This window comes from Malaclemys terrapin, chromosome 2 (genome assembly GCF_027887155.1).
Source record: "Malaclemys terrapin pileata isolate rMalTer1 chromosome 2, rMalTer1.hap1, whole genome shotgun sequence".
Taxonomy (NCBI): Eukaryota; Metazoa; Chordata; order Testudines; family Emydidae; genus Malaclemys; species Malaclemys terrapin.
Genome location: NC_071506.1, coordinates 38,179,119 through 38,300,079, shown reverse-complemented (window position 1 = coordinate 38,300,079; position 120,961 = coordinate 38,179,119). Strand labels below are relative to the sequence as shown.

The following is a 120,961-nucleotide window of genomic DNA, read 5'->3' as shown; positions in this document are numbered from 1 at the left end:
CTGTTGGAGGAAAAGGGAGGAAGCAAGCCCCTGTTCCTTGGGGCAGTGTGTGTGTTTTTTCTGTTTTGTGGTTTGTTTTTTTTCCTGTTCAGTTTGCAGAGACTAGCAGGGGCAGTGTGCTGTGAGAGAAGCTGAACCCTGATTAAGGGAAGAGGCTTCCCTGATTAGTGGTCCTATGAAGGCAGCCATTCAGTCAGTCAGCAGCACAGGGGCCAGCAAACAGAGCTGTAAACTGGGGAGGTTAGGGGAAGGGGTGTGTGGTGGTCTGGTGTTGTTTTGGTGTGGGTGTGGTTTTTTGGTTGTTTTTTTCTTCTTCCTTTGCAGGTGGGAAGGCTAGCACAGGTAGAGAGGCAGCAGTGGCAGTGACCCAAGGAATGGAAGAGACAATGAAGATGACCGATGTGGAAGCTGCGGGATATACATGATCCTGGAACAGGTACCTGAAAAGAGCCTCGTTTGTATGAAGTGCCGCCTGATAGAGATGATGGAAGAGACGATCTAAGGTTTAGAGATGCAGGTAGAAACTATGGTTGAGTTTTGAAGGGGATTTGAGCAGATGATGGAGGAAAGGTGACAGGAGGCTGAAAGAAAAAGTCAAGACTCAGATGCAAGCTGGACTGAAGAGCTTTGAGGAGGAGACTGCTGGGTTAGGAAAGTGCCCAGTGGAAGCATATGACTATGAGAACCAGGCATAGGAAAAGACCAGCTAGTGAAAGAGAAATAGAGCTCAGGAAACAGGTTTGTTGAGTTGGAAAATGAAGAAGGGGCACAGCAGGCTGTAACTAAAGGAGGGAGGGCAAGGAAGAAGAACGACTAGTTCTGTAAGAAAAGGAAAAGAGCCAGTGGAGATACCTGGAGTTCAGAGCTCCAGAAGGATACAGGATGACTTGCAGAAAATTGCAAGGGAGAATAAAAGACAAGAGCACTTGTAGCCAGAAAGAATAGGAGGAAGGCTGGAGAATCACACTATAACTAGGAAAAAGCAGGACTACATGGCTGGTGACTTCCTACTAAGAAGAACAGACAGGCCTGGCATCAGAGCTGATCCAGAGAACAGAATGATGCACTGTCTGCCACGAGCTAAGATATGGGATGTGGACCTGATGATGAAGAGGATCCTAAATTTGGGGGTCTGGATAATCTCCATCCAAGAACATTAAAGGAACTGGCACATGAAATTGCAAGCCCAATAGCAAGGATTTTTAATGAATCTGTAAACTTGGGGGGTCGTACCCTCTAACTGGAGAATTGCTAATATAGTTTCTATTTTTAAGAAAAGGGGGGGGGGGAGAAAGTGATCCGGGAAACTACAGACCTGTTAGTTTGTCCTCAATTGTATGCAAGGTTCTCAGTATGTACACTCGGCTGCAGACACCAGTTTTGGTGCCACAGTGCAGTGGTGGGCACTGTTCAGGAGTCACCTACAATGGAGCACCCATAGAGACCCTGCTCAAAGAAGAAGACAAAGTTACCTTGTGCAGTAATGATGGTTCTTAGAGATGTGTCCCTCATAGGTGCTCCATGACACATCCTCCCCCCCTCTACTTCAGAGTTCTTGTCATTGACTCTGCGGTAGAAAAGGAACTGAGAAGGGTTCACCTACACATGCTGGCTAGCCTTGTGGCAGGTGAGGAGCAGCGTATATGCAGGCTGAACGGACACTGCCACCAAAGTTCTCTGATCAGCAGTGCGGGGCTGCAGACACACCTACAGTGGAGCACCCATTGGGACACACATCTCGAAGAACCAATGTTACTGCACAAGGTGAGTAACTTTGTCCTCTTTCCACAAATCCTGGAAAACAGCTCTCCCATTATTTTATTCTAACCCTTGGAAGTTTGTGGCATAAATGGGTATTCCTAGAGCTCTAAAGATATGTACTCGATGTACTTGAGATATGTTTGTTGTACCCTGTTCTTTTCATTCTATCCAAAATGCTAATGCCTTAGGGCCTCAAAGATGCTGCAGACAAGATGTAAAAATCCAGTTGACATGCTAGGCGTCTTGGAAACTATTCATAGAAGTCCCTAGAGGCAGTGGAGGGAGAATGTATGAGCCTCATCAGAGGAAGATTTGCAAAGTAAGATTCCATTCCTTTACAGAGGTATCCTTTGGTAGCAAGGTGCTGCTAGGTTGATTCCCACATAACTTCCTTGTTTATAAAGCTCTTGTTTTAAATGGGACAAACTTCCTTTCCTGCCTATTATTCTACAATAATTATTCAACTCTGCTAATTCTGCCCGTGGCCCCCCACCCCCAGTGCTGTGACTCGCTGCTCACTATTTCCAGTGAGTAATGAATGAGGAGAGAAGCTGTGCAACAGAATGAGAAATTACTTACCTAAGAATTTTCTTTCTGTTAACAGCTTCTCTCCTCATTCAGCCCACTCTGGTAGTCTGGTAAATGACTAAGGCTGTAAGAAAATCAAGGACCATGGTTTTGTTGCTTGAACTGCAGTTTTTAGCAGACACTGCAACTTTTTATAGATGCCACAATTTCAATACAGCCAGCCCCTGGATGCTGCTGCCAGTAGCATGGACCAACTTCTCCACGGCTGGCTCTGTGCATCTCTGCTCCCCCACAATAAGAAGAACGTGTACGCCTGAGGGAATTCTGTGCCAAAAAAATTAAAAATTCTGTGCACAATATTTTAAAATTCTGCATATTTTGTCAAATAAATGTGGCGCCTCCAGCTTGGCAGTGAGGCACACAGGCCACTGGCTGTATGGAGGTGGGAGATCACCCAGGAACTTCTCGCCTATGGGACACTGACTTGGCAGTGAAGATGCACCCAACCCTGACACAGCGCAAGGGCTGGGCCTGCCCCAGAAACACCCCAGGGCCCTGCCCCTCCATGCCAAGTGCACCAAGATAGCAGGTGAGAGGGATGTCTCACACACACTCTCAGCCCTGGCCCCTAATCCAGGTTTGGGGCAGGCAGGCTCAACCCAGTAGGATCCAAGTGTGGAGGGGCTTAATGTGGGGGGATTCAGGTGTGGGGTGAGAGGGTTCTGGGTGTGGTCATCTGGGTGTGGGCACCTCGATTTGAATGGACAGGGGGTTCTGGGTGCAGGGGGAATGGGACTCCAGGGGGTCCAGGTGAAGATGGTTAGGGCTCAGCGGGGGGGGGGTCTGGGTGTGGGGATCTGGGTGCTAGGAGCTCAGCAAGGGGTCCAGGCCCTGGGAGAGTGGGACTCAGTGAAGGTGGGGGTCCGGGTGCAGGGGGGTTGGGGCTCGTTGGAGTGGGAGGGGTCTGAGTGCAGGGGGGAGGGACTCAGTGGGGGTCTGGATGCAGGGGTGGAGCTCATCAGGGAGAGTCATTGCAGGGGGACACTGGGTGCAGGGAATGAAGCTCAGTGGGGTGGGGGGGCTTAGAGGGGGTTCTAGGTACAGGGGGATGAAGCTTAGTGGTGTGGTCTCGGGGGGGGTTCAGATGCATGGGGGTTGGGCAGACGGGGAGCAGCTTCCTGTACAGCAGCTGAGGAGCGATGGGGGCAGGAAGTGGGGGGAGGTTTTGAGGGGTGGGGTTCTACTCTTACTTATTTCTAATCCTAAAGAAGTGAGACGTTCATGCCCATTCCTGGATCTTCAATGTCTCAATGTGTTCATCCATTGTTTCAAGTTCAGGATGATGGCTCTGATAATCCCCTCATTAGATCCTCAGGACTTGTTTGCAGCTTTAGAACTTCAGGACATACACCCAACTGTGATGCATGACCAGAAAGGGTTAAGCATCCTGCAGGATAAATGGCTCAAATTCAACCCATAAAGACATATAGGTAGATAATGTTTGTGTTTTTGTGTATTTACATATATGTTGATAGAGATCAACAATGTAATCACCAGTCCCTGTCTATGCTGTATTCTTTTAATTCAGAGATCAAAAGACCCTCTTAACATTTAAATGAACTGTAAACACAGGATGTTGCTGTACTCATCTCTCTTTGAAATGTATAGCAAATCATCTGCGAATGGTGGAAAAACAGGCAATTGCCTTATGTGGATCTATGTGGATAATTACCAAAGATGCTTAGGAAATATATCAGAGGGGTTGCCATGTTGGTCTGTATCCACAAAAACAACAAGGAGTCCGGTGGCACTTTAAAGACTAACAGACTCCTCATTCCTTAGGAAATGGGACCACTTCAAAGTTCCCATGAGTGCCTATTGTTCGCCGAGGGACTCCGAAACTATATAAAAATGGCTTGGGTCCTGATCCTGTCATCTCAGATCTGCTTGAGGTTTCATGCAGGGGAAGCCTAAGGCACGAGGACTGAGATCCCAGTTCTGACTGGCCCGCCCTGAATACAAACATTGGGCTATAACCTCTGGACTAAATTCTAAAAGAACTCTTTGCAACTACAAAGCTCACCATCTCTGCTATGAATCTGAATCTCAAGAATTGTACTCATGTCTGTGTGTATATTGATCTTTTAACCAATGCGCGCTCTTTTCTTTTTTAATAAATTTTAGTTTAGTTAATAAGAATTGGCTGTAAGTATGTATTTGGGTAAGATCTGGAAAAGTCATTAACCTGGATGGTAGTCCTTTGGGATTGGTACAATTTTTTTATATGATGAAAAAGATTTTCAGTAATCCTCCTCATATTTGTCTGGGGGGTGTCTGAGTGGCGGCCTAAGGCTGGGTTACTTTAAGGGAACTGTGTTGTTGGCTTCTGGATAACCAGTAAGGTATTACAGAAGCTGTTTTGTGCTGGTTTGGTAAATCTAAGTATTGGAATATCCACAAGCTTTAAGGATTGTCTGCCCCATTCTTTGCAGTTCACCCTAATTGAATGACCTTAGTTGGCTCCATTTGGGACTCCGGTCACACCAGCATATAGAAATACCTCTGCTTCCTGGTAGGGAATATTCACTACCATTATAGGGTCTTGCCTTTTGGTCTATAGCACTGACAGGTTTTCACGAAGCGCCTTCCTATGGGCACCTGACTTGAGATGACAAGGTCTCTAGGTCTACTCATATCATGATGATTGGTTCATCTGAGGGGAATCACCACAGCAGGTGAGCAGCTTGATCCATGTAATCCAAAGGCTCTTTGCTACTCTGGACCTCCAAATAAACACAGCAAAATCCATTTTAGTTCCAAGTCAAAGCACAGAGTTCAAAGGATCTGGGTTAGATTCAAGGTCAATGAAGGCTTATCTCCCTCAAAAAATATTCCAGACCATACTAGACCTTGTCAACCAGATGCAAACTCACCCAAAGGGATTAGTGAGTGTGCGCCTCCCACTTCTGGGTCATGTGATGCAGTTTTCCAGTCTTCACCTGCTTCATGCAAGAGTGGTTGAAATCAGTGTATCTTCCAAGCAAACATTATGTGGACATATAGATGACAGTCCCACGAGAGGTCCTCTTCCTGTTAAATTGGTGGAAAGGCCCTCTATAGGTTTGTAAGGTTTCCTTCTCTTCATCTCTGCTCGCCAAGCCTCTGGTGACAGATGCTTCCATTCAAGGATGGGAAGCTCATTTAGAGGTGTGTACATAAATGGCTGCTGGTTAACTTATACAGAAAGAACCTGTTCAGCTAAAGTTCAGACCATCCTGGTCCATAGCAAAAAAAATCCACTGTAGACTGACTGACAAAGCACAGTGGAATGGTTTTGAAAATGCTATTCTGATCTATTGGCTAATCCTAAAACAAATGAGGACTTTTCATCAACTCCATATGGGTACACATAGCAATTTCCACATATCATCCTCTCCAGAGCCATATATATTTTCTCACCTTACTTTTGCTAGGGTTCTCAAGAGTCTCATACACATTTTTCCCATTTCAGGACCCCCCCTCGCCCCCTTTGGAACCTCAATATAGGGTTGACAGGCTTAATGGTCACCTCCCTGCCCCCAGGGAGTCTTAGCAGCCAGACCAGAAAAACTGTCTTTCTACTAGCCATGACTTCAGTTTTGAAAGTTGAGTAAATTCAGGCCCTGATGATTGATCCATGTTACACAGTACAACATAAAGATAAAGTGACTCTTAGACCTCTTGCCAATTTTCTACCCAAGCCTGTTTCAAAACTGCATTTGAATCAACTTATTCAACTCCCAGTTTTCTGCCCCAAGCAAATTAAGGGGAAGCTAAACTTGATGTGATTAAGGATACTGTATTAGCTTGATAGGACAAGACCTTTCAGGAGCTGTCCTGGATTGTTTGTGACCTTTACACACCGGGTTAAGGGTCAGGCGCTATTTTCTCCAAGACCGTGTAAATAGGTAGCTAACTCTATGATCCGGCTATCAGTTAAACAGGTTAGATCCATTGATGCACATTAGAGCCTGCACCCCATGGGCTCAGCCAGCTTCAACTGCTTCCTTAGGACGCCTCCCTATTTCAGAAATTTGCAGCGCACCTATGTAATGATCAGTCCCTATGTTCACACATCACTAGCACTTGGTTGAGGCATCTGGACATTTCTCCCATGCAGGGCATATATGCACACCCACACGTGGGATCCAAGTGGCCAATTACTCGTAGAACCACAGTTACTGTAAGGTAAGTGCCATTCTAGATCATTTTCTCACCTCAGCCTTAAACCTTTTCATCACAGCAAAGCCACTCAGACTAATTATCAAATGCCTGGACTTTTTAAAAGTTGTAATATAGCTTAAAGTCTAGATTTTATAAAGATATTGATTTCTAGTGTGCCAGATTTTTTGCTGGAAGGGCTAAATCTAGGTCTTGATTTGACTCACTATCAAAAAAAAAATTGTATGAATCCATTTTGTCTAAACTGAATCTAAATGTATTGAGATTTTACTTTCAGCATAGTTTTTGATAAACTCTTTTTTAATGTCCCTAGAGCCCCTTGAGACATGAGTAATCATGATCTATGAAAATATGTATGAGAAATCATGATGCTGATATCCATGTAAATAGAAATATGTCTCAGCTAGGGAAAGCCTGATTTCCTCCCCCCCCCCCCCAGAAGAGTCCTGTGAATGGTCAAAGTGCTATATATTATGCAGTGCTTCCCTTCAACAATAATATTTCCCTCTTTTTACAAAGAACTATATACCTTGGGCTGTAACCTTGCACCAGCACTTTTTTCTCACATTCTCATGTAAGGCAACAATTTTGTAATTGACAATTACTTGCTGTTTTCATATTGGCCCGAAGTTCTCTGCTTTGTGGCCTAAAATAGGCTTTTGTGAGTCTAAGAAGGCAGAAAATAAATCCATTTCATAGTGAGCAAAACTCTTTTTAAGCAAAAAAATTATATGTTGGTGTTTTGGCCCCTATTTTGTTCAAGTCAAAGTTGACATTGGCACTGAACGTGTTGATGTTACCTGGTGTAAATGAAAGTAACACTATCTGCCATAAAAGAAGCATATTAAGCTTCTTCAAATATAGCCATTAAAAATATAAAAGAAATATGCAAAGGCAGGGAGTAAGGGTTTTATGCTGTAAGCAGTTTTTAAATGACAACCTGTACAAAGAATAGTAATTTCCTCTTGATTAGGCTGTTACTAAAAGCCAAACATTGTATATGTTACTGTAGATTGAGGTGCTTATTTTCAAGGATAAATTTGAAAACACTTCAGTAGAGGAGAAAATCTTAATAGAGCAGGAATTGTAGCCTTTGTTGGTTCCCTCTAAAATCGGGTTTATCTTTTTTTTTTTTTCTTCTTGTTTTGTATGACAGGAGTTGTTTTCATCATCTCGCAATACCCATGTGGTTTGTTTAAAAGAAAAAGTTGTAAGACATCACTGTAACTTTTGATGTAGCAAAATGTGATAACCAGATGACGTTACCCAAGTCAGGATTTCCTGTTACTCCAGCTCTATCCTGATTCAGCATTCTTTTCTGTTACTGGCTGTAATCTATCCACCAGAAATAGTTTCTCTTGGCTGTGTATTCATCAACAGTCAGACCTATAATTCACTACTGGTGCAGCTCCACTGGCTGTAGTAACAATGGAAGTTGTGTAGATAAGGTTCAGTTTTTACCACCATGACAAAGTTAAAAACGCCCGAGTCCTATCTACCCTGCAGCTTCCATCATTGCTATTGCCAGTGGAGAACTGAGTCCCAACTTTCCTAATATAAGCAATGTCCTTGTCAACTTTATTCTTATTCTTTGTTCCTATTCTGAATTCTTGTGTTTCACTTAACCCTTTGTGGTCTCTTTCCTCCCAGGGCCACATTATCAATTTATTTTCCACCCTCACCCAAAATGTTCTCTTTCCAGTCTCCTCCCCTGCTATTATACATGGCTGTTGTTTTCAGAGGGTGCTAAAGTGGCTCTGTGGGGAACAGTTCCACATCTGGGGGGGAAGAGAACAGGTACAAGGTGCTCAGTGTAACTTCCCCTCCACTCCACATAGTGCTGAGTACCACAAGCAATGAGGGGCAAATGAGAATGGTATCATGCATGGTAACCCACCTCAGTTTTTAGGGCAGTACTATAGCAGCACTACATATTATTCTTAAGTTTGTCAGGATTTGATTTAAAGTGATGGCAGTAAACATAGCTTTCAGCTGACAAACTGAAATTGATGAGAAAAATCCATTGCTAAACGTGGTTGTGAATATAACCTCTCTCTTCTCCTCCCCAGTTTGTGCCTGTAGGGATTGGGCAGTAGGTAGAGAGCAAGTGGGGCCATGACAGGGGAGCTGCAGACAGCTCCCTACCCAGCTGCAGGGCCAGGGACACTGGATCCTTGCAGGCGCAAGGTGGAGGGAAGGCAGTGGTCCTATAGGGATAGAACAGAGACCTCTTGCCAAGACTGCCTGGAGGAAAAGCAGGGGCGGGCACAAGAGGGACAAGTAGGGGCATAGCCCTCCCCCAATTGTTGAGGGCACAGAACTCCTCCTGCCCCATGGTGGAGGGCAGGGGGAGTGAATGCCTGTCCTCACTTGTCTCTCCACCCCAACTCAGACACCCACTTCACTCATCCCCATGTGGCTCTGTGCCCCCACCCAGCCACTCCCTTGTCCCTGTACCACCTCCCCATGTCTGTGTCCCCACCCTGTCACCCCGTCCCTATGTAGCTCTGTACCCTATCACCATTTGGCCCTGCACCTCCCTCCCCACTATGGCCCTGCGCCTCCACTGGCATTCAGCCCCCGCCCCCACCCATTAGCTAGCCCTTGTCTGACCCCCTCCTAGCACCCTATGCTGTCTGTCTCCCTATAGCTCCTGTCACCTGATCTGGGCTGATAGGTGATGTGAAGAAGGCAGGCTCTTTCTCTTCCCTTGCTGCCTGGGAGCTGCTGCTTTGTTCTATCACCACAGTGCCCTCTTGTGGGCAAAAGGCAGAACTGCAGAAGTTGTTTTCTGCTGGGAGCTGCTGCTGTTCTTATGGCACATCGCCCTCTGGTGGGCAAAAAGCAGAACTGCAGCAACATTTCAGCAGAAGCTTTTTTCTGCACAAAAAATTAAAAATGATGGGCTCATTATAGTGTAGTAATTCTGCACAGTAGCGCAGAATTTACCCAGGAGTAGTTTAAGCAGCATGTGATGTGTTTTGCTAATGAGGAGTGATTCTGGAAGATCAAATGGAGCATGCAGAAACACATTTAAAACCCCTTTAAATAAACATCTGGCTGCTAAGACTTGGACCTTGTCTACATATCACTTTTGTTAGTATAACTGATGTTGCTCAGGGATATGAAAAAAAAACACACAGCCAAGTGACATAGTTACACCAACAGAAGCGCCAGTGTGGACAGCACTACATTGGCAGCAGCGTTTCTCCCACTACCAAAGCTACTAATGCTTGTGGAGGTGGTTTAATTCTGCCAACAGGAGAACTCTCGCCTGTCTGCCTGGAGTGGTTACACCTGTGATCTTACAACTGTGGCACTGTAAGCTCGCTAGTGTAGACAAGGTCACAGTGTTTTATGACTACAGACACAACTTTAGCGTGTAAATAGTGCCAAAAGTTAACCTAGTTCTAATTTAGACTAATGACAAATAGCTGTGTGGCCTTTCCTTTTTTCTTAAAATAAACCATCTCTCTCTCTCTCTCTCTCACACACACACACACACACACACACATATACATATATATATATATATATATATTCCTCAGGGCTGAATGGGAAGTGTTCTCCAGTGTGTATGGAAGCCTAATGTATTAGTAGTGGCTGTACGCTGCAAGCCATGTTTTCATAATCAAAGTTTGCAATCCTTTTGATTGTAGACACAACGTTCCAAGTGTACATGCTGCTATGCTCTCCTGGTGGGTCTGTACATCCCTAGTATCACTATTGCTTTGGGGTATAAAGCAGTAGAGTGAATTTAACATGACCGGACAATGTCAGTGCTGTGAAGTGGAATACAGCAGCCATCATCCCCCTTTAGACAACAGCAGCCTCCTCCCCTACCGACCAAATAAAAATCTAGTTGCAGGAGAGGGTAACTGGAGACTTCCTCCAGTCCAGTAGTTATGAAGCAGGGGAGATAATAAAGGCCTCTGGGGCCCTTGCTTTGCGTGTGGCATGGCTTCTCTTACTGTGTTCTAACAGTACATAGAGAGCACTTGCTCCTGCCTAAATAGTTGGTCTCTCTGCTACCCCTAAACTCATAGCACTTCAAGGAAGGAAAACTTCAGCATTAATAGCAATTTTATGTTGCAAGCACCGGCTTGTGGCAGGATTAAATAAGGCTAGGGGCGGGGCTGGCCTATCACACAATAGGACAAAGAACACAAGCCAGGAGTGGTGTTGTTCAGTACTTGTGCAGCTCCCAAAGCAATTCCACATTCATTGATGTCTCACAGGGTCTGATTCCAAAGGCAAGGATAAGGAGTCACAAGTGGCATTACTGCTTACGCTGCATTTAGGCTTCTGCTTGAGCTGCTGCTTCTTCCCCTTTCCTAGCTTGATTTTATTCCCTGCAGTCACAGAGAAATACAAATCATCATTATTAATCATTGATACAGCATTTTACAAGCTAGTGAGACATTTTCAGTAACACTACTTAGTGTATGGTCAGCAGGGAGCACTGCTACAGCTTTTGCACAGCTGGTTCATTCCAGTTTGGCACAGGAACCATACCAGGACTCAGTCAGTCATTAATACCCAAGAGCCTGACTCATCAGCTGGATGTGATGCTGCTCTGTTTAGAAGTCTGTTTAGTTTGCAAATCTCCCCTTCTCTCCTCAATGCACTCAACCCATTTGCTCCAGAAATACATGGTGAATACACTCAGTTCATGCTACTTCAGTGGATTCTACGGATCTGAGTGACATTCCCTGTACTTAAAATAGGGAGAGCCATTGGGTCTAGTCATAGTCTCATAGAAAGTGCAAACATGGTACGTGGACATGGCTGAAGTGCTACCTTCTGGCAATGATGCATGTTAAACTACCCTCACTTACACCAGATGGGCCTAGGTGATCACCCAACATCACACATGAATGGTTCCAAGTACCTTAGATCAGAAGCAGATCCAAGAAAGGCACGATCACCCTCCACTTCTTTATGACTACATGGGGTGAGGAACCAAAACTAGCTTCTGCTTTAAACATGTGGTCACACGATGGCAGAGATTGAAAACCACTGTCCTCGACCATGGCATGAAGCCCACCATTAGTTCTCATAGGGCTAGTAAAGGAGACACAGGCAAGGTTGGAATGAGGTAAAACTTGGCCCCTCAGCAGGGGGTGAGAATTCCTCTTCTCTGTGCATGCACTCCTGACTTGATTTCTCCCTCAAGCTACAGTCCAGCAGGTAATGAGGCAGGCTTAATAAGAGCACAAAACAAGGGAAACAGAGGCTCCAGAAGGAATTGCGAGACCATTAGTGCTGGTGGGGAAAGAAACTCACCCTAAGTAGACTCAGCTAAACCCTGAAGGCAGGTGTATTGTGCTAAGCTAAGAATTGTGTTTAAATTGAAATAGGGATTGAACTAGAGTTGGGTAGTTTGTGTGGAGGTAGTACAGGAAATGGAAGCCAATGAGAACTAGAGAGAGGACTTTTCAATGCAGTCAGAGCAAGTCTCTGTGGAAAGTGAACACCATTTAATACCTAATAATTTTACCATTTATATGATGGGCCAAGGTGGTCTCTAGTTTTAGAGCTGAACTGACAACAGTACTATGCCCTTCCATAGTGCTTCCTGGACAGCTTCACAAATGAGTTAACTACCTCCTGGGCTGAGATATGGCTCAGATACTTCTAATTTCACAAAGAAGGTGGACAGGGAAAAAACAGGAAAAGCAAAAAACACTTAGCTCTAATAAAGTGATTTTCATCCACAGAGCTGAAAGCACTTCTCAGGGAAAGGTAAGTACAGATGGGGAGATGAAGCAGACAAAAAATTGACTTGCCCAAACAGTGGCAGAACCATATTTCCTAACGCTCAGTCTAGTTCTCTATCTTCTGTATAACATTGCGGTCCTGCAAAATACATGGACTAGAATCAGCATCTAGGAACCTCTTTGGAAGTGGTCAAGAGCTTACCACACACAATATAAACCTTTGTCCACATAACTTGGGCAACAGACTAAAACCTGTAATGCTGCTTCCAACCTTTTTAAATACAGGGCATATATTTGAAATAGCAGAAGTGCAGCACAACATACTGAGTCAACTACTACACTGACATTGAAAATCAGCACCACATCTACAGTGCTGGTACCAGAATACCACAGTGAGCAGCACCTTGGAAATGCCAAAATAGCTAAGACGCTTGTGATGGATGACCTAAATAGACGCAATGATCAACAATGTAAGAGTGCTTTGTCGATTCAACTATTTAATGACCTGAAAATCAAAAAGGAATCCTACCAAAAGTAGAATCATGGATAAATTGCTAAGGATGAGTACAAAAGAATACACAAGGATGTGGGGACAAAATCAGAAAGGGAAAGGCATAAAATGAGTTACACCTGACAAGGGACATAAACAGCAATAAAAAGAGGTTCCAGAAATACATTAGAAGCAAGAGAAAGACTAGGAAATGTGTAGGTTCACCACTTAGCGGGAAAGCAGAGCTAACAACAGAGGAGGCGGAGACATTTAAATACCTATTTTGCTTGTCTTCACTAAAAAAGTTAATTGTGACCAGATGCTTAACCCAATTAATATTAACAAAGGGGAAGGAGCACAAGCCAGAATAGAGGAAGACCAGGTTAAAGCATATTTAGATGCATCAGATGTGTTCAAGTCAGTAAGGCCTGAAAAAATTCAACCGAGGGTACTTAAGGAACCAGTTGAAGCAATCTTGGAACTTTAGAACTTTCTGGATGGTCCTGACTGGAAAAGGGCAAACATAGTACCTATCTTTAAAGAGGATCTGGGGAAGTACAGACCAGTCAGCCTAACTTCGATACCTGAAAAGCTACTGAAACAACTTATTAAACAATTTGTAAGCATCTAGCAGCTAATAGGGTAGTAAGTAATAGCCAGCATGGATTTGTCAAGAACAAATCATGCCAAATCAAATTAATTTCCTTATTTGACAGGGTTACTGGCCTAGTGGCTGGAGGGAAGCAGTAGACATATCTTGATTTTAGCAAAGCTTTTGACACAGTTCACATGACATTCTGATAACCATGGAAGGTAGGACAAGAAGTCATGGGCTTAATCTGCAGCAAGGGAGATTTACGTTAGATATTAGGGGGAAAAATTCTAATTATAAGGATAGCTAAGTACTGGAACAGGCTTCCAAGGCAAGTTAAGGACTTCTCATAATTGGAAGTTTTTAAGAATTTAGACAAAACTGTCAGGGATGGTCTAGGTTTACTTGGTCCTGCCTCACTGCAGGGGCCTGGACTAGCTAACCTCTTAAGGTCCCCCCTTCCAGCCCTACATTTCTATGATTTCTTCACTGGCCACAAGCCACTACTGGAATTGAGTGCTTCGTGAAGGCTGAAATAAATCTTGTGTATCATAAGCAAAAATGAACTAAGTCACACAGGACACTTGGCACAGCCAGGAATAGAATCTCGACACTTTGAATGTTGCAGTTCATCACTTCCTCAGTTATGATCTCACGTTTCCAAGATTCTGCTGCTCTTTGCATTTCCGTAGAAAATCTCCAAATACTTTGCACACTGACCACTAGTGGCAGCAGAAGCTAATTACAACTTTGGTAATTAAACAAGGTACATTTTTAAGTTTATTTATAATTTGTTACACTGACAGTTACAAAACAAAACTAGCACAAGAGGCAGAACAGGCTTTAGGAGGAAACCTAGAAGAGGAGGTTACTTACCTGTAACTGGAGGTTCTTCGAGATGCGTGGTCCCTATATGTATTCCACTGTGGGTTACGCATGTGCACCATGCGCCCGGAGTCAGAGAATTTGAAATTAGCATGTTACTCCTCACACATTCTCTGGTTTGCCTTGTGCTCCTGACCGAGGTGATAAAGGGCAGTGTGGACTGAGCACCTCTTCAGTTCCTTCTCCATTACAAATCAGATAAGATCCAAAGTAGAGGGGAAGAAGGGCAGGTAGTGGAATACTGATAGGGACCACACATCTGAAAGAACCTCCAGTTACAGGTAAGTAACCTCCTCCTCTTTGAATATGGTCCCTATTGTATATTCCTCTATGGGTGATTGACAAGCAGTACCTAAGTAGGAGGAGGGTGCGAGGATGGGGACAGTAGGGTTGATCAGAGAACTACCATCCCAAATGAGGCAGCAGCAGCAGCCACCAACTCTTGTACCAGAGCACAGTGTCTTGCAAATGTGTGGACAGAGCTTCATGGGGCTGCTTTACAGTTGTCTAGGAGGGGTATGTCCTGAAGGGATGCTACCATCATGGTTTAAGCTCTCGTGCAGTGTACTCGTCCCACCAAAGGGAAGGAGGTTCAAGATCTGAAAGTAGAATACATCCCGATATCCATTTGGAACTTCTCTGGGTGGAGATAGCATGCCATCTGACCAATTCCGCTGTAGCAACAAACAACCTTGGAGCCTTTCTGAATGGTTTTCTGCAGGTAAAAGGTCAAGGCTCGTCAAATATCGAAGGAGTGGAGCCTAAGCACTTCTGTGGACGTGCATTTCAGGAAGAATACAAGTAAATGAATGGATTGGTGAAGGTGAAATTCCAAAGCCTCTTTACACCTACACCCCAAATTTATCTTTGTGAAATATAGTGTATGGAGGGTCTGCCATCATTGTGGCAATGTGATGGCTGTCAGAAGGGCAACCTTCATGGAGATGAGGGACATGGAGCAAGTCACTAAGTGTTCAAAGTGGAGGCATGTCAAAACCAGAAGAACAAGATTCAAGTCCCATTGGGGTGTTATCTTTTGAGGCGGTGGAAAAGTTCTTATCAGGCCTTTCCAGAATTGAGTAGTTAGCGTGTGTGAAAAATAGAGTAGTCCTCCGTAAGGGAGGATGGAAAGCACTGATAGCCGCCAAGTGGACTTGCAGGGAACTGAGGGATAGGCTGAATATCTTCAAAGATATCCTAGACTATGTCCTGAGTGGGAAACCCATAGCTTCTGATAGAATGCCTCTCTGTTGTGTTCAGGATGAGAAGTGTTTCCATTTAGATTGATAATATTTCCTAGTTGAGGGCTTTCTGCTATTAGAGAGGATGTCTTGCACGGTCAAGGAGCATGCCCGTTTTAGGACTGATGACCATCCAAATACCAGGCCCTGTGGTGAAGCAGTAGTGTATTGGGGTGTCTATTCCTGCCCTTGCACTGGGTCAGCTCAGGGAATATTGGGAGGGTAACTGGGGAATGAGGCAACTGGCACAGGAGGTTGGGGAACCAAAACTGCCTGGGTGAGAAAAAAGTGATCAGGATGACTATTGCCCTGTCCTGTCGGATCTTGTGTAGCACTCATGGAAGAACTGGTAGTGGATAGAAGGCATAATTGAACTGATCTCACCAGGAAAGAAGGAGAGTGTCACCTTGGGAGTGGTAACCTAGGGCAGTACTCCCGGAGCAGTATGTGGCACACTTGTTGTTTGCCTGGGAAGTGAACAGATCCCCGGTTGGGGTTCTCAATCATGGGAAAATGTCATTAAACACCATGTTGTTAAGTTCCCACTCCCGGCTGATTGTTAAGTGTCTGCTGAGGGAGTGCATGAGCATGTTCTGCATTCCTGGAAAGTAGGCTGTGGAGAGGCGATTTGATTGCTGATGCACCAGTTCCAGATATTGACTGCTTCTGCACACAGAGAGTCAGATCTTACTCCCTCTTTTTGTTGATGTAGAAGACTGTCATAGTGATGTCTGACATTATGAGGACATGGTGAGAGCAGATGAATGGAAGAAAGGACTCATACGCCTTTTGTACTGCCCATAGTTCCAGGACACTGATGCACATTCTGGATTCTCGAGATGTCCACGTCCACTATGCCCATGTGGTTGCCCATATGGGCTCCCCAACCCAGTAGTGATGTGTCTATAACGATGGTCTAGTCCAGTGAAGAAGGGAGAAAGGGGACTCTGATGCATACGTGGTGAGGATTTGTCCACCATAGGAGGGAAGACAGGACCTTGGCTGGAACTGTCAACATAGGGATCATAGAATGGTGGCTTGGGGAGTAAACAGATTGTAGCCATGCCTAAAGGCAATGAAGATTGAGTCTTGCGAATGGAGGGACATAGGTGCACAAGGCTGTGTGGCCAAGGAGGGACAGACATATATTTTGATCTTTACCCAAGATTTGTTCATTATGTGAGCTAGGATATCATTCACGGTCTGGAACCTGTCTGTGGGTATACACCTTTTGATGATAGAGTTCAAGGTTGCCCCAATGAAGTTCGAAGATTGCATGGAGAGTAAGAATAGATTTTTCAATGTTCACATTGACCCCATTTGAGGAAAGGAGATGGAGCATCAGTGAGATTGATGTGAAAGCTTCCTGGTGAGATTTCGTGGCAAAGAGCCAGTCACTGAGGTAAAGGAAGACGAGGAGACCATGACATCTGACATGAGCTGCTACCATGAGAAATACCTTGGTAAAGACTCTGGGGGTGGTGGCTATCCCAAAGGGTAGAACTCTGTACTGGAAATGGTCAGAGACCACCATAAATCTGAGAAATCATCTGTGGGTTGGATGAATATTGATGTTAAAGTACATGTCCTTCATATCATATACTTTTTATAGATGGAATGATTGCTGCCAATGTGACCATGAGAAATTTGAGTTTGCAAGTAAAGTAGTTGAGTTGGTGGAGGTCAAGAATTGATCTCCACCCACCCTTCTTCTTGGGTATGAGGAAGTAGGATTAGTAAAACCTGTTCCTCGATATTGTGGAGGAACAAGGAATGCATTCTATTGCTCCTCTCTCTCATTGCAGTAAGTAGTTCACCTCCTGAGCGAGAATACTGTTATGAGAGTGATCCCCAAAGGGGGATGGGGAGGGGTTTTGTGGAGGAGGTAGCATTGCAAATTCGATCATACAGCCAGAGTTTATGATGTTGAGTGCCCAATTGCCCATTATCGCACTCCAGGTGTCAAAAAAGAGAGTGCTAGACAACCCCTGAATGGGGTATTGAGGTTGGGATATGTTGGGCTCAGTGATTCACAGCTCTCAAGTTCGCATCAAAAATACCATCAGGCTGGAGGCTGGGACTGAGATGTCAATGCTGATGTGGAGGGCATAGGGAAGCGGGATTTTTGAATCCTTTGCTTTTTATGCAGCAGTTCGTAGGGTCTCTGATGGTAGTAGTATTGGGGCTCTATACATACTGGTTGATTGTCTGTGGACCTTACTCTTAGGGGCAGGTGTGTATATACCCAAGCATCAAAGGGTAGCCCTAGAGTCTTTCAGGGTGTATAGGGACTCATCCATCTTCTGACTGAAGAGATGCAATTCATCGAAGGGGATGTCCTTGATAGTATTCCGAACTTCCTTGGAAAACCCTGAGACATGGAGCCAGGACTCCGTTCGCATAACAATTGGAGTAGCCATGGCTCAAAGAGGAAGTATCAGCCACTTGGATTACAGACTGGAGCGTGGTCCTGGTTATTAGTTCTCCTTCCTCTATCAGAGCTTGGAAACTAGAATGATCCTGCTGAGAGAGACTGTTGGTAAATTCCTCAAACTTAGCATAGTTCAGGAAATCATATTTAGCCAGTAGCACTTTATAATTGGCTCTCCTAAAGACTGGAGGATGAGAAAACCATTTTCCCCAGCAGGTCTAAGCGTTTACCCTCCTTGTCAACAGGGATTGATCCATGATGATGTTACCTGGACCTTTCCGAAGCAGCCTGAACCACCAAGAAGTTGGGCATTGGGTGAGAGAATAAGAACTCTGAACCCTTAAGCTGGTACATAGTAGCGTCTTTCTGCCTCCAAATATTTCCACCTCTCATTGAGTGAATCCATAGTCTAGTTTAATTTATTTATTACTCACAAGAAAGGTAGCTGTTTAAGCATATAACCTACTTCAGCCTCGCATAAATGCAGGAAAAATTTGCTACTGCAGGGGGGAACAAATACAATGATTGTAATGAAAAAATGTTTATCTGTCACAAAAAACTAGTCTTCTCAGCTGATTTTTGCAGCTGATCTAATTAGAGGTGGTGTTAATTTTTGCACAACATTTCAAATGTTCCAATTCAGAAACATATTCAACCATGCAAAAAACAGGTATTTTAATGGCTTAACCTTTATCTACTTGTAGGAGACACTTAATATCCAAAAATGGAAAAATTCCAGTGAAAGTCACTGGAACAAGAGTTCAAGTAATGCCTAAAGTTTCCTAAAGGTACCATACTGAATTATTTTACTTATAAGCATCAAATAAAATGCTGATCCATCCTATTACTATACAATTATCAACAATTCTCTAATATAGTGGACACTACTAGGAATTCAGTTTCCTTCCAATACACAGCTAACCTCCAATTGTAAAACAGCTCAGAGAACATGGTGGATGCAAAGTTAATCTTAGAATAAATGAAAGCCAATAATGCATTTAACAAAGAATGTAAATCTAACAAGAAACTCCTGCCTCAAGAAGATTGACTAAAGACAGCCATGTGGTTTTTGCACTTGAATTCATGACCGTGATGTAGAGATTTCATAATAGTTCTGAAAATAACATCCAAGATATGCATATTAACTTCACATTTAGATGAACATGGACAGCTTCACTTCAGTCAATTTATCATAGTTCAGTAAATCTTGATGTTCACCAAAATAAGAAGTTAATATTATTCAGTACCAATGTACTTAGTTTTAAAACTCAAACTCAAAATGAGGCAAATAAAAGCAGTAATAAAAGAATCAGAAGAGGGACAAGACCAACAACATAGAACAGATTTAGAAAAATCAAGTTAACCATTTTATTTAGAATAATCTACAAGTATAAAAGACAATTTACTTCCAATTACGTTGGTGAGAACATAATCGTTATAACTAACTCTTGTGGTTTGTTGTTATTACCAGAATCCCTTGAAGAAAATTACTGCTAACGTATAGTTTGGGAATGGGATGGACACATTTATTCCTTTTGTTGGATGACAATACAGTTTCAGTTTCTCACCATATCACTGACCATCTGTACTCTGACAGACTAAGGGAAAAGACCTAATGAATGTGCTCGTCAGCCAATCGAAAACCTGGTTATCCATAAACATCATCATAAGTACAGCAAACTTGAACAAACTGCTTTCTGAGTGGCGCACAGGGTTTTGTTTCAGGTGAGGAAGAAGGAGCACGTATTTTTGTTTAATTTTCTAAAGGAAAAATGGTAAGTGATCAGCAATCTGGATGGGTAGCTGTAAACCCATTTGTGTATGTTGGAAAAATAGCATATGTTCCTGTCAAACAATTATGATATTTCTGTCCTCTGAGTCAACAATTTACTTTCCTGCCTACTGAAGTGGCAATGCAGGTCACTACTTTGGCAGGAAAGAAGAAGAAAAAAGCAAGGTCACCTTGCAATAGTATGAAAAAATACTTTGGGTGCCAGAAACCTTCAACTCCCATCGAAGCTATACCTAACAAAATGAGTATGAACAAAAGGCAATGGGAAAGGAGAGTGCACCACTCCTTGTAGAAAAGAGCCTCAATGAAGAGTTACATTCTTATAATGCCACTTGTGCACTAAACAAAGGACAACTAAAAAGTTATTATGTAGACATTTATTTCAGGTATGCAGTTTACACGCTATTATTGAGCAAAATTGAATTGCAAATATACAAATACCATAACAAGCATTATCAAATAACGTAACTGGCACTAGTGTTATAAGCATATTAATGAAGTTGGTGGGGATAAGTCATGGAAGAGGACTGCAGCCCATGGCATTTTTCTTTTTACCATACCAAACTTTTGGTAGCACCATAATGGCAATACTTACAAGGAACACAAGACAGAACATTGTTAACTATTATTCTGATAGCCACAATTTTTTTTTTCAGTTTAATGAATTATGCAGCAAAAATTGTAATAGTGCAGGCGCTTTTGCCAACTTCAGCTTGTGTTTAGTTGTGTATCTTCCATAAGCAAAAGAAAAAAGAAAAGCCAGTCAGATTTGGAACCCATCTTTTGTACTTGTGCAAGCTCTGCACTGTGCTTTAATTCTGTGACTGAAGATGTTCATGTGTTTTGCAAACAGGATGTCATGTAAAAGTTATCCACTAAAGCCTGAGTGAGTCTTTGGTAGGCTAATACTTCATTATTATTATACACATTATCTACCACAGTCATTTTATTTTCTATAAAGTTTTCCTTTATAGTCCAAGGTGGCCAAAGAGGACATTCTGGAAAACATTACAGTAAAATCCTCAAACGACCAGGCACTTAAAACCCAGTCTATTCCAAAGGCACCAAGAATCAAAGGGGCACTGTTCTTCCATTAATGAAAGGTGACTGTATCTGCTTCTCTGCAATGTTTATAAATCAATGGATTCTTATTTTACAGTTTTTATACAGTATATGTAGCCATATCTGTTGCTATCTGATGCATATATAATTGAATTACCTGGACTGTTCTTCATAAGGAAATGTCCCCTTTCTACCACATATTAAGTTCCAATTTTTTTTTATTTCAGAATTATGCAAAATGCCATAACCTTGCTCAAGGTGTACAAGTATACAAGCACTTCTGAAACAGGCTGCATCCAGCTCTGAATAGGTGATTCATTCTAAATGCAAACATTTGACATTTGTGTCCAATTATGAGGCAAAATGGTCAGTACAAATATTTATTACTGACAAAGATTTATTACCACTCAGGTCTCTGCGACACTCTCATTTCCCCTAACTAGTGTTCATCCTAGCATGGTTTCATTAAGTTACTACTGCTGATCTAACACCCACTTATCCCAAGCCCCACATTTTTCAAGTGAACAGTATAGGACAGATTATTCAATTTAGCATTTAACATATTATGAATGAGTCAACTGTTTATCTGACTACACAAGTATATACTTTCAAGCAAAGTTGTGGCAACAATACAAAACATGATCATATTGTCCTGTTGTAATGCACTTGTTAAAGCCTTCATATGCTTCATACAGGTCTGTAACAAGATCCATATGAAGCATTCTGCCTTACTAGACAGGCATATATAAAATGTAATTGCATCAAAACCTTGCTTCTGCTGGCCACTTGAAACTTACAGTAGTCACATGTAGTTCAACCAGCTTTCAGACAGGGTTCTTTAGTGGTAAATCTATTTTTGCAGCACTTGTAGGTCTAAATTTCAGTCTGAATTGCAGTGTTTAATTCCACAGCATGCTGTGAATGGTTGTTATTTGTTTCTTTCAGTGTTTCACCAAGACCTACACCTACATCAGTTGAAGTTCCATTATTAACACATTCTTCAGCAATATAACTCAACTGTGGAACTTCAGTGCTTGGGGCAGGTGGAGCAAGCACAGGGATTGCACTCTGGTGTGGAGAGTTTTCCAAACGGTCATTTTCTACCTCAGGGAGAACACTAACTGTAGTAAAGCGAGAATGATAATCATTGGAACCATGGCTACATGAGGTTTTCATACTTTCCATATCAGAGCAACTAAACTCAGAAAAATGACTTGAGTGGGAATCTGCTACAGATGGGATACTGTCACTTAGAGAGGGAGAGTCAAATTCACTGGAGTTTGTGCTTTGTTGCTCCAACAACTGAGCATCCATGTCCTCTCTGGTCTCATTTATCTTCATACTACTCTTTTTTCTCAGTTTACCTTTACATTTTTTTCCTGCTGTTGTTTCTTTGGACCACTTGGTGGCACTAGATTTATTTTCTGGCAAGCAGGCCGATGAACAACCAGTATTGCTGCGACCTGGAGCACTGCCATCATCAACACTACTGCTTCCACTATTGTGTCTGAATTTAGCTGGCTTCGATTCAATATCAACTTGCACCTCCATACTGTTGCCTTCCCTAGAACATGAAATAAATGGTCAAAGCATCCATCTTTAACTTACAAACTTACAAACAATTTCATCCTCAAAGGAAAACATGCCCTTGCCTGTTTTCTATGTGCATGACAAGAATGTTAAATTGCAATATTCAAGGTTAAACGAATCGTTTTATACATTTTAAAGGTTTTTTTTAAATCAAAATGAATTAAAAGGAAACAAAATCTGGGATAAAAACTATTTACTGTGCTACCATGACAGTATTCCCATTGGGAACATATAGTCACCCAATTATTTATCATTAGCCTGGCAGCAACTAACACTTGCATATTGTAAACTGTGGTGTGTAAGATACATATATATGAATAATCCTGAAGGTAAATCTTCTAGATGGAATCCCTTATCAAGAGAAGTCATTTGGTCTAGTACACTGGCAATATCCTTTATCAACTAGATTCATGAGTCTTCTTTGTTTTCATATTGTTCTTACCTGTCTAATGGGATGTAGGAATTCAGAATGGATCCTGCCATTGCTTTGGTACTGGCATTGTCACTAACTGTTCCCAAGCTAACTGTGCCAGATTCTCCACTCAGACTGTATCGTTCTTTCTGCACATCTGCTTGAACTTCCAGCCTTGGAGAGATTTAAACAAATAAAAGAAAATTTCAAAAGTTACCTTCATAATATTATTACCATAATTGAAATACCGGGGTTAAGAGTCAGTGTCTCATCTTGTAAAGTTATCCACCATGTGACATCAAGAACAGTTGACGAGTGTCTCCCCAACACTGAAAGATACCTATTTACTGAAATGGCCACTTCTCTTTTGCTCCATCAGTCACAAATGCTGTCTCTTCAATTCAGGAAAATGAGACTCATTGTAAACTAAAAATGAACCACCTACCAAAAGAAAATGTTGCAGGCCAACCAGGAAAATTGAGCATTATGAGAGACTTCCAGACTAAGGTATGATCCTTTTGCAGACACTTCCAACATCTCGTAACCAAGAGATAACTACAGGGCGGCTCCAGGCACCCAAGCATATGCTTGGGGCGGCACCTGGTAAGGGGCGGCAAGGGGAGCGCGGCGCAGCATTCCGCAGGGGGTGGAGGGGGGGGCGCGGCGCTGGGGGGGCGGGCTCCGGTTGCGTGGGGCTTGGCGAGGAGGCGGCGCAGGCGCGGCGCTGGAGGGGGGTTCCGGCGGCGCTCGGCGGGGGCGGGCTCCGGCGGCGCGGCGCTCGGCGGGGGGGAGCACGGGGCTCGGCGCTTGGGGGGGGGGGGTTCTGGCGCGCGGCATTCAGTGGGGGTGCGGCGCAGGCGCGGCGCTGGAGGGGGGTTCCGGCGGCGCTTGGCAGGGGGCAGGGGCGGGCTCCAGCGGCGCGGTGCTGGGGGGCAGCGTGGGGCTCGGCGCTCGGGGGGGGGGGGAGGGGTGTTCCGGCGGCGCTCAGCGCAGGGGGCGGCACGGCGCTCGGCGGGGGGCTCGGGGGCAGCGCTCTTTTTTGCTGCTTGGGGCAGCAAAAAAAGCTAGAGCCGGCCCTGGATAACTACCACAATTTAAAAAGTGCAAAGAACGTTTCTGCCTGCCAAAATCTAAGTTCAGGTCATTACATTTCCTATGTTCCTCCTGCAATAGTAGAAGATATTGCTAATCAAGGAATGCAGGACAGAGAGCTGCATTCCTTATTCTGCTTTCTGTGATAGTGATCTTATGTATGAACCATCAGAGGAGAATTATAGAAACCAGACCACCCAAATTCAGCTGTGAGCAAGTATGTAAAGAAAAAATCAGTTTAAAATACAGTTGAGAATTTAACTATTGTCTACCCATAAATTCTGACAATGAACTGGAAGCAGAGATTGGTTATTTTTTCTTTTTAAAAAGCACTTCTCTTCCTTGTAAAGGAAAAGATCGTTGTACAAGGCCAAGTATCTCTGCTTGAAACCTTTTCTCTCTAGAATGTATACAGTGTCAAAACAGATTTCTATCCTGTCCTTACCAATTCAACATAACTTGAATATCTGAATTGTTTAAACCAAAAAATGGTGTTAAGAAACAGGGTGAGGTCCACCCTGACTGCTAGATTTTGACAATTCTCCCAAGAGATGTTCTACTGTCTCTGGGGTGGAGAATGGAGCATGGCCAACAAAGCAGCTAAGTGCTTCAGATTACTCAGAAGTGATTCCTCTGGAGTTAAGTAGTGACATTTTGGGTCTCAGGTGAAGTCTCCAGAGTCCTTCTGGGCAAAAGGAAGGTAACTATGATGTGAGGACATAATGGTAGGGGCATCTGGGATCTGGTATGAAGGTGAAACAGCAAATGATTATATAATAGCATCATGTTGGTATCAGTAAAAGAAAAGTTTTTGTTTTCTTATACAGACATATGGAGATTATGTGAAGGTAGAGTGGGTGCTATATCGTCATTAATGCTACATATTTGGGGTGATTATATTACTTATAAATGGCAAAGCCCTGCCCCTACACATTTGGAGTCTGGGAAACTTTCTATTGACTTGGGTGTGTGTAAATATGGCCCATAATGAACAATAATTAGATTAAATGTTAAGAATTTGTTTTATAACCTGGGTTACAAACTACTAGATTGCCAGAAGATAATACTGCATCTTGGATTGCTTCAGCATATGGAATTTATCCTCCTCTGTGAGGCAAAAGATTTCACAATCCACTTGTGATTTCAGAACCCAAGAGGATAAGTTATATAACAGCAGTACACTCTAGCTGCCATTTCCACGTTCAGTCCCGTCAGAAAAAGCCTCTCAACCTCACCCTTTTATTCACACACTAAAACTAGTTTGACTTAAAACAAGGTGTTGGTGTCATTTACTCCTTACTGAAGTCCACTGTACAGTTTTTCTGCCTTTTTTTTTTTTTTTTTTTTTTTTAAAGAGTTAATTCTGAAGAGTAGCTGGCAGGAATCTTCAGTATGTGTGTTCATTAATGCTCTGTTAAGGAGTGATAGCTCTGACTAGAAAGCAACAGAGGGTCCTGTGGCACCTTTAAGACTAATAGAAGTATTGGTTTCAGAGTAGCAGCCGTGTTAGTCTGTATCCGCAAAAAGAAGAACAGGAGTACTTGTGGCACCTTAGAGACTAACAAATTTATTAGAGCATAAGCTTTCGTGGACTACAGCCCACTTCTTCGGATGCATATAGAATGGAACAAATATTGAGGAGATATATATACACACATACAGAGAGCATAAACAGGTGGGAGTTGTCTTACCAACTCAAGGAGGCCAATTAATTAAGAGAAAAAAAACTTTTGAAGTGATAATCAAGCTAGCCCAGTACAGACAGTTTGATAAGAAGTGTGAGAATACTTACAAGGGGAGAAAGATTCAATGTTTGTAATGGCTCAGCCATTCCCAGTCCTTATTCAAACCGGCGTTGATTGTGTCTAGTTTGCATATCAATTCTAGCTCAGCAGTCTCTCGTTGGAGTCTGTTTTTGAAGTTTTTCTGTTGTAATATAGCCACCCGCAGGTCTGTCACTGAATGACCAGACAGGTTAAAGTATTGGGAGCATAAGCTTTCGTGGGTAAGAACCTCACTTCTTCAGATGCAAGTGAATCTGAAGAAGTGAGGTTCTTACCCACGAAAGCTTATGCTCCCAATACTTCTGTTAGTCTTAAAGGTGCCACAGGACCCTCCGTTGCTTTTTACAGATTCAGACTAACACGGCTCCCCCTCTGAGCTCTGACTAGAGATTGTCTGCAGCATGGATATTATGCAAATCCCTGATTTCAGTGTGACTTTACATACTAACATTTAACTGATTAAGTGAACAAAGTGTTAATGCAAAATATTCTTGCTATATAAAATATTGGTAAAATAAATTGCATCACAGCACTCGTTATTCATTAGTGTATAGTGCTCCACGACGTGCTATGTACTTCACAGAACACAGAAGCAGTCCCTGGGTCCCAGAGCACTTACAATGAGGGGAGGACAAATACAACTGTGCAGTTACTCAGTTTAGGCATGTGCACGTTATTTTTATTTATAAAATTACAATGTGAAAGCTTTGAATGGATACTTAAAATACTCATTATAAAATGAGACAGATGCTGATAAGTTTTTCACTGGGTATTTTAAATGTGGGTTAGTGCAAACAATTATAGTCAGTGAACTCACCTGTTAGGGAACAGACATATTAAAGATATTTTAAATTGTGACATCATGGTTACAGGTAAATTATGGGAAACGACAATTAATTAACTTTACTCCAGCTTATTTTAAACAAGAAATGATCTGAATATAAAGAAGAGTCACACTCCTCCTCCCTCCCCCACATACACTCTCCTCAGATTTAAAGCTAGATACCAGAACAGCAGAAAGCGTGTGTCTTACCTGTTAAAACAGCTGACCATTGCACTTCCTGACAGACTCCCTGTTATACTAGCTCCAGCTAGTGCCATGGTGCTAGCAGTTTCACTCAGGTTGTCCCGAATGGCTCCTATTCTGTCCATATGGCTACCACTTGCACTCAGGCTTCCAGTCAATCCTCCAACACTTCCTTCTCCTATACTAGGGTTATGACGTGCCTCTGCTACTGAAGTGGTATCTAGATAAAAATGTAACAGGCTTGAAATTCAAAGGAAATAGACAGTTTTAACTTGGTCTTAAATGTGGATAAGAAAACTGCTTCTGGAATAACACCAGAAGGAACCAGAGAAAGAATCTAGACAATTTGTGAAAACACACACTATTCACCATGTGAAGATTACAATACGAAGTAAAACAGGCTCTCAGTTGGGACCGCCAAAGTGGCTGTGGCTGAAACCATACATTTGTTTGATAAGTTGCTGAAAGGCTTTAAAATACCTGATGCTACATAGGAATGGTAACCTGAAGCCACCTTACATGTAGGAACTCTCCAGCAGGGAGTCTTGTGGTTTGATTAAAAAATAGATTTATAAAATTCCAGAAAGCAGCAGAACGACATCAGACAGGATTTGTTTTTCCCTATTAGGCTATGTCTACATTACAGACCTTACAGCAGCACAGCTGTACCTCTACAGCTGTGCCGCTGTAAGGTTTCCCATGTAGCTGCTCTGATGGCATAATTAAACTACCCCCAACGAGCAGCATTAGCTATGTTGGCAGAAAAGCCTCTCCTGCTGAGTGTACACCAGCACTTTTGTCAGCGAAACTTATGTTGGTTGGGGTGGTTTTTTTCAAAAGTTTTACCGACAAAAGGGGTAGTGTAGACAAAGCCTCAGAGACGAAGAGATAAAAACCAACAGCATCCATGGAGTAAATCATCTTATCTCGCTCCTTTCAGCCTGGGGGAGGACATACCCAGAAGTCAGCACTTGATTAGAACACGTGAGAAGAGCTTTTTGCATCACTTCTTTGAATTTGCACTATGGGAACTAACTCTTCCCGAAGAGACACAAGCCTTTGTTCTCTCTCAACTGGGTCTAACACAAGCTATGGACTTGTGTCCAGTGATTACCAAGCGCCCCAGTGATTACCAAGAGGCTCCATTCAAGTGTCAACTCACACAGATCAACGATCAGGGCCTAAGAAAATAAAATGTGCTTGTTTTGACTAGAAGTCTCACTGTTAAATTGTTATTTCGGAGGGAGCAGATGGTACAAAGGGAATGGTAATGCAATAGAATGCTTTTCACCTCTAAGTCATCCATTTGCATTCAGCTTAGATCAAGAGTGAGAAAGCGGTGACCCTCTGATGGCTCTTTGATGATCTTTTCACTTAATGCACTATTGGAAGGCACTTGGGTATTACAGTGATGAGGGTTGTTTAACAACCTATATAGAACAGAACATAAGACATAAGTGTAGTGGGCTCAGTCCATGTCCCAGTAGGCAGGCACCTGTATTGCAAAAAACACCATGGCATGGAAACAACTACCCTCATTGCTGGAGATGGGTCCTTTAATATGCAGTTTAGGCACATATGTAAGGCATCATGAGGCGACTTGCATTGTTGTTACCTGCACTGTAGCTCTTCTGCAAAGAAAGATCTTCAGTGTCCTAGGCTTTCACATGTGCCAACTATTACAAAACACTACATTTACAGAAAAAAATAAAATACTGAATTCTCTTACCTACTGCTGCATTTGTTCCACCAACATTTATATCATTTTCATCATCAAATTCTATCCTGACACCCTTTCCATTGCCTGCAGACACCCCACAGCCTCCACTGCGACAGAGGGAGATAGGAACAACTCCATACACATAAGCCAACATAATAGGAACACCAATACCTACAAAGGAAAATATAAAGTTTTTCATTCAATATCATTATTTGCTTCAGCATCTTTTATAAAACTATCCCAGGTTTTATAACTATATTATTTAATAATGCACAGTTAAAATAAATCTATAGAAGAGAAAGAAATTAAGAAAATATTTGGTTTTCAGGTGAGATTTGAGAACAGATGGCAAATCACTAAGGTGGAGTGAAACTGGAAAGCTGTTTCAGATAGCAAAAGAGGAGGGAACTGGAAAGGTGTCGACCCACATGCCCTATTATAGCCTCGGCTGCAAGCACAAGGGGGACGCATGGCACGCATGTGGATCAATAGGCACTGCTATGAAAACCTTCCGACTCCAGCGCATGGCACGCATGCGCACTGCCCATTTGGGATCATCACGCAAAGAAGGTTCTCCTACCAACAATGGGAGACCTGAGTATAGTACTGGACGAGTAGACATGTGCACTATGCCCACTACAGCTATATATTACACTTATCGGCTTTAATAAGCTTTGTCAAAGAGTATTAAAAACTTTTCTGACATGAGAGCATGGAACTATTTCAAATATCTTTAAAACCAGAAATGCCTACTACTGCCATTAAGGGCAGTAGTAATTAAGGGCTCAATCCTGCTCCTACTGAAGTAAGAGAAAGCTTTGCTACTGACTTCAATGGAGGTAAGATCAGCCATTAAGAAAGTGTCATTATGGGGTTTATGTATCTCAGTTTACAAACGAAAAGAGAAAACTGATGAGCAAAGCCAGTGAAAAGTGTAGTAAAAAGGCAGTCTGGGCTAGGCTGCACTCACATAGAGCATCATTTCCCCCACACTGTGGGAGCTAATCATTTGGCCCAGGCTCTCTAACACTATGCACTAGACTATTCTTCTGCTTTGCTGATGGAAGCCTGTGAAGTTGTAGTAAGATGTCAGGCTGTGCCCCAAACTGACCCAAACGGAGCAAACCAGCTGCAATACAGATTCAGTTCAGAGGCTCTTCAGTCTGCCCTAAAAGCAAGGTCAATAGGTTCCAATTACTGAAAATCCAATTCACTGGAAACTCACACTCAGGATCTCTATTGTGGAGAGCAGTGTGCCTCAAGCTATTCTCTCAGAGGCAAAGTAAACTAGGTAAGAGCGTGGTGATGCAGCAGGCCTGAAGAGGCAACCAAAAGTAAAAGGAGTGGGGAAAAAACCCTGCAGTTACCTCTGTGAAGGAATAATAAAGAGCTGTAACGCATGAGTGAAGCCCAGGCCAATGGATGCCTATGTAGAAAAAAAGATTTTTTCCCCTCCTAACTGCTAGTCCTGCAAACCTGTATTGAGATCTGAGACACAAACTGGGTTCTTTTTTCCCCCTTTACAGCCAAAGGTACCATTGATTGTAATTATTATTATTATTATTATTACTATTAATGTTTATTACAGTAGTGCCTAAGGGCCAATCAAGACCGAGGCCCCATTGTGCTAGGCACTGCACAAACACAGAGTAGATAGTCCCTGCCCTGAAGAGTTTACAATCTAAACAGACAAGACAGGCACAATATGGGGGAAGGGGTAGAACATACAAGCAGAGTGAACAGGATGTCAGCAAACAGCATTCCATGATATTTTTTGTTTTTTGTTCGTTGGGTGGGTTTACTTAGGGGCGTAGGCTAGATGGAAAGAGAAGTTCCGGGAAGTGAGATGGACAGAGCAAGGGAGAAGACGGTAAGAGGACAGGTATGGAGTGAGGCTGGGATGAAGAGACTGTGGCAGACGTAGGGGGAAGGTTGGAGCAGAAAGCCGATCAGCAAAAGGCAGAGGAAGTCCATACAGAACTGACAAGGGACAGTTCTGTCCCGAGGTTCCTGCTTTGGCTGCTTCTGCTCCTATTGGCTGGTGTTTCCGGCTGGCTCCTCTCTGCAGTTTCCCCTCCCTCAAGCTGTGGGGTGGGAAGGTAATAAGGCTGCAGCCAGGTCCCAGCACCCACAGAAGGTAGGGGGTGTCTGTCCTACACAGCTCTGGGTCAGGAATGTAATGAGGGTGGCACCAGCTGCAACCCTACTTTTCTTCAATGCAAACCTCAGTGACACGTACAGAAAGGATGTGAGAGAAGGAAAGAACCCAGTTTGTCTCCCGAAGACCAAATTTGAGCTTGCAGTGTCAGATATTAAAGAATTATTTAAAAAATTTAAACATTTTCAAAATTCCAAATTGAGCAAATTTGCTCTGGAATCACTGACACACATAAGGACCCCATGGTGCCATTTTTAGAGTACCTCTTTAAAGCAATTTTAAATTACCTTATATACTCGTTCATTAGCCCGTTCGTTTATAACTCGACCCCCCCAAGATGGATAGGTAAAAATAGCAAAAACTGTGTGACCCTTTCCTAAGCCGACCCTATATTTCAGGGGTTGGCAAACTTTGGCTCCTGGCCCGTTAGGATAAGCCGCCAGCGGGCCTGGACGTTTTGTTTACTTGGAGCGTCTGCAGGCATTGAGCCCCTCAGCTCCCATTGGCTGGGAATGGCGAACCGCAGACGCTCCAGGTATACAAAACAACAATGTATTAGATATTCAATTCAATGATTCCATAGAGTTTAAAATCATCAAATTTTGGTGTAGACCTGTTTATAAGCCGACCACCGCTCTTTGATGCGTCACTTTTTTACCAAAAATATTCGGCTTATGAACGAGTATATATGGTATATTTTCTTTTTAAAGAAAAAAAATTGATAATGAAAAACTGAAAACAGCTTCAATATGAAAATTATAAGATTAAAGAAGTGTTTTACAATTTTTCATTTAGATGCAGCATCTCTAAAGTCTAGACACTAAATTGCACTGGAGCAGAGACCACAGTGTAATCTGGGGCAAGTCATAACTTTTTTATCCCTCCATTTCCCCATCTGTAAAAATGGAGCTCATACCTCCTAATTCACTGAGTGTGATTTATTAATGAGTGTCTGTAAAGTCTTCTCAAATGCTTGGTTGCAAGGTACTACTCTCATGCAGTGGTGGTATTTGCTTACCTACAGTTACTGCAGCTACAACTGGAGAAACTATTACAGACAAGGTTACACCACCTGCAATAGCCAAGTTTCGTTTGTGTTTCGAAATGTCTTTGCCTTCATATCGATTGTGAATCTTGAGGGAAGAAGAAAGAAGAGGGTTTCAGGATACATTGCACATAACATAATGTAAATAGTTTTGGCTCTGCTCTGCTATGGAGCAGTGTGTTGTGTGTTCTCAGCTAGAGACTATACACTATTAATTTAAAACCTTATATACTCCTTAAAAGTTAGCCTCTCAAAGAGGGACATTAAATAATACATCTTTCTTAGTGATTTTACATTAATTTATACAATTAAAAAAAAGAAAGCATAAGTATTAGAAGTTCCTATAATCCCCATGTGTGACATTCCACAGGATACAATCTGGACGGATGAACAGCTATGTCCCCTCAAGTCTCCAACCTGGGGTGCCTTTTACACTGCTTCGCTGTGAGAGCAACCACTTCTGGTCTGCCCACACACAGCTTCTAAATCACTGTAAATCACTCCCAGCTATATTCTCTGAGTGCTATAGTTAGCCACCAATGAATTAAACTGCAGGGTAACACCAGCAAACTCCCAGTCCCACGCTTTCCCCCAAAAATGTGTCTGGTACTGCCAAACACCCTCCTGGACAATACAAGCTCATATAAAACACATAATTTCATTAATAGAAAATTATATGCACCAATCTTGTTATCTGTTCTGAAGTTTCCCAAACTCTTCAGTTCAAACAAACAAACAAACACACACTGGTTTAGATAAAACAATGAAAAAGTTTATTAACTACAGAAAGATTTTAAGTGATTACAAATAATGAGGCATAAAAGTCAGAATGGGTTACACTGAAATAAAAAAGGTAAAATGCAACCAATACCTTACTTAACAAGCTAAGTGAATTCAAAGCAAAAGGTCTCTCATCACATTCTAGCAGTCTTACTGGTTGAATCTTTCAGCCAAGATTCCACACACCCCCAGTCCAATGATGCTTCCTTTGTCCTTCAAGTGCTATCAATGCCATGAGTAGAGATGAAGGGAGAAATGATTTGGGGCTTCTGTTCCCCCATTCTTTATACTTTTCTTAGAAAATCATCTTCAGCTTAGGTTCAGGAGAGAGAAAGTCTGTAAGATGGGAACTTCCAGCTGTTCGGGATTTTTTTTGCCAAGATGTAAATTCCTTGCCCACACCCTTTTTCCTGCCAAAGAATGGCCTCTTATCCAGGTGATAGTTTATTTGATTTTGTTGATACCTGGCTGAGGCATCAGTTTGCCTTTTGTTTTTGAGGAACTGTTTTGTGCTGGCTTCTCTAAACTTAGAATGTGTCTCAGTAACTTCATACAGTAGAATCTTGTGTCTTTACATACAATTTTGCCACACATTTTACAAGGACACTAATGATCCGCAAATTATGAGTTTTCAAATGATATCTCACAAGGCATACTTTGTATAAAATTTATCATAGTTTTGTAAAATGGGTGAACATACGGGTACAGACTGTCACCTCTCCCCCCTTACAAAGCTGCAGGAGGGTTAGCCACTGGATGACCCATGGGCAGTAGGTCAGGGCCCTCTTTCCCGTACAGGGCATCTACCACCATATTTTCTTTTCGGTTTATCTGAACAATTTCCATATTGAACTCTTGAAGTATGACGCTTCAGCGTAGAAGCTTGGAATTTGAGGTTTTAGTTCTCTTTAGCCAGATCAATGGTGAATGATCTCTTAAGACCTGAACTTTCTATTCAAAAGGTAGGGCTTCAGTTGCTTAACTGCCCACACCATAGCATAGCATTCCTTTTCTGTGACAGAATAGTTGAGGTCAACTTTTAATTTAAGGCAGCAATTGGGGGCTTCTTGTTATTCTCCGGTTGCATTAGCACTGCACCCAGACCAATGTCTGATGCAGCTGTACACAGTTAAAGCATTTTGTCAAAATCAGGGCTAGCTGGAACAGGCTTTTCAGACAAGATTTTTTTTATCTTATCAAATCTTTTCAGGCATGCTTTTATCCCAAATGACTATTTGGCCGGGTCTTTTTACATAAATCTGTGGCTGGAGTTATGTCAATGAACCCATGCATACACCTTCTGTGATTGTTTTTGGTTCGGGGTACAGGCCAATTTACAATGGCTTCAACTTTCAAAGGATATGGGGATATTTGACACTCCCTCTCACCCCTCCACAACCCGGTATCCTAAACAAAGGACTCTGGCTGCTTGAATTTTACATTAGAGGCTTTTATGGTTAGGCCTGCTTCTTTGAGTTTTGACAGCTCAATTCCCAAGTGTTCTTTTCGATCACCCCAAGTGTCACTAAACACTGCAATGTCATCCACATATGCTCTTGCAAAGTTCTGTAAATCATTTAACACTTTGTTAACCAGCCTCCAGAACATGGCCCCAGCATTAATTAAACTAAACAGTAACGCTGAGAATTCAGAGTATCAGTGATGAAAGCAAAATTTTTCTGTGCATCCTCATCCAAAGGGATATTCACTATGACTCATGCCAATACTCCTTTTAAGATTTCTAAATTTCACCCTATACACTTCAGGGGTGATTTGAAACCTTTGTAAAACAGATTCCTTAAATTAAGAACACATCACAGCTGCCTGAACTGGCAATTCATTAAATACATTCAAAAATGTACCAGACAGTTATGCAACCAGTGTGGGGATTTTCTTGTCCTCAAGAATCTTATGAATTTCACATAGATTTTCAAAAGTAGTGAAGTATTCCTCAATGCAGTCTGTCTCTCTGTATGTAGGACACAGCTGGTCCCAGCCGTGGATTCCTCAAGTGATGGGAGATGTTGGTGACTCTGGGATCTTCCCATGCTTTTCTATCAGCTCCAGATTATATTTCCTCTCCTTCTCCTCAGCTTCTTGTTGTCTCAGCTCCATGGCTTGCTTCAGGGGTTCAGCTTCCTGTTCCTTCAGCTCCACGGCTCTTCTATGGGTGGCTTCTTCAGCTTCCCATGCAGCAGCTGCTTCTTTCAGTCTCATCTCTGCTTTCCACATTTGGTACTGCGTTCTCTCTCTTCTGCTGCCTCCACTCTGGCCAGCTCCAACTTTGTAATTGTTTCACTTTTGCTCATTTTTATACTTCACTATTTCCATTTCCCTTACCTGAAATAAGGAAACAGAAAACAACAAACTATCCCCCCTTGAACTGTTTCCAGCCACCACACTTGAGACTAACTTAAAATTGCAGTACCAGTGCTTAAAATGTAAATTTCACTCAAAACAACAAGCTGTGCATATACCCTGCTCCTTGCTGCGCCACTGAGGCATCCCCAGGGTACAATCTGGACTGACAGACAGCTGTATCCCCTCAATTCTCCAACCTGGGGTGCCTTTTACACTGCTTCGCTGTGAGAGCAACTACTCCTGGTTTGCCCAAATACAGCCACTAGCATGTAAATCACTCCCAACTATACTGTCTGAGTGCTATAACCAGCCACTCATCAATTATACTGCACGGCAACACCAGCAAACTCCTGTCCCAGACTTCCCCCCAGAAATGTGTGTCTTCTACAGTCCAGCACCCTTCTGGACAACACAAGCTCACATAAAGTCCATCATTTCATTAAGAGAAAATTATTAGGGCTGTCAAGCAATTAAAATAATTAATTGCAATTAATCAAGTTATTAAACAATAAGAGAATACCATTTATTTAAATATTTTTGGATGTTTTCTACATTTTTAAATTGATTTAAATTACAACACAGAATACAAAGTGTACAGCACTCACTTTATATTTTTATACAAATATTTACACTGTAAAAAACAAAAGAAATAGTATTTTTCAATTCACCTAAGTACTGTAGTGCTATCTCTTTATCGTGAAAGCTGAACTTACAAATGTAGAATTATGTACAAAAATACCTTCATTCAAAAATAAAACAAACAATGTAAAACGTTTGAACCTACAAATCCACTCAGTCCTATTTCTTGTTCAGCCAATCACTCAGACAAATAAGTTTGTTTACATTTGCAGGAGATAATATTGCCTGCTTCTTGTTTACAATGTCACCTGAAAGTGAGAACATGCGTCTCAAGATATTTACATACCAGATAAAGCATGCTCCTCACCTCCTCCCTCTCATATTTTGGAAGGCACTTCAGATTCTTAAACCTTGGGTCTAGTGCTGTAGCTCTTAGAAATCTCACATTGGTACTTTCTTTGCATTTTGTCAAATCTGCAGTGAAAGTATCCTTAAAACGAACAACATGCGCTGGGTCATCATCCGAGACTGCTAAAATCTGAAGTAAATGGCAGAATGCAGGTAAAACAGATCAAGAGAATACCATTCTCGCCCCAAGGAGTTCAGTTACAAATTTAATTAATGCATTATTTTTTTAAACGAGCATCATCAGCATAGAAGGCATGTCTTCTGGAATGGTGGCCAAAGCATGAAGGGGCATATGAACGTTTAGCATATCCGGTATGTAAAGACCTTCCAGTGCCAGCTACAAAAGTGCCATGCAAACTTCTGTTCTCACTGTCAGGTGACATTGTAAATAAGAAGCGGGCAGCATTACCTCCCGTAAATGTAAACAAACTTGTTTGTCTTAGTGATTGGATGAAGAAGAAGTAGGACTGAGTGGACTAGTAGGCGCTCAAGTTTTACATTATTTTGTTTTTAATTTTGTTTTGGAGTTCAGTTATGTAACAAAACAATGTACATTTTTAAGTTGCACTTTCACGGTAGAGATTCCACTACAGTACTTGTATGAGTTGAACTGAAAAATACTATTTCTTTTATTTATCATTTTTACTCCAAATATTTGTAACAAAAATGATTATATAAAGTGAGCACTGTACACTTTGTATTCTGTGTTGTAATTAAAATCAATATATTTGAAAATGTACAAAAACATCCAAAAATATTTAATAAATTTCAACTGGTATTCTATTGTTTAACAGTGCGATTAAAACTGCGATTAGTTTTTTTTAATTGTGATTAATTTTTTTGAGCTAATCATTGAGTTAACTGCGATTAATCGACAGCCCTAAAATTTATATGCACAAATCTTGTTATCCCAAATGAAGTTTCCCAAACAAACACACACTAGTTTAGATAAAACAATAAAACAAATTTATTAACTACAGAAAGGTAGCTTTTACGTGATTAAAAGTAATGAGGCATAAAAAGTCAGAATTGATTACAATGAAATAAAAAGTAAAATACAACTAATATCTAAATTAACAAGCTAAGTGAATTCAAAGCAAAAGGTCTCTTCTTACCACATGTTACAGGATTTTTACTGGCTGAATCTTTCAGCCGGGATCCCTCCCCAGTCCAATGATGCTTTCTTTGTCCTTCAAGTGTTGTTGATACCATGAGTAGAGATGAAAGGAGAGATTATTTGGGGCTTCTGTTCCCCATTCTTCATACTTTTCATAGAAAATCATCTCCAGCTGAGGTTCATGAGACAGAAAGTCCACTGGATGGAAACTTCCAGCTTTTTTTTCCCCGACCAACACGTAAAATCCTTGCTTACACCCTTTTTCCTGCCAAAGAATGGCCCCTTGATCAGGTGATATTCCATTTGATTTTGTTGATACGTGGCTGAGGCATCAGTTTGCCATTTGTCTTTGAGGAACACATTTACAGAAGCAAGCACAAACTGGGAATATGCCTCAGTAATGTCATACAGTAGAATCTTATAACTTTACACACAATGCTGCTACACATTTTACCACGACAGTAGTGGTCAGCAAATGATGAGTTTTCAAATGGTACCTCACCAGGCATTCTTTGTACAAAATTATCAGAGTCTTGTAAGAGGAGTGAACAGACTGCTACTCCATATATGCTTTGCCTTTAACATATATTATTTTTGTAGCTGCAATCAACTTAAAAAAAGGAGGGATAAATCATTGTTTCTTCCTTTCAATCAACTTTATTAAATATTAAGCAATGACAAAATCTTAAGTTAATAACTTATTTTTCTATATAGTTCTAATAAAGTGGGACATGAGAAGGGGTTTCAGCAGCATAGCCTTTCCCAAGATTCAACTGAGGAGGAGGAGGACAGAAATTGTTCCAGTGCTCTTGTCCCCACTTGAGATGAGCTTGAGGGAGGGTGTATTTCAGACCCCATGCATCTTACTGCTCTCTTATCTATGATGGGTTTGCAGGGCCAAACCCCTTAGCTATAGCCTGCTCTATAGGACTTCAGAAATTTTCCAGGCCAAATTGCTTGTTTGCAGCAAATCTTACATGAATTTGCAAAGTCTTTGTGACCACTGTTCCACAAAACTTGGCTAGCAAACTGTCTCCATAGCTTTTATGGTCAGGAATTAGACTTGGACTCATAGGCTATGTCTACATTACAGCACTTCGGTGCAGCGGCTCCGCTGTAGCGCTTGTGGTGGAGATGCTCTAAGATGACAGGAGAGAGCTCTCCCTTTGGCTTAATAACTCCTGCCTCCACTAGAGACAGTAGTTATGTCAGTGGGAGAAGCTCTTTCACTGACATAGTGCTGTCCACTCCAGTGCTTAGATCGGTATAACTTACTTCACTCAGGGATGTGAATAATCTACACTTCAGAGCAATGTAAGTTATACTGAAGTAACCTGTAGTGTAGACAAGGTCATAGACTTTAAGGTCAGAAGGGACCATCATGATCATCCAGTCTGACCCCCTGCACATTGCAGGCCACAGAACCCAACGCACCCAATCCTGTGATAGACCCATAACCTTTGGCCAAGTTACTGAAGCCCTCAAATCATGATGTGAAGACTTCAAGTTACAGAGAATCCACTATTTACACTAGTTTAAACCTGCAAGTGACCCTACCCCATGCTGCAGAGGAAGGTGAAAACCTCCCAGAGTCTCTGCCAATCTGATTCAGGAAAAAATTTCTTCCCGATCCCAAATATGGCTATCAGTTAGCCCCTGTACATGTGGGCAAGAGCCAGCAGCCAGATTCTTGGAAAAGAATTCTCTGTAGTAACTCAGAGCCCTCCCCATCTAGTGTCCCCATCACTGGCTGTTGAAAATATTTGCTTCTAGAAGTCTCAGATCAGCTACATGTCATTGTAGGGAGTCCCATCATACCATCCCCTCAATAAACTTATCAAGCTCAGTCTTGAAGCCAGTTAGGTATTTCGCCTCCACTGCTCCCCTTAGAAGGCTGTTCCAGAACTTCACTCCTCTGACAGTTAGAAACCTTCATCTAATTTGAAGCCTAAACGTGTTGATCGCCAGTTTATATCCATTTGTTCTTGTGCCCACATTGATGCTTAACTTAAATAACTCCTCTTCCCTCCCGGGTATTTACCCCTCTGATGTATTTTTAGAGAGCAATCATATCTCCTAGAGCCTTCTTTTGGTTAGGCTAAACAAGCCAAGCTCTTGGAGTTTCTTCTCATAAGGTAGGCTTTCCATTCCTCAGATCATCCTAGTAGCCCTTCTCTGCACCTGTTCCAATTTGAATTCATCTTTCTTAAACATGGGGGAGACAGTTTTCCAGATGAGGGCTCATTACTGCCTTGTATAATGATACTAACGCTTCCCTATCTCTCTTGGAAATGAGCCGTCCCTTTTTTGACATTACGCTTCAGGTTAGGCAATGATGTAAAGGGACAACACTTCTCTACCTCACAGGGCTGTTGTGAAGGTCAATTCATTTATATATGTGTGGTGCTTAGGTGATATGGGTCATATAAGAACAGAGACTAGAGGGAAGAGCTATTAGTAATTTGTATGGAAATTCAACAATAGCCATTGTTCTTCTCTTATGCCAGGGCCCAGCAAGTGTGCTAAAACATGAGGGAATAATGTGGATTATTTTTGAAAGCAACTGTAGTGGAAAGTGAGATAATTTACTGGAGAGAAAGGACTGAAAAAGGAGGGGCCTGGCAGAGATGAATCGACACAACTCCAGACCAGCATAAGAACCTGGGCAAAGGAAAGGAATGACAATTTCTTGGGGCACCAAGAGGCAGACTGGCAGATGCAAGTGTGGACTAGTCAATGGCACCATGAGTTCACGTTGATAAAACATAAAATAATCTTAAGATTTAAGAAGTTCAGGATAGCGTAACTCAAGTGAAAGATCTGGCATCTTAACACTTCCATAAACAGCATTTCAAAGGTCTTTGAATAACTTACTTTTTTACCCAAAATTATAAAAGTAGGAAAAGATAAAATTATTCTTATGTTTTTATTCTAGCTGCTATTTGTTATTTGCTTTGTACTAGTAGCCCTAGTAGTAGTCCTTATTGCTGGAGTAAAGATACCAACTACTTATTGGTTAATGTATTAATTCCTTGTCTATTCCCATATCAACAAAAACACCGAGTTTAGCTGTGGATAGTTGCACTGGTGATCAGTAAATGTATATACCCTAGTAACTTAATGAATTTATAAGCCATTAAGTACAAACACAGAAATGTGCGGGTATACGCATATGTATATAGCAGGATTTTCAACTAATATGTCAATGGCTTCTTTCTTGCTCAGGATCCAGAGGGAAAAGTCAGGAATTTTTTTTTTACCACCTTTTCCTCCGTATCGTCCAGCTCTGAGTAGAACTAGGGAGATTGGAAACTCAGGACTTTTAAAAATCAGGCCACTTATTTAGGTACCTAAGTAAGGATTTATGGGCCTAATTATAGGAATCCATTTTAAAATATTTTGGGCTTTGTGTGTGCAAACGGAGGAGCCACATTTTGAAAAACATGGCCCCACACAAATAAAATGAGGATGCTAACCATTTTTCAAGTTATGTCTGAACCTATTTGGGAAGGAATGGTGAACAGAGCCAACTGAAAGTACACCAGTGTACATGTTCAAGAGTGTTGCATTTTAAAACCAGAAGCAAGGTAAGCAGCACAGTGCACTTTACCTTACGCCCCACATACACAGGGATTCCAATAATCATAGCAGGAATAGCAATGCCAGCTATTAAAGCAATTCCTACTGGAGCTCCAACAAGCGTTCCCAGTTGCCACAGTATTTTCTTCTTACGGCTCCATGGTTTCTTTCCCCAAAATGTACAACCTGATGGGCTAATAGAAACAAATTGTAAACACACACATACACCTGCTTAGAAATGAACCAATGATAAGTTACTTTAAGACATGACAATATCTAATAAAATTCATATTACACAGATGGCAACAGTGTCTAAAAACTATTTCTTTAGACCTTTCAGATGCTCCAATGTCCTTTGAAAGGCGCTATGAATCATACCACATAACGTCTTGTGCTGCTCAGTGCCAACACAAATTATCATTTTCACATGGAAACTAACTTCCAGTTATAGCAACTTAACACTCAAAATAAATGGTCAGCACTAGAACTAAAGTAAAAGTAGCTATTGTGAACATGTACACCATTTCATTTTGTGACACTAAATACGTGCTGCATCCATCTTTCTGAGCTTGAAACTAAGTGAGAGAACATTTGATTTTTATTTTCTGAAATAAGATGAACAAAGTGACTATTTTAAGTACCTACATAGCAAAAAAAAAATATATATATATATATTCCATTTCTCATACCTAAACACTAGAAGCTTAATTCTCTACTCTGCTGAGACACAAGATGGCCTTCGGTTGACGGGACAATCTGGCCCTAGATATTTTAGCACAGAACATTTATTCATCTAAGCAGAACTTTAAATCAGTCTGCACTAGTATAACACCCCAGTCACTCCTGAAGTTAAATAAGTCAAAACAGGGAAAAGCAAAATAATGTAAAAATCAGGAAACAGGATGTAGATAAAATGCTGAATGTATAAAATGAGAAAATATTTGTCTCAGATAATCTATAATTACAACTATTTTTCCTAAACATACCTTAAATAATGCAAATCCGAGATCTCTTTCATGCATAGCCAACAGAATTCACAACCACACACAGCACAAGTCATGTGGTTGCAGCTTCCATCATTCATTTTTATTATGTAAGCAGCACAACGCGGGCATGGCTTTATATCATCAGCTGTTTAAAATGAAACATGAAGATCATACTATTTCTATGAAAAAGTGAAATTTATCTAAACACAGACAAGAAATATTATGAGTTTTGACTGATCATAGTAGTTCTGACGCAGACGTATCTAAATCTTTGTTATAAATATGCTTTACTAAATCCTTAATTGCAAATGGTTTTTGGTCATGACCATTACAAACCATCAATATAGTAGTATTAATCACAACAAATTAAAATACAGAAAAATATATCACATTTAGATAGATCAATAGCTTCACACACACACAAAGATTTTCAAAGTCAATAAAATGTAAGTTAGATATTAAACAGGCACATTAATAAATATGCATGATGACAGGCAGTTTTTGCATATAATCCTCTCCACATTTCATACTTCTGTAATCTTCACTCATGAGTCCCAACCTTTATTTCTTCTTCATACTTAATATCCATTTCACCTTAAATATTCCATATCTTTTGTTCTCTTTTTCCACTCCTCTGCTCTTGACTCCACTCCATGGCCTCCCCTTAATGCTCTTGCTCCCCAAACCAGATACATTTATATTTGTTACAGAAACAGACAAATCAGAATCTGTCTAATGCTCCTAACCGAGCTTAATACTGAAAATATTGCTAAGGGTTTATTTCTTTCACTGAAAAGTGTAAAAATGAGTTTCCCAAAGGGTAACCTTAATGATAGGAAAGACAAGATAAGGCATACTGACAAAACTTTTTCTGTTGTGATTCCTGGATTATTTCCCAGACTGTTACTCTGATTCAGAATTACAGGACAAACAATTCACTCATCATAGCAATATTAGTTATGTAAAGCACGCCCCATTGGTTAGCTGGTCAGAAATAACTGCTGGTGCAGAAGAAAGGTGTGGTACAGTAGGCTTTTGATGAAGAAAATGGGGCAGTGGAAAACTCCTGCAGATTCCCTCTGCTGGAGACTTGCCTAGCATGGGAGAGTCTGGAGCAGGTGTAGAGTCAGCAGAACCAGCTCCTACACTCACAGACCATGGTGCACAGGAAGAGGGAGTGATGAAAGTATGGTGCATGCTATCAATTCCCAACTGGCATGTAATCTCTAGGGGACCAGATGCATACTGTACAAGTTAGAGCTGCCCCTAGGCTAGGGTTAGATCAGAGAATCAGGGAGACACAACGGGACACAGAACACAATCTTTCCCCTCATATGTCTAATTAGTTCAGTCAGAGAGAAGAGTCGGTTGGGGAGAGATAAACGAGCAAGAGAGTTTCGTTTGACAAAGCTTGTGTCAGACAAAACAGGCAACTCTTGGCGATACCAAAACATTGCTCCACTGATTAGTCAAACCTTCCTTTTACTCAGTAACAGTTGCAATAAGACTTAATTTTCACATATCTGAGTTATTTGATTTCTGGCTGGCCAATGTAGAAGCACTTTATTGACGAGCAGAAATTACCTTGATATATCCCTCACATGGAGTGATCGTTTATGCATTCTTATACGGGTGTGGGTATCAGTAAATCAATAATAATTTTGCTTTTTCAGATCTATTTATACCAGTATTATAAACCTTGTCAAAATTCCACCCACAGGGGAAAAAAATGTGTTTCAGCTGTGAAAGCTATACAATTGGGAAGAGAGTGGTTCTAGTCAGCCAGCAGTACTTCAAGAATGCTTGACTGCAATGTCACCGAAGATTACACTTTTAAACTATAAAACGACTCAAGATTTAAAAATCCTAAAAAGGCTTGTAACAATTAAAGCCATCAGCGCTACCCCTTCATGATTTTACCACTCCTGAAAACCAAAAATTTCCCATATTAGAAAAACTCAGCACTTTTTTTTTTTAATTTAATCTAAAGTTATATTAATGTTTTATGGTTCTGAAACTGGTACAAAAAAAAAAAATCAGGGTTGGAGCTAATTAAGTCATCACATATTTCTTTCTTTGGTAATATTAACCATGTAATTGTACTAGTAAGACATTTTACAGAGACATACGATCATAAATACCTGCTGCTCCAGACTCCTGGCTATAACTAATAGATGAAGAACGAATTGTTCTCAGGCGCAGACTATGGGCTCTTTCCTGGCGAGCAGCATCACAGGTCTGGTTTGGATGCCAAATCTGTTTACAGTGGTAGCAGAACTCAGTACCACAGCCTTCACGCCCACAGGTAAGTTTGGGACAGCTGGCACAGCCAAAAGCAATCACAGCATATCTTAAATGATCAAAAGGGGTGGGAGAAAGATTTTTGTTAATACAAAAATAATATCTATAGACAAGATAGTAGGGCAACAGCAGAACCAGCTTAAGCATGTACTGTTGTACTGGGAAAGAATGGGGCCCCTAGCTAAGGCCACCCCACCCACCTCCTCAGACCCAAAACTGTGCAGAGCAGACACCTCCAGGGGCATGAGGACAGATGCAGAGCCACTTCTCCCCCCGCCATGTAGGTTTTGGGGAAAACTGCAGGGAGGAGCTAGCCAGAAACTAAAGCTGGCAAAACTCTTGTAGGAGCAGTTGAAGCAGGGACAGATAGGCACTGAAAATATTTTTCTACAGCTTTGCCTGGACTCTCTCAGCTCTCCCCCCAAAAAACAATCATAGGCTAACATTATGTTTGCCACCATCACACTAAGCACTTTGCTTGTAGGTTAGAGCTCCTTCCCCTACCCTTTGTATTATCTATTGACAGTGTAAGCTCTTTGGGGCAGGGACTGTCTACTACTCTATTTGTACAGTGCCTATCGGAACTGGTCCCCAAACTCAGTTGGTCCCTAAGCACTAAAATAAACAAACATAATTTATAATAATACAGGGATTCAGTATGGCATAGTCCCCTGCAGCAATCACTTCTTGGGGGAAAAGTCAAGTCAATACTCCAGCATGTCTGACACACTGAAGCAACACCTACAAACATGAAATGATAATAGATATCTGAAAAGGCAATTTAAGTTAAGTTAAATTGCTAAAACAGATTTTCTTTTAGGGGCAGATATGTGCTGGGGTTAGGAATTAGAGGGCAAAGCCCAGATTTTTAAAGGTATCCAGGCATTGCTGCACTCAGTATTACAACCCCAACTGATGTAGGAGCCAAAATGGGACTTAAGACTAAGTGCCTAAACCCCCTTTGAAAATGAGACTGGCTCCTAAATCAGTCTAAATACCTTTAAAAATCCAGGCCTAAGAGCATACCCAAGTGTTACAGAATTTTAAAACAGCAAATCCCACATGACTTCATTCCCATCTCTCTGTGCACACCAAATCACATAATTTCTGCTGTGTTCAGGGCCTTCTGCATCCAGGAGACATGGGATCAGGGTTTGCCTCTAAGAATTTCCAGAAATTGCAGTTAGGTCAAGTAAAGATTAAGTTACTGGGAAACTTTACTGACTGTCCATTTGCCTATAGTTTCTTGTGAAAAGCAAAACATTTACATGAGTGTAATTACCATAAATAGTTATTTGACCATTTAAAAAAAACTAAAAAGATTAGCACAGCACTTGAGTGGATTAGTCTTTTCAGCATGCATATTATATAGCATTTGTTTACAGCAAAATTATCTTCATAAGACCACAAAACCAAATAAAGTACAGCCCAAGAGGTGTAATGGAAGCACAACACATGCTGCCACAAAGGAGATCCAAGTTCTGATGTCTTGCCCAGTCCCTTACTCCTAGGTTGATGAAGATAAAGAGACAGGAGAAACAGCATGTTCAGAAAAAGAGAAAGATGCACTGCAAATTGCTGTTTTGCTAATGCACTCAAAAAAAGTAAATAGTGTTGTGTTTCAGGTTTCACAGAGAGTATGTCTCCTCTGATACTACTGTGCTGTAAAGGGCATCACTGAGACAGCATGCATAAGATTAGAAGGATGGGGGAAAGGAAAGTGAAGCCCTTGGGCTCCTCAAGTGGCTCTGAGGAAGGGGAAAAAAAGTATACATTAAACCTATAGGGGGGTGGAGGGGGGGAGAAATCTTCATGCTGGCATGGAAATGTTAACATTCAAGATTTTCAAATGTAAATAGTGATTTTAGTTCTCTTCATTTTTAAGGACTATCCTGAGACACGTTAAAGAAGTCTGGGTTTTCAGAGGACTGGTACCAACACTTTCTGTAAATCCAATACCTCAAATTGGGCACCCAAAGTCAATAGTTTTTACTGAAAATCTTAGTCAACGATTTTACATTTATATAGCACTGCCAACACTTAGATACTGTGGCAATGGGCACCACAGAAAAAACAAGGAGAGCCAGAGACAGATGTTTAATACTGAAATTATAGGTCACATAATGCTGAGAAGTAGCAACATTTGAGGCTGAATACAATGGCAGGCGATTAACATTACAAAACAACAGTAAGACAAGAAGGGTAAAAATTTTAATAGCACTTAAGTGATTTAGGAATCTATGTGCCATTTTCAAAAGTGCCTGAGTCACTTAGGCACTTACATGATTCAAGGGGCTTTTGAAAATGTTACCCAAAGTGAATAACATTGTACCTAACTGAAATTTGTTAAGTTTACAGAGAAGATGCTGTGATGAGATTGCCTACAATGGCACGTGGCTACCTGCAACTGCTAGTAGCAAATATTCCCAATGACCAGAGATGGGACAGTAGACGGGGAAGGCTCTGAAAAGGGCCCAGAAAAGAAAAAACATGGTTGACCTGTGCCAGCCAAATCAGACTCACAGGGCTCTGGCTGCAGGGCTGTTTCTTGGATGTGTAGTGTTCCGGAGCTCTGTGAACCTCCCACTTCACATACTCCTAGACCTTGGGCTCCAGCGTGAGTCCAGAATTCTACACAGCAATGAAATAGCTCCACAACCCGAGCCCTGTAAGCCCGAGCCGGCTGGCAGAGGTTAACCGCGGGTTTTAATTTGCTGTGTAGACATGCTCGGATTTACTCAGAGCATTCCTTCCCAGGTGTCTGGCTGGTGGGTCTTGCTGACATGCTCAGGGTCTAACTGATCACCATTTTGGGTGTTAGGAAGAAATTTTACCTAGGTCAGATTGGCAGAGGCCCTGGGGCTTTTTCACTTTCCTCTGCAGCACAGAACACTTGCAGGTTTAAAACTACAGTAAATGGTGGATTCTCTGCAACCTGAACTATTTAAATTCAGCTAGAGGTTAGGTGTGTATTACAGGATTGAATGGTGAGGTTCTGTAGTCTGGGATGTGCAGGAGGTCAGGCTAGATTATCACAATGGCCCCTTCTGGCCTGGAAATCTATGACTCTACAGGGTAAATTTTAGGAAGTGGATAGTAACTCCCCACTACTGCAGACTCTTGTAATTTTATCACAAGTCCTGGAATATTTGGTGTTTTTCTTGAAGCCCTCGCTTCTGGAATCATAGAATTACATAGGAAACTCTGCTTTCATTTAATAATAAAGTTTCTAAATCAAATCGTCATGAGCAAAGCTTGAAAATGTGAACCAAGTGAACTCTAAGTTCAAAAACCAGAAGCCAAATATAAAAAACCAAAATGCACTTTAAAAAGACACTCATGACTTTTGTGTGTTTGGGTTTGGCAATACTGACTCCCCACAGTGGAATTCAGCCAGGACAGTAGAGTTAAACACAGCAATTTTTAGAGAGACAAGGAACTTTTGAGCTTACACAGCTCACCCACGTGTCTCTCATCAACAGAAGTTGGTCAATAAAAGATACTACATCACCCTCACCCACTTGTGTCTCTAATGTTCTGGGACCAACACTGCTACAACACTGTATACACCAATTTTCAGGCAGTCTGGCTTGCTGGGGATATCACAGTGCAGGCAGGGAACTGTGCAGCCTGGAAAAATTCCTGTCAGAAGGGAAAAGATGTGGCGCTCTATCCAAGAGAGGTGACAGCTGAGGAGCCAGGAGCCTAGAGTGGGTGCCCTTGAGGGACCACAGAGGAGGAACACAGGTACAATTGCTCTGAATTGTGACACATCCCACCAAAATAACTAATTTGAGAAAAATAAACCTTCAATTTTAACTACGTACTTTGTAAGTTAATACTTTGCAGTTTGTCAAAGCACAGATCTAGAGGAGAATGCCTAGTGCTGCACCACGTAACAGTTAAAGCATATGTTTATTCATCTGGAGATTGTGTATTTCTTTGGGAATCTATTCTTGAAATTACTTTATCCAATATCAAAATAGCTGCGGAGCACCTAGCAGTCATTCCACTTAATTTTTACTTTACAAGCATTCCATAAAGATGTTCTTACTGTACATGAAAATGGCACACAAGTATTTGTAAAGTATTTCTATATTACACAGACACAGAACATATTAAATGAACATTAAGGTTGCAAAGTATACTCAAAAGTTAGGAAGTGATAGAATTAAGATTGCCCATGCAACCTTAATTTGACTCCTTTGTGCATAGGTATTATGATACAGTCTTTAATTACACGGTCACATACTATTTTTCCACAAGACTCATCTTACTCAGTGAACAGAATGGATGGTGCTCACTTAATGAGCAGCTATTCAATATTTTGTGTTACCCTTATAGTTCAATGTGTGGACCTTGGCCATAATTTATTGCACACTGTTCAAACCCTGCCATGAAAGACAGAATTACGTTCCTCATGGGCTTTTCCGTGGTACCTATTATTATAGTAAGAGTGCTTCACAAACACCAATCAATTTATCTTCACAACACACAATAGATAAGGGGATGGTATTATCCCCATTTTACAGATGGGGAACGGAGGCAAAGAGATTAAGGTCAAGGCATCCACTAAATTTGGATGCCAAATTTGAGACTCCCAGGGCCTGAATTTTCAGAGTATTTAGCATTAAATAGTATTTAATATGCTCAAAGCACAGCTCCTACTGATTTTAGCTTTAGCTTTGAGTGCTCAGCACTTCCGCAAATCAGACCTCTGGTATCAAGTTGGGTACCAAAAAATAAGGAACATACCATTAGTGACCACCTGTAAAAAAGGATGGTTTAAGTGATTTGCCCAGCATCCCATAGGAAGTCTGGCAGTGACAGGGATTCAGCTAAACCCCCTCACTTCATTCACTACACATCTTCCAACTTTTGCAACAAATAAGGCAGGAGTCCAACAGATAACACACTTTTATTACATAACCTTGATTCATCCCCAAAACACGTCCATCCTGCACTGAATGCGGCACACTGAACATGGGAAAAAATAGTCTTTAATTATATGATCACTTACTATCACAACCCATTAATTCTGGCATTTCCGAACTTTTGAGTGCTTTACAATGCAACCTTCATAATGTTATTTTAACAGTTTATTGTGCAAAATTTTCCAAGTTTTTAAAAAAAGCAAACTGAAAACAAATTCCATCATCTAGCATTATATTGCCACCCACATGATCTATCAGCAATATTGGATCCACTGCCTAGATCTCGGTCACTTGAGCTGAGTAACTGATAGCTATAATAGGTTGCCATTCTGCATGTGGACCAGCACTAGAGGGGGAGGAGAGACCGTTGGTTTCACAGATATTTGCTGACATCAGAAACATGCTGAGACTCAGAAATCTTTAGTCTCATTTCAGGCTCTGAATGGGAGTGTACTCTTCTAGTGTGCAGACGACTCCTCTGCCCTTTCCCCTCCAGCTTGACCCCTTCTGCCTTGCCCCAATCCTCTCTTACACCTCCCACCCACCATGGCTCCTTATCTCAGTCCTGTTTTCCTTCTCTAGTCGATCTCAATCTCCACTCCTCAGGCTTTTCATCCCAATCCCTTCGTCCAACCAGTCCCACTCTTCCATTCTGAATTTGCTGTATAAATCAAGTGTCCCCCTCATGCCTAGTCTCTCCCCTTCCCTACATCCGGACCCAGCTTCAACCACCCTTTCTCAAGTCTTTGATGGATCTGTCTCTCTTGTCCTCACTCCCCTGCAATTGGCCCCCAGGCCTAGTCTCCCTTTTAGTTCCCTCATCCAGTCTCAGTCTTCTGCCCACACCCTCTCCTTGGTTCATAGATTCCAAGGCCAGAAGGGACCTCTGACCATCTAGTCCGACCTCCTGGATAACACAGGCCATAGGACTTTCTTGATCAGTTCCTTGTCCCAATCCCCCCACTTCTTGCCTTCTTCTCCCAGTCTCTGCTCAGACAATCCCATTCTCTCCCTGTATCCCATCTCATTGTCAGAACTGCCTTCTGTTCGCTCTCACACACTCATTCCTACTATCAGTCTCCTTCTCCAGCCAGTCCCAGTCTTGTCCCTTCTCCCAGTTCCTCATCCAATCTGTGCTGCACCCCAGCCAACTAGTCCCCAAGTCCCCACCCAATTTTCCTCACTGGCTCCCCAATCCCAGTTTTCCTGATTCCCAGTCTCCTTGCCCAATCAGTTCCACCCTCATCTCACCTGCCAGCTCACAGTACCAGCCTCTCCACCCAGTCAGTCCCAATTTCTCTCCCTACCTCCAGTCCCAGTCTCACCAGACTCCTTTTCCAAATCTACTCTTTACCACTACACCAGTCCATCTTGTTTTTCCTCTGCATTTCAATGGGACTGCTTACTCCTCCTGCTGCCTGGGGGCCAGCAAAGTGGAGGAGGTCCAGCACTGAGACAACAGGAAAGAGCTCCAGTGCCTGGACCCTATCCCTGCCCAGAGCAGCTGGGAGCAACCATTTCAAGAAAGTCTGTTCTCCTGGGCTGGAGCATGTTCAGTTGCTGTTTGAGGATGACACAAGTGCCATCTGGTTAGCGCAAGCTGAGAGATGCTAGACCATGTAAGGATGCAATCTTTGGAGATTTTAGCAGTTAATCTCTAGAACGTCTCTACAGAGCATGTGTAAAATGCAATTTTTAAAAGGATGATTTGGCCAAAATTTGGGAGAGTTTCACTTGGATAGCAAAAGGCACATCTCTAGCACAAAAGGTCACCCTGCCCCCCTTCTGTCAAATATCAAGTTCCTGCTCCAAAGCATTGGGGGGGGAGGGGGGGATTAAGAGATTTTGAAAGAAAAGGTCACCAGACTTTTTCTCAGAAATAGCTGAACTGTTTTGGCTGATATTTTCTAAACATATTCTACCAGACGCAGACACCCAGCATGGAAAATTCTATCCCAAATGGTGGAAGTTTGATAAAGTTATAAACCACTGAAAACAGGGTCTTATAATGAAAATTGTCAGGCAAACCTAACAGATAGGGCTAGAAGCACCACCTATAAAATACACAAACTTAGGTAGGCTCAAAAGGTACTGTATTCTTATTAAAAACTATTAGAAAAACATATAAAAACACTTAGCATTACAAAAGTGTACATGCCAAAGTACTGTAAATTTTTATGACTAGTTATGAAGTTATGTTTCATCCTAATTTTGTTTATACTGATGTATAAACAAGAGACAGTGTGAACACCCTAAATGTTTGAGTTTTTAAATGGCACTTCTCAGTTTAAAAAAAAAAAAAAGGCATAAATTTTATAAAACCCACTGTTGATACAAATTTAAAGTGACAGAATTAATTAGAGACTCCAAATGGAAAATACCCCAATTAAATTTGCAAAGCAAGTATGTTCTTCTAAAATATACTTAAATTCCAAAATTCAGTTATTTATTAAAAAAGGGTTTATACAGAATGTAACAAAAGTTTTCATAACACTAAAAAATGAAAATAATTTGTTTGGATGTACATGTTCCCCTACAACCGTAACACCATGGTAGTGCAGGATAACAAAAATGTGAAGCTACTCTATTCTTTGTTCATACTGAGTGAAGTACAGAATATAAAGTTATAGGTATCAGATTTAACAATTTTTTGTTTTAAGTTGCTAAGTTTTTACCATGCAAGCACATTTGAAATCAATGACTGTACTTTCATTGAAAAAAAAAAAAAAGTTAAGATACAAGCACAGCCCTAGCTTGCAGTAGTGACTGAGAAACTCACAAACCTGGACAATCCAAAGGGCAGGGAATGAAGGGGATGAAACAAAAAAGCAAGATCCTTTTAAAAGAAACTTGCCTACCCTAAGAACTTTTTGTAAAAGCTTCCAACTAGTGGGAGCTCTAGTATAAATAAGGCTCCTATAGCTAGATCCATTTTTACCACTGTGTCCATAAAACCTGCTTTTCAACAGATTTAAACCAACAATGGACAAGAGCTGATGAAGACTTGCCTACATTAGGATTCTGATTTTACAAAACACATACATGTGCTTAGCTTTAATCACATGAGACTTCCCATTCAAGTCAATGGAACTACCCACACACTTAAATTTAAGCATCCACATAAATATTTGCAGGATCAGGGCCTAGAATTCCTACCAGAGGTATTTTTTGGCAAAATTTTTAGTGTAAATTCACCCATTGTATGTACTATTTTACTTATTTTGTCATCTGTTTGTTACCCTTATCCTTCCTTGCTCCTCCCTGTATCCTTCTTCCCCTCTCCCCCTCTTGTTTATAAGCCCAGAATGTTGTGCCATTTAGACTTTAAATTATAACCCTTTGGGTCAACAAAATGTCTTCGCTCTGTGAGGTACCTACAGCATTTTACAACAAGTGCTCAATAAATAAATTTTATGAATTAGCAAATCAAAGATACATCATCACGAAATGTACTAAGATCATTTGATAAGAAAAGCCCTGCTGAACTTTAATTATTTATGATAATGCTCCACAGTACACGAGCACATATGCTGCAGTACTGTTAGTCCAACACTCTCACTGCAGTTCTGTTTCTGCTCTTAAATCTTTGCTTAAAAGCCAGGCAAAACTGTGTACAAATTATTGGTATGGAATTAGTGCAAATGCAAATTAGCAAAGTTCTACAATACTTCATTCTACTGAGGAAACAGCAATCTGAAAATTCATAGAGAGAAGTACTTCTTCATACATAAACTATTAAATACTTTCTGTCCCTATACCACTGTATCAAAAGTAGACTTCTTGTCTTTGGCCTCAAGGCTCTGTACAAATCTGCCCCTCCCTTCTTCTATTCAACTTATCATGTCACCCACACTGCCTCCACTCTATCAACTATACCATGTCTTGTCCACCCATTTGTCAGCTTCTTCCATGCACGGAATTTGTTGTCTCTAGAATGACCTGTAAGGCCATTACCACCTTCTCCTTCAAATGCCTTTTCGAGGCTCACTTTTATCAGGAGGCCTACAAGAAATCAAATAACCGATGGTGGCCTGCCTGAGCATCAGTTGAGGACAGCTTTTTTGTTTTATTTTTTAAATGACACTATTTGGAACCATGTGAAAACATATACTGCAGGATCCTATTTTCATTACCCTCTGCCAGCCTTCCTCCCTTTTTAGGGGCAGACGGTTGGGGTGCTGGAGGAAGTGAGGGCCCTGGCTGCGGTACGAGCTCTGGGGTGGGGCCGGGGATGAGAGGTTTGGGGTGCAGGGGGAGGCTCAGGGCTGGGGTGCAGGGGCGGGGGTGAGGGCTCCAGTTGTGGTGCAAGTTCTGGGGTGGGAACAGGGATGAAGGGTTTGGGCTGTGGGAGGGGATTCAGGGCTGGGGCAGGGGATTGGGGGGTGAGGGCTCCGACTAGGGATGCAGGCTCTGAGGTGATGCCAGGGATGAGGGGTTTGGGGTGCGGGAGGGGACTCAGGGCTGGAGACAGGGGTAGGGCTGCGGGATCTGGTATGGGGCTGGGGATGAGGGGTTTGAGGTGCAGGAGGGGGCTCCTGGCTGGGACCGAGGGCTCTGGAATGTGAGATGGGGTATGGGCTCTGGTAGGGGGTTCCAAGCTGGGATTGGGGGTTGGGGCACAGGAGGGGGTGAGGGATGCAGGCTCAAGGTGGTGCTTTTCTCAGGTGGCTCCCGGAAGCAGCCGGTATGTCCCTGCGGCCCCATGGCGCACAGGCGTCCAGGGGGCTGCACGCACTACTCTCGCCCGCAGGTTCCCAGCCATTGGGCGCTGCGGAGTTGGTGCTTGGTGTGAGGGCAGCGCACAGAGCCTTCCTGGCCAGTGCTGTGCCTAGGGGCCGCAGGGACATGCTGGCCTCTTCAGGGAGCTGCACAGATGCAGGGAGCTTCCCTTAGCCCCACTGCACCGCTGCCCGGACTTTTAACAGCCCCTCTGATACTTGACACAATATCTGAGTGTCTTTGGCAGGGCTTTTTTTGTTTGTTTTACTTTATTTTATTTTTTAAGGGAATTCTGCTTCCCCCCAGCTACTGGCACTTGAAGTGCCAGTGCTTTAAGGTACAACAGTTCATCCTTCCTTTTAAATAGCCTTATACTTAGTACTTAGAGCTCCATACATCTACCTTACCAATTTTGTCACCTGATTTCCTCTATATACACCTTATTCACAAACTAGAACAATTTGTTACCACAATTTTCTTGTGAAGAGCATAAGAACGTTTGTCAACAATAATGTGGAAATGATTACAACATTAGAATTACTCTAATTTACTTGTTACAAATTCAAACAATAATGTAGAGAGATGATGGGGGAGATTTGGTGACAGTGATTTTACTAGATAGAGAAGTTCAATATGCCCCACCAGATCAGATGGGAAAAGGAAAAAAACAAAAAACAAACAAACAAACAATACACACTCTTACCCACAGTCTGGAGCTGGGCACCATCTACAATCCGGGTCTGCAACTAGCCACCGTCTAAGCATAAATTCTTCATATTTTTCCATCAAGATGTCATCATTTAATATCAAACGAATGTCATGGGGATTAAATCGTTCAGAGCATTCTGGGCAGCTGATATTAACTCTGCTCTCAGAGATTTCTATCCGGAGATACTGACGTAAGCAATCCACACAAGACCTATGGTGACAAGTCATTATTTCTGGGAACCTGTCCTTAGAGTGCCGCAAAAGGCACAAGGGACACTCCATGAAGTCTCCACTCGGTTTGCTGCTAGAGGTGGCTCCACTGTCTGAAGAGGTATACGTGGAGAAAATGGAGTTCTTGTCTGCACACATTTCCGAATGTATACTTTCAATACTTGCAATTCCATCCACACCTCCATTTAAATCCCTGGATTTGCGTTTTGTGTCCTTTTTCCTCCGAAAGATAGAGGCCAATGAAATTCTTCTTTTCTTTGGTGCCTTTTTAACTGAAGGCAAACTCACTGAGGAGGCAGAAGACTGCAGGTCCCGATCAGAACCCATTTGCCGATGCAAACTCATTTCTAGAACATTCATCAGAAGTGTATTAAAATTAACATGTAATCCTAATCATTTTTAAGGCTCAATTCAATATGAGAGGACATATCCTAAGTCATGTTGTCAGGTAATCGCTACTGGACAGATAATCTTCATGCAGAAGCTTCTTCACACGCATTTATTTCCTGTCAACTCTTCATAGAAATTACCTGAATTGTGAAGGGGTGGGGAGAAAAAAAGAAAGGTTAGACTCATATTCATTCAGTCCCTTTGCTAGTTCTAAAAAAAGAGCATAGTACCTGAGCACCTTATTACTCATATTATACATATTATAGCTAACTCTTCCTCCTCTCCCACCAAGAGCCTTACCTATCTGTTTCATTAACCTGCTACGTCTTTGTCATTTACCAAGATTGTAAATTCTTGTCTTTTTATTACACTGTGCTGTGAATAAAACAATTGGGCAACAGCTCCTGTAGGTACTACTGTAATACAAGTCATGATAAAAGAATGATGGAAAATAAAATATAAGCAGCTCTGCCAAACAGAAGTATAGTGTAATTAGTGCATTTATAGTGTTTAACCTATTAAGGCTACAATACTTTGTAGTTTTGGGATCAGGGGGTGGAGAGAGACATCTCATAGAACCACTATAGCTAGCAAAACAAAACAAAAAACCTTGCTCTATATGAATATCCTTCCACTCAGGGTCTCTGGGTTTTTAGAAATAGGGCATGAGGAGAACAAACATGGGATTTCCATTCTGAAATCCAGGCAGGAGGTAATAGAGATTGGAGCTGTACTTCCTTCAGGTTTCCTTCGGTGGCTGCTATTAAGCAGCTGCCAGGAGACCCAGCCAATGGCAGCATGGTTCTTTTACTGGATCTTGCTTCCAGGCAAAAGGGGAACCAGCAGAGTGGCAGCCACCCCTACAAGACAGCACGGGTCTCCCTTCCTCATGGATCCATGAGACTGGGAGGGAACATGGCATCCAAAATCCACAACCTCCATTTTCCACTGTCTTCTAGCAAAGGAGCCAGTTATAGAAAAATGCAGTAAGGGCACCTCCATTACCCATCCTTCCCACAGGTTTTTCCATACAGGGGGCTATCTGGCTCTCATACAACATGACACCTGATAATACAACTTTTGGTAATGAGGAGAAAATGGGAGGTGTTTCCTGGAAGATGTCAATATTGTATAATTGGATGTACTGGCTTGCTCCGTTGTACTGTGAACTACCACTTTGCAGGCCTTCATATTTTGTTTCTCAATGTTTCAAATTTTACCTCAATATGGAAAAGGAGGAGTGCAACTGGTTTTTAATGTGTCATACTGAAGTTAACTGCTAGAAACAAATAGGAAGGAGAAGGAGGGATTTGTAGGGTGTACATAACGTGATATATTACAAATTCTATTTTTTTTTTAATACATTTTGGAAGGTGGAAGACTTAGGACCAGCCACTGGTTGAACAGTGACTAAGTGCATGTCTAGAGACCCTTCCCACAGCAGCCAGATCAGCAACACCTAGAACACAAGGTCAAGCAGGGGAGGTTTCAAAAGAAGATTCCACTAGCAGTGGAAACATCAACCCACTGATCTCTCTGAGAGAAAGATTTGATCCCATGTATGTGCAACAAGAAACAGTAAATCAAGATATAAATATGGTCATATCATGGCTAGGCTAGTGCACATATTTGAGGAGGTCATTCTCATCTTTGTTAAAAAAAATCGAAAACAAAGAACAAACAAACAAAATCCACACCCTAAAAACAAAACCTCTCCTTAAATAGCTGTAAATTAAAACACAACCACGAACACAGCATATAGTGACGACCGTGAGGAGAATCTAATGTCTCACTTTCCACCACATTTTACATTCTTAGTATTTATATATATTTTCTATTTCCATTTTATTGACATTTCAGTTTTGTAAGCCAATACCTGATGGTTTCATCATGTGACTGCTATGCTGTGAAAATACTTCAGAGTCATGAAATTACAGCTGGTTTCACTAACACCGAGAACCATGGTTAGGCGCTTTTAAGTGTATTTCTTTAAAAGTTGGTATATTTCAAGTCCTGCATTTTATGGGACTGAAATATAATGTTCATATGCGCATCATGCATAATTTATGCAAACGAATTCTGCATTGACTCAATATACATAAACAATATATACTAAATGGAACAAAGTATTTAAGCTACTGTATTATGCTCTGACAAACTGATTCACCAAGAACAGATTACTGAGATCTTACAGTAAATTCATCATCCCTCTGCTGCAACAGCATTAGCATTTACACTTTGGATGCAAGTCTAGAAAATCTAGGAGAGTCATTTCCATAGCAACTTTGCTGCCAGAATGTGTAAGGGAAGACCTACTTTTAAAAACCTGCAGCTTCATACTATTATTTGCATTTCCAGTTAACGGTCCAGTCACACTCAAACCGATGTAAATAACATGAACTAAGTGACCTTTTCCTCTCTTACAAATTGGAGAAGGCTGCAAGGCCTTGGGAATGCGAAATTTAGCAAGCAAAATCCATTCAGTACTGTTAAAACACTATTTTTCACTATTTTCAACCTAGCTTAGGGATGCTAGGTTCCCGGTTTTCAACTAGAAAGTCCGGTCGAAAAGGGACCTGGCAGTTCCGGTCAGATGTACTGATGGGACACCAAAAGTCTGGTTACCATGGGGGTGGATGGACGCGATGGGTCATTAACTTGTGCCAGCGCCTGCTCAGCCAGGGCCACCTCCTACCTGCTGGAAGGCTCCTTGTCAGACAGCACAAATACTACCAAATGCACAACATAAACAACCTGACAAAAACCAAACTCTTTTTCTCTAATGTTTCCCTTATAATAATTATTGGAATTATAATTTAAAATAATTAATAATTTTTGGTGTTGTAAGCAACAGTAATATATACAAAAGTGTTATCTTCAGGCACTAAGTATGAAACAGATCAGTTATAGTCAAAAAACAACATTAATTTAAGGTGATAAACTTGTTGGCAATAAACTCTTATAAGTAACCAAGAATAGGAATATAAATCTCCCTCCCTCCCTCCCTTTCTCTAGAGAGGAAAGAATGTGCATTACAAGATTTTTTTTGCCAATTTCAACAGATGTGTGAATCAAGAAATAGCATCTATGGTGATTCATCAACTGCACTTTTTATAAGCAAACTTTTTCCCATGTTCTAATAAATGTTCTCTTTCAATCTTGTGTTCTCTTTGCATGGGATATCTCAAACACTCACTCTTTTTTGGAATACAGAAGTTGCCACTTATTTAAAGGCAACCTACAATTATCCTACATCAGATTCATAATCTGAAAGACAGTTAGCCATTCTCTCTTTTGAAGTAGATGTGGCTTTTATTATTAGTTACAAAGTTTTAAAAAGAAAAGATAACACATGAGTAGCCATGCAGAAGAGAGGGTATAAAGACTAGCTTCATTCTGATAACTTAACTAATTATGGTCAGATCTGCACAAAATAATACAAGAATTGGTAGAGTCATGTGTTTTTTGCAAATGTGAAATACAATGAAATAAAATGAAAAACAAAAAACTAAAAGCTCAGCTCATAGTGGTAGGTCCTGTCCTATGGGGATGGGGATTTTCCCCACCCCTGAGCAATGTAGTTATTCTGACCTAATTTCCTAGTGTGGACCAGGTCTAAGTTAATAACATTCCTGCTAATATTTTCCAAGTTAATGTGTGCTTTAAACACTGTTGCCAGCCCTGGAGGCAAAGGGGGGGAGGAGGAGAAAAAGAGGGAGAAAGGAAGGAAGATGACCCCAAGACAGATATTTCACCCTCATTGCCAGAAGTGCAAGTTGATGCTGTTGCACAGAGTAACTGGCCAAGAAACCCTGGATTCAACAAGCTGTGATCTTACCTGTCCTAACTTGCTTTGTGTGGGTGGATTGTTTCTTATTGCAATTACTTTCTAAAACGTCTGTGCAATAGCCTGGTTTATTTTCAGTGCATAGCACAACCAGGATTGGGTTTTGTCTCATCTCTTCCAGTAGGTCATTTCAAAGATGAACATTCAGAGAATATCTGACTACAGTTCTTGAGAGCATCATCCTGGGCACTCACTGTTCCCAAAAAGCATAACAGTTTTGCTAGGTCATGGATAGAGAGGCCATTTGAGAGATAGCTTGTCCCAACATACTGAGCACCTTAAAAGTCAAGAACAAGGTTTTAGAAGAACAAAGTTAAAAAAGCAAACTGGGAGCCACCAAGAGAGTGAAGAACACGGGTGTGATATGTTCTCAGCAGTTTTTCCTGCTAAGAACATTACCTATGATCTCCAGCCCAACTGAAGGTGGAAGGGGGCATTTTTTGTCACTGTTCCTTCCTGAGTGTCCTGGATTAGCAAAGTCAGTAGAACTCCAAAATTCTCTCGAGTAAGAAAGATGGGATGCTTTTGATGGAGCGAGAGGTCAGCATAAGGTTAAATTATTTTATTTGGCATTCAGTTAACTGTTTGTTCTGATGTGTGGTTTTTCCTTTAAATAGGGTTGTTTTGTTTTTACTTAATAGATCACTGGTGGGCAGAATAGCTGTGATTCTAGTTTGTGTGTTATGAGTGGCACATGTAGTTTTATCTTTTTAATTTTTTTATTTAGCTACTACCTACTATGGTGATAAGTTTTACAGAAAATATTTGTGCTAATAACAAAAAATAGAAAGGAACATAATTGATTAAAAGCATATAGTGTCCTTTTATTCCTGTTTTGTTGGTCTTGACATTTAGATTCATTAGCTCCTTTGCCAAGAAACACTGCAGCATAGTATTCTCTTCGATTCTTCCTGTCAAAGGTAGGGGCCCGGGCAGAGACAGATGCATCATGGAGGTGAATGCCTGGCTGCGAAGATGGTGTCGCCAGGAGGGCTTTGGCTTCCTAGACCACGGAATGCTATTCGAGGAAGGACTGCTAGGCAGAGATGGCGTTCACCCTATTGGACACAGACTGGCTAACCTAGTGAGGAGGGCTTTAAACTAGGTTCGACGGGGACAGGTGAGCAAAGCCCACAGGTAAGTGGGGAACAAGGAGACCTGGGAGATGGGTCGGAAATGAGAGGGAGTGTGGGCTATACTGGCAGAGAGAAAGGAGGGTCAGGACAAAACTGGGAGGAAAGATCAAACCAGTATCTTAGATGCCTATATACAAATGCGAGAAGTATGGGGAATAAGCAGGAAGAACTGGAAGTGCTAATAAATAAATACAACTATGACATTGTTGGCATCACTGAAACTTGGTGGGATAATACACATGATTGGAATGTTGGTGTGGACGGGTACAGCTTGCTCAGGAAGGATAGACAGGGGAAAAAGGGAGGAGGTGTTGCCTTATATATTAAAAATGTACACACTTGGACTGAGGTAGAGATGGACATAGGAGATGGAAGTGTTGAGAGTCTCTGGGTTAGGCTAAAAGGGGTAAAAAAACAAGGGAGATGTCATGCTAGGAGTCTACTACAGGCCACCTAACCAGGTGGAAGAGGTGGATGAGGCTTTTTTTAAGCAACTAACAAAATCATCCAAAGCCCAAGATTTGGTGGTGATGGGGGACTTCAACTATCCGGATATATGTTGGGAAAATAACACAGCGGGGCACAGACTATCCAACAAATTCTTGGACTGCATGGCAGACAACTTTTTATTTCAGAAGGTTGAAAAAGCTACTAGGAGGGAAGCTGTTTTAGACTTGATTTTAACAAACAGGGAGGAACTTATTGAGAATTTGAAAGTAGAAGGCAGCCTGGGTGAAAGTGATCATGAAATCATAGAGTTTGCAATTCTAAGGAAAGGTAGAAGGGAGAACAGCAAAATAGAGACAATGGATTTCAGGAAGGCGGATTTTGGTAAGCTCAGAGAGCTGATAGGTAAGGTCCCATGGGAATCAAGACTGAGGGGAAAAACAACTGAGGAGAGTTGGCAGTTTTTCAAAGGGACACTATTAAGGGCCCAAAAGCAAGCTATTCCGCTGGTTAGGAAAGATAGAAAATGTGGCAAAAGACCACCTTGGCTTAACCACGAGATCTCGCATGATCTAAAAAATAAAAAGGAGTCATATAAAAAATGGAAACTAGGACAGATTACAAAGGATGAATATAGGCAAACAACACAGGAATGCAGGGGCAAGATTAGAAAGGCAAAGTCACAAAATGAGCTCAAACTAGCTACAGGAATAAAGGGAAACAAGAAGACTTTTTATCAATACATTAGAAGTAAGAGGAAGACCAAAGACAGGGTAGGACCACTGCTTAGTGAAGAGGGAGAAACAGTAACAGGAAACTTGGAAATGGCAGAGATGCTTAATGACTTCTTTGTTTCGGTCTTCACCGAGAAGTCTGAAGGAATGCCTAACATAGTGAATGCTAATGGGAAGGGGATAGGTTTAGCAGATAAAATAAAAAAAGAACAAGTTAAAAATCACTTAGAAAAGTTAGATGCCTGCAAGTCACCAGGGCCTGATGAAATGCATCCTAGAATTCTCAAGGAGCTAATAGAGGAGGTATCTTAGCCTCTAGCTATTATCTTTGGAAAATCATGGGAGACGGGAGAGATTCCAGAAGACTGGAAAATGGCAAATATAGTGCCCATCTATAAAAAGGGAAATAAAAACAACCCAGGAAACTACAGACCAGACCAGTTAGTTTAACTTCTGTGCCAGGGAAGATAATGGAGCAAGTAATTAAGGAAATCATCTGCAAACACTTGGAAGGTGGTAAGGTGATAGGGAACAGCCAGCATGGATTTGTGAAGAACAAATCATGTCAAACCAATCTGATCGCTTTCGTTGATAGGATAACGAGCCTTGTGGATAAGGGTGAAGCTGTGGATGTGGTATACCTAGACTTTAGTAAGGCATTTGATACGGTCTCGCATGATATTCTTATCGATAAACTAGGCAAATACAATTTAGATGGGGCTACTATAAGGTGGGTGCATAACTGGCTGGATAACCGTACTAAGAGAGTTGTTATTAATGGTTCCCAATCCTGCTGGAAAGGCATAACGAGCGGGGTACCACAGGGGTTTGTTTTGGGACCGGCTCTGTTCAATATCTTCATTAATGACTTAGATATTGGCATAGAAAGTAGGCTTATTAAGTTTGCGGATGATACCAAACTGGGAGGGATTGCAACTGCTTTGGAGGACAGGATCATAATTCAAAATGATCTGGACAAATTGGAAAAATGGTCTGAGTTAAACAGTATGAAGTTTAACAAAGACAAATGCAAAGTGCTCCACTTAGGAAGAAAAAATCAGTTTCACACATACAGAATAGGAAGAGACTGTCTAGGAAGGAGTACGGCAGAAAGTGATCTAAGGGTTATAGTGGAGCACAAGCTAAATATGAGTCAACAGTGTGATGCTGTTGCAAAAAAAGCAAACACGATTCTGGGATGTATTAACAGGTGTGTTGTGAGCAAGACACGAGAAGTCATTCTTCTGCTCTACTCTGCTCTGGTTAGGCCTCAGCTGGAGTATTGTGTCCAGTTCTGGGCACCGCATTTCAAAAAAGATGTGGAGAAATTGGAGAGGGTCCAGAGAAGAGCAACAAGAATGATTAAAGGTCTTGAGAACATGACCTATGAAGGAAGGCTGAAAGAATTGGGTTTGTTTAGTTTGGAAAAGAGAAGACTGAGAGGGGACATGATAGCAGTTTTCAGGTATATAAAAGGTTGTCATAAGGAGGAGGGAGAAAACTTGTTCACCTTAGCCTCTAAGGATAGAGCAAGAAGCAATGGGTTTAAACTGCAGCAAGGGAGGTCTAGGTTGGACATTAGGAAAAAGTTCCTAACTGTCAGGGTGGTTAAACACTGGAATAAATTGCCTAGGGATGTTGTGGAATCTTCATCTCTGGAGATATTTAAGAGTAGGTTAGATAAATGTCTATCAGGGATGGTCTAGTCAGTATTTGGTCCTGCCATGCGGGCAGGGGACTGGACTCGATGACCTCTCGAGGTCCCTTCCAGTCCTAGAATCTATGAATCTATGTTAACAATGTCAACCACCACAGAGCATCTCACGCTTGGCACTGATCCACAGAGGGTCTATCAATATGTGTTTGAGATACATTTTACACACACACACACACACACACACACACACACAGCCTTATGTTGCAAAATTTCCTTTTGAAAACAGGACCCTTTTAGAGCTTTCTTGAAACAGTATTACAAAACAAAGACATGAAACAGTATTACAAAACAATGACGTAACAAATCACCCTATGGAAAGCACTATGCTTCACTAATGCACCTTGCCAAGCAAGAAAGCTAAAAATTCTGAATCGGTGAAAGCATGTGAGGTCAAGCATCTTTAGACAGCACTAATTTAACAGGCCCTATTACCCTTGTTAGTGGGAGCAAATCTGGAAGAAAAAAAAAAAAAGTTACTCCTCTCTTGTAGCTCTTCTCCAAAGTGTGCTGCATACGTCCATTACACTAGGGGAAATGTGCATATCTCAGGCACGGATGCCAGAGAGTTTTTCCTAGCAGTAGCTACAGGGGCAGCCGTGCCTTCACCCTGGTGTCCTTCATACTCCAAGCCCCGAGTATAAAGGGCAGAGCCACACTGCCTCTCTTTTCTTCATACCAGTCTCTTAGATGAAAGACTCCAGTGTGTTGGGAAAGGAGGGTGGATTGTAATGGAAACCTGCAATACATCAGGAAGAACCGTTACAAAAGGTGAGTAACCTATTTTTCTTCAAGCGATTGCATATGTCCATTACCCAAGTGACTCCAAGCAGCTTCCAGAGGAGGTGGGGCTAGAAGTCTTATTAGAAGGAGGAGTGCTTTCCCTACAATCATGTCTTCTCTTGAGGTGACAATAATTGCATATCTTTATGAGCATGTGGCTTTGGAAAGAAGACATGTAAATAATCGATTGGTGTGGTGGATGAAACCAGGAGACCTTCACAGATTCTTCAAGTACCAGTGAGGGCCCAGAGTCCACTGATTACTGACAGTGAAGAATGGATATAAAAGAAAAAAGAAAAGGGAGTCAAAGAGCCCAAAATGTGTATAACTAACACACACACAAATTAACCATAATGGCACATTCGCAGAAGGAACGAGCGGAGAGCACACTCCAGCCACGACCGCAAACGGTAAAAAGAAACCGAAGGATGGGTGGGATTGCTCCACCCTTTATACCCTGGCTTGAATCATGAGGGATGCCAGAGCACAGACATAGTCACTCCTTCAGGTACCTCTAAGGAAAACTCTCAGGTTCTGGTACATAGGATGTGCATACACACTTAGTGTAATGGATATACGCAATCACTCAAAGGAGAATTTCTAGAGTTTGTTTAAAAGTTTGCAGTTATAAAAAGTTTTAAAATCCTGAGAGTACATAAGTCATGACTGGAGCTGGTCAGGAATTTTTCTGACAAACCAGTTTTGTTGGAGAAAGTGCAGCTTCATAAAATCCAAAATGTTTCACAGAACAACTGTTGCCAAACCACAGGTAACCATCAGAAACCTCTCTGGTTGCTGGGCATCACACCTGGTTGGCTTGCTGGATATCCTGAGCTTCCAGGATCTGTGGCTTTGGGACAGTCCTGCCATGCAGACTATCCCAGGGTCAGGGACCCCAGGGCTTCCAGTCTCCTGGCAGTGGAGCTGAAGGCCTGGAAACCCTGGCTTTAAACAGGGCTCTGCTGCAGGCTCCAGCTTGAACCAGGAGTCTCCAGGCTCCCAAGCTCCCTGCCACAGAGACGAAGCGTGGCAGACCTGACTTTGCAGCAGGCAGTCTGGAAACCATAAGAATCCCAGCTTAAGCCTGGGGAGCCAGCTGGCCTGGGAATCTGGAAACCCTGTGTCCTCAGCCCAAAGCAAGACACACGGTGGGGCTGCCCGGGACCCTGGAAGCCTCTGCTACTGCTGAGTGAAATTGACACAGTTAAATATCCTCACTGTTAAACATATGCCTTATTTACAGTTCAAACTTGTCTAGCTTCAGTTTACAGCCACTGGATCTTATTATACCATTGTCTGCTAGACTGAAGAGGTCATTATCAAAATTTGGTTCCCCAAAAAGGTACTTTTAGACATGTTATCAAGTCACTCCTTAACTTTCTCTTTGTTATAAGAAAGACTGAGCTCCTTGAATCAATTGCTATGAGGCATATTTTCTAACCCTTTAGTCATGCTTATGGCTCTCCTCTGGACCCTCTCCAATTTTTCCAGTATCCTTGAAATGTTGACATCAGAACTGAACATAGTATTCCAGCAGCAGTCACATCGGTGCCCAGTACAGAGGTAAATAACCTCACTACTCCTACTTCTGATTCCCTCATATATGCATCCAAGGATCATATTGGGCCTTTTGTCTACAGCGTCATACTTGGGAGCTCATATTCAGCTGATTATCCAACCACAGCCTCCCAAAACTTTTTCAGAGACACTGCTTCCCAGAAAACAGTCCCCCAGTAACAGTAAGTTTGAACTACGTTGTTTTGTTGCTAGATGTATACATTTACATTTAGCTGTATACAAACACACATTGTTTGCCTGCAGCCAGTCTACCAACTAATTCGAAGATCACTATGTATCAGTAATCTGCCCTCTTCATTATTTACCACTCCCCAATATTTGTGTTATCTGCAAACTCCAAACTTTATCAGTGATGATTTTGTTTTCTTCCAGGTCATTTAAAAAACAAAAAACAAAACCCCCCCAAAACCTTAAATAAATAAATGAATAATTAAAAAAAAGGAGATACACATAGCATAAGGCCAAGAATGGATCACTGCAAGACCTCACTAGAAACACACCTGCTCAATGAGACTAAACAGTTAGCTAGTTTTTAATCAATGTAACAAGTACCGTGTTGATTTTGTATCATCGTAGTTTTTAATCAAACTGTTGTGCTATACCAAGTCAAATGCCTTACAGAAATCTAAGTCTAAGATCAACACTATTATTACCTTTACAATCAAACTTGTAATCTAATAAAAAAAAATAGCTAGTTTGACAGGATCTGGTTTCCATACATCCATATCGACACTGATTATGTTATCTTCATTTCATTCTTTATTAATCAAGTCCCAGATCAGCTGCTCCACTGCCCTGCCGGGGGACTGATGTCAGAATTACTCAGATCATCCATTTATCCTTTTTAAATATTGGTACAACATTATCTTTCTTCCAGTTTTCTGCAACTTTCCCAGTGCTCCCTGATTTACTGGGGGGAGGGGAGGAATCAATATTATTGGTCCAGTGAGCTCCTTATCCAGCTCTTTTAAAACTCTTGGATGCAAGTTACCTGGACCTGCCGATTTAAAAATGTCTAACATCAGTTGCTGCTGTTTAACATTCTCATGCGTTTCTAATGGAATGGAAAGAGTGTTATCATTATCATCATCTGACTACCTCTACTGGCTTTCTCCCAGATTAATGAGAAAAATGGTACGATATGTGGAAAATATATGGAAAGAAAGCAAAATGGGTATATTCTTCTACTGGAAGAACATCTTAAAGATTATCTAAAAAAAAAGATTTACTTGCCAAGACTAGAGCTTAGTCCTCAGGTTTCTACTGTAACATTTGGGAGATTGTTTACAATTAAATAAATGCATAAGAAGCATTCCTCATGCTCCTCATAAGTGGTGATGTTTAGTTTTTTCCTCAGGGAAACAAACTATAGAGCCAAAACAATTTTGGTTAAATATGATTAAATCTATTTAAACCTAGGCAAAGATTGAATATAATTCTTACTTTTCCTTTTTTTTTTTTTTTAAAAGGACACCATATTGTTTTAATTTAACTGTTTTCTTTCTTTGTAACAGTCTCTTCAAAGCCATTTACATGCTTTTCTACCCTACTCACTTTTGACCCTTTCCACTTGACATCATTTCCAGTCTTTTGAATAGAACAGAAATTAATATTTGTTTTGTTTAGACAGACTTCAACTTACATAGCAGTATGTCATGCTGAAAAGAGTGTGCATGCACCAGTACCAATGGTATCAGCAATACTCTGGGACTAGTACGTACTTTCACTGCTGACGCTGCAGCAGTGACAGTAAAGACAATACCTGTCTACTAAACACACATTTGTGATTAAGGTAGTTTTTGGTCTCTATTCAAATCAATTTTTTAGATAAGATCTAGAATTAGGTGCAACTCATTATCAGGATGTATTTTCCATTTAATGTTCCTAAGGTTAATGCAAATGTGATAAAAATAATTATTTGACTCCCCTAGCTTGAATTTGAAAATAGAGAATTTATACAGCAATGTTGGATTTTATTGAGACTATTATAACTAAAATTTATTAAGATTCTTTGGCAGGAAAATAGACTTGAAATTAAACACAAAAACATTTATTAATTATAGAAAAGAGATTGAAAAAGGCTTTTTTAAAATGTAACCAGTCAATTCACCCTGCAAATACAGGGATTTTGCATGTAATTAGGAGCTCTGCCTACTCTTGATTTAAGATGTCTCACGTGTTGCAGTCCCACGTTTAAAACAGGATCTCGCTGTTACACAAATTTGTATCTGATATTCACCCTAAATTTTTTTAGTTTCACAGTATTTTTTTCCTTTTTTTAGTTTCACAGTATTTCTCTTAGTGATCTAAAGAATCTATGGATAAACCCTAACCGACCACTATCATAAGCAGGATGTGAAATTCTTACTGTAGTATTTGGTACCATTCTAATCTCTGCATAAGAAGGACAATATTGTTTTAGTTTAATTTTTGTCTAAATTTATAAAAGTCTCTTGGTTATTTACACACACAGGCACCAAAACTTTTACAAAGAGGAGTATAGAGTTAAGCTCTTATTTGTATTTAGGCTCCTAAATAAATGACCCAATTTTCAGAAGTGGCTCCTGTTAAAGGTACTACGTATAACATGTTTGGATACCATCAAGGAATTTAAGGTTTATTTTGACATTGACAATCTCTATTTCTCCCCTGAATCCTCCCATCATCTCAGTTACTATCCTTACTGTGTAGGAGGACTGGAAAAGCCTTGTAGAATCTGCCAGTTTAAAAGATTAAAAAAACAAAAAACAAAAAACCCCACCCAAAACCAAAAACTGAAATCTTCTGTATGGAAATAAGAATAATATAATTAAGACTGACCACTTTTAATAAGTTCATACACACTAAGCCTATTTTTTTTAAACTACTAACTTATTTAAAGTTTGAAGAAAGTAATTTTCTTAGCCTTGTACACATACCTATATATAATAGTTAAGCACCTAACTCCCACTAACTTAATCCCACCTATCATCATCTAGTAGCCACGAAGAGGATTTATTGTTATGCAAAGGGTTCCATTTACTTAAACAAAATCCTCTAATATTTGCGGCTATCTTAAAGCTTTTTAAATAAATAGGGACCTGCTAAAATTAAACAATAAATATTAACCAAAACACGAAAGCAAACAAAAACGTACATCACAAATCAACAGAAACATAAGACATTATAACGCTGTAATACTCTCTTGACCTGTCCATCTACATTTATCACTCATCAGCTATGTTATTCTGAATTTAAATTACAAGTTCTTTGGAGTAGGACCTATGTTTTATATTGGCCTGCAAAGAACCTCTTAACATACAAACGTTATGTTTTCTAACCAACTTTATTCCTTGCTCAGCTCTCTATTTTCTGTAGTATGCCAAGAAAATGTGTTTAGATTTAGCCTGACTGCTGTTGGATGTGAAGATTTAGCTGGGGATAATTGCTGATGGGCACTTTACAAATAAAGGACTTATTCTGACGTCACATAAGGGCAGACTAGAAGTTGGGGAAGTGGCCAGTGAGGGTAAAGGCAGTTGCAATTTTCCTTCTCTTGACCCACATATACAGGCCATATCCAAATCCTACCACTGTTTCTTTCATAACGTTTACAAGATTCAGCCTTAGGAATGGACAGAAAAGGGTGCAACTCTTTTTCAGGCCCTCATCTCCTGTTTATTTACTGTCATCTCCTCCTCTATGAGCTTCCCAACTCCCACATTGCCCACTCCCGTCCACACAAAATGTGCTGCCAAGATCACCTTTCCAGCCTGTTGATAACCATACCATACACTGCATTGCTCCTTTTCCTAAGGCACCAAATTCAAGCTTCTTGCCCTTGTCTTCAAGTTTTCTACATAAATGTTCCCTCCATACATAGCCATCCTTATCACTTTGTATCACCTCCTGTCCTCCCGTCACCTTAATTAGCCCATTCTTCAAGTTCTCTCACAGCCATCTCTCCAACTTCTTCTATCCTGCCCCCTATTTGCAGAATGCTTGCACACAGATGATCTGTGAAGGGATTATGTGCTCTACTTTCAAATCCCCCATGAAGACCCACTTATGACATGACGACTTTACCTAGATTTTTTTGTTTTGTTTTTAGTGATAGATCCAGACCAGTGGGGTACAGGAGTCTGGTAAAGGGCAAATATACTGGTCACTGGATGAGTAGTTTTCTGTTCCCTAAGTGACCAGAGCAGGGGCTGCACTAGAGTAATCAGGAACCTACTAGAACCAGTTAAGTCAGGCAGGCTAATTAGAACACCTGGAGCCAATTAAGAAGCTGCTAGAATCAATTAAGGCAGGCTAATCAGGGCACCTGGGTTTTAAAAGGAGCTCACTTCAGTTTGTGGTGTGTGTGAGAGGAGCTGGGAGCAAGAGGCGCAAGGAGCTGAGAGGGCGAGGGTGTGCTGCTGGAGGACTGAGGAGCACAAGTGTTATCAGGCACCAAGAGGAAGGTCCTGTGGTGAGAATAAGGAAGGTGTTTGGAGGAGGCCATGGGGAAGTAGCCCAGGGAGTTGTAGCGGTCATGCAGCTATTACAGGAGGCACTATAGACAGCTGCAGTCCACAGGGCCCTGGGCTGGAACCCAGAGTAGAGGGCGGGCCTAGGTTCCCCCCAAACCTCTCAATTGACCTGGACTGTGGGTTCTTTCAAAGGGGAAGGTCTCTGGGCTGTTCCCCAACCCACATGGTGAATCTCTGAGGCAAGAAAATCCTCCAATAAGCACAGGACCCACCAAGATAGAGGAGGAAATTTGTCACAGTAATTACAGATTTACACATTTTACCAAAAAAGGCATGCTGTATTCACTTCCTCTGTTAGTCTGCCTTTCTGTTGGATTCAACCAGTAAGGGCTTCAGGTCAGAGATTATATATTCTCTGGCCACAAACATCAGATGCACCAAACTCACCTTCAATGCAGCTGAGGGAGGCAAAGGTTAGCTACATTATGCCTCTCACAGGGTGACTGGTGCAATGAACTAATAAGGATCACACCACCAAATGGGAACTGGCAGAGGGAACTGCACATGAGCTCTTACCCCTTCCGCTTCAACTCATTCCTTGTGCCAGAGGAGCTGCCAGAAAGCAAGGATCCCCCCCGTTGAAGGAATCCATCAGTCCCACTGAATGAAGTGATCTTAGCAAGATCAGTGGTCCAGATCCCTGTTTAGAAAAGAGCATGTAGCCTGTCTTGAGCACTACTGTAAACAGATAAACACTGTCACATAGCAAAGTCAAAAAGGGGTCAGCCAGGTATCATTTAGTATAGGCACATGTAAACCCAAACAACCGAAAATGTACAGAGCTGTGTAGTACTGCACAGCTCCAAATTAAGCTCTTATGCACAATTTGAATTTTTCCTCCATTAAACTCCAAAACATCACGAGCATAGATTACATAAACATATTATATTTGATCCTTCTGTGACTATGGACAAGTGTTCTCACCTCTGGATTCTGTGGAGGTATACTACACCTCTATCCCGATATAATGTGACCCGATATAACACAAATTCAGATATAACGCAGTAAAGCAGTGCTGGGGGGGGGGGGGGGAGGGGGGAGGGGGAGCTGCGCACTCCAGCGGATCAAAGCAAGTTCAATATAACGTGGTTTCACCTATAACGTGGTAAGATTTTTTGGCTCCCGAGGACAGCGTTATATCGGGGTAGAGGTGTACTTACAGAGTGTCCTAACTCGTTTAAATTAGTTGGCTGTCTGGAAAATGCTACCAACCTAAGGGGTTAAGAGTGATAAAAGAGAACCATCCCATGAAACTGCACGACTAGAATACAAATCCAACTGTAGCAATACTTTCATTAAAATGAAACACAAACTGATCTTCCCCCTTAGTTGAAAAGGAAGCCAGCTTGCATCAAAGAATCTCTTTCTTGTTTGACCTGCTTGTAGGCCAAGATAGAACGCCAAAGCAAGATTTACAGCAAATTCAGCATTTAAAACCCTAATTAACTCTAAGTGCAGACCACGTGGAAGATGGTGCTAAGGAATTCAAATATAACCTGTCTTTTCTGAGAAGATTCTTAGTGCATTAGGAAATCCTGAATGTAAGGAATTTGAGTTACCTATAAAAAGGACCGAAAGTTTAACTACTTCATTAATCCAGTCTTGACAAAGGCCCAAATAAGCAGAACAAAATGATAGATCTGGCAGAGGTTTTCAGTCAGTATGAAGCTTATTTTTCATTTTAATTAAATTAAAGCTGACACTCCATTCTTTTTGCTTTTTAAACTGCTTTTGAGTTTGCCTGTGAACTTTGTTCATCTGCATTTTATTCTTAATAGTAAAAAAATACCATGAAGTACTATATTTATACACAGGTGGACTGCAATTTAGCAAATAAATCAGAATTTAGTCCCCCACAACTTCATTCACCTAATAAGTGGGGGGGGGGAAAACATCTCTATCACATTTAGAATGTCCCTAGAAATAGAAATGCTTCACCATAGAAATATCAGAACTTTTCTTAACATCTTGAACTGAAATAAATGGAACTTCTGGCATTACAAAACTATAAGTAGTAAATTCCTTCCTGACTTCACATCTGTAGTAATGTCTGACCAAAGAGAGACAACCAGTTACTGAATTCTCTAGTATTTTACAACAAAGATTAGCATTTGTCATGCCTAGGCACCATATTACAGCTGAAGCATCCTACAGTGCCAGGGCCCCAGAATTATGTGATGTCCCCCAACCCTCCCTCTTTACAGCCAATACAATATCCTCATATTTTATTATAGTAATCTTATTATACATTGTTTCTTATGTTCAATGTGTATAGATTTTGTACTGAAATATAACCCCCCCCCCCCGAAGTTGGTGGGAAGATAAAGGTACTGGTCGTTAGTTAGAGGATAGCTAAGGCTTTCTGGCACACATGCAAAAAAATAAAGTCCTGATCTGCAACAACCAGTAGATAGTTGAGGCTTCTGGTACCAGACAGGGGACGCAACTCCTTTCCCATCCACTTTAGAATAAGGGAAAAAGAGACTTTAAGAGGAGTGGAGGGTGCCATGCTGTCTGGAATGGCTTACTACCAGGAGTGCCTACCTCAGGCCAGACTGTCAAAAACGGAGCAGACACACCAAACTGGTGGTAAGTTCTATAATTAGATTTCACCAACCCAGTAACAAATGCAAACGCCTGAATCACTAATAGTCTTACCGTGGAGTCACAGAAAGTCCCCCTAGGCTCTCCATAGTGATAAATAGTCACTTACATACACACACAAATAAATTCAGGTTGCTTCCAGTTCCAAGAGATCAGTCACTTATCCAGGATACCAATTGATCTGGGGTCTCACACCAAAGACCACGCCTATGGCCAATTCTGTAATAAACTAACTAAAGGTTCATTAACTAGGAAAAAGAAATATGTTGGTTACAGGTTAAAACAAGCAATCATATAACACAAGTGAGTTGCAATCTAAATGCTAAGAGTGTGAGCTGTAGCGATTTGTCAATTAAAAAAGTATTTCAAGGCAACCCCACGGATAATCTTGAGGGATCTTCTCCCTTCAGTTTGAACTCTTACAGGGCAAAGAGATGAAGAAATTTTCTGTGTCCCCATATTTATACCTTCTTCTCCTAAAAACAAATCTGACAGCAACCGTTCATCTTTTGATCCTCAGGAGTCGCATGGAGCATACGGAGTCTCTCAAAGGTTATGAAATATTCAGCAATGTCACCAGATTCGCTATATGGTTGGCACAACTGCTCCCACTTGTGGGTTTTTGGAGAGGTGGGGTCCCCTGGTTGGGGGTTCTGTCTCCTCCACTCCATTACAGCCAGTTAATTTTTCTCCTCTTTTTCCTTCTCCTCAAAGACTAGCCTCTGGCTCTCCGTGGCCTTCTTGTGGTCTGCTTTTTGTCTGACTGCTTGTGCCTCCATTTCTTTGTCAGATTCCAGCTTTCTCCATTCTCCATCCCCAGCCTCTAGCTGTCTCAGTTCCATGGCTCTTTCGTGAGCTAACTTCTCCCTGGCTGCTTCTGCTTCAATTCCCATCTGTTTCAATTCCATCTGTCCCTTATGCATCCTCTCATTTTCTTCTCCTTGCAACTTGTGGAGATCTAACTTTTTGGTAGCTTCACTTTCACTCATTTTCCTACTTTTCTGTCCCTTCTTCTCTTGCCCGAAATAAGCAAACAGAAAACAACAAACCAGTAACCACTTTGTCTGTTCTTTAGTCACCACACTTAAAACTCACTTAAAATCGACACTAGCATTTCAGGGCAATAAGCTGTGCACACTACCCTGCTCGACTACGCCACTGTGACAGGTTGGAGGAAACATGGACCAATTGCTGAGGAGTACAAAAATAATGCACAAGCATGTAGGGACAAAATCAGAAAGGTAAAAGGTATAAAATGAATTACACCTAGCGAGGAACATAAAAGGCAATAAAAAATGATTCTTTATATACATTAGGAGCAAGAGAAAGACAAAGAAATTGTAGGCCCTCCTCTACTTATCAGAGAAGGAGAGCTAACACCACATGACATTAAAAAGGCTCAGGTGTTCAGTGCCTCTTTTGCTTCTGTCTTCACTAAAAAGGTTAATGGATACTCAACACAATAATATTAACAACAAGGGGGAAGGAATATGCGCCAAAACAGGGAGATAACAGTTGAAAGAATATTTAGGTAAGTTAGACATGTTCAAGTCAGTAGGGCCTGATATTCATCCTAGGGTACTTAAGGAACTAGCTGAAGCACTCATCTTTGAGAGCTCCTGGAAAACAGGTGAGGTCTCAGAGGGCTGTAGAAGGGTAAGCATAGTACCTATCTTTGTTCCCATTTAAAGAGGAAACAGGGAATTATAGACCAGTTATCCTAAATGCATAAAGAGACATATAAATGCTTAGCATATCTGGCACATAAATACCTTGCAATGTTGGCTACAAAAGGGCCATGCAAACGCCTGTTCTCACTTTCAAGTAAGATTGTAAATAAGAAGAGGGCAGCATTATTTCCCATAAATGTGAACAAACTTGTTTATCTTAGCGACTGGCTGAACAAGAAGTAGGACTGAGTGGACTTGTAGGCTCTACAGTTTTACATTGTTTGGTTTTTGAGTGCAGTTATGTAACAACAACAAATCTACATTTGTAAGTTGCACTTTCATGATAAAAAGATTTCACTACAGTACTTGTATGAGGTGAATTGAAAAATACTATTTCCTTTATCATTTTCAGTGCAAATATTTGTAATATAAAATAATAAAGTGAACACTGTACACTTTGCATTCTGTGTTGTAACTGAAATCAATATCTGAAAATGTAGAAAAACATCCAGAATATTTAATAAATTTCAATTAGTATTTTATTGTTTAACAGTGCAATTAAAACTGCAATTATTTTTTTGAGTTAATCACGTGAGTTAACTGTGATTAATTGACAGCCCTACAAACCAATCTAATTTTCTTTTCTCACAGAGTTACTGGCTTAGTGGATCAGGAGAAGCAATAGCTGTGAAGTACCTTGATTATAGAAAGGCTTTTGACACAGTCCCACATAACATTCTCATAAGTAAACAAGGGAAACGTGGTGATGAAATTACTATAAGGTAGGTGCACAACTGCTTGAAAGACCATACTCAAAGAGTTATCAATGGTTTGCTTCAAATTGGAGGGCTAATCTACTTGGGGCCCCATAGATACTTCCAATACTAGACAATATTTTCATTAATGACTTGGATAATAGAGTGAAGAGTATACTTGTAAAATCTGCAGATGACTCCAAGTTAGGAGGCAAGCACTTTGGAGGTCAGAATTAGAATTCAAAACGTTGGCAAATTAGAGAATTGGTCTGAATTTCATCTTGTTGATTTCAAGTGCAAAGTACTTCACTCAAAGGAAAAAAAATACACAACTACAGAATGGGAAATAACTGACTAGGTAGTAGTACTGCTGGAAAGGATCTGGGGGTTACAGTGGATCACAAATTTAATACAAGTAAATGATGTGACGCAGTTGCAAAAAAGCTAATATTATGGGGTGTTTTAATTGTAGTGTCCTATGTAAGACATGGGAGGTAATTGTCCCACTCTGCTCGGCACTGGAGAGGCCTCAACTAGTGTACTATACCCAATTCTGGGCTCCACGCTTTAGGAAAGATGGGACATATTGGGAGAAAGTCCAGAGGCGAGCAACAAAAAAAGATAAAAGGTTTAGAAAACCTGACTTATGAGGAAAAGTTAAAACAACTGGCATGTTTAGCCTTGAAAAAAAGAAGACGACTGAGGGAAGAACTGCTAACAGTCTTCAAATACATTAAGAACTGCTATAAAAAGGACAGTGATCGGTTGTTCTTCACGTCCACTGAAGGGAAGAGTTAAGAGTAACAAAAACGGTTTCTTCAGGTATGTTAGCAACAAGAAGAAAGTCAAGGAAAGTGTGGGCCCCTTACTGAATGAGGAAGGCAACCTAGTGACCGAGGATGTGGAAAAAGCTAATGTACTCAATGCTTTTTTTGCCTCTGTTTTCACGAACAAGGTCAGCTCTCAGACTGCTGCACTGGGCAGCACAGTATGGGGAGGAGGTGACCAGCCCTCTGTGGAGAAAGAAGTGGTTCGGGACTATTTAGAAAAACTGGACGTGCACAAGTCCATGGGGCCGGATGCGCTGCATCCGAGGGTGCTAAAGGAGTTGGCGGATGTGATTGCAGAGCCATTAGCCATTATTTTTGAAAACTCATGGCGATCGGGGGAGGTCCCGGATGACTGGAAAAAGGCTAATGTAGTGCCCATCTTTAAAAAAAGGGAAGGAGGATCGGGGGAACTACAGGCCAGTCAGCCTCACCTCAGTCCCTGGAAAAATCATGGAGCAGGTCCTCAAGGAATCAATTATGAAACACTTAGAGGAGAGGAAAGTGATCAGGAACAGTCAGCATGGATTCACCAAGGGGAAGTCGTGCCTGACTAACCTAATTGCCTTCTATGATGAGATAACTGGCTCTGTGGATGAGGGGAAAGCAGTGGATGTGTTATTCCTTGACTTTAGCAAAGCTTTTGATACGGTCTCCCACAGTATTCTTGCCGCCAAGTTAAAGAAGTATGGGCTGGATGAATGGACTGTAAGGTGGATAGAAAGCTGGCTAGATCATCGGGCTCAACGGGTAGCGATCAATGGCTCCATGTCTAGTTGGCAGCCGGTTTCAAGCGGGTCCAAGGGTCAGTCCTGGGGCCGGTTTTGTTTATCTTTATTAATGATCTGGAGGATGGTGTGGACTGCACTCTCAGCAAGTTTGCAGATGACACTAAACTAGGAGGCGTGGTAGATACACTAGAGGGTAGGGACTGGATACAGAGGGACCTAGACAAATTAGAGGATTGGGCCAAAAAAAAAAAAAAAAACCTGATGAGGTTCAACAAGGACAAGTGCAGAGTCCTGCACTTAGGATGGAAGAATCCCATGCACTGCTACAGACTAGGGACCAAATGGCTAGGTAGCAGTTCTGCAGAAAAGGACCTAGGGGTCACAGTGGACGAGAAGCTGGATATGAGTCAACAGTGTGCTCTTGTTGCCAAAGTGCCAGCCATATGCAGATGAGACACCGCTCTATTTAACCTTTACCACATCCCACTAACACCAAGCTGGCCCATTGCTTGGACATGTTCAGCTTATGAATAAAGAACAGGCTTTGATACTCAATACAAGCATCAGAGAGGTGATACTGGTGAGCAGAGGAAAGCTTTGAAGAGTTGGAAGCCATGGTGCAGTCTTCTTTGGTTGATGGTACACATCCACAATGAGTCAAATCTGTCTTTAGGTTAGGTGTGCTCCTTGCTGACACTAAACTCTGACACAAAGTCAAGTAATCTTTCTACTGGACTAGGAGACTATCCCATCCTGCATGCATCTGATGAAGTGGGTATTCACCCACAAAAGCTTATGCTCCAATAGGTCTGTTAGTCTATACCAGAGGTTCCCAAACTTATTTGGCCTACCGCCCCCTTTTCAGAAAAAAAATTACTCAGCGCCCCCCTGGAAATCTACCTTCTTTAAGCGAACAAACAGAAAGATGCAGTGACAAATTTGTGTTTTTATGTATCTATATTTCTACCTACGTCCTACAATATAGTAAAGAAAGATGTGTTATTAGAATATCGCCCACGACATCAGGTATACAGTGGTTTTTGCGTAAGATGGCAAAAGACAACCAAACTAAAATACTAATGAAACTAATAAACTGGGTTTTGTTCTTTGCTCAGCATTAGATATATGTATTTGATATTAAATTGTCAAATATCAAAACTAAATTTATCAATAATTAATTAAAAATAATCAATATGCAATTAAAAATCAGTTAATAGTTTTAATTTAGTTTGCCCTTATTTAAATAATTGTTCCTTATTAACACACGCCTTATTTACCAATTAACACAGATGATTCAATAGATATAAATAAATGTTAATAGTTAAGTTTTTTTACGATTTCATTCCCGTTTTCGTTAATATTGTAATAAAAAATATGACAAATATATTGACTGTACACTTCAAATAGTACTGTACCGACACAAGCCTGCTACGATTTTATTATTAGTAAGCACTAGAGACACAGAAACGTACGGTAGATATGTAAGAAAATGTATAAAAATACTCACGTGTAAATTGCTGTTTTATTGAAACAACAATAATACAATTTGCTTTGTATGTGATCCGTAATTCGTAAAGATCGAAGGTATTGAATATGAATAAAAAATTTTAAATACTTATTGCACTATTGTTAACTGTTTCTTAATTGTGTAAAAAGCAATCTAAATTAGATTTCATACATGTCGCCTATTTATAGTATCGTATTGTAAACAAGTCATTACACGCACATATTCCTGCCGATGCATGCTGGACTTCCCGACAATGCGCGACACACTCGCCTGCCAACACTTGCTTGTTAAGAGTTGTTGGCGGACTTGACACCTGATCGGTTATAATTTGTGAATTTATTTGGAAAATAAAGTAATCACTACAACTTTAACTCTATGTTACACAACAGATGAAACATGTACGAACGGTTTTTCAAAATTTTCTTATATTCTTTCTTTATGCTTCCACCGCCTCCTTATTTTTATTCAACGCCCCCCAATTGCACCCGAGGCTACTACTGCCCCCCTGGATCGTTCCAACGCCCCCCAGGGGGCGGTATCGTCCACTTTGGAAACCTCTGGTCTATAAGGTGCCACAGGGAACACTATCGCTTTTTACAGATCCAGACTAACATGGCTACCCCTCTGATACTTATCCCATCCTGGTAGGTGATGATCTGCCCTTAGTTTTTTATATATTATACACACACACACACCCCTACCTTTGTCACATCCCAGCTGGACTATAGCAATGCAATATAGTTGGGCACAAAGCATCAGCCTTTAGGTAATTCCACCTAATTCAGAATGCAGCAGCATATCTCCTCAGCAACATGGGCTATTGGAAGTACATCAAAATTATTCTCTGCTCTCTATCCCTGGCTTCCCAAAGAACAGGGAGTCAAGTTCAAGGTCCCAGTCCCTATCTTCCAGGCTCTCGATGGCCTGGTCCAAGGATATCTAAAAGATTTTCTAAAGCTGTAAGAGAGAGACTGTGGTCAACAACTCTGTTCTTCAGGCACTACAGAACTTTCTACCACAAAGGTAATGATAATCTGCACAGGAGACAGATTTCTCAGTGGCTGATCCCAGACTGCAGAAGAAACAGCCACAGGAACCAAGAACTATGCCAAACCTCACATTCTGCTCCTAAAATCAAGACATACACCTCTACCCCGATATAACGCGACTCGATATAACATGAATTCAGATATAACGCAGTAAAGCAGTGCTCCGGGGGGTGGGGCTGCGCACTCCGGCAGATCAAAGCAAGTTCGATATAACGCGGTTTCACCTATAATGCGGTAAGATTTTTTGGCTCCCGAGGACAGAGCTATATCGAGGTAGAGGTGTACTTATTTAACCTTGTCTTCCCCAATATAAACACATAGCAGTATGTGCCTATTTAAGTTTTGGTAATTTAAAAAATAAACTAGACTGTATACAATTTCCCTGCTGAGGAGGGGATGAAAGAAAAAATGAACCACATGTGACAGATGTTAGTCACGTTGCTTAATACACTACTAGAAGACACTCAAATATTACAGTGATTAGGGTTATACAAGAACCTACATGCAATAGAATAGAATTATACCAGGCCTATAACTCCAACGTTTAGCAGAAAATTTCCTTTTGCCAAATTCAGTGGTCTACCTGTTTACAGAGGGAAAACATGGTGAACACAATAATTACATTTATTTTATTAATTTCAGTTATTTTCAAATTAACCAATATTTCATGTGAAATTAAGTGTGTAAGATAATGACATGGAAAAGTTACAGAATTTAAAAAATAAAAGATGCTAAAAATTGTCAATTGTAATGTGGCTTTCCTGTTGAAATTCTAAGTTTTTAGAATTTGACAATGATCTGCAAAATTCAAGTTTGTTCTTATTAAAACAGTATACTTTGCGTAACGGTCAACTGGAGATTTTATTTAGCTTTAAGGGTCTTAATTTACAAAAGTTCTGAAATTATTCACTCTGCTCTATAAAACCTGTGAATGTGGAAAAACTGTCATATAATTTATACAAAAATATTCTAAAAGTGCACCAAATTGTAATTATTCAACCAGCCACACTATAAAATGTTTTTTGCTACCACGTGTTCTTATTGAGTACTATGCATGTGATACCATCAGAACTGCTTAATGCTTATATAACCTCGTCAATTACCAGTGCATTATATCATATCTCGTAGCCTATCCCAGGATGGGCTTGATCAGTGCTGCTCTGCCTCTCTATTTTCTCAAGTCTTCTCTCTGCCCTTTGTTCTGCTATTGCCTATGAAATGCTCATTGCTGGGTGATGATACAGAGATAGAAAAATTATCTTACCTCCCGTCCCCTCACCTTGTTAATTCATAATTTGCAGATGAATTGCCTAAAATGTTTTTTACCCCAGAACTCTTCTACTGATCAAAGGGTGTTCAATTGCTGCACATTACATAAAATGTCATTTACGGAATAATTCTTTCAAATTGGATCAAAATGTAACAGTAGTTTGTTACAAACATACAGACAACATTACAAAAGATACTTCATAGATGGAGCAGCAGTACCACTATTACTTAGCCAGACCAATAAAGAGATTCACCCCATGGTCATCAGGGAGCTTTGTTCCATGACCGTGACTAATGGGATTTAAGTTTAAGAAAAAAGGTACCCCTAGAGTATTTTAGTCAATACAAGTATAGTATGTGTATTAATATAAATAATGATCTGCCAAGATAACTCTGCCATGATAATGATCTGCCAAGTTAACTCTGATGTCACAATTCTACTACCCAATAATGAACTGTTCTGTCTTGGATCCTAAAACAGTCTTTGTCTGCTAATACTAACAGCTTCAGCCCAAGCTATAATGTATGCTGAGCGAAGCTTTTTAAATAGCCGTGGGTCAGGCTGACATTGTACCATAGTAGACAAATCAGCAGTTAAATTTAACAAACAAAAAATACCTCTGTTCTACTCATAACTTAGTTTAGATTTAAACGAACACAAGTAGAATACTTTAGATCAGCCCACTTCCCCACTAAAGTTAAGAGCAGCTTCAGCTAGATTTGTGGCTATTCCTCAAGTAAATGCAGCAGAAAATAAGGCGGAGGCTAAATCAGAATTAGCCAGTGAGATTGCTCCCAAAATGTAATAGCTTTGACTGTGTGGATACAATCCCCACATAGTCGATATAGATTACATCTGCCTACCTCTGATGTCACAGTGCTGCATAACAACTAGGACAGGTGGAGGAGAAAAGGGGAAGGGACAAGGAGAAAGAGGGAAGAGAGATGAAGTGGGGGTGAGGGCTGCAGGTAAAAGGTAAAGCTACCTCCGAAGTCACAGACCTACCAGTATGAACCAGTCTATATATAAATGGTATTGTTGGCATGTGAGCCCTTGATGCAACCTCATTTGTTCACTCATTTCACTCCACCAATGATATCATAGCATGCAAATGATCTGAATAGGGAGAGGAAAAAAGGGGGGCGGAGGGGTCTGATGTCAAATGGCAGAGAGAGGATAGAGGAGCACCTCTTCCAACACCAGTTCCAAAACCCATGAATTTCATTGTGTAAGTAGCTACCTCCGCCTACTCTAAAAATATACAACCTCAGACCCCTTTCTTAGGTTTGACTTTAACAAATAAATTAATAATATAACAAAGTTCAACTCAAGCCTTCTCTGCAGCCATGTCCACTGCTAGGGTGCCTACCTTAGGATTTCTTATGGTACATCCTTTCTTCCAAGAAAGCAATTTTCATCCCCCTTACATATGGCTGAGGTAATGAGCCTTACTGTGTCTTTTCCTTGAATAAACATCAGCTGCTACATGGGTAAGGTACTGCAGAGAGACACTCCCTAGGTGTTCACGCACAGGTACTATTTTATTTAATTTAAAGGCAATTTTAATGTTGGGAGCAGATACTTTCCATAATACGTTCAATTATAACATCTCATTGTTTTGAGATTATTATATATGCGCCATTGAATGTCTCTCAATTAAATACAATATTGCATCTCAGATTTACACACATTTTGTATGTACAGTAGAGATATTCAAATACAGAAAAAAACTGCTAAAGGAACATTAAGGTTGCACAGTGAAGCAGTGAAAACTTAGCAAATACCACAATTAAAGTTTCCTGTGAAACCTTAATGCAAGCGCACAAGGGAGCAGAATTATGATTATGTTTAATTACAGGATCACAAACTGTATTTTTCAGAGGACCCTGGCCTCATTTAGTCCACAGGATGGAGCTCACTGAATAGGTAACTTTTTTCCTCATCATTCAGTGTGTGCTTTTATGCCTTTACCACACATCATCTAAACTCTGCAGTGAAAAGAGAATTATTACTTTTCTCATGATACTCATTTTCTATAGCATTCATCAGCACACTATTTAAGTGCTTCACAAACATTAATGAATTAATCTCCACAGTATTCCTGTAAGGGAAGTATATTATCCCTATTTTGCAGATCAGGAATAGAAGTACTGTGATCTTAAGGCCAAAATTGTTAAGCGTCCACCAGTGTTGCATGCTCAACTAGAGATGCCTTGAGCCGGATTTTTCAGAGTACTTAGCATTTTTATATTACCCTATAGATTCAAAGCAGCTACCACTGACTTCAGCTGCATCTGAGAGTGCTCAGCACTTGTGCAATCAGGCCCTGGTTATCTTAAATTGGGCGGCCAATAAATGAGTAACACGCAGTCAGTGGCCACCTGGGTAAAGCTTGGTTTAAGTGACTTGCCCCGCATTACATATGAACTCTATAGAGGAGGCAGGCATAGAATTTAATTCCACAGGGTGGCACTGCATTGCCATAACCACAAAACCCTCCTTTCTTGTCCTGTAATCCCCTGCCTCAATCACTACACACCCTCTAACTTCTGCACTAAGTGAGGCACAGGTCCTTGAGACAACAGCCTCGTTCCCTACAAAACCATCCCAAGCACTGAATGTGGCAGGTATACTATGGGAACAATAGTATGTGATTATCTAGTTCAGGGGTTGGCAACCTTTCAGAAGTGGTGTGCCGAGTCTTCATTTATTCACTCTAATTTAAGGTTTTGCGTGCCAGTAATACATTTTAATGTTTTTAGAAGGTCTCTTTCTATAAGTCTATAATATATAACTAAACTATTGTTGTATGTAAAGTAAATAAGGTTTTTAAAAGGTGTTTAAAAAAGGTTTAAGGTGTTTAAGAAGCTTCATTTAAAATTAAATTAAAATGCAGAGCCCCCCGAACCAGTGGCCAGGACCCGGGCACTGTGAGTGCCACTGAAAACCAGCTCGCTTGCCACCTTCGGCACACATGCCATAGGTTGCCGACCCCTGATCTAGTTAAAGAGATAACATAATGCAAATGGCACAAAGAGGCCAGAACAATGGTTTCATGGACCCTTAATTGTGGCATTCCTTAATTTTTGAGTGCTTGACTTTATCACCTTAACATTTGTTTAACATGGGTGGGAAGGGGATTAATGTAATTTTTCAAGCCTAAACACCCCCCTGACCAAACACACATTCCATCATGTGGAACTATCCTTACCCCCAATGGGTTATTAGCAGGGTTGGGAACTCAAGAACTTTAACATAGACCTCTGCAATTTAACTAATGGACTAATTGTTGGTAGTAGTAAGCCGTTATCCTCTATGTGCACCAACCACTAGAAGATGATGAGACACACCTTACGAGTGGGTTTCACAGCTATTTGCTAGACAGATGAAAGTTGGAACTCAGGAATTCTATTCTATTCCAGGTTCTGGAGGGAGTGCATTCTACTGGTTACAGACCCTTCTGTTGTTCTGTCCCCCAGCATGCCCTCTTCTGGGCCTGCTGATTGGCATGTCCCCAGTCCCCATCACCTTCTCTTCTTATCAATCCCACAACCCTTCCATGTACTTCCTCTGAATCAGGTTGCTTCCTCTTCCTCCTTTCTGCATGGACACCAGCAAGAGGAACACAGAGCTTGTGAGAGTCTTCTAGCACTCAATTTTGTGCCCAGAATCACAGCAGCCCTCTGGCATGTGGGAGGAGCAACTGCAGGGAAAGATCTGCTCAGACAGAATCTATGGAGAATTTAGCTGTCCAACAAACAAGCCTCTGAGCATGTGTCAACAATGATTTTTCAAAAGTTTAATCTTCTGCTAAATGTGTGGCTCTTCAGAGCGATGACAAAAGGCTGCTTTTTGACCCTAGGGCAACAGCTCCGTCAAATTTCAAATCCCTGCTTCAAAGCATGGAGGCAACAGATCTTCTCAAGGAAACAACTGTGGAAGCAGAGAAAGAACTGACAGGAAGGAACTGCAATGCATGACAGTTCGTTAGCAAGAGTCAGGCTAACTGTAACCCTAATAACACGAGATTTGTAGAAGCGAAGATTGTGTGAGGCGAGTGGGAAAGAACTGTGTGAGAAGTTGTTGTGACCTTGTGTAGATAAGGTGTAGAAAATATTGTATGTAGGCTAGAGTCAAAACAAGTGAGAAAAATAAGATATCAAGATGGCCTATGTATAAACAAAATGCAGCTGTTGCTTGTTATTGTCTGTAATGAGAGGTATAAAGGTTTGCTGTCATTGTTTACCTGTAGAGAGACCTGCTTAGCTCTCTCCCTCTGCACAATTGTGAGAGTTAATAAAGCATCTGACTTGCTGTACCCAAACAAAAAGTGAGAACTGTGTTTTTCTCCGACACAACTAAGATTTTTGGTTGTCCCCCCCCTCCAATACTGGCAATAAAACTTTCTTTCCATGTTCTCAGAAACAGTTGAGCCATTTGTTCTAAAACATTTTAAAAAAAATTCAGCCTGAAGCAGACACCCACCATGGAAAATTTCAGCCCAGTTAAAGTTTAGCTAAGTTTTGAACAACTAAAAACAAGGTTTTGTAATAGGAAACAGTAGTGGGCAACTATTTATTTACAGGAGTCCCTGGCAGTTCCCATCTATTTTATATATACATACATACACACACACATACATACACAGACACACACACACACAAAATAAAATAGATGGGAACCGCCAGTGACTCCTGTAAATAAATAAATGTGGGGGGAGGGTTGTATATATAAGATAAATAAAACCACACACACTCTTACACATACTAATTTATAACAACCAAGATCAGGACCCACTATGTTAGGCACTGTAGATACACGTGTAAGACATTCCCTGCCCCAAATAGTTTACAATCTAGGCTATTCCTAAAAGATAAAAGCACCCTTTTAACACATGAATCATAGATCATGTGTTTAGAATATGAAACTTAACCCTTTCTTTCTCGCTCACACACACACACACACACACACGTATATTTTCCGCTTAAAAACCTCCAGGATTTGTAAGTACAAAAATATCACATTCTTCCTTTTTATAAATCACCAGTCTTATGAATGTCGCCCCTACTACTGATATAACTGAAGGAAGAACCCTGCTGGATTTCTATCTGAGCAAGGAATTTGGGCTGCAATGGTAGCTTAGAAGTTTAATGTCCTTTTTCATAAGATCTCTTTCCCCACTGTCAAAAGGAGATGCACGTTTAGGAGGAAAGAAAATTTCAATATATAAAAAAAAATATGCAATCCTTTAGGATTTGTGAAGTACATATTGTTTTTTCATTAGCCTACAGTAAAGTAATTTTTATGGAATGCTTTTTAGTACTTTTTGGAGGAAAAAAGGAAAAATTAACTATAGGTAAGCACTTGTCACAAGAAACATTCTTTAAATGCAGTTGCACTTTCTCCACACAAATAATCTGAAATTTAAAAATGGATTTGCAGCTTTATTCTGCTGTTTTCACTTTAGAGAAGTTTTTCCAAGTTCAAAAAAAAAAAAAAAAGGGGGGGGGGGGCTAGGAAGACTAACAAGTCAACCGCACTGTCACCACACCTAAATTTGAAATACTGAAGTCTACAAAAATTAACATTCTAATATAATTAAATATTAAATAAAAAAATTACACTTCTAACCTACCTCTACCTGATTATGTTCTGTAAATAATGTGATTTTCTGTCATTTCTTCCTAGTCCACAATATTGTGCACTAAACGGAGAAGCTGTGACATCATTAGAAGTTCCTGACACACATTCTCTCCCCCCTATCTGCTTGAAAGGAGTGGGATTTGGGTTTCTTGAAAGGAGTAATCTTTCTTCTCACCTTTTGAGAAATGTAGCATTGTAACTGTTTATTATATTTTATTCCAGCATCTTGAGCCTAAAGGGCACATTTTATAAATATTTTTTAAATGATAAAAGTTGTGTAATTCAGCTAAAGATATCAGTGATCAATGAAAACAAAGGATGTCATTGGAATAATGATCCCATCCATATCCTTGAGTATTTATAAATTTCAAAAGTTCATAGGAACACAGAAATTGCCATATTGCATTTGATCATGCTCCAGTATCCTGTCTCTAGTAGTGGCCAGCACCAGATGCTTTGGAGGAAAGAGCAAGGAACTTCCCATTAGGCAAATGTGAGATAATCTGCCCCCCCCCCATATTAGATCTAATCACTAGAGATTTCCTTCAACCCTGAAGCATGAGCTTTTATATCCCTACAGAAATCTGACAGAACTATGACAACTCTGGATATTATTAGCCATATCAGTGTCTAATCTCTTTTTGAATCTTGCTAAGATGTTCAGCCTCAATGACTTCCAGTGGCAGTAAATTCTACAGTCTAATTATGCAGTGTGTGAACAAATACTTCCTTGCACTGGTTTTGGATTTGCCACCTTTCAGTTTCATTGAATGCCCTCGTTTGTGTCTTTTAAGACAGGGAAAACAGAAACCACCAACCTGCCCTTTCTACAGTCGTCATCATCATTATAGGCAGGGTTGATAACACTGCCTGATAAAGTTGCCTGACACACTCTACTATCAAACCCCATTTTTAATTGCTTATAACTTTGTTTGGGCTTAAATTTTTCATGCTGAATGTCTGCCTCAGCCTGAATTTTTTGGGAAAAATCTTCAGCTAAAATGGTTCAGCCATTTTTGAGAACAAGACTAGGGAAAAATAATTGGTTTGCCCATGTTAAAAAATGCTGATGAGCTTTTCTTTCAAAAGTTTTACTGCCCCCATGTTTTGGAGTTGGAACTTGAAATTTGGGGTTGGGGGGGGGTACCCCGTGCATCAGCGATGTCCCTGTTACTGTTCCTCTGCAAACATGGTCTAATTTGGCCAAATTATACGCCTTTGAAAGAATCCCAGTTTGCACATGCTCAGTACAGAGTTAAATGTTGGCAACTAAATTCCCTGAGGAGTCTATCTGCACTCCAGTATGGTGTTAAGCAGGACTTTCCCTGAAATTGCAGCTTTGAGCTGTTGCAGGCTGTGCTGGGTCCAGGCACCTGAATGCAGATTCTCTCTGTTGTGTTCTCAATGAGCCCCCATTGTGCCTGGAAAGAGGAGAGGAAGTTGTTATTTCTTCTGCATTTGAATCTGGCAACAGCCAGACCTGCCAAGGGTGGTGATGAACTGGGACTGGAGGCTGATAGAGAGGGGAGGGACAGATTGGTTTGGCAAGGAGACTAGAACTGGGAGCCGGGGGGGTTAGAACAAGATTGGATGGGGGGAGGGGAGAGAGGAAGGACACTAGGACTTTTTTTTTTTTTTTGTATTTTATCCAAAATTTATTGACAGTCAGATGGGTGAGGCTACAGGGACAGTATGAAAGTCATGTTCTCCCCTCACATTCTAGAGACGTCTTTAAAGCCTTCTGTTCACTTCTTGACACTTAATGTTGCTCTGTGGCTGAATCCCATGCTCTTGAACCATTTGTATTTGTCTGTGCAGCCAACTGTGCAGGTAGTCCCACCCATCTCAGACACACTTTCGTTTAGTGCTGCTTTCGTCTGAAGGAGCATCCTTCTGTAAGCCTTGCCTTTCCTCCAGTGGGCTAGCACAGCACAGTTGAGCAGGAAATACACAGAACTACAGTCTGAGCATGGCTGAATACAGTGGTGATTTTATAGCAACTTGGACACTTCACATCCATGAAATAGGAGTTCGGACTCTGGACCAGACACTTCTTCTTGTGTTTCCACTTCTCCTCGGGGGAGGGATGCAGCAAGTCTTTCACCAGAGGCACCTTCGCATGGAGGGCTGGACAAGGAGATTGGGATTGAGAAACAATGGGTGGGGGAAAAGGTGAGGGATGAGAGGAAGTGTATGGTGAGGGAGAGAAGAAGAGACCTATCTAATTGTGTATATGAGAGAGAGAACTGAGACTGGGACAGGGTACCTGGGAGGGAGGAACACTGAGATTGGACAAGGAGAGGAAAAATCGGAACCCAGTTGGAACAGAGAATAGGGGGGCGGAGGAAGACTGGAGGCCAGATGTGGGAGAGAGAGATTGAGAAGGGAGCCAGGACTGGCTGGGCAAAGAGACTGTATTTGGAGGAAAGGGGGGTGTTTTTCTCTTCATTAAAAGTCCTAAACAACTCCTTGTAAATTAGTAAATTACAAATTTGCTAGATTTAATTAGAAAACAAAAACATTTGAAAGATAACATATTTCTACTTTTGGCAGTACATTAGCAGAAAAACAGGAAATGAATCAGCCTGCAATAATAAATCTTGAAAAGTTGAAACACACAATGAAAGTTTTTGGTCCTACCATGAAAGTGGGGGGAGGGAAGGGGAGAGGGGGCAGCAGCAGGGAGGGGTGTTTTTCTGAGAGCAGCTTCTATGGATAAACTGCCATCTCAGACAGCATACATTTTGATGGACATCAAAATGATCTTTGGGATTAGTCAAGAATAGTACTGGCTGATATAGTAAAACCCCTAGCTGAGAATAGCCAAACGGTTGGAAGGCCAGAAAATTGCTACTAACAAATTTTACATAAGAAAGCTGATGAGGCCAATAGCAGACTACATATTAGCTTTTTCAGAGAAGGGAAAGACAAGTTACATCTCTTTACAGCAAGATGCTAAGCAGTCCTCTTCATCTTGTCTCTGAAGTTTCAAGTTGTGCAAATGGATTTTGTTTGTTTTATAATTGAGAATTATACATGACCTGCATGCAACTGGGCTGACTTGCAAAACAATAGCAAAGGTGAGAAAAAGACTGCCATCTAAAACGTCACTACCAGGTTAAAAATCTGTAAATATTCACAGAGGCTGAAGAGATGTGTTGCTTCTCAAAGAGCGAAGTGATCTGTTTCCTATTTCCCCCTCCCCATTATAAAACCAATAAAGCGAATGCACCCTTTAATTTTAATGTTGCAACTTTTTACTGATAGTAATTTTCTTAGGAGTGAAAGATATGTACTGTGTACTGCGCTAACTTATAAGACTGATATTTTCCCTGCTGAAGTTCTGTTTAGTCTTTATCTTCTATCCATTCTGATTGGATACAAAGGATATAGTGACATCTACAAATTGACAAAAGCTATTAAAGTTTTAAAAAGTAATTTCAGTAGCAACTCTGGAGCTACTGCTCAGAGGAATTATTTTTAAGACCCCATTTTAGGGCATTTAAAACTTTTTTTGGGGAAAAAAAAAAAACACTAAAATATCATGTTTGTTTTAAATACTTTAAGAAACTTAAGAAGTTTGGTAAAAGCCTGTTCAGCCATTTGAGTTACCAGGAGTGTGAAAAGGAAGACTATTTTATACTTTAAGAAGTTTTAGATCTCTTTATATGCTCAGATTAATTCTAATTTCTGCATTTGAAGTTAAGTGTGTGTATAAAAAAAAGTCTTCAATGAGGAATGTGTGCTCTGAGATTTAAAAAGGCTGGCTGAGAAAGTTAAACAACCGAATACGTAACTTTATGGCTCAAATTTTACGTGTTCGAAAAGTCAAAAAACTGATGGTTTCTGGGGGAACCATCACTTGGCCCTCTTAGAAAATACTGTATTCATGAATCATCCTAAATTCATGAAATATTGCATATGTACAAGGTGGTTAAATTCCAGCTGTAGTGGGAATCCTATAATTTGATTACTTTTGTACATGTAAAAAACTGTAATGTCACATTAAAGTACTTGCTTTTTACTTTTGGCATAAGATTCCATTTCACATCTGCTTTGTCTCATTTAATGCGTGCACAATACTTTGAAGATATAATCCACTATACAAGTGCTAAGTATTTAACATTTAAGTTAATTCTCATGCTTGTACGAGGTGCCAGACTGATTGAACAGGTACGCCACAAGCAGTACAAAATGCTCACACTATTCTAAACATATTTCTACCTTGAATACATTTTAAAAAGGTTGCTTGCTTTCCAAGAGGGCATATTCCTAATTACGGCTATGTTTTAGCCTCTCCCACCAAACTCCGCTCCTCCCCTCCCAGCAGAAACAAAGATTCTTTCTAGGTAGAGAGAAACAAGGGGATAAAGTTTCTCTACTACTCCCACGCAGCTGCTTGGATCAGCATTAGCATTCTAACAGAAATGTAGCTCTATCCTTCATCTCAACTGCCAGGGTAAGAAGTAGCATGTAGAGAGGAATGAAGACATGACAAAGCACAGGTAAGCTACAGTGATGTCTCCTCTGGATTGCTAAAAGTGGAAAAACAACATAGCTGCTTTGTGCCTACAGATGGCACAAGCATACAGTAGAACACTTTTAATTTGCCCTAATGACTGGGAGCTCCACTGACAATATCAATTTGGTGAATTAGCAAGAGAACAAACATCTATTATGATGCTTGTAAGAAATCAGCCAATTAAAAACTGGCAAGTAAAGGGCAGATGGGGATAGGCAACTATTCTTCCTATAAATTTACTTTTTTAATATATATATTTGTCTCCGCTGTCCTGCCCCCTTCCCTTCCCTTCCCCCACCCCAGGATTCATTTTATGTTCTTTTTTCTTAAATTGCAGGTTCTCTGACTCAGGCATTGTATTTTCATACAAATCAGTATACTACCTACCACAACAGGGCACAAGACCTGACTTGGATCCCGAATGCTACCACAATTTTTTAAATAATAATGGTAGTTGGATGTAGTGTATAACAAAAGTGTATTTTGATCATCAACTATATTTTAGCTTTATTATACTTCATAATACATTACTAAGTATTTAGTATGTTTTGTAAAAATAATGAAACCTTATTAATATAGAACCTTATTACATCTGCTATTCAACCCATGAAAGGAATTGAGAGACAACCAATTTTTTGCACAGATTAAGAAGTGTGCAGTTCAGCAAGGTTCTATGGAATCTGATGTGATTCATGGCACACTGCTGTAAAAAAAAATTTTTAAGCACCTACATTTAAACTAGACAACTTTTCATGCATTTTTACACAAAACTTGAAGTTCACATTTAAATATTTAGAAGTTAATGTGTTAGTTACTAAAAAATGAGAGCATAGATCTATTGTGTTTTTCAAACTCACAGTGATGTGTTTTATTTCAGGAAGTAAATAAAGCAGTTGATATTTTAATCTCTCTCTCAGCCACAATTAAAAAAATAATCTTCTACTGAAAAACTTCAGACTCTCACACTGCAAATATGAGAAAGCACCATTTTGTTTACACAAATGTAATAGCTATTTTTTAAAAATAGCTATCAAGTTATTTAAAGCTCCAGTATTATAGAAAAAACAGATTATTGAGAGAGTGAAACCTGGGGGGAAAAAAAAACAGTTCACGTTTTTGTAAATAAAGATCTGCAGAGTTGAGGAGATTACGAAGGATGAATGCCTACACAAATGGTCATTTCTTAATGTGACTGTTCTATTTTGGAAAAGTATTGTCCCATGAGGTCTTCCCTTTGCCTACAGAGCCAGAAGAGTAACTAAAGGACTGTCTTCATCTGTTCAGCTTTTTGTTTGAACAATGCTAGTCAGACATTCCACAATCTCACAAAAGCCAAATACAAAGGTCAATTGTTACTGTTAAATGTTCGCAAATATGTAGCAAAGAGGATGAAAGTTTGGAAAAAAGAAAAAGGCAACAAAACAATTTAAATATGGATTTTATGGCTACTTCTATGGGCAACTGGGGAGGAGCAGAAAAGTGTTTTCTTTAGACCTAGGCTCTACTTCAGTATTTAAGAATGTGTCAATAACCGTGTATGTCTGTATTTTTTTTATGCAGTCAGGACAATGTCATCCTGACATATGAACTTTTATTTTCAGATTATACTTTCCTTTATTGAGGTCAGGAAGAAACATATTAGAATCAAAAGATATAAAGTCTGTGTAAATTCAATTGTATCATACTCAACAGGCAGAAGAAAGGCAGTCTTTCTTAAAATTCAGAGTAGTTCAACTGGGTGATGGAGGGAGGAAAAAAAGTGTTAAAGTGAGCTTACCCCACCATAAAGAAATGTGAAACTTCATTTCTGCCCCAAAAGAGATGTAACTGAACATTATTTCTTACATTTCCAAATTCATGGGAAAATGTCACCATTTCACTTGGAAAATTAAAGATTTTTAGAAATTGTATTTATTAGTAATTGATATATCAGTTTATATCATAGCCACCTAAGGTCTGATCCTAGGAAGTACAGAGCAACCCTTCAAAACTCAAATTGACTTCGTTCAATACCTTCCAGAATGAGGCCGTTAACTCCTACAATCATCTCCTTTTGCAATTAAGTTGTGCAAGAACTGTTATAATGCTGACAGTGTAAGTTCTATTAAAACATTACAACAGGGACAGAGTTCTCTTCTCTAGCAACTGGCTTATTTCTTTAAAAAGAATTGAAAGGTACTCATGAAGTGTAAGGGATTTGAATACACTTTAAAAGTGCTGTACATTAAGAATAGTTAGAGATATCTATAGCCTAGTGTAGTTATAAGCTTTGTGAAATTCCAATGTTTGAGTAACTTTTGTTTAGTTCATGAATGCCTGAAGATGATACAACAGCTAAGATTTACTTTATATCCTAATATCATTATTTGTTTATACTGTAGTAGTGCTCAAGGACCCAATCATAGATCAGGGTCCCACTGTGCTAACATTCTACAAAACACAAAGTGACAGTCCCTGTCCATGAACAGCTTCCAATTGTAGCAATCCACACATGCCCTGTTTTAGTAATTAACTATAGCCTACTGGGGGGAGGGGGAAATGCATTCACTTTTTCATGACAGTTAATTTTATAAAATGGAAAAGAATATATTTTGTGGAGCTGTAAACCTGCTAAATGGTTTGTGAGCAAAAAACCCTAGAGAAATACTTTTTAAAAGAATCAGGATTCCCTGATTAATAGATTCTATTGTAATTTCAAAATCACCGAGCTGTTAAAGAACAAATATGTGAAGATTAGATCAGAATATGCTCTACTTTAGTTATCAAAGGCCATCTGGCAAAATTACTGAACAAAAGAGATCATTTTATATTTAAATATGATTTTCATATTGACATTTAATTCATATCAAACCGGCTTGATCAACAGAGACCCATGTAACATCTTACTAACACATAAAGAGGTATTTTCCCCACACACACTGAGGTGAAGTGCACCTGAACTAAAAGTTTGGAAATAACACACGATTTCTAACTCTGAAGAGAACAAACTATCAGGAATACCTGAAAGATTATAACGTGGCGTTAAAGCAGTATGCTTTGCTAACCCATCTTTGACAATGGGATTGAGTGGAGACAAAAGCAACAGTCTCTGAGCATCCCAAAGACAACACGGGGCCCGATTTTCAAAAGGTACTGAACACCTAAAATTTTACCTGAAGTTGCTAGAAACTAAAGGTACTCAGCACTTTTAGTTTCCACACCACTCACTGATATAACTATACCGACATAAACCCAGTGTTGACACAGCTATGTCATCAGAAGAGTGCTTCTGTCGACATATATAACATTGTTCAGGGAGGTAGTGATCCTAAATCAACAGAAAAGTCCCTTCTATCAGGTTATGTGGCATTTACGCTATGGGTCTATGCTGGCATAGCTATGCCAGTACAGTCGCTCTAATGCAGACATACCCACTGTACAACATGCAACATCACTACAGAAAAACTTTGGTGGATTGCCTCTTTCCTGCATGGGAACTCATCTCCAAAGGCAAGTTTGGCCTTTTAAACCTCATAATGCAATAGATGGGAATAAATCTAGTGGGGTGCTTCCTGTAGTAACTCCTTTCCTTCTAGGTCCTTTAGGGAAGTGTCTCAGTTTACAATCTAAGACTTAGACAGCACACAGCAAGACTTAAAAAATAAAATAAAATAAAAAGTTCAGTTTTACTTCTCAAAAAAACAAAATAGTTGCTTTACTTTTGAAGGAAGTTCTCCTGGAAGCCAGGAACCTCACTGTTTACTTGAAGCCATTTATTTCCTCCTACAGTTCCAAGGAAAATAATTACACAAATACACTAGAGGAAGCACTTATATAATTCCACTTCAAAGGCATTAACATTTTACTAAAAGGGACATTTTATGCTATGAAAGCAGATCTTTCAAACACAATTAAGGTTTTTTTAAACTGTTTGCTATGGTATATGTATTTTAAATATGTATCTTACCATTTTACAGTTAAGTAAACATGAAAACTACATAGCACAAGCTGTGCCATTCCTACACAACCAACAGTACACGTATAAGTGTTACAATCAGTTTTCTTTAGCACTTTAAACTAATCACTATATGAAGTTCTAGTTATACAAAGAAAGTTCCCAGTATCAGTGCAATTAACTTAATCAGACAAATGTGTCAACCAGATACAGGAGTGTTTTACAGTTACTAACCCACAACCATAAACTGAGTGCAAAGGAATGAGTGTTAGTCTGGATATATTTTTGTCTTATAAATAGGAAATAAATTAAATGATTTAGCTTGAAGGTATTATTTGAACCACAACAGCAACTAGAAGCCCCATCGTGCTAGACGAAGAACCTGGGGTTACCCAGTGAAATGAACAGGCAGCAGATTAAAATAAACATAAAGAAGTACCTCTTCAAACAATGCAGTCAACCTGGGAAATTCGTTGCCAAGGGATGTTGTGAAGGCCAAAAGTATAACTGGGTTCAAAAGAGAATTAGATAAATTCAGGGAAGATAAGTCCATCAATGACTATTCGCCAAGACAGTCAGGGACGCAACCCCCTGCTCTGGGTGTCCCTAAACCTCTGGCTGCCAGAAGCTGGGATTGGAAGACAGCAGATGGATCATTTGATAACTGACCTGTTCTGTTCACTCCCTCTGAAGCATCTAGCACCAGCTACTGCCAAAAGACAGGATACTGGCCTAGATAGACCATTGGGCTGATCCAGTATAACCATTTTTGTGATGTATAAACACCCTATACACAACTACACTTTGGGACTTGGGCTATGTTTATGTTTTAACTTTCATAATAGCATCTTTACAAGCAAAAATAGAATGTTTAAAATATTTTAGGAATTTACACAATTAGGTGGTCTACAGAAAACTAGTATTAGTACCGATATTTTAATACCCTATCCTTTAGTAAGGCACTGAACAACAAACAAATGCAAATAAAAAGGTAACAAAAGCCTACTGAAGTAAATGAAAAAAGATGGAGGGGGTGGCGGAGGAGTACAGCAGAACCTCTTTTATCTAATTAACTGGGATCGGGGCCAGATAGGATATTCTTCGCATAAGCCCAAGAATAGGAAAGTGCAAGGCTGCAGCGCCATCTCGTGGTCACACGAGAGATCACCCGCTTCTGGACCTGTGCGCTGGTTGTTCGGTTAATATGGAAAGCTGGATAATTGAATGGTGGATAAATGGGGTTTGAATGTATTTAAAGATCAAGAAAGAATATTACCTTTCAAAAATATGGGGAGTGGAGGAGAGGAAAGGCTGTTTGTCAAGCATTTTTTCTTGATTTCTAAAACTATTTTTAATAGATGATTCCTTGTCCTGCTCAGTTTCAATTTATTGTGCTGTGTCTGCAGTTAGTCTGTCCATTCTAACACTTCATGAAGTCTTTGATAAGTTTCACTTTGCAGTTCATAGCTCACATAAAAGAATAAGCTTCTGAGCTCCCAAGATGGCATGCTTCACTCTATCCTTTTATGGTGTATGATCCAGGGCTGCAGTGTGAAAACAGCATACTACTTTGTACATTTAATTGGCTGCAATGTGCAACACATGCTGTAGTGAAGCAGCAATTAAGAAGCTGGCTGACCCCAAAAGGATTGCAGGAAGGGTGGATGTAGTGTACTGTAGTTAAGCAGCAGTCCCCTCTAAGACTGAGGGGAGGCTAAGCAAATAATCATATGCTAAGCTGGAAAAACAAACAAACAAAAGTAATAATAACCTTACACTGTTCAAGTTGGAAGCCAGAGTAACAAACAGTCAAATGTGTTATGACTCACCCAACTTCTACAGGTTAACAACAGTCTATTTCTTATTTCTATGCTGGTCTAGAAGCGCTGCCTATTAAGATTGCCTGACACTTCCCATTATAAGACTCCACTTTAAATTACTTATACCTTCACCAAACTTTAATCATTTGGGCATCTGCCTCAGGCAATTTTTTTTTTTTTTTTTTTTTTTTTTTTAAATTGCCACTAAGGTCAGCCATTCCCAAGAACAAGGCTAGGGAAAAATACATTTTGCCTATGTTAAAAAATGTTTGCAATCTTTTCTTTGAAAGGCTCTAGTACCCCCATACTCTAGAGCACTTGAAATTTGATAGAAGGGGCCTTTGTTTCAAGGATGTGCCTTTGGCCATCCCTGTGAAAATCCAGTCAAATTTAGTCACATTATAAGCATCTGGGAGGGGGGGGGGGGGTCACAATTCACAAATGCTTAGCAGAGACTTAAAGTTTAAACAACTAAAATCTCCAAAGATTCTATCCACACTGAGCATGCTCCAGCCCGGGGATAAGCAGAACTTTCCCTGCAATTGTTGCTTTGGGCTGCTGCGGTCCATGTAGGGGCCAGTCTTGGCCCTGGAAGTGAAAGCAGAGAGATTCTCTCTCCTGTGCTCTCAGTGACCACCCTACTGGGCCCAAGAAGCGTGAAGCTGCCGATTCAAATGCAGAGGGGACGCAAAATGGATCGGCAGGGCTTGGGGAAGTAGATTGGGACAAGGATCTTGGTGTGGGGGCAGACTAGGACTGGAAATTCAAATGGAAGAAGGGGGAAGGCTGAGATCAGATGAGGAACAGAGCAAGATTCTAGGAACAAGTGGGGTGGGGAGGCTGAGGTGAAGGGGAGACAAATCTTACAAGGACCCAAGGGGAGGGGGACTATCTAGGCACACAGACTGGGACAAAGAGCGGGGGGGAGGAGGGGGAAGAGGAGAGAAACACAGGTTGGAAGGACTCTGGGAACCAGTGAGACTGGGGAACATAGGCAGGGCACAACTGTGGGCAAGAGGGAAAGGAGAGCGGTAGATTAGACAAGGAACAGGGCTGACGGAAGTGGGACTACTGGGCAAGGAGATTGGGACTGGGAGCCTGGATAGGGAAAGAAAGGAGAGTGGGCCTGGAATGAGAAACCTGTGGAGCAGAACTGGACTGATCTGAGGAAGAGAATGGAAATGGGATGATGTGCCATGGATTTGAAAGAGGCAGGACTCTGACAGGGAACCGGTCAGAATAGATCAAGCTTGGGAATGGGGGAAATCAGGTCACAGGTTGTCACTAATAGTGCGTTTCTCATTTTTTAGGTGCCCAATTTGATATTGTGGGGTCTGATTTGCAGAAATGCTGAACCCTCACAGGTGCAGCTGACATCAGTGGGAGCTGAGCTTGAATATGAAGGGCTACATAATGCAAGTACTCTGGGGGAAATAATAAAATAAAATAAAATAAAATCAGGTCTTAGGTGTCCCAAACTGGGAACCCAAAATTATTGGATACTTTTTACCTTTATCTCTGTCCTCAGCTCCTCATCTGTAAAGTGAGGTTAACACTCCATCAAAGAAGTTTTAAGAAGATAAATTAACATTTGTAAAACGTTAGATACTATAGCGATGAGACCAAGGAAAAGACCGAGCTATAGACCGAGGAAATTAAAAATTCTGTGTAGAGCAGTGTTTGAACAGTATGCAATGAGTAAGGCATGGAGCCACACATTGAACAAGAAAACAAAATATTGACTAGCTGCTCATTAAGTGTGCACTGAATGATTCAAGGGACCGGGGGTGTGTGGGTGAGGGGGTGTGTGGGAAGGAACACAAAATATAATATTTACATACAGGTGGATGAATTAAGCATGCACAACCTTCCTTAATTCTGGCATTTCTTAATTTTTGACTTCTTCAATTTACAACCTTAACAACATCCTTTCAAATACAGTTTGTGTATAATTTTATATTTAATCTCATTTTATTTATGTTTAACCATGCAGTAGATGCTGTTCAAAAAAGTTTGCCATATACTTACACTGACAAATAGTTTCCCCAGAAACTATATCCACTCATCTAGATATTTTATTTCTAATGCATGAACCATCATGGTATTTTGGCAACACAATTCGATAAAGCCAACCATTGGCCTGAAAGAGCCCTTGTCCTAACACACAGCAAGAGCGCATTCTCACACTGCAGTGCATTACAAACAGCTAAGCGGTAGTTCAACTGAAAACAGAGTCTTCTTTAGAGAGAAGACAACAGTCATACACCAAAGAAAAACAAAGTTCATATATTTTACAGAAATTAAAGTTCTTGCAAAATACATATTAAAGTATGGCTTTAGACAAAAAGTGGTTACCTACTTTAATGTAACTCTTGTTATTTGAGATGTGCTGCACATGTCTAATCCACTGCAGGTATACGTGTGTGCCTCATGCACAGTTGTCAAGAGAATTTTTTCCCTCAGCAGTACAGGTCAGGATGGTCAAGTGCCCTCCACCAATGTGCACCACTGCATGCCCATATAAAAGGGAAGAGCCACCCTTGATCCTCCTCAGTTCCATCTTACCAGACAGACTCTAACAGAGTGGAGAAGGACAGTGAGGTTGTGGAACGGACATGTGTCTCATCTCGAAGAGCAACAGTACGGAAAGGCAGGTAACTGTTTTAATTTGAGTGACTGCACATCCATTCCACTGTAGGTGACTCAAGCAGATTAACGTGGAGGCAGCCTCAGACTCTACCTCAATAGCAACGGTAGAACAACTTGTCTAAAACTGGCATTGTTCTGGACTGACAGAAAACAGCATAACGAGTAGCAAGAGTGTACTGATGACTAACCAGGTTGCTGCTCTGCAAATGTCTCGAACAGGTATTTGCGCTAAGAACACCGTTGAAGCTGCTTGCGCTCTAGTCGAATGAGCCAATGCTCTAAGGGGTGGTATGTCATTAGCTAATTGGAAGCACCAACAAGAGGAAATGCAAGAGGAAATCCCGAGTTGAAACCAGTTTGCCTTTCATCCTGGCTGCAATTGCAGCAAATAACCGCACTGAACACCTAAAGGTCTGGCGTGGCCCAAGTAGAAAACCCCTGCTCTCCTCACATCCAATGAATCAAGCTTCTGTGCATCAGGAAAGACATTGGTAAATTCATTGCCTGATTAATGTGGAAATTTGAAGCCACCTTTGTCAAGAATTCTGGGTGAGGGCAAATGTAAACTTTAGCCTTATGGAAAATTGTATAAGGAGGGTCTGAAACCAAGGCTCCCAGTTCACCCACTCTCCTTGCTGAGGTTATTGCTACCAAAAACACCACTTTCTTAGAGGGGTGGAGTAGGGAACAAGCCACGAGAGGTTCAAAGAGAGGCGCCATTATTTTGTTAGCACAAGATTGAGATCCCATGAGGAAACAGGTTCTTGTATTGGAGGGTATAGTCTGTACAAACCCTTTTAGAAATCTAATAGTTACGGGGTTGGAAAAAAGTTATTTACTACCTACCCACTGGAGGGTGGAATGCCAAAATCACTCCCAAATATACTTTAATGGAACTGTTAGACCTTGCTGTTTTAGGTGCAATAGATAATCCAAAATGTGGTTAATGGAATCATGTACTAGAGACACACACTTCTCCGCTGAAACCAGATAGAAAAAATGTTTCCATTTGGCCAGATAAGTATGCCTAATTGAAGGCTGTCTGCTATTCAGAAGCACCTCCTGAAATGTTCTTCAAACCAGCCATTCCCAATGGTGCTAGCCAGTAACCAGTCACACTGTCAAGTGGAGGGCCTGTAGGCTGGGATGGAGCAGACAGCCATGGTCCTGAGAAATCTCATCTGAATCTAATGGGAGGGGTAGAGGAAGCCTCACTAATAATGCTAACAGGATTGAGGCCATGCTGCTGCTATATGTATGCAGCAAGCATCCTGCTTGTCCTTGAACAGGACTCTGGATAGTAATGGTATCAGAGGAAAGGCCACATACACCAGGGAATTCATCCATGATAGCAGGAAAGCATCCAGAGACCCAGTGCTGTGACTCCCCTTGAGAGCAGCACTAGTGGCATTTTCTGTTGACCCTTGTTACAAAACAGGTCCACTTGGGCAGTTCCCCACAGCTGGAAGATGGATATGGCCACATCCAGATGAAATGATCATTTAAGACCTTCTTAAGCAATTTGCAACTTATTCTGCTTATTACACAGAACTCCCAAGGCAGAACTGCCTTCTGTCACAGTTGGTAAGAATGCTCCCCTCCCTATTTGTTAACAGAGAATATAGAAACTATGTTTATGTGAACACTGACAGATTCCCCCTCCCTCCCTCCCGAACATATGGACAGAAGGCTAAGCAGGCTAGATGGGTAGCACATACAGTAGAACCTCAGAGTTACAAACTGACTGGTCAACCACAGACCTCATTTGGAACTGGAAATACGCGATCAGGCAGCAGCAGAGACCAAAAAAAGCAAATACAGTACTGCACCATGTAAAATGGCTAAAAAAAATAAAAGGAAAAGGTTTAAAGATGTATTTGACAAGGTAAGGAAACTGCTTCTGTGCTTGTTTTATTTAAATTAAGATGGTTAAAAGCAGCATTTTTCTTCTGCATAGTAAAGTTTCAAATCTGTATTAAGTCAATATTCAATTGTAAACTTTTGAAAGAACAACCATAATGCTTTGTTCAGAGTTACCAACAACCTCCATTCCTGAAGCGTTTGTAACTCTGACACCAACATTTATTTGGGCATAAGCTTTCGTGGGTAAAAAACGAAAAGCTTATGCCCAAATAAATGTTAGTCTTTAAGGTGCCACCGGACTCCTTGTTGTTTTTGTGGATACAGACTAACACAGCTACCCCTCTGATACTTGTAACTCTGAGATTCTACTGTAGTTCCTAGATGTTTGTACTAGTCCTCAGATCCTGCGAGGGCAACGTCCCTTGCACTTGTAGGATTCTGATGCGTTCCTCCCCCTTCCCCAACCCACAGACAAGATATATGTGACCAACGTGAGTGATGGCTGCACAGAAACGAAGAGAACTCCTGTACAAACATTGAGGACCTGCCCACCTGTTCGGAGAGGACAAAATTACCTCTAGAATGTGAAATAATCTGTCTAGACATTGACAATGGGGGGCATAGACTGAAGCTAGCCAATCCTGAAGCCTCCTGAGGCGCAGTCTGCTGTGTTGTGCCAGAGAGGTACATGCTACCATCTGCCCCAGAAGTCTGAGGCAAATGTGTGCTGTAGTAATGGGATATGCTTTTAAATTCAATAAAAGGGTTTGGAGCACTTGGAATCTTGAAAGGGGCAGAAACATTTTGCTTTGTATAGCACCTGGGAGTATTCCGATAAACTCTATTCTTCATATAGGTTTTAGAATTGATACAGGTCTTAACTGAGTAAGATCCAATGCATTGAAGGTGGACAGAATGATGGCCATGCTGGACAGCACTTGAAAGTGAGACTGGCCCCTCACCAACCAGTCATCCAAATAGGGGAATACACAGATTCCCAGTCTTCTCAGATATTCAGCTACTGACTCCACACACTTTGTGATAGCTGATGGAACACATTACCAATTCACAGTGCTTCCATTTGGCCTATGAACCTGAGGAACTTGGAGCAGTCTGGACGGATCACTGTATGGAAGAAAGTGTCCTTTAACTCAAGAGCAGCATACCAGTTGCCCTGTTCCAGGGAAGGAATGATGGGAGCTAGGTGTAACCCCGTAGAACTTTACTTTCTTCAAGTACTTGTTTAACTTACTTAGACCTAAAAATAGGTCAGACTGCCTTTTGCTTTGGGAATAAGGAAGTAGAGGAATAAAAACCCTCCCCCCTGAGGAAGGGAGGAACTTCCTCTATTACTCCTGCTAGAAGGAGAGACTGGACTCTCTGCTGAAGAATGGTCTCATGAGACTGATCCCTGAAGAGGGACTGGGGACAAAAACAAATTCAAGGGATTACCCCAGATCCACTATGCTGACGTTGTACCGATCCAATATGACGCGAGTCCAAATATGGAGGAAGTGGGATAGATAACTGGCAAAGGTATGGGTAGGAACAGATTGGTCTGCAAGTACTGGTATGCTGCCCTTGACAAGCCTGTCAAAATGCATGTTTATACTGTGCTGTTGGTCAAGAGGAACCGGCTATTGCATGATGGGGGCAGTGGTCACCTCCGGTAATTCCTGCACCTTTTTCTCAGCAGGTCTTGGGGCCAAGGTATAAAGCTCTTATATCTATGAGCCTATCAAGAGTGGAATAGTTTCGTCTTTGTTGCTGATGTGTAACTTCCAAGGGATTTCAGTGCTACCCTTGAATCTTTTAGGCCATGCAGTTTATCGTCAGTCTTTTCCAAAAAGAGGGATGGACCCTCAAATGGCAAATCCTGGATGGTCTACTGTACTACAGGGAGACCAGAAGATTACAGCCATGATCACCACCTCATAGAAATAGCAGATGCCCTGGAACAAGCTGCTGAGTCTGCTGCATCCAAACTGTTTTGATGAGCTGTCCTTTACACCAACTTACTCTTCTCTACCATAAGAGTGAACTCTTGCCTGGAATTCTCTTGTAGCCTATCTTTAAACTTCATGATGTGTTCCCATAGGGTGAAGTTGTCACAACTTAGGAGAGCTTGCTGATTAGCAATTCTTAGCTGCAGCCCTTCTGTCAAAGTTTATGATCAAACAGGTCCAGCCTCTGATTCTTTACTCTTCAGAGTCGATGCAGGGAGACCCTGCCTCTCCTGCTAGTTAGCTGCTGCCACCACCCAAGAGACAAGGGGCAGGTGAAAGTAGAGGTCTTTGAAGCCCTTAGAAGGACATAGTATCACCTCTCTGTCTATTTCAATGTAGTCAGTAGAAGGGGTCTGCCAAAGTATTTTAACTGGTTCCAGAATTGCTTAGTTAATCAGAAGCGCCGCTCAGGGGGGTCCCGCAGAAGCTACAATGTCTACTGGTTTGGGGGATTTCTGGTGGACCTCTTCTGCTTGAATATCTAACTGAGTCCTTTTTAAGCAGTTCTTAGTCAGCCCTGTAATCCTCTGGTGGTGAAAAAAAAAAAATATGCTCACCATTTCTACAAACTCATCTGGAGATGAGGAAGGACACACCAGGACACTGAGGCAATGGTTGATCTGCCTCTTTCAGTGGAGAAGCTGTCTAAGCAACTGCCAGTTGCATGGTACTAGGTATCTGAGAACCCTGTCTGTGGTGCTGATGAACTTGGAACCCTTGAGGAAGTCAAGTCAGAAAGGTGAGGAGAGGTTCTAGCAAGGGGAGGGACACCCCATAGTGTCCAGAATGGCCACAGACATGGTGATGGACCCCATTTCTGAATCTGTCAAAGATGACTGAGTCCTGCAATCATGGTGGAGCAGAACCTATGTGGACAGGAGACAGGTAAACCAAACCCAGAGGTATCAGTACCGGGCATATTAACTGCTGTTTGCCCTTGGAATATACTGGCATCTACCAGAAGTAGAATTGATATTGAATGCTCTTGTGGAGCTAGAGTATGGATTACAGTCACTGATACCATCTGAAACCCCTTCTGCACAGATGGGGACACTGGTAACGAAAGGTTAAGTCATTCTTTCATCGAAGCATATGCTTGTGCTGGCATCAATACCAGGACTGGGTCTTGGGTCTGACAAATCGAAACTTCAGGGATTGGCCTCGTTGGACCTGGCACAGGTTCTGGAATTGACAAACCTCTCTTTGCAGCAGAGGAACACTCCAGGGAAAGCTTCCCCTCAGAGTCCCTCCAAGAGATCTTGCTTTTAGCTGGATGAGGTACCAGGTCCTTGTCAGATCTGTCTCTCTTCTTCGGTGTTGGAGACATAGAACATAGTACTGAAGACATCTCAGGAGGCGCACTCTGCTCCAGTAGTGCCATACTCTGAGTGTGCTCTGAACCTTACAGCTCCAATGGAGGGCGAAGTGCCACCTCCATAAGGAGACACTTCAGTTTTGCTGCTCTGTCTTTGAGTGAGCCTTAAACCCTCTGCAAATGTGATACTTGTCCCTAATGTGGGACACCCCCAGACAGAAAATTCAGGCAGCTGAGGTGTGGGTCACTGACTGGCATCAGTCTGGCATATAACCAGCAGAACTTGGACCCCAGAGAGCGAGGCATGGCTCTAATATCAAAAATAAAATTGGGTAAAACCTCTCTCTAACTACTAAGTGAGAAACGTACCACAGACAGAGTGAAGGAAATGAACTTGCGATAGCACGTCTGGAAGCACTTCAACAACCATCACTGGCAGTCAGTAGGAACCGAGTGCACTCAGGGGCAGGTCTGTCCTCTTATACCAGCAGGTAGTGGTGCACAGTGGTGGAGAGCACTCGAGCTGCCCTGACAGGTACTGCTGAGGGAAAAAGTTCTCTGACAATTGTGCCAAAGGCACGCACACACCTACTATGGCATAGACATGTGCAATTACTCTAAGAAGAATTATTGTTCAAAGTCATACTCTGATTAGCTAGTTTGGCCTTTCTGGTGATTTGAGAGTAATGTACCAACTACTGATGAATGCAACGCTGGTACCGCTCATCACTGACAAATTAATTAAATGCACATAACTGGAAGTCACTCAAACATGGTTTATCTTCTAGTCACTCATCTCTCAGAGCTTCCTTGTCTAAGACAATTCTGATAAAAAAAAGTGTACACCTAGGAACAAGTTTAACTTCACATATCTGAGTCATCCCATTGACTTGAAACAGACTATTCGCATGAGTGAAGTTCAGCATGTGCCTCAATCTTTTCAGGATTGAGTATCTCTAACAATCTTCTTAAGCTTCCTTTAACTTCCACTGCCATATTGTCTACTGCAGGGGTCTCCAAACTACAGCCCGCAGGCCGGATCCGGCCCGGGGCTTCCATTTGTCCGGCCCTCCAAACAACAGGGGAGGAGAAGCGAACAGCTGAGTAGGCACCCGGAGCAGGCAGGGGGTGGGGCTGCCGGAGGCAGCTCACATGGGGCGGCAGCACAGCTGAGCTGTGAAGAGGGGTGAGTGCCTCTGGGAGCCAGTGTCCCCCCCAAAAGGGGAGTGTCGTTGCTGCAGCCGAGCAGGTACAGGGAGAAGCAAACAGGCAGGCTGCAGCTGAGTAGGCACGGAAAGCAGGCAGGGGGAGGGGCTGCCGGCAGCAGCTTGGGGGGGGGGGTGAGGGGGGAAGCTCAGCTGAGCTGTGCGGAGGGGTGAGTGCCCCCGGGAGCCAGTGTCCCCCCAAAAGGGGAGCCAACTTAGGGGAGAGTTGCTGCTGCAGCCGAGCAGGCACGGACCCCTGCCTTAAAGTAAACATACAAGCCAGATGCCTAATTACATCTCCAATAAATGGAGTAAAGAAGATGGAAATTAACAATTTCATAATGGTTAAATTTTAACTACAGCACTAATAGAACCAAACAGTATTTGTATGCTACAAAAGAGTTTTTAGAAATAAAATTAAAAAAAGTGAAACGATTTTTAATGTATTGACAAATATTGTGTGATTTCACAGAACCTGCATCGATTAATTTTTATACCTGATTTAGAATTTAATGCAACACTGACACAGTAGAGTAGTGTTGTTTTTTTAAACGATTTTGCATATACAGTGGAACCCTGCAATAATGCGCCCCGCAATAATGCAAATTCGGTTATAACGCGGGGCGAGTCCAGCGGGCGCGAGGCATTTGGGGTCTATACCCCGGCAGCTGCAGCAGGAGTGACTCTCCCTGCAGCCCCAGCACAAGCACACCCCTGGGGTTCTCACCTCTGTCCCCGGCTGGGCCGGCTCCAGCCCGCAGCCCGCGTCCTTCCCTCCTCACCGACTGACAACTTTCAAATACCTTGCAGGCGGGACTGGCGCAGAGCCCTCCCGGCAGGCGGCGCAGCAGGAGAGGCCGAGTGGCGAGCGCCCCGGCCAGGGCCGCCCTGGGGGAAGGGGGGGGGGGGAGGAAGGCAAGTGGGGCAATTTGCCCCGGGCCTCACAGGGGCCCCGCGAGCCCAGGCCCGGCAGCAGTCTGGGTCTTTGGCGGCGGGGGGCCCTTCAGTGCTGCCGAAGACGTGGAGCGACTGAAGGGCCTCCCGCCGCTGAAGACCCAGACCGCCGCCTGCTGAGTACAAGCGCCGGAGCTCCCCCGTTTTGCCCCAGGTCCCCTGAATCCTCTGGGCGGCCGTGGCCCCAGCTGAAGGAAGCCCTGGCCACCCCCCTTCTCTCTCTCCCCCCCACTAGCCATGGCGCGCACTCTGTTGCCCGGGGCATGTCTGCAGCGCAGGGAGTCCTGCTCCTCCTGCCTTGGACAAAACTTCCTTAATGGTTGTAAGTTGAAACCCCACTATAATGCAACCCCGCATTTACCGCGATTGAATTTTTGGACCCTAATTATCGCGTTATAGCGGGATTCCACTGTATTTAATTTCTTTCACGGTCACTTCGGCCCACCAAGCCCCTTCAAAAATCTAATATGGCCCTTGTCTCAAAGTTTGGAGACCTCTGGTCTACAGTATTGAAAACTGGAGGCCCCTAGCCCTGCTCCCTTTAGAATTCTAACTTCTTCTCTCTGAAGATTTTTTAAGCATAGCAAAATTGGGGATTGAAAGGAAAACAAATGCTACCATTAAATGATCAAAAACTGTCTACTATATTTTTTACATACTTCAGTAGCACTAAAACATGTCAAAGATATGCATTTCTTTACTATTGATGCACTGCTCTGGTGGTTGGCAGCACAAACCAAGGCATGAATCAATAGCCAAATAGAGCTAAATAAAGCATAACTGCAATGAAGTCAAAGAAGCTTTGCCAAAAGAGAATTTGGCCTATAGAATATAGCTTGCTGCAGTTTACTGCTTAGTTATCCATATATCTTCTCTATCATAATGGCACTACTTTCAGGCCTAGTAAGCCCCCAGCAATGTTTGTCACCTAACGAAAAAAAAACCTAATCAGGGCTTTGAAAATGTACTGCAGTTTTATTGCATGACCTTCCTTGCAAGGCTTTAGAAAACAAAAGATATGGCTTAAAAAGTACACTAGTCATACTGCAGGTAGCGAAAACAAAAAACACAAGTATTGTGGAAGTCATGATTTGAATACGTTCTTGTCCTAGTTTTTTTAATCAAATAATATTAATACCTTGAATCGGCAATATAGGATAAACTTATCTGCAGCAGTATAGCTGTTTTCTGTGATCTGGTTAAACAAGTGCTGAAAACAAGAGTTTTTGTTTTTCCTTCCTTAGTCAGGCAAGGTGCAGACTGTCCCAGTGAAGATACTTTGCATTCTTGCAAGGCAGGGTGCATCCTTCTCTTTATTTCTCTTGAGTTTTCCATAGCTGAAAACCAATTAGTTAATCTATGATCTACTTTATCCTGGAATGGTCACTTAATTGTTAATAGTGAAAAAACTCTGTATTCCTCCATTGAGACTAGGAGGCTTTCTTGTACTCTTACTCTGGTTGGATGTCTGCAATGGTGTCAGATCACAGAAGAGGTAGAAAGGTTCATTTTTCTGCGATTCACTGCCACCAGTGCAGATAAGAGTTGTGACTAGAAGTCCACCACACAAGAAAATGTAAACCTGGGCAGCAAAAGGGAGAACAAGTGAAGGTGGCGAGAAGAACAACCAGTGAGGTAGGAATTCTGAGAAAGATTCTTGGCATCCAGTAACCAAATGCAGTATCAGTTCAGGTGTGGACATTTAAGCCCACAGAGTTTTGGAAAATGGGGGAAGAATCACCAGGAGGTAGCTTTGCACTGTTCCTCTCTACATTCTCCTAGCCTAGGATGCATAGGATGGTTGAATGGGGAATCTTACACATTCCCAGGCACACCAGCACTTTCGCTTTGTAGGCTGTGGATAACATTCAGGACACATTTGGTTAGAGATAATCTGAAAGCGTGTCAGCTCCATTTATGACCTTCAAATTGAATGAACAGGGCTTCTGACTTCCTGTGGAGACATGATTTAGGCTTCTCCTAATATTAAAAACACAAGTATCTCACTATTTAATTTATAAAGGTAACAAAAGTAAACAGCTATATCCTTATTGGGGGGAGAGAAAGACCACTTTTGGTAGGAAGCGGAGACAAGTGCAAAGTACTCCCTGGAGAAAAGTAATAAATAAGCAGTGTATTCCTAGCAACAAGATAAAGAATGAGTACTGATTTAGACCTCCAAGGGTGGGGTATTTGGTGAAGGACATGATGATTCCTTTGTGGAAAAGAAATCTTCCTTGAGGATACGTTATGAATTGGTCACGATTAAAGAATTTAGCTTTCAGACTCAGATCTCACAGCTGAACTTGTTTGCAAATCAGCAAGTCTACTGTGAAATTGTTGGCTCTGGAAACATGAAGAGCAGATGGGGAGAGGGAGGATACTTCTGCACAACTGACCAAAACAACCAGTTTCCTGTTGTTTACTCTTCAATCCCCTGGCCAATTGGGCTAGGCCACTACAGACATACCATCCGTTCAAAGTCAGATGTCCCTGTGGTGCTAGATGTTTGGAAGACTGGACAACCAGCATTAGTATGCTTACCTAGAGAATGCTGATGAAGCAAAGGGCCTAGGTCATCCTGGTGCCTAAGTGGATTTCCAAACAGCCTGCTGGTTTCTGTTATAACATGCCATCGGTCCAATTATAATCGGGAAGACACTTCTACCATGTCTGGCTGTTCAGTGATACATTTATCACTGATTGAGAGGGCCTGTAAGAAGAGATCTTACTGACAGGAAGAGTTGCAGAATTTGAAGTCTGGACAGTGTACAGCACCAAATCCTCAAGTCCGCAGAGGTGACTTGAAGCTCTGGGGGACTGGTGTAGTTGAGGACCAAAACTATCTGGTTTGAATGGATCAGTTTATTCCACCCTCTTTATCAAGGGAAAAACATTTTTCTACTTTGATGTCTTATCAGAGTCTCCAGAAAAGGATTTATTGCAAAAGGATCAGGGAGCATTCTTCCTCACTCCCATTCCTGTTCACCACTAAGCTAATTAACTAGAATATACTGAAAGTTCTGCGTCCTTCTGTTCCTTCACAGAAAGGGAACTGGATGAGCAAAGTGTCTAGGTAGGGCCCCATCAACCTCTCCCATTTTTGAAGGGCTACTACTTTCATCATCATGATTGTGGTTAAGGTTCTGCAGACTGATGAGTGTCTAAAGGGGAGGGAGGGGAATTAAAAAAAATAAATAAATAATAATAATAAATTACTACTGATATACCATACTTTTATTACAGCACCAGTGTTATCTATAGAAACATGACAGTAAACTTCCCTTAAGTTGATAGGCACTATAAAATCCCCATTTCAGTAACCCATGTTCACCTGGTACAGCGTTTCCAGCCCGAACCTCTAGTCTTTAATAAAATGATCTATTTGAGGTTCACAACCCTTATAATTCACCTTGAAAGCTTTCTCTCCAAAAATTGAATAGGGTAAAGGTGGCTCCTAGGAACCACTCGTATGGAAACAGGAATATGGCTGTGCTGATGTCTTGGAGCTTTGGCAGTTAAGGAAGTTTTCCCTGTTTTGGAAAAAAAGTGTCAAATTCTGTAAAGTACCTTTTCTTCAAAACTAGAAGGCATCACTGACTTGAAATAATTTTTGCCCAGATTCCATCAAAACAGCCAATCTACTCTCAATTAAATCATCTGATTAAGTGGTCAACTGCTAAAATTGATACTTATTAAAAAAAAAAAAAAAAAAAAAACTTGGTGTCACTGATGACTTGTGAAAAGGACAAAATGAGAGAATTCCACATAAACAGCCTTGAGGGCATAGTCTAGTTCCTCCACAAAATATGTGGGACTACTGAAGGAAAGGGCAATGAACTTTAGCTTGAAAGAAAAGCTCCATCCCCCATGTGCCAGAAAATCCAGTGGACTACAAATGAGATGGCCATAACATTGTTTGGCAGCTTTAGAAAGTCCAGAGTTATGACAATTAACATATTAAAAAGCCACTAGGTGTTTTATAGAGTATTTTCTAGATTATTTGGATAAAATGAAGTGTATGTCTAGGAAGAACTGCTTAGAAAATATACAGGAACAATCAGCTATGATAAGCAGAGCTGCAGCAAACTCATAATTCCTGATCATAGATTATCAGGGTTGGAAGGGACCTCAGGAGATCATCTAGTCCCATCGCCTGCTCAAAGCAGGACCAATCCCCAATTAAATAATCCAACCGATTTTTGCCCCATATCCCTAAGTGGCCCCCTCAAAGGTTGAACTCACAATCCAGGGTCTAGCAGGCCAATGTTCAAACCACTGAGCTATCCTCCCCATCCCTGATGGATTTTCAGTTTTCCTTTTGAAAATTTTCTTCACTCTTCAATTTTCTTTTTGAAGACATGTTTGTAAGGTTTGAAACCTTTTTCTGCAGCCACATTAGGACAGTGGCAGCCATGAGCCAAGAAGCAGAAAGTCTCATTCTCACATTCCATCTAAATTACATTAAAACAATTAAATATCAGGCTGTTAAGAAGGCGCTCCTGTCCCAATAGTACCCACCATCACCAGATAAAGAAACAAATCTTAAGATATCAAACAAAGTTTTCTTTAAATAACATTCTGTTGGGCAAGGAACCACTTATCAAAGTTGTGAATGTGGAATCTATAGTTCTTTATTGTTTTATTTGTATGGTCCCTACTTCTCTATTGTTTATTTGTATGGTTTCTGTCTGTTGCATAATTAATTTTGCAAGATTTATATCAACTAAGGTTGTGGGGTATGATTGGATAAAGAACTGTTTCATAATGGGCTAGGATTGGTTAAAAATACTGTTTTGGAATACTTTAGTTCAAAATTATTGGCTAACATATAGCTAAGCAGGACTCAAGTTTAACTACATAAACTGGGGTCCAAAAGGAAGTTCTTTGGAACCAACTCCAGGACACAATCCAAGATCAGAGCTGCCAGACATCAACACCCTGCCAACTATATCATGCAGAAGCTGGAGTCCCCAGATGACCTGATCCTGACTGGCCACTAGGAAAAGTTCATCTGCCTTATCGGGAGTGGTGAGCATTATATGCTTAGCGTGTGCATTCTCTTTTGGTAACTTAATAAATAGAAGCTAAGGATATTACTGTGTAAGGCTCTTTCACTGGTAAAAGCCCCCACAAGCCCACAGAATACTATACCTTGAGCCCTAAGAACTGGGTAAGGATGGCCCTGAGCCTTTGGAACAGGGTAATAGTAGGTGCCTTTTTCCCGGAGCCCTAGGAAATGGGGGAAAGAAAGAGAGAGTGCCTAAATTAACTAGATTACACCTTGAGCCCATGGAAGGGTAAAGGTGGGGTGCCCTAGAGTTTACAGGTAACACTTTAGGGATACACTGGCCTCCAGAGAGAGGATGTTGTAGAACATGAAGAAGCACCTGCGTACACTTATTAGAATTCCTGTTAGCCACGTTACACATGTTCTAGCCAAAAGCATGCTTAAAAACACAATTTTTACATCAGGAGATTTCAAGCATAAGGTAATAGTCAAGAGTTGAGTGAACCTGTAAGAATTTGTACTGATATTCATTCTTCCGAAAAAAATCCTTTTATAGCTATTTTCAATTTGTAGAGGGCAGCGTGCAGTGTTTTAGCTACTTGTCTAACAAGAGAGTAATAGTCCTGCATCAGGCAATCCTTTGAGAGGAATCCTTAGCTTATATATTAGAGGGAGGGTCACTGTAAACCAGGGGTAGGCAACCTATGGCATGGGTGTTGAAGGCGGCATGCGAGCTGGTTTTCAGTGGCACTCACACTGCCTGGGTCCTGGCCACCGATCCGGGGGGCTCTGCATTTTAATTTAATTTTAAATGAAGCTTCTTAAACATTTTAAAAACCTTATTTACTTTACATACAACAATAGTTTAGTTATATATCATAGATTTATAGAACGAGACATTCTAAAAACGTTAAAATGTATTACCAGCACGCAAAACCTTAAATTAGAGTGAATACATGAAGACTCAGCACAGCACTTCTGGAAGGTTGCCGAGCCCTGCTGTAAACTTCCCCATTCTTTGAAAAGGATTGAAGGAATGGAAGCATTTTAGCCTTTTCTGAGTCCAAGAACAAACCTTTCAGTTGAAGGTGGGGTTTGTGACTTCCTTTGAAGTATATTGCACCTTCTGGGAAAGTCAAGTAAAGGGATTAGAGTCAAAGCTCCACCTTGATTGCTGGGAAAGCTTCATTCAGGTATGAAATCACATCAGGCCTCTCCTATCTCACATCCACCTAATGCTGCAAAGGATCGAAGTGGGATTTTTGCCCTGCCAATACCTCAGCTAAGGAATGTGTGGGCTCAGTGGCTTCTCTTAAGGAGCAGTCTGTGATAGTACAGAAACTGGGCTCAGTGGGAAACTAAGGAGGTTCCTCTGAACAGCAGCCTGAGTGTAAATGCCACAAACGAGTCTGTAATCAAGGCCTGTAACATACTACTTATACACAATGCATTTATGGTTCTCTTTGGAAGTCTTCTACTTCTTTCTTTTAGTTTTTTTGAGCCAAAAAATGAAAGAGTGGTGCTTCACTTAAAGAAAAGAAAAAAAAAAAAATGCAGAGTGCTATTGAAGCACCATTTTGAAAGTAAAAACTATGACATGGTGCACAAGAACTGCCAAAAATACAAGTTACCGAGGAAAGAATGACTGACCTCTCCAGACACACAAAAACTCTTCATTTAGATTAGCTGCTACCTCTCGGACAAGAAAAAAAAGTGTGTGTGTAATGGTGGTAGGTGATCACAGAGATTAGAATTTAGAAGTGCTCAGATGAAAAAATAAAAATCAATAGACTAACATGTTACCACAGAATCTATCTATATATACTACATTGCTACAGAAAATTAATGAAAATATCTGTCTGCTCAAAAAAAAAAAAAAATGTTCAGAAGTTAACTGTTCTCACTGAAAACTTTATAGATCACCAGAATTTAGCTACATTTTAATAATGTTGCCAATCTTCCCCTTCTGATAAGGAAAGTACTGAGGGTAGTGGCTATATGGGATCATAATTGTATTCTTTTTAGCAATGGTCTTTAGTTTGGAAGATCCTAGGCGGGTCATTTATCTGTATTTGATAAGTGATTAGTACTTATATGGCTATTGATTTTTTCCCATTTTTATATTTTTAGTTTATTGTATGGCACAGACTAATGGAAATCTACAAATGAAACAAGAGATCACCATATCTCTTGTGTTTTTCTTGAAAATGTCCTCACTCAAGATTAATAATTAAAAAACAACAACAACAACAACAACACACACACACACACACACACACATACATCATGGAAGACTGAGTATCAAGAAGGCAAATCGCATATAAATCTAATGAGTCAAAGAAAAAAAGTCACCTTCTGCCTGCCACTAATTAGAGGTATTGAAAAATTTGTATTCTACTAGGTATGTATGTAGCCTCTTAGTACAGAAAATAAAAACATGCATCACAAGTCACTGAAAAACAAAACAAAGCGTCTGGTTACCTTCTTGGTGGAAATTTATCTCCATGTGCAAGTCAGTTGTACTTAGCAATACAACATACACCACCAGTCTGATCTTGAAGTTGTGCACATGCATTGGTTCATCCACAGTTACACATCTTCCATCAGCTAATGCAGAAGTGACACTGGAAACTTACAGCTGGAATAAATGCAGAGGGAAAGGAAAATTGAAGTTAGCTCCCTTATGAGTCAACAACCATAAACATGAACATTAGAACTGGTCCTCTGAAGAACTTTTATTAACTGTAAGCAAGAATCAGTTTGAATCTTGGCTCCTCTTACAGATTAGGAGTCAGACCAAACACTTTGGGATTTAAGTGCTTGTGTGTCTATGCTCCTGTTTTAATTATTAAAAATTCTTCTCCAAAATCTGGTGACTTATCAACAGCATACTGCATTATAATTCAGGGTGCAAGTTAGAGAATGATTTCTGGACCTTTGACCAGGGCCAGAGTAAATTAACAGCATATCAGAGACATTGCACTTGGGCATAAGAGGATATGGGTGCAAAAAAAAAAAAAAAAGTAGTTGCAGTGCTTGAAAGCTCACAGCCCTTTGTCACTAGCCTCAAAGCAGGATTTTTTTAGTATTAAGAAAGGATTCAGATGTCCTGCCCACAAAAGCATTGTGGTGAGCACCACAACAGGGTTAAAGGGGGGTTGGGGAGTGGATCATAAGATGTATGGTAGAGCAACCTACTTACTGGACAAATAAGATAGGAAGCAGTCAGAGGGTAAGATGGAGATACTTCATAAAGGTACACATTTACATCTGTCAAATACCTTCCCTCTTCCTGATCCACTGCTGTCATCACTAAATAGAAATTTAAGAATTCTGATGACTCTTGCATACAAGTTCTGCCATTTTGCATATAAGACAGTTATTTTTCAATTCACACTTTTAGAATTAATGATCAAACCTATCCTCATTTCTGCAAAGCTAAAAATGGCTGGAAATGCATAGAGCTTGAGCCAGGCACTAGACTTCAAATCATTTAAAAGCGACAACTACTTTTTACCTTAATATTTATATTTTGTTCAAAAATAAAAGGGTTTGATAAAACATTAGAAATGTTTGCCAGATTTTTCTAATTTCAAGACTAATGTATTTTTTTTAATCTGTAAGCCTTTTTCTGTAGACTGTAGTCCCAAAGAGCAGCAGCATTACTGCCTGTGCAAGAGAAAGTGAAACTGACCAGTTTATTTTCATTTTCCAATCTGAATAAAATGCAAACAGCACTAATTTTCAGGGAATACTGAAAACAAAATGCCTACATGTTTTCCTGATTTTTAATTGTATTTACACTTTCAAACAGTTTCACAGCTCAACAGGAGTAAAATTTAGCAAAATAGTTCAGTCACATAAGGCCATCACCATTTCTGTAGATGCAAATGAATTTTGCCAGTTAGTGCAATTTCCATTTTATATTTTACTCCGATTTGGATCCCTCCAATTAGATCCACAAATCAGCTGATAGACAGATCTCTTGAAAAAAGTGAATTAAAAAAACCACTTCATTCTCAATCATAATATTAAACTGAAAACCTTCCTTTGCAGTGGACAAAGTGAAAAGTAGCTCAACATATGCTGAAATCCAGCGTTTCCACTGGCAATAAAGTTTTAGAAGCTTTATTTGGAGGTAGGTGGGACAAAAGAAAAATATCCAGGGAAATAAAATAAGAAAATCTAAGGTTCTGATTAGACATATCTGCAGCATTCAGCCCTGCAACTCCCCACTCCTCAAATACACTTTGCCCTTTTCACAATTTTGACCTTGGTGATGATTAGCATTACATTTTGAGTAAAAGCAGATATAAAACACTAATCAAAACCAATGCCCGCTAAAACATTAATAGAAATGAAAGTTGTTGTGCCCACCATGTGGAAATAGTCCTATTGTATTAAGAATCCTCAAGAATACCAATGCCAATCTCCTCCCCTGCTTGTTTGCTCCATGCAGATACTAGCGTTCTACATCTCGCTTCTTAAAACATAAGCGAAAGACATAGGAGGCTCCCTCAAGCAGAACTGCCCCTTATGTTCTTATTTATGGGTGGAGCCCCAGGGGATCCCGCCTTCAGACCTGCACTGGTTCAGGTCTCATTCATTTGTTTGGGTCTCAGAATTCCTACCTGGATATTTAATTTTAAGGTTGTTTGTGTTTCCAGCTCTATTTTCCTACCCCAACCACACCCTCACCCACTAATTTTAGGGCTCTACGGCTATGTCCACACCAGACTTTTTTGGGAAAAATCTCCCACTCCTACATTACCACCAGTGCAAACCCACTGGTAAAAATGCTAGTGTTGACAAGGCACCACGGTAAAAATGCTAGTGTTAGCCACGTAACCGCACTCCAAACAGGTCTACATGTTAAACATGCCAGCAGCAGCAGCGCCTGGAGGCTTGTCTACACTAGCACTGCCCCCATTACACCACCGTGCCAGTGGTGTATGATAGATAGGTCTTAAGTAGATGTAATCCAGTCTCTTGTGGTGGGGCATTAGTCTCTCTTCTGCTCTCCGCCCGGGGTTACTTTTAAGGTCCAATTCAAGAGGCGTGTTAGTCGCTGCTCCAGACCCATTTCTAGGTGGGGGTGCTACAGGCTCCCCAAAAGAATCGGTGTCTCTCTCTCCGCCTGGGGATTAACGGCAAATCGGGGCTGGCCACATCTCCCCACCCGCTGGCCATTCCCAGGCCCCCTCGCCCCCCGCTAGCAGACCCTGACCCACCCCGTGCGGGGCCACAGCGCCCCCAGCTCGGGCCTGGCGGAGCTCCCGGCTGTGTGCGGCGAGGGAGGGGGACGCGCCCCCCTTGGCGCCGCAGCCCGGACTCCCCCCGCTGGCGGCCCGGCCGGGAGCTGACGGGAGACAATGGACACGATGACTTCACCCGCCAGTAATGTGAGGAGCCGCCGCCGCCTCCGGCTGCCAGGACGCTGCTCCGCTGCCAGCGCCCGGGGGCAGCGGGCTCCCAGCCGGGGCCTGGGGACGCGCTACCTGCCCAGCCTCTCACTCACCGACCCCGGCCCGAGGGGCCCTGCCCAGAGGCGGTTCCGCCCGCGCCTCCCCGGCGCTTCGGGCGGCTCCCTGCCGGGCACGCCGCGGAGGCCGCGTCAGGGCAGTTCCCCGCGCAGCAGGGGCCCCTGCAGCCGCGCCAGGCCGGCCCCCGTACCTTTAACTCAGCAGCCGCCGCGACCCCGCTGCGCCCGGCCCCGCGCAGGAAGCGTCTGTGTGTAAGGCGGGAGGGGCAGGAGGCGGCGCTGCCGGGACCGGGGCGGGCCGAGCTGGGCTGCGCCGGGCCGGGCTGGTTGGTTTCCGAGCCCCCACCCCCATGCGCGGAGCTCACCTCACACGCGGCGGGGCCCCGTGGCCCGAGGCCGCTCGTCCTGCTGCCTGCCTGCGGGCGGGTAACGTGAGCTGCTGGGGCTGGCTGTTTTCATGCCGACCAGCCCCCCACCCCCGCCACACACACATTAACAGCTTCACTGACTTCCCAGCTTGGTGACTTGTTGCCTGCCACCCCTCACAGCACAGGGCTCTTGCCAGCCCCAGGCATTCAAAAGCCAGGAGCCCCCTTCCCTCCATCACACTTACCATTGGGTTCAAATCATGAGCTGCTAAGAAAATAAGCAGTTTGGGGGGCAGTGTATTTGCCCGCTGGGTCTTGAGACCCTACTTTGTCTTCTCAAGTTTTTTCCTCGGCAATGAATAGGGCTAAAAACACACTAATTTGATAAAAACAAACGCTCACAACTCCAAGAGCTGGGGCTTTAAAGGAAAACACCAAATATCCTGAGATCCATGATAAAAATCACAAGAGTTGGCAGCGCTCCCTGTCTTAAAGAAGGAAAAGCCTGTGCATGCATCCATCTAGCACCACTCCCAGGCCGCCCCCACTTAGCACTCCACTCAGCTTTTGGAACCAGAAGACTGTCTTGTCCTGACTTGTCACCAGGTAGTAGCTTGTTGCTGTTTTGAGGCGGCCTGGTGACACAGCATTACTTCTCAATACCATAACACATACCATGGTCCCACTAGACAAACTCCAAACACGAAAGTGCTAACCCATTTAGGAGATTACAGCTCCCAGCATGTGATGCTCCATCTCCAGCCAAGCAGCCTGGAGCTGCTTTGTAGAACTCCATAGGCTGCATTTTGGCCACCCCGGCTGTAACTGAAAGGGAGCAGTTTAATTTATTTGCAAGAGGATTTAGGGTAATGTTATTGTTAATTTATCCAAGCATGAAACTGACTTACTGAACTAGTGTGCAGGGACTTCACAGTTTTGCCGGCAGCAGCACCAACACAAAGTAATTATTTACTATTCTGTGGACTTCACATCCATTAAAATGTAAAAGTGCAGTGAGAAGAATGAACTATTGGAGCATTTCTGTAGGGAAACATTGTTGAGTGCTGATTAGCACCAACTACATGCTGCAAAATATAGACTTTTCCTTCATTTCCGTCCCTCATATTGTTGCTTCAAAAATAAACTTTCAAAATAATTCTAAAAAAAGTCTTGTTTCTTCTTGCACAATTCCACAATCACTGGAATGTTCTGTGAGCACTTGTTTCATGTTCCGATCAATCCTTGCAGAATTTAAAATCTGTCACTTCTCTGTACTTATTGCCAAAACCCTGTGTGACGGGTTGGATCCCCCCTTGGGAGCTGCCACCCGATGTGCAAAGACTACCCTTGCTCCTGTTTTCCCTGCCAGCTCAGGACTCCAGCACCCTGTCTTGCTGAACCAGACACTCCCCTCTGCTCCAACAAAGACCCAGGGTCTGAATTATTTGCCCCAAAGCTGCAGGTTTACCTGAAAACAGCTCACAGAAGTGTGCTTGTCTTTAGCACTCAGATGCCCAATTCCCAATAGGGTCTAAACCCAAATAAATCCATTTTACCCTGTATAAAGCTTATGCAGGGTAAACTCATAAATTGTTCGCCCTCTATAACACTGATAGAGAGATATGCACAGTTGTTTGCTCCCCCAGGTATTAATACATACTCTGAGTTAATTAATAAGTAAAAAAGTGATTTTATTTAATACAGAAAGTAGGATTTAAGTGGTTTGAAGTAGTAACAGACAGAACAAAGTAAGTCACCAAGCAAAATAAAATGCGCAGATCTATTTCTAATCAAACTGAATACAGATAAGATCCTCACCAGTTCCAGAATGCTCCCTTTTACAGGCTAATCTCCTTTTAGCCTGGGTCCAGCAATCACTCACACCCCCTGTAGTTTATTCATAGATTCATAGATTCTAGGACTGGAAGGGAGCTCGAGAGGTCATCGAGTCCAGTCCCCTGCCCTCATGGCAGGACCAAATACTGTCTAGACCATCCCTGATAGACATTTATCTAACTTACTCTTAAATATCTCCAGAGATGGAGATTCCACAACCTCCCTAGGCAATTTATTCCAGTGTTTAACCACCCTGACAGTTAGGAACTTTTTCCTAATGTCCAACCTAGACCTCCCTTGCTGCAGTTTAAGCCCATTGCTTCTGTTCTATCCTTAGAGGCTAAGGTGAACAAGTTTTCTCCCTCCTCCTTATGACACCCTTTTAGATACCTGAAAACTGCTATCATGTCCCCTCTCAGTCTTCTCTTTTCCAAACTAAACAAACCCAATTCTTTCAGCCTGCCTTCATAGGTCATGTTCTCAAAATCTTTAATCATTCTTTTTGCTCTTCTCTGGACCCTCTCCAATTTCTCCACATCTTTCTTGAAATGCGGTGCCCAGAACTGGACACAATACTCCAGCTGAGGCCTAACCAGAGCAGAGTAGAGCGGAAGAAGGACTTCTCGTGTCTTGCTCACAACACACCTGTTAATCCATCCCAGAATCATGTTTGCTTTTTTTGCAACAGCATCACACCGTTGACTCATATTTAGCTTGTGCTCCACTATAACCCCTAGATCCCTTTCTGCCGTACTCCTTCTTAGACAGTCTCTTCCTATTCTGTATGTGTGAAACTGATTTTTTCTTCCTAAGTGGAGCACTTTGCATTTGTCTTTGTTAAACTTCATACTGTTTAACTCAGACCATTTCTCCAATTTGTCCAGATCATTTTGAATTATGACCCTGTCCTCCAAAGCAGTTGCAATCCCTCCCAGTTTGGTATCATCCGCAAACTTAATAAGCCTACTTTCTATGCCAATATCTAAGTCAATAATGAAGATATTGAACAGAGCCGGTCCCAAAACAGACCCCTGCGGAACCCCACTTGTTATGCCTTTCCAGCAGGATTGGGAACCATTAATAACAACTCTCTGAGTACGGTTATCCAGCCAGTTATGCACCCATCTAAATTGTATTTGCTTAGTTTATCAATAAGAATATCATGTGAGACCGTATCAAATGCCTTACTAAAGTCTAGGTATACCACATCCACAGCTTCTCCCTTATCCACAAGACTCGTTATCCTATCAAAGAAAGCTATCAGATTGGTTTGACACGATTTGTTCTTTACAAATCCATGCTGGCTATTCCCTATCACCTTACCACCTTCCAAGTGTTTGCAGATGATTTCCTTAATTACTTGCTCCATTATTTTCCCTGGCACAGAAGTTAAACTAACTGGTCTGTAGTTTCCTGGGTTATTTTTATTTCCCTTTTTATAGATGGGCACCATATTTGCCCTTTTCCAATCTTCTGGAATCTCTCCCGTCTCCCATCATTTTCCAAAGATAATAGCTAGAGGCTCAGATACCTCCTCTATTAGCTCCTTGAGTATTCTAGGATGCATTTCATCAGGCCCTGGTGACTTGCAGGCATCTGACTTTTCTAAGTGATTTTTAACTTGTTCTTTTTTTATTTTATCTGCTAAACCTACCCCCTTCCCATTAACATTCACTGTGTTAGGCATTCCTTCAGACTTCTCAGTGAAGACCGAAACAAAGAAGTCATTAACCATCTCTGCCATTTCCAAGTTTCCTGTTACTGTTTCTCCCTCTTCACTGAGCAGTGGGCCTACCCTGTCTTTGGTCTTCCTCTTGCTTCTAATGTATTGATAAAAAGTTTTCTTGTTTCCCTTTATTCCTGTAACTAGTTTGAGCTCATTTTGTGTCTTTGCCTTTCTAATCTTGCCCCTGCATTCCTGTGTTGTTTGCCTATATTCATCCTTTGTAATCTGTCCTAGTTTCCGTTTTTTATATGACTCCTTTTTATTTTTGAGATCATGCAAGATCTCGTGGTTAAGCCAAGGTGGTCTTTTGCCACATTTTCTATCTTTCCTAACCAGCGGAATAGCTTGCTTTTGGGCCCTGAATAGTGTCCCTTTGAAAAACTGCCAACTCTCCTCAGTTGTTTTTCCCCTCAGTCTTGATTCCCATGGGACCTTACTTATCAGCTCTCTGAGCTTACCAAAATCCGCCTTCCTGAAATCCATTGTCTCTATTTTGCTGTTCTCCCTTCTACCCTTCCTTAGAATTGCAAACTCTATGATTTCATGATCACTTTCACCCAAGCTGCCTTCTACTTTCAAATTCTCAACGAGTTCCTCCCTGTTTGTTAAAATCAAGTCTAGAACAGCTTCCCCCCAGTAGCTTTTTCAACCTTCTGAAATAAAGAGTTGTCTGCAATGCAGTCCAAGAATTTGTTGGATAGTCTGTGCCCTGATGTGTTATTTTCCCAATGTATATTTGGATAGTTGATGTCCCCCATCACCACCAAATCTTGGGCTTTGGATGATTTTGTTAGTTGTTTAAAAAAAGCCTCATCCA

At 41.4% G+C, this 120,961-nt stretch overlaps 1 protein-coding gene and 1 pseudogene across 1 annotated transcript; both read right to left on the bottom strand.

The window, feature by feature from the left end:
• Nucleotides 1-20,023: 20,023 nt before the first annotated feature.
• Nucleotides 20,024-113,301, bottom strand: RNF19A (ring finger protein 19A, RBR E3 ubiquitin protein ligase). The gene is made up of 10 exons (XM_054018061.1): nt 113,214-113,301; nt 54,019-54,784; nt 43,503-43,711; nt 41,362-41,506; nt 40,407-40,569; nt 31,525-31,639; nt 28,358-28,519; nt 26,635-26,848; nt 22,756-22,899; nt 20,024-22,287 (listed from the first exon to the last, which is right to left on the bottom strand). Exons 2-10 carry the CDS (start codon nt 54,612-54,614, stop codon nt 21,597-21,599), a joined length of 2,439 nt encoding a protein of 812 aa, XP_053874036.1. The 5' UTR covers nt 54,615-54,784; nt 113,214-113,301; the 3' UTR covers nt 20,024-21,596.
• On the bottom strand, nt 87,096-117,011 carry LOC128831548 (40S ribosomal protein S27-like; annotated as a pseudogene).
• Nucleotides 117,012-120,961: the final 3,950 nt, after the last annotated feature.

What these genes read in the sequence shown, in the direction of transcription:
- RNF19A (XM_054018061.1), bottom strand. Translation starts at nt 54,614, where the DNA reads ATGAATGTTCTAGAAATGAGTTTGCATCGGCAAATGGGTTCTGATCGG. An exon ending in CCAGGAGTCTGGAGCAGCAG is followed by an intron (nt 41,507 to 43,502) that starts GTATTTATGATC and finishes CATTTTAAACAG; the next exon opens with CTGATGATATAAAGCCATGC. An exon ending in TGGAACAAATGCAGCAGTAG is followed by an intron (nt 26,849 to 28,357) that starts GTAAGAGAATTC and finishes ATTTTTATCTAG; the next exon opens with ATACCACTTCAGTAGCAGAG.